Source organism: Microcebus murinus, chromosome 3 (genome assembly GCF_040939455.1).
Source record: "Microcebus murinus isolate Inina chromosome 3, M.murinus_Inina_mat1.0, whole genome shotgun sequence".
Classification (NCBI taxonomy): Eukaryota; Metazoa; Chordata; class Mammalia; order Primates; family Cheirogaleidae; genus Microcebus; species Microcebus murinus.
This window is the reverse complement of record NC_134106.1, coordinates 157061-301239: the sequence shown is the minus strand read 5'-3', so window position 1 is coordinate 301239 and position 144179 is coordinate 157061. Positions and strand designations below refer to the sequence as shown.

Here is a 144179-nt window from a genome sequence, read left to right as displayed (position 1 = left end):
CACCTGAGCAGCAGTGCAGTGGTGTCATCGTAGCTCACAGGAACCTCAGACGCCCGGGCTCAAGTGATCCTCCTGCCTCAGCCTCCTGAGTATCTGGGACGATTGGCAGGTGCCACCACGGGCCTGGCTAATTTTTCTATTTTTGGTAGAGACGGGGGTGTCACTCTTGCTCAGGCTCGAACTCCTGACCTCAAGCGATCCTCCCTCCTCGGCCTCCCAGATCGCCGGGATTACAGGCGTGAGCCACTGTTCCTGGCCATCACTCTGTTTTTCACTTTCAGTACAGTGTTTGGGAAATTGCCTGAGATCTTGAGCACTTTGTCATAAAACAGGCTTTGTGTTCGCTGCTCTTGCCTGGCCGTCAGTGCTGTGAGCTCGATTAAGGCAGGTGAGGCTGAGCAGTGATGGTTGGTGGGTTAGGTTATTACATCCTCGTCACCACAGAAAATCACAGAGCCCCTGGGGATTGCAAGCAAGCAGCAAACTCGCAAACGGACCGAGCCAGGGCCGGCTCCGCGCGGACAGAGGTGTGTGGGGGTCCCTCACGTCCAGCCCCCTCCGCCACCTGCAGCCGTGTGGCCTGGCCGGGCCGAACCTCCCAGGACTGGGGCGATGCTCCGGAAATGAGGGTGTTTCACTCTTCAACCTGAAGGTCCACTCGGCCCTGGAAGCTGAGCCGTCCCAAGCAGGAGTGGCCGGCGCCAGCAGGACGGCCCACGTGCTGGAGCCCGGGCAGCGTTCGTGCGCTGAGCCGCGTCTGCATCTGTTTCCATGGAGTTGTTGTTATTTTTATTTATTTATTTTTAGAAAGCCACCTCAGTCACTTTTTCCTTCCCCAGCTTCACTGCATTATAATCGACAGAAGCTGAATCCATCTGAGCTGTGCGGCGTGATGATTCGACGGACGTGTGCGTACCTCGGGAAGCGGTCAGGGCGGCTGGTCAGGCACCGGCAGGGCAGGGGTGGGCGGAAAGCTCAGCCCGGCTCCCACCAGCAGCCCCGGGCCAGCCGCCCGAGGAGGGATGAGCCATGGGATTCCGGCGTCCCAAGGGACACAGTGACCGACCATCCCTCTTTCTGCCACAGGTACCATAACCCAGCCTCGTGGCTTTGCCTGCCGTGCGGGAAGGCAGGGGAACCGTGAGTGAGGGCTGAGGCTGCGCAGAGCAGACGCTGACCGCTGGCCTCTCCGATCTGTGCAGACAGAAACAGCAGGTGCTCAGGGTTGCACGGTTGCGACCCTGCCCCTCCCTTTCCCTTTTGCCTCTGCACAGCCCTTCCTGAGCCCGGCCGCTTCCCCGCGATGAATGTGCCGCTGTCTCTCGGCGTGTGCACGCCCTGGCACGCCTTTCCACAACATTAGCAAGAACGTCTACGCTGGTGGCAGAGTGATCCCCATAACCAAGTTGATCAACACGCTCCTCGGCTCACCTGGGCACCTGGGTACCTGCGTGTGTAGGCGGAGCACCCTCCCAGCGAACCCCAAGTGCTAACGGCAGTCCCGGCTGTACCTGAGGTCTCCAGGACTCACCTGCCTCTGACTCTTGACGCCTTTGGCCAGCGTCTCCCCACGTCTCGCCTGCCCGGCCCCCGGGAACCACCCTCCTCCTCCCTCTGTTTCCTCGACTGCGACCGTCTTAGCTCCACGTGTGGCGAGGCCACGCGGTCCTCGTCTTTCCGTGCCCGGCTTGCTTCCCTCGGTGTGACGCCCGGCCGGGTCATCCGCCTGGCCACACGGGGCGGTTCCCATCTGCTTTGGGTTGAATGACACTGCGGTGTGCACGCGTGTGCCACGCTCTCTGTGTCCACTCACGCGTGGACAGACACGTAGGCGGGCGACACGGCTGTTGTGAGTCCGCTGCAGTGAGCACGGGAGTGCAGAGATCTCTTCCAGAGGGAGATGCCGGTACCCCTGGGTACACACGCAAGCGGGGGGTTGCCGGGTCACATGGTGGGTCTGCTTTCAATTTGGGGGCGATTCCGTGCCGTTTTCCGTGAGAGCTACACCAATTCGCATTCACATGACAATGTGCAGGGCCCCGTCACCACGGCCGCAGCCGAACTTGTGACTTTCTGCCTTTTGGGCATTAGTCACGGGAATACGTGTGAGGCAGCGTCTCGTGTGGTTTTGACGGGCGTTTTCCTGCCGGTTGGGGCTACTGTTGGCCATGTGTTTGTTCTGTGCCATTGGTTTGTGTCTGTCTTGGGCCAACTCCATGCTGTTGTGCAGCCGTATGGCACATTTTGGGGTCTGGCAGTGTGGTTCTTCCAACTTGTCTTTTTCTCTCAAGATTTCTTTGGCTATTCAGGTTCTTTTGTGGTTCCATATGAATTTCAAAACTGCTTTTCCTATTTCTGTGAAGAATGCCATTGGTGTTTCGATACAGATTGCACTGAATCTGCATATCACTTTGATTAGCAGGGACACTTAAACAATGTTGAGTCTTCCAAACCATGAACATGGACGTCTTCCCACTTACGTGAGTCTTCTTCAATGGTTTCACCAATGTTTTTCTGGTTGTCAGTGTGGAGATCTTTCACCTCCTCTGTGAAATTTATTCCTAGGTATCTTATTTTTTTTTTTTTTGTAGCTATTGTAAATGGGATTGTTTTCTTGATTTCTTTTTTCCTCCTGCTATTGACTTCTGGTTTTATACTAGTGTGGTTAGAAAAAAATATATTACAGGATTCCATCCTCTTAGATTGGTTAAGACTTGCTTTGCTCTAACAAATTATCTATCCTGGAAACTCTTCCTTGTGTGCTTGAGAAGAGTGTGTTCTGCTACTGTTGAATGCGCATGTCTGTAGGTACATTTAGTCTGTGGTGCTGTTCAAGGCCCCTGTCTGCCTGTTGACCTGTCTGGATGATCTATCCATGGTTGGGAGTAGGGTATCAAAGTCCCCTGAGATTGTGACATTGCTACTTCTCCCTTCCGTCCTGCCAACATTGGCTGTATGTATATAAGTGCTCTCATGCTGGTTGCATATACGTTTATAATGGTTATATCCTCTTAATGAATTAACCCATTATCATTATGCAATGACCTACTTTGTAATTTTTTTTAGATAGAGTCTCACTCTGTTGCCTGGGCTAGAGTGCTGTGGTGTCAGCCTAGCTCACAGCAACCTCAAACTCCTGGGCTCAAGCGATCCTCCTGCCTCAACCTCCCAAGTAGCTGGGACTACAGGCATATGCCACCATGCCCGGCTAATTTTTTCTATTTTTAGTTGTTTGGCTAATTTCTTTCTATTTTTAGTAGAGACAGGGTCTTGCTCTTGCTCAGGCTGGTTTTGAACTCCTGATCTCAAGCAATCCTCCCGCCTCAGCCTTCTAGAGTGCTAGGATTACAGGCGTGAGCCACCACGCCCGGCCTACTTTGTCTCTTTTTACAACTTGTTACTTAAAATCTGCAACTATAGCTCCCTGCTCTCCTTTAGTTACCATTTGCACGGAATATCCTTTTCCGTCCTTGCACTTTTAGTCTATGTGTATCTGTGAAGCTAAAGTAAGTCTGTTCAGGCAGCCCAGAGTTGCATCTTGCTTTGAAATCCATTCAGCTGCACTATTCCCCCACCTGGATCCCTAAGCTTTCGTGGAGGTATTTTCCTTTGTGGACAGTCACAGTCGTTTAAATCGTGTAAATTCCTACAAGCACTGGAAACCCCTGTTCTGCCGTCTTGCCGACATGACTTCCTCCCACAGCTGTTTTTAAACCCCGTATCTTTAGACTTCATTGAACTTTATTGTATAACCTGTGTATATAAAATCCACTTTATGAAATGACCACATCATCCTTAATAAAATTCTGACAAGAACCCTGCTGTTTTGAGAGATTCAGAAAATTTGCATTTGTGGTTTTGACAACGACAAGGAGTACCCACCTCCTGTTACACCCACCTGCCACCAAAATGTGGCATTCCCTCCAGGACAGGAAAGAAGATAGGACCACAGTTGCTGTTTTCAGAATTTTTTGTTATAATTTTATTTCTTCATTCTTCGTATTTTAGTATGTATTTTCTAAAGTAGTTAGAAGAAAGTCAAATATCAATAGGTAAATTTCTATCTACCTCAGAAACATACCATTTGTAGGAGTATATATATCTGAAAAAGCATGTTAACAGACAACAGATCTGTTAAAAATAACAGATAAAATTTATTGAGCTAAAAAATGATCTTTAAGAACTGAACGACAAAGCAGATTGAAGATGGCGAGTGAAGTTCACAATTACAATCTTTATTTCTCCAACAGAATCATGCACATTTGGTTTTTAAAAGAAAAAAAAAAGATTACAGAAGTTCTTTATTTTACCCATGCCAAAAACGGACAGACTTATTTTCACGATAACAATGAGATTTTAATCTGATTTTGTACCACTCTATAAGTGCATTTCGAAAATGGATTTTTTTAAATAATAATAATTTTTAAAAAACCCAAGCTTTCACTTTATTTTTAGTTGTCTAAACTTAGCCTGAACCCTCTGGCTGGTTTTCATAAGCTTAAAAACAAGCCAGTCTCTTTAGAAAAAGAATTTTTTTCCTTAGGGAGTTTATGGCTCAGGAGACCGGTAACAGGATATGAGGACTTCTCCTGCATTGCACTTTAGCTCCGAGCACATCCCAGTTTGAAACCTCAGAGAAACGCGTTGAGAGTTGAGTGCTGGAAGCTGGCTGTGCGTAGCGCGTGTGTGACCAGCTCAGCGGTGATCGTGCAGCCAGTACTTAATAAAGGGCTATCAAACGAATGCAGGATGGAAAGGACTACTGAATACACGAGCACTGGAAATTTAGGTGTCATGTGTCCTCTGAGGGAATGCATGGCCCTGCTCGGGGCGTGGGGACCAGTCGGTGCGCGGGAAGACAGGTCTCCGTGGGCACAGGGCCTGCCAGCAGAGGGGGGCCACTCGCCCAGCTGTGGGGTTTCTTCTAGTGCCGAGGGTGACACATCACAGAAGAAGGGGACGGCCACACGGAGAACATGTCCCCCATGGCAGGCACGTGAAACCACGCACGCCCTGCGTCCCTACTGTTTTCAGACCCGTGTGGAACAACGATGCACTTTTCCTTTGAAATAACATCAGGGAGTGACAAACAAAGAGAAACTCTAAAAGGAAAACAAAACAAAATCTTAGCATGCCAAGATTTTAGGGCCTGAACCAAATTGAAGAGGTCCCATAGATTTCCCTAAAAAAAAATGATTTGGCGTAATAAAATTTGCGTGGTTTGAGAAAACTGCAAAAGCCCTCCCGCTTAATGAAATCTCAGCCAACGACACTAATAACTCTAACCTCATCGTTCAAAACTGTATTTTTGGACTGCAGAACTTCATAATATTGGACGGAATCCACAGTAAACTGGACTCTTCCTAAGGCTTTAGTGAGTGTGTGGTCCTTTGCCATGTGAAAAACACACAGCTTGGTTTTCTTAGGGTTTTTTTAATGAGATCAAATCTCAGAATACATTGAACAGAGTAGATACCTGTGAAAAAATGAATTACTGCTCAGAGAATCAACGCCAGGTAGCCTGCTGTTTTAAAAAATCTCAGAGGCAGTTTATGTTGAGCAATCCAGTATAAACACGGAGCCTTCAATCTTTACACGGCAACTCCTGTTTCCCAAATGCAATTCTCCCGCCAACTGCCCTGCACGTCCACCCGCGAGGTGAGACGCGGAACCCACGGGCCACGCAGCCCCGCGGCCGCCCCTGGGCCTGAGCTCGCTGGTCAGCCGAAGGGGCACGTCAGCCCTTTAGGAGAAAAAACATTTTACTCTCTTTGCTCCAAGGCTTATAGATGAAGTAAAAAGCACCAGACAGCCACACTGTGAATCTTCCCAGGGAGCGACTAGTGCTCGGCACCGCCTCGCAGGAAGGAGGGTGCTTATGGACCTGCGGTCTGGGCTCCTCGGGCGCCTTCCGGAGTGCGCAGTGGACCGGGCCGGCCGCGGGTGCGCGGTGGACGAGACTAGACTGGGGCGTGCGGTGGACGGGACTGGACAGGGGCGCGCGGTGGACGGGACTGGACAGGGGCGTGCGGTGGACGGGACTGGACAGGGGCGCGCGGTGGACGGGACTGGACAGGGGCGCGCGGTGGACGGGACTGGACAGGGGCGCGCGGTGGACGGGACTGGACAGGGGCGCGCGGTGGACGGGACTGGACAGGGGCGCGCGGTGGACGGGACTGGACAGGGGCGCGCGGTGGACGGGACTGGACAGGGGCGCGCGGTGGACGGGACTGGACAGGGGCGCGTGGTGGACGGGACTGGACAGGGGTGCGCAGTGGATGGGGCGGGACGCGGGAGCGCGGTGGATGGGGCCAGACCGGCACGCAGTGGACGGGGCGGGACGCGGGCGCGCAGTGGACGGGACTGGACAGGGGCGCGCGGTGGACGGGACTGGACAGGGGCGCGTGGTGGACGGGACTGGACAGGGGTGCGCGGTGGACGGGGCGGGACGCGGGAGCGCGGTGGATGGGGCCAGACCGGCACGCAGTGGACGGGGCGGGACGCGGGCGCGCGGTGGACGGGGCGGGACGCGGGCGCGCGGTGGACGGGGCGGGACGCGGGCGCGCGGTGGACGGGGCGGGACGCGAGCACAGTGGACGGGGCCTGACGCGGGCGCGCGGTGGACGGTGCAGGACGCGGGCGCACGGTGGACGGGGCAGGACTGGGCAGGACGCAGGCGCGATGGACAGGGCCGGACCTGCCTGTGCGGTGGACGGGAATGAACGTGGGAGAGAAATGAAGATGCTGGTGTCTCCTGGGAGAAGACGAGCCTGTCTCGGCGGCCTGTTTGGGGACCGCATCGCAGAGACAGGGGGTGCGGACAGCTCAGGGGGTGACGGAGCGCGGGATCCCCGATACCCAGTTGAGCTGAGAGAGCAGCGAAAGCCCAGAGCCGGCCGGGGGTGCGTTAGCAGCACTGAGCGCCTACGGCCACAAGGACCTCGTTGGGAGGCAACGTGAGCGCTGCTTCGCCGTTTTAGTTTCCATAGCAGAAAGTTTCCAATTCACTCGTTCCTTTTTGTTCCTTTAAGGTGACTTTCCGTCCTGCTTCTTACTGGTCTCGTCCCCATGGCGTGTCCTCCAGCCTATGGTGGCTTCCCAGCATCGTGCTCACCTGCGGTCACCACCCCAGATATTATGAAAAGAATCAGGCCATGAGTTTCAGACGAAGCATCTTCCCGCTGTGCCTGGTCTGTGCCTGGCCCAGTCACTCTGCTCGGCCACCCAGGCCTGGCTGCAATGGCCCAGGGCAGGTGAGACAGTTTCCTGCAGCAGGTAACTCGCCAGGTGGGCTCCGTCTCCTCGCGGGACCTGCAGTAAGTAACGTGGTGCGATGAGAGTGTCGTCATCCAGCGGATCAGCATAGCTTCGGATGGCTTTAATTTCTCCCCTAATATTGCCATCACGCCCATTTATGATTTCGAAGCAGTGGTTGAAATCCCTGGTCTGTTTTGTGGTTGTAAAAATAAAAAAGACTATTCCTTTGCCACTTGTTTGTCAGAAATGCAAAAATGAACATCAGGTGAGCCACATACACTGATTGCTAAGTTAAAAAAAAAAAAAAAAAGTAAACATTCACTGTTGTTATCCAACACAGGAACAAAAGCTAACTAGGTGTCAAGGAGACCCCTGCCTGAGTCCAGGCTGGCCGGGGACCTGGAAGGGAACTTCGAGTGCCTGGGTGGATGGAAGTCACCCGCCCGGACATGCAAAATCCACCCCAAACCTGAGCTGCCTCTGACAGCCCACAGCCTACACGTATTCCGGATGATCCCACTTACATTCCGTGGATTTCCTGCTTTCTGCCAGTGCTTCCACCACCATCCGGCAGACCACATCCCTCTGCCTTCATCCTCGTCACCACTCTTCCTCCTAAATACCCCCTTCACATCACTCATTTCCCCACGGCTACTCGTCCAAGCCACCATCATCTCCTGCTCACATTCCTCCGATAATCTCCAACAAGATACCCCGCATCCGCTGTGCCCTCGGCCCCAAGTCTGCTCCCTGCTGTCCCTACTGCAACCAGAACCATCTTTCCAGAGTTGGGGTCTCGCCCGTCGCCCAGGCACCTGCCTCTCACCCCGGCATTGCATGCCTGCCACTAGCCTCTGCCACAATACACATGCCTGCAACTGCCCGACCCAGCTGAACATGTAAACACCACTGGCTCTGGCCCTTCCACTGTCTGCTCTGGCCCCTTGCTGCTAGGCCCAGAGACCCCCATGAGAACAGCCCTTGTAGCCACTGTGGACTTTCCACAGCTCTTGTCACCAGGGACAATGCAGGTACTGATGTCATGAACCCAGCTGCCTGAGGTGACAAGACACTGTGTCCCCCCAAACCTAGGGCCACCGCATAGCTCCATGGTTAGTTACTCGTGCACACAGCATGCCTTCCACCCATGCCTTCCAGGTAGAGGTCTTTCTTTAGTGAAGCTAGTCCATAAGGTCTGGAGGAGGCAACTGCTTCTTCAAATGTGAAAACACCTCTGCAGTGCTACAAGGATCATGAAAAATTAGGGAAACATGACACCACCAAAGGAAAACAATAAGCCTCCAGTAATTTACTCCATGGAAGTGGAGATCCATGAGTTTCCTGACAAGAATTCAAAATAATTATCCTAAAGAAGCTCAGAAAGCTATAACAGAGCATAAACAATTTAATTAAATCAAGAAAACAATGCAAGAGTATAACAAGCAGATCAATAAAGAGAAAACACAAAAGGGGCCCAAATAAAAACTTTGGGGGAGCTGAAGAAAACAATGATTGAACTAAAAAAATGCAACAGAGAGCTTCAAGACAAGACTAGATGAAGCAGAAGAAAGAACACATGAACTCGAAGACAGATCACTTGAAATCAACCAGAGGAGAAAAAGAAAAGAAAGAAAAGAAATGAATAAAGCCTAGTGGAGCTGAGACACCATTAAGAGAGCTACCAATCACAATAGGGGCTTAGTCAGGAAAACAGGAAGAGAAAGATACAGAAAGCTTATTTAAAGAAATAATGGCTGAAAACTTTCCAAATATGGAGAAAGATATGTATAGGTAGCGCAAAAATCTCCAACAGAATCCAACCCAAAGAAGAGCTCACCAAGACACATTATAATCAAACTGTCAAATATCAAAGATAAGGAATATATTTTGAAAGCAAAACTAGAAAAGAGCCTCATCATGTCAAAGGAGCCTCAATAAGGTTATTAGCAGATTTCTCAGCAGACACGTTGAATTCCAAGACAGAGTTGTGTTATATATTCAAAGTGCTAAAAGAAAGAAAACTACCAAAAAAAAAATACTTTACCCAGCAAATCTATCCTCTGGAAATAAGGGGGGAATACTTTCCCAGAAAAACAAAAGCTGAGGGAGTTTATCACCCCTATAGGCAATGCTAAACAAAAGGAGTTCTTCAAGCTGAAATAAATGGCCATTAATTATTGACATGAAAACACATGAAAGTATAAAATTCACAGGTAAAGGTGAATATATAGTCAAATTCAGAATAGTCTAATAAATGAAATGGTGATGTGTAAATCATTTATAACTTTAGTATAATGGATAAAAGATAAAAATATTAAAAATAAGTGTAGCTATATTAACTTGTTAACGGATACATGATATAAAAAGATGTAATCCATGACATCAAAAACATAAAATGTGGGTGGGGGTTGTATAAACACAGAGCTTTTGTATGCAATCAAAGTTAAGTTGTTACTAGCTTAAAATAGGCTGGCATGACTATAAGATGACTGTGTGCATCATGATGCATCAAAGCAAAAAGTCCAAAGAAGATACACAAAAAATAAAGAGAGATATAATCCCTCCCTCCACCCTGTCCTCCCCCCAAGAAAAAGAAAAAAAAAAAGATAAAAATGTCAAAGCATACCGCTGCAAAAAATTATCAGATCACAAAGGAATACAGCAAGAGAAGAAGAAACAAAGGATCTACAAAGCGGCCAAAGAACAGTCAACACAGGGCAATAGTAAATCTTTAACTACCAATAATTACCTTGGCTATTTAATATAAATGGATTAAATTGTCCAATCAAATGATACACCTGGCTAAATGGACTGTTTAAAAAAAAAAAGACCCAACTATATGCTGCCTACAAGAGACTCACTTAAGCTTTAAGAACACATATAGACTGAAAGTGAAGGGAAGGAAAAAGATATTCCATGCAGATGGAAAGTAAAAAATAGCACAGGTAGCTATACCATGTCAGACAAAATAAACTTAAGTCAACAACTGTGATAAGAAACAAAGAAGGTCGTTACATAATGATGATGGGGTCAACTAGTCAAGAGGATCTCACAACTGTAAGTAGATATGACCCAACAACAGACTACCCACACAAAAAAGCCCAGATTTAACATATCTGAAGGGAGAAATAGACAGTAATATAGTGATTATGAGGGACTGCGATGCCCCACTTTCAACAGCGGATAGATCACCCAGACAGAGAATCAATAAGAAAGCATTGCTTTCGACCACATGGACCTACTGACCTATCAGAACATCCCAGCCAATGGCAGCAGAATACACGTTCTTCTCAAGCACACTTGGAACACCACTCTCCAGGATTGATTATATGTTAGGCCACAAAACAGTTCTTAACAAACTTAAGAGAACTGAAATCATAACAAGAATCTTTTACAGCTATAATGATTTTTAATATTTCAGAAATCAATAACAGGAGGACAACTGAGAAATTCTAAAATAGGTAGGAGTTAACCCATTCCTGAACAACCAGTGGGCCAAATAAATCAAAAGAGAAATTTAAAAATATCATGAGAAAAATGAAGTTGGAAGCATCATACCTCCTGATTTCTAGTTATCTTACAAAGCTATAATATTCAAAACAGTACAGTACTGGCATGAAAAAGGACACATAGACCAATGGAACAGAATAGAAATTCCAGAAATAAATCCAAGCATAAACAGCTGACCAATTTTCAACAAAGGCACCAAGAAGACACAGTGGGGAAAGGATAGTCTCTTCAATAAATGGTGCTCAGAAAACAGGATTTCCACATGCAAAACAATGAAGTTGGGTCCCTATCTTATGGAAACACAAAAAATCAACTCTGAATGGACTGAAGACCTGAGACTGCCAAACTCCTAGGGAAAAAATAGGATTTCCCCCCTTGACATTGGCCTTAGCAGTGATTTTTTAGATAGGTACAGCACAGGCAACAAAAGCAAAGCAAACAAGCGGGACTACAGCAAACTGAAAAGCTTCTACACAGCAAAGAAAATAATCAATACAGTGAAGAAACGACCTATGAATTGGGAGAAAGTATTTGCAAACCATATGTCTTATAAGGGGTTAATATCCTAACTGTGTAAGGAACTCAAACAACTCAAAAACAAAAGGACAAAGAACCCGATGTAAAAGTGGGCACAGGAGCTAACAGGCATTTCTCCAAAGACACACGCGTAGCAGCAGGTGCGCGAAAGGTGCTCAGCTTCACTAGGCATAAGAGAAATGCAAACTAAACCCACAATGGGGTGTCCCCTCACATGTGTCAGGGTGACCAGTATCAACAAGACAAAAGATAGCAAGTGTTGGTGAGAATGTGGAGGAAAGGCAGCCCCTGTAAATTATCAGTGGCTATGTAAATGGAGCAGCCCGACTGGAAAAGTTTGGAGATGCCTCAAAAACCTAAAAATAGAACCACCATATGAGCCCCAAATCCCTCTTCTGGGTATATATTCAAAGAAAACAAAATCAACACCTCCTATACATATCTGCATTTCCATGTTCATTGCAGCGTTATAGATAGTGGCCAAGGTATGAAAATAATCTAGCGTCCATTGACAGATGAGTGGAAAAATGTGTATGTATATATGTATATGTATACATGTGTATATGTGTATGTGTATACATGTGTATATGCATATATGTACAGGTATACATGTATATATGTATATGTATACTGTATGTGTGTTATGTGTACATGAGTATATATGTATATGTACATGTGTGTATATGAGCATACATGTGAAGTGATGAGTGTGTTCATTGGCTCAACTGTCGCAATGTCATGCCGTACACCTTAAATACACACAATAAAAAATCACTGGGGCTTTCGGTTTTCTGTTATCTGCGGCTCACCTGACACCTCCCAACAGGAAGTAACAACACGTCCAACGCACACTTTGAGAACCAGTCCTTACTTGAAAGAGGGAAGTGTCTTTCTAGTTGATGCCACACTTGAAAGTTGTGAAAGAACCAAGTGTGTGCCCTGAACCGGCTGCCGAGCCTGGAGCCGGGAATGTGGTGTAGACGACTGGGCGGGGCCAGCACCAGGAGCAGGTGTGGGCGTGGGTGAGGGACAGGTGCTGTGGCCAGTGTGTCCCCTCGAAAACTGACGGGGAACTTAACCCCATGGGAGGTATGAGGAGGTGGGGCCCTGACCCCACAGCGACTGTCCTGGCCTCAGTCTCCCCACGGGGAGCCTGGCCTCGGGACCACCCACTGTTGCTGACGGGCAAGTCACATCTCCGGCCTCAGTTTCTGCCCGGAACTCTGGCGTGAGCACCCCGTGGCCTCCTCTGCATCTCCCCGAGCACCCGCAGCCCCCCGCGTGGCCGGGGCCCCGCCTGTGAGGGGGCGTGGCGGGATGAGGTCGGCCTTGACCTCTGTCCCAGGCCAGCCTGCGTGAGGCTCACGAAACCTCCCCATCTCCAGACTCATCGGAGCGCAGAGGCTGGCCGAGACCCTGCCGCTGAGTCACGCTGCCCGCCGCCGTCTCTCCCTGCAAACTGGGTCCTCCCCGTGGCTGTCTCTGTGACTAATTAAGATTGCAATCGCATCGATCAGGGCTCAGAGGCTGCTCGCTGCAACGTCTGTCGTATTGACGGGGCTCATAACCGCCAGGCAGCCGTGCATGTCCCAGCCGCACCCCGAGGGGCTGCGTCCCCCAGCGACACACAACACATAGGCCCCGTGGCACTATCAACCTCCGGCTCAGTCGGGGTCATGTGACCCTGTGGGCACTGTGGGCCTGGCTGTCCCTAGAACCACGAGCACCTCAAGGTTAAAATAATGGCTTCAAAACAGGGAAAAGAAACGACAAAATCAAAATGAACAAATGTTTATTTGTTAAAAAAAACTTAATTTTTGGCTGGGTGCGGTGGCTCACGCCTATAATCCTAGCACCCTGGGAGGCCAAGGCGGGGGGATTGCTTGAGGTCAGGAGTTCAAAACCAGCCTGAGCAAGAGTGAGACCCCATCTCTACTATAAATAGAAATAAATTAATTGCCCAACTAATATATATAGAAAAAATCAGCTGGGCACGGTGGTGCATGCCTGTAGTCCCAGCTACTCAGGAGGCTGACGCAGGAGGATCACTTGAGCCCAGGAGTTTGAGGCTGCTGTGAGCTAGGCTGACGCCACGGCACTCACTCTAGCCTGGGCAACAAAGCGAGATTCTGTCTCCAAAAAAAAAAAAAAAAAAAAAAACTTAATTTTTTCTTTTAAACCACACAATTGCACCACACAATTGCAACGCAGCTCATATGTTTCTAAATCAATTGCATTTATGGTGAAATGCCGTTGCATTTTGTAGCATTGTAATGCTTGCTCTTCTGTGGGCTGTCGTGTGGGGCCGGGACTTCGTCTCGGTGTTGCTCCGCTGGGCATGCTCTCCCCACAGTGCTCGCTCGCCTGTTGGGTTTGCAGGTCAGTCGGAAGCACGCACTTTCTGCAGCCACACGTGTCTTCTTCATGCATGTCCATCTCAGCGTGGAGGTGAGGAAGGCTGACTAAGTTCTGAGATTTTTTTTTTCTTTGCTCTCATTCTCACTGTTCAAGGTTGAAACTCTGCATTGGTAACTTAGAAAGCTTCTAAAGTTGACTCAAAACCATCTCCACCGACTTGCTCTGCTCCTAAACGCCCATACTTGGAAACAGATGGCCAGTTTTCGAAACGAGAACAGGAGGCAGAGGCAGCGTGATCTGAACACAGAAAGAAAATGGTTAACAACGCAATCGTGACAGGAGTTTATCTCTTCGTTCCGTAAAGGGAAAGAAATGAAATCACAAAGTAGAAGTACCAACGTAGGCAAATCAGGGATTGATTTGCCAAATCGCCTTCTAGACTGATAAACTTCAAGATTCTAAGATGTCAGAATCGGAGATCCATACATACCCTGCACCTTCCAGATACATCTGCGGGCACTTTCACTGACGTGGAAAGGCATTGCTTCCTGGCCTGTGTCCAACAGAAGTCGTCATTTTAGGAGGTCGGAATAGTTTTTCTCAGCAGATGTTAAAGTCACATTGCTGAGAAGGAATCACCCATCTCAGCGCCTGACCCTGCACACGCTTGTCCTTGCTCCACACAGGACAAAACCTGGCTGGTTCGCGCCGGGTCTCTCCTGCCGGGCACGGCCATGGGCTCAGCGAGCTACCGAACAGGTAGCCTGGTAAACAGGACAGGCTCTGAGCCGACAGCTCGCGGTGCCTGAAGGAGACTGCGAAGAAGTTAAAACCCCCCAAATTAAAAATGAGCAAACAGTGGAAAGCAATATGGAGATACCTTAAAGCGATACAAGTGGATCTACCATTCAATCCAGCAATCCCATTACTGGGCATCTACCCAAATGATCCAATGACACTCTACAAACAAGACACCTGCACTCGAATGTTTATAGCAGCACAATTCATAACTGAAAGGCTGTGGAAACAGCCCAGTGCCCATCAATCCAAGAATGGATTAATAAAATGTGGTATATGTATACCATGGAGTACTATTCAGCCCTAAGAAACAATGGTGATGTAGCACATCTTATATTTTCCTGGTTAGAGCTGGAACCCATACTACTAAGTGAAGTATCCCAAGAATGGAAAAACAAGCACCACATATACTCACCAGCAAACTGGTATTAACTGAGCAGCACCTAAGTGGACACATAGGTACTACAGTAATATGGTATTGGGCAGGGGGGAGGGGGGAGGGGGAGGGGGAGGGGAGGGTATATACATACATAATGAGTGAGATGTGCACCATCTGGGGGATGGTCATGCTGGAGACTCAGACTTGTGGGGGTAGGGGGAAAGGGCATTTATTGAAACCTTAAAATCTGTACCCCCATCATATGCCGAAATAAAAAAAAAAGATGAGCAAACCACGCAACACTTGGATTGTCCGCTTGTCAGCCCCGTGGCACGTGCTTCGTCCTCTCGGCCTGTGGTTCCGCCACGTGGGGCTGAGCGGTCGCTGCCACGCGAGGCCGCGTTCAAAACTATTCCGCTCATGGGCCGTCCCGGAATGTGCCTTTGGAGGGAAATTCCCACACGCCACGACCTGCTCAAAGGGGAAAATCGAGATGTGGAAGAACTGCTAGGAAGTACGAAAGCCAATTAAACACAGATGTGGCTAAAGAAATCTGCTTACAAAGCAGGTGTAGACATCAAAGATACCTTTCAGTCGTCAGGTGTAGAATGCGCAACACCATGACACACGCCATGGACTGGACCGTGTCCCTTCGCTCAAGTCCAGGCTTGGCTCCGACCCCAAGGCTTTGGATTAGGGCCTTGAGGAGGGAATTAAGGTTGAATGAGGTCAGAAGGGCAGGCCCTGATGCAATAGAACCGGGGTCCTTATGAATAGGGGAAGAAACCCCAGAGACGCAGGTGCACAGAGAAAAAGGCCACGTTAGAACAGTTCATTTAAGAAAAGTATTTGAAGTGCAGTAAGTTGACCCTTGTACAAATTGATACTAAAATGTAGTATACTTTGAAATCAGACGGTGTGATGTTCCCAGCTTTGTTCTTTGTGTTCAAGATTGCTTCGGCTATTTGGGGTCTTTTGTGGTTCCATACAAATTTTAGGATTGCTTTTTCTGTTTCTGTGAAAAATATTATTGGAATTTGCTTGGAGATCGGAGTGAATCTAGGAGATCTCTTTGAAGAAAGCACAGGAGAAAAGTTCCATGACATATGTCTCTCGATGGTATTTTTGGATTTGACCCTACAAGCACTGGCAACCAAAGCAGAAGAAACAAATGGGACTGCATCGAATCAAAACACTCCTACCCTGGAAAGGAAAAAAAAACCAAAACCATAAAAACGACAGAGTGAAGAGAAAACCCATGAAATGGGGGAAATGTTAGAAACCCATGCATGGATAAGGGGCTAACATCAAAGACATACAAGGAACTCAAACACTCAATAGCTATAAAAACAAATAACCCAATTAAAAATGGGTAAAATGGGTTGAAACTTTTCCAAGGGAGGCCGACAGCCACATAGAAAACGTCCAGCATCACCACTCACTAGGGAGACGCACAAAATCACACGCAATATCTCCGCACGCTTGCCGGAAAGGCTACTACCGAAAAGACAGACCATACGTGTTGGCGAGGAATCGGTGAAAAGTGGGCCCTTCTACACTCACTGCCAGTGGGAATGTAAATTAATAATCAGTCCAGAAAACTTTTGAGTTGCCACAAAAACCACCTAAAAATAGAACTGCCGTATTGTCCAGCAATTCCACTACTGGGTAATCGTCCAGAGGGGATGACAGACGTGAGGATCTCAGAGAGACGTCCACGCTCCACACTCATCGCAGCGTCACTCACAGCAACCACGGTGTGGCGTCGACCGGCCCCGCAGGCGGACTGATAAAGGAAACGTGGTATCTACACGCAGGGGACACGAGCCAGCCTTGCAAAAGAAGAGGAAAATGCTGTCACTTGTGGGAACTCGGCTGAACCTGGAGGACACTGTGCTCAGGGAGATGAGCCAGGTGCAGACAGGTACACATGCATGTGATCTCACATACATGGAATCTAAAAATGCCCAACTCGCAGCAGCAGACGGCAGCAGGTCACGGCTGGGACTGGGGAGGGGACAGAGGGAAAGTTCCGGAGCTCTGCTGTACAATATCTGAGTGCAGTCAGTAGCAATGTGCTGTATACTGGAAAATTGCTAAGACAGTAAATTTTAAGTGTTCTCACCACAAAAAAATGGCAAGCATATGAGGCAACGGCTACGTTCATTGCCTTGATTTGGCCATTCCACAATCTGTGTGTCAACACACCACATTGAACATACAAATATATACAATTGTTATCTTTCAATTAAAAGTTTCCAACCCAGTACCAAATAATTATTGAAAATAGCCTTATAATCAGGGAAATACAGTAAAAACCAATTTATCTGGGTTTTGTCATCTGGAATTTTTAACTGTCACCTCCGAAGTTGCATATATTTAACACATTGTCTTGATATGGTGCGGGCGTCCTCAAACTATGGCCCGCGGGCCACATGCGGGTGTTTTTGCCCATTTGTTTTTTTACTTCAAAATAAGATATGTGCAGCGTGCATAGAAATTTGTTCATAGTTTTTTTTTCAACTATAGTCCAGCCCTCCAACGGTCTGAGGGACAGTGAGCTGGCCCCCTGTTTAAAAAGTTTGAGGACTCCTGATATGGAGAGATTAAGTGAAACGGCGGATTTGGGGACTTAGGTGAGGCGGCCTCTCCCGGGCTGTCCCACGTGGTCATCGCAGATAAACCAACTTTCCCCCCGAGCATGACGCCGCCCCAGCGCTGTTCTGAACCTCTTCTGACTCGCCACGATGAGACGACATCTCCCGCGCTGTGATTCCTGTTCTCTGCGTTTGCATACGTCTGAATTCTCCAGCAACAGACCGGTGACAGGGCTGACCGGCACACGAGCCACCGACCTCCCCCTGGGCGTCCCCCACTCCGCCCTCCACCCCCGTCAGAATTCGCACAAGGCGGAACCTCTTCAGAAAGGACTGCTGTCAAGTTCCTGATCCGTCAGATCCTTTCTTCCCCGGGGGCAGGCTTGCAAAAAGGACCTTCCTGCGTAGACACGAGTGCTGGCGTCTGAACGCCTATTTCCAAATCCTGGCTCCCCTTTTCCTGAGCGTGTTCGAGAAAGGATTTAGGTCTGTTTCCAACGACATACGGATGAAGTGGTTTTCTTTACGGCTTTGGTAAATTCCACCTGACTAAGCACCGAGGACGTTAAGCCGCAGTCCTGAGAGGGCACACACGGCAGTGAGGGCAGGAACAGTCGGCCAAGTTTAACACGGTCGGCGCTGAGCGTCATCCAACCTCTGACACCTGAGGTTTGGACTCATTCACTCTCCTGAGTTCCTTCTTCTGAGAACAACTTGAGAAAAAAATGAGGGACATCTCCCAGGCATTGAGTAGCTCTCGAAGGTCAAACGTACGTGACTCAAAGTCGACCCAGACAGACAGCATCTGGTGACAAAAGGCCCCGTCCAGGATGCAGAGCCCTGTGCCGTTGGTCACCTCTGGGAAAGCCGGGCAACTGGGGGTCCAGCCCGGGGTGGGGAACGGTGGCTTTCTAAGTCCTTAAGTGCAGCCTTTTGACTGAATCCAAATTTTGCAAACAAATCCTTTAAGAACAAATCCTTTTATTTTACTAACACATTGTTTTGTTCATCTTTTATATTTTATTTTTAAAATGAATGTATTTAAAATAGCAAAGAATAAGTTTCAAAGAAATAATCCTCCCAGATTGATCGGCACAATGAGAACATTAGTAAGCCGTAAGGGCTGGATTGACGGCTGCTACGCTCATGATTTAGTTCTAAGTTCCCCCGCCTGGCCGGCACCACTACCACAGGAGGCTGGCTGGCCAGAGTGTATGGGGGAGGGTACACCGGTCTGCTATCAGCTTTTGACAATGGTGCACTGTGTTCCTGTTTGAAGTGGAATTTGCGAATAGTGGCACAGCTCGACAGTATTTTTTAATTCTGTCTGCTTAACAGTGTATCATGTCAAAGAAGACCAAGAGAACAATGAAGGAAGAAAACAGATTTTTTAAATAAGGACTGGGAATTATATTATCTTGTTTCTGCTAAAGACAAGATGATTTGCTTGCTTTGTGATACTGCAATATCAACATTAAAGAAGTTCAATGCTCATCAGCATTATAACACTCATAAGGACCACAAATATTTTAAGTTAGAAGAAGAGGCATGGAAAATTGTATTGTAGAAACTAAAAGATGAAAAGCAAAATCAAAGACAATTATTTCAAAGCAGCAATAAGACCTGGAAGTAATGTCACTAAAGCAACTTACAAACTAGCTCATATACTTGGGGGAAAAGGGGAGCCATTCAGTGAGGTGGAAATTGTGGAAAAATGCATTGTTGAAGTTGTAGGGTGCTTAGACCTGGATAACACTTCAAAGTACAAACTGCTTCTTTCAAGGAGAGCCATAACTGACCAGCAGCATGAATTAGCCTTCAACTTAACAACTTCATTCAAAACTTCAAAAGGAAAATATATATTATTCGATCACTTTAGATGAATCAATTAATACTGACTCAGCACAGGTTTTATATTCCGTTCAGATTATAGCAGAAGGTTTTCTTTGCTATGAAGAGTTACTTGCTTTGGGCACTCTTGTGAACAAAACATGGGGCATAGATATATTCAACAATTTTCAAGATAAATGTCGTGAAGTTGAACTGAATTTGGTAAATTTAGTGAGTGTAGGTATAGACAGTGTACATTTTGTGACCGGAAAACATGACGGATTGGTTGCACAGATTTAAAAAAAAAGTGTTAACAGATCCAGAGGCTCTCGTTTCTTTTCATTATATCTTGTATCAGCAAAATCTCTGTGCTAAAGCTACTGTTTTAAGTGACACTTTGCAACAAGTTATAAGTATTGTTAACTATATTCCTGCAAATGCAACACAGTATTCTCAGTTTTGTAACATGCCAAAGTTGAAGGATGAGGTATCAGTGTGGAGTTGCCATATCATTCTAAAGTGTGTTGGCTATTGCCGGGACAGGTGTTAGCCAAAATTTTATGTCTGCAAGAACAGATAGTTAAATTTTATGAAGGCAGAATCAGCAATGTGAATTACTGAAGGAAGATTTCTATAGGAATGCAGTATTTCTGTGTGATCTCATGTCAAATCAAAATGACTTGAATATTTCTTTGCAAGGTAAAACTGTCTATATATGATATGTGGCAAAAATCCAAGCATTCCAAAAAAAGCTACCTTTTTCAAAACATTTCTTCAAAAGGAAATTTCAGATGATCATTTCCCCCAGTTAGCAAAGGTCATTGATGAGCAGGATGACATATGTGAATCATTTGAAGGATTCACAGCTATTACAGACTTATTATTATTAATTGAAGAATACAATGAAAGGTTCACTGCCTTGAGAATCGTGACACCACACTCAAATTAGCATTTCAGCCTCACCAAGTTGATATCAAGACACCTAAAGAACTGCAAATGGAATCAACTGGGTCTCAGTAGGTAACATTTTAAAGTCATAGTTTCATAAACATATGGAAAACCATACCAATGCTCATGGATCGTCAGAATCAACATTGTTAAAATGTCTATGTTAAAATTGTTAACATACTATGCACAGTGATCTGCAGTGAAATCCCTATTAAAATATCAGCATCATTTTTTACAGATCTAGAAAAAATAATTTTTCACTTCATATGGAACTAGAGAAGATCCCATATACCCAAAGCAATCTTAAGCAAAAGGAATAAATCTGGAGGCATCATATTACCATACTTCAAGCTATATATGCTACAAGGCTATAGTCACCAAAACAGTATGGTACTGGCACAAGAACAGAGACCTAGATCAATGGACCAGAACTGAGAACCCAGATATAAAACCATTCTCATGTTGTCATCTGATCTTTGACAAAGCAGACAAAAACATACACTGGGGAAAAAAATCTCTATTCAAGAAATGGCGCTGGGAAAATTAGATAGCCACATGTAGAAGACTGAAACAGAATCCACACCTCTCACCATTCACAAAAATCAACTCATGGTGGATAACAGACTTAAACCTGAGGCATGCAACCATAAGAATTCTAGAAGAAAATGTTGGAGAAACTCTTATAGATGTCAACCTAGGCAAATAATTTATGAAGACTACCCCAAAAGCAATCATAGCCATAACAAAAATAAATAAATGGGACCTGATCAAATTAAAAAGCTTCTGCACATCCAAGGAAACTATAATGAGAGCAAACAGACAACCTACAGAATGGGAGAAAATATGCACGCACCACAAGTTTTAAAGAATATCTTGAGAAAACATAACTATTTTAAGAAAAACATAATCTTTCATAAAACCTTATATGTTATGAACAAAGACATAACTGTAAGAAATCAGGCCGGGTACAGTGGCTCATGCCTGTAATCCTAGCACTCTGGGAGGCTGAGGAGGGTGGATCGCTCAAGGTCGGGAGTTCGAAACCAGCCTGAGCAAGAGTAAGACCCCGTCTCTACTAAAAATAGAAAGAAATTAATTGGCCAACTAAAAATACATAGAAAAAATTAGCTGGGCATAGTGGCACATGCCTGTAGTCCCAGCTACTCGGGAGGCTGAGGCAGAAGGATTGCATGAATGACCCAGGAGTTTGAGGTTGCTGTGAGCTAGGCTGATGCCATGGTACTCTAGCCGGAGCAATAGAGTGAGCCTCTGCCTCAAAAAAAAAAACAAAAAAAAACAAAAAAACAACAAAAAAAAATAACTGTAAGAAATCAATACTTTCATAACCGAAGTGATGAATAGAAACTAATACCAAAAGGAAAACTAACTTCTGTGAAATGCCCAACTAGCAAACACATAACCAGGGGCTATCCATGTAACTAGCTTTGGGTCTTGACCTGGTTTCATCACATAAAATTCAATCTAAACGACATGAAAACAATGTTAACATTGTTAAAAATTACTATTTCCTTTAATTAATAGCACACTGAATCCATTAACACATTAAAAGGGTTATGCTCCATAAAAGAATTCGACAAAGTGGGATTTATCCAGACAACATGAGGGTAATTCAACATGAGAAAAATGAATGAATGTAACACACCACATCGATGGAACTCATGCAAGACACACACACACACCGCATCTCAATAGATGCCGAAATAGCATTTGACAGAATTCAATGTTCTTTTATGATAAAAAACACTCAACAAACTAGGAACAGAAGGGAACTTCTTTGCCCTGCTAAAGGACAGTTGAAAGCCCACTGCTAACTTCGCACTTACTGTAAAAGACTGAAGCTTCCCCCTGAGGTCAAGAACAAGATAAAAATCCCACTTCCCACCACCCTTCAGCATTGCCCTGGGTGTCCCAAGAAGAGCAATAAGGCAAGAAAAATAATAAAAGCATGACTTCCAAATTGGAAAGGAGGAAGTAAACTGTATTTGCAGGTGACATGATTGTATACATAGAAAATCCCACACACAGAACACACCACATGCACACAATTCTACCAGAGCTACTAAACAAATCTAGCAACATTTGAGTGTAAGATTAAGTTCAACACACAAAACTCAGCTGAGCTTCTCTATACAGCCATAGTAATCACAAAAGGAAATTAAGAATGCAATTACATTTACAGTAGCATCCAAATGAATAAAATACCTAGAAAGAAAGTTAACCAAAGAAGTAAAGACTGGTACAGTGAATTTCGCCAAAGGTCGCCAAAAGTAGAGAAGATCTAGATAAAGGGAAAGACACCCCTGTCCATGGATTGGAAGATTTAGTATTGTTACTATAACAACATTCCCCCAAAGTGACCTACAAATTCAGTGCAATTCCTATCGAAATTCCAAAGACCTTTATTTGCAGAAAGGGAAAAACCGATTCTCAAATTTATATGGAAATTCAAGGAGCTCCAAATACCGAAAACAATCAGGGAAAAGGAAAAATAAAGTAGTAAGATTCACACTTCTCAATTTCAAAACTTACCACAAGCCTACAGTGATCAAAACACTGTGATTTCGCCATAAGGATAGACACAGGCCAAATAAATAGAATTAAGAGTCCAGAAATAATCCTAAACATCTCTGGTCAAATGATTTTTCACGAGGATGCCAAGACCACTCAAAGGAAAGAACAGCATCTTCCAGAAGTGGGGCTGAGGCAAAAGGATAACAAACAAAAGAACAAAGTTAAACCCCAGCCTCACACCATATGCAAAAAATAACTCAAGATGGATGGTGACTTAAATATGAGCTCAAACCTAAAACTCTTAGGAGAAAGCATAGAGGTAATCTTTCTGACTTTGGATTTGGCAGTGAATTCTTAGATTTGACATGAAAAGAACATGCAACAGGCCAGGCACAGTGGCTCACACCTGTAATCTCAGCACTTTAGGAGGCTGCTGAGGCAGGAGGATCACTTGAGCCCAGGAGATCGAAACCAGCCTGGGAAACATAGCAAGATCCCATCTCTACAAAATATTTTAAAACTTAGCCAAGCACAGTGGCACACACCTGCAGTCCCAGCTACTGGGGAGGCTGAGGCAAGAGGATCTCTTGAGTTCAGGAGTTCAAGACTGCAGTGAGCTATGATCTCCACTGAACTGCAGCCTGGGGAGTTTAAGACAAGGTCTTGTTGTCTTGTCTTAAAAGGCAAGACCTTGTCTTAAAAAGAAAATAAAAAATAACAAGCAACAAAAGCCAAAAATAGATAAATTTGATTTCATAAAAATTAAAAACTTTTGGACATCAAAGGATATTATCAAGAATATGAAAAAACAATCTACAGAATGGGTGAAAATACTTGCAAAATTCTATATCTGAATTAATATTCAGATCACATAAAGAACTCTTACAGCTCAACGGAAAGACAACCCATCTTTTAGTCTGAATTTAGCTCTAGCTTCCAAAAGATTTCAACAATATTTTCCAACTTCTTTACTTAATTTTACTTTTCGCCATTTATGTCTTTAATTTCTAAGAGTTCATCTTTATCCTCTGAATGTTTCTGTCTAATAACATTTTTTGGTCATAAAAGTGATCACCTAATGGGCGTAGGGTGCTTTAGGGCGCAATAAAAAAATTCCGAAACTAGAAAGAGTTAGTAGTTGCTCAACATCCTGATCACACTAAATATCACTGAATTCCACATTTTAATGTGGTTATTTGACTTTCACCTTGATAAAAAGATGAAAGAAATAAAGGAGGAGAGACAGAAAGAGAGAGAAAGAGAGGGAAGGAGGAAAGGAAGGAGAGAGAAACAGATTCTTTTTTTCCAGCATATTATGGGGGTACACATGGTAAGGTTACGTATATTGCCTTTGCCCCCCCTCCCCCCTCGAGTGAGAGCTTCAAGCGTGTCCATCCCCCAGATGGTGCACATCACACTCATTATGTATGTATATACCCGTCCCCTCCCCCCACCTGCCTGACACCTGATAAATGTTATTCCTATAAGTGCACTTAGGTGTGGATCAGTTAACACCAATTTGCTGGTGAGTACATGTGGTGCTTGTTTTTCCATTCTTGGGATACTTCACTTACTAGAATGGGTTCCAGCTATATCCAGGAAAATACAAGAGGTGCTAGATCACCGTTGTTTCTTATAGCTGAATAGTACTCCATGGTAAACATATACCAGAGAAACTGATTTAAAAAAAAAAAAGGCTTTTTAAGACAAGCTTGTATCCTGGCAAATGCCATAGGGTTAAAATGTCTGAAGAAGACATTTTAGGGTTCTGTTTTTACCTAAAACAGCCATTGTCTTTATCAAGTTGTGCTCAGCCACCAGGACTAACCTCAGAACTAAAGAAAAAGCATGAGGGCAGGCAGGGGCGGCTGGAATAGGAACATCGACTGGTAAGGTATGAACACGGGCTCCCTGTCTACACCCCAGAAAGGCTGTCCGTACATCAGCATTTAGTCCAACGTATGTGGATATAGACATCAATTGTATATTGTACGTTACTGTCCGTGTGCTGTGTATACAAACATAAATTATATATTCTGCATTACTTAGACACATAGACTAGAGAAATCACTTTGTAAAAGAATAGACCAGGCGTCCTCAAACTACAGCCCTCGGGCCACATGTGGGCTGCCTACCACATTTATCCGGCCCTCTGGGTGTTTTTGCAGCCACTGCCTGTCCTGCTTAGCAGCCGACTGGTCCCGGGCCCACAGGGCGCACTCTCCAACGGTCTGAGGGACAGTGAACTGGCCCCCTGTTTAAAAAGTTTGAGGACCCCTGGAATGGTCTAAAATAGACTATGAGTATGGAATAAGCTGAATCAAATACGAGTATGGAAAAAGAGGCTTGACAAAAGGAAAAATGAGATCAGGAAATGGCACTGGATCAGCTCACCTGTGGCCCTAGGATAGACGATAACAGCCGATTCATTAGTTGCAGATTCCGTGTTTGCGAATTCTCCTACTCGCTGGAACTACCCGCAGCTCTGTCCGTCACGCGTGGCCCCGAGCAAAGCGATGGGAAATTCGAATTTCTGCACATACGTGCTCCCTCCCCTCCTTGTGTCCGAGTCCCTTAGTCTACAAACACGTGTCCTTTTGCAGAACATTGTCTGCATTTTTGTTCATACTGTCCCGACTTTGCTTTTCATAAGGGCCCCCAAGCGCACTGCGAGGTGCTGCCTAGTGTCGCTAAGCACAAGAAGGCCACGCCGGTAACAAAATAGTCCTCATGGACACTCGTTCAAGCCACTTTGTCGTGGGCACGTACCTTCCACCTGTCCTCACGCGCTTGCAGTTTCACTCGTTACCGTTACGGAAGCTACTGGTGCGCAGACGCGGCCCTTCCTCCTCATTCCTCGGCCGCACCGTGGGCGCACCTGGGCGCTCCCCGCACGGTTCCCACCGAGGCACCTGGGCGCTCCCCGCACGGTTCCCACCCAGCGCACCTGGGCGCTCCCCGCACAGTTCCCACCCAGCGCACCTGGGCGCTCCCCGCACGGTTCCCACCGAGGCACCTGGGCGCTCCCCGCATGGTTCCCACCCAGCGCACCTGGGCGCTCCCCGCACCTCTCCGCCTGTGCCTTCCTTAAATGGTTATATCATCATTCGAGTTAGAGTAATTCTCACCATGCACGCTTCCGTGACTGTGCAATTCAATGGACGGTAAGACACCTAATAAATGAGACTGCTTTTTGAAGACGATTTTTGTCGTCCGCCCCGTTTCCTGCTTGGTTGTCCTCAGCAACGCCACGCTGCACCTGCAGGGTTTCAGACACATCCGGTTTCCCCAATTCCTCTGGCGCACAGCACCGTCCGGCCTGGGCACCCTCTAGCCTGGGCACCCTCTGCGGCCGGCCATACCGATGCCCTTCCGGGACCCCGCCCGCCCCAAGCTGCCTCTTCCCTCCCTCCACTCCGGCGTCGTCCCAGAAAGGGCGGCCGAGATGTGAGCACTGTTGTCTAGAGGTGCAGGTGCCATCTGGACCACGCGTCCACTCCAAGTTTGATTGACAGTTTGCATGTGATATTTTAAGGCGGATCATTTCTTTCTTTCTTTCTGTCTTTCTTTCTGTCTTTCTTTTTCTTTTCTTTCTCTTTCCTTTCTTTCTTTCTCTTCCTTTCTTTCCTTTCCTTTCTCTTTTCTTTTCTTTTCTTTTCTTTTTTTTTTTTTTTCAGACAGAGTCTCACTCTGTTGCCTGGGCTAGAGTACCGTGGCATCAGCCTAGCTCACAGCAACCTCAATCTCCTGGGCTCAAGCGATCCTTCTGCCTCAGCCTCCCAAGTAGCTGGGACTACAGGCATGCGCCACCATGCCTGGCTAATTTTTTCTATATGTGTTTTTAGTTGGCCAATTAATTTCTTTCTATTTTTAGTAGAAACGGGGTCTCGCTCTTGCTCAGGCTGGCTTCAAACTCCTGACCTTCAGTGATCCTCACACCTCGGCCTCCCAGAGTGCTAGGATTACAGGCGTGAGGCATTGTGCCTGGCCCCGTCCCTAGTTTTAAAAGGAGCAGGAGTGTAGACACACCCCACCCCAGACCCCGTCTCCACCACGCAGTGGGGCCGGGCACGCTGAGTCCGGCGGAGGTAGAGCGTGGATTCTATTTCGGCAGCTAATGAATGTTCAGGCCTCTCCGGGACTAGCAAACCCTGTCTGTTCCTCTCGTGCAGAGCAGGGTCCCTGGGGGTGAGCAGCCTGTCGTTAAACCTCACTCAGAACCTGCCTCCTGGCCAAAGCCGCCATCAGATCCCGAGATTCCTCTATCACAGCGCGGTCTGGGACACGGCTTGCAGTAACTCTTGGCAAAGAAGGAAAAAATACAAGTGGAACCTCTCTAAAGAGAATGGGTGCAGGCAGGAGAGGGGAGAGAGCCAGGGGAACAAGAGCTGGACGCGGCTGCTGTTCCAACGCCACCTAGGATCCGCCAGGCACCAGCCCGCCCCGAGCAGACTCGCCGCCAGCGAGCACCTGCGTGGAGACGCTGCCAGCAGCAGGCAGACTGCATGCTCGGCCTACCTCCAGGGAAACAAAACAGAAACGATCCGATGATTTTACATAAGATCCAATATGCACACAAAGGTTTGGAACCACTTCCAGGTGGACGTTCTGCAGAATTAATCGCTTTAAGTAGGAATCAGTCCAGCAAAGCTCGCCTTCTCTCTCTGGCTGACTGACGGGCAGCCACACCTGGCGCAGGTCAGGGCTGGGGTAGAGGGAGCCCGTCAGCCCTGGGTGCAGCCGGCCGACACCCACACGTTGTGCATTCAAAGAACTACATTTTTAAATATGTTCAGAGTTATTTTTACCCTTTTATAGTCTCTCTGGTTTTCACCGTGCAGAGGTTATTATAAACCTTTTTCTTCTTTATAAAATTTAGAAATTCGGAGAAAAATACTCACTGTAAGTTATGAATGAACTAGGAAGGGGCCCCAACCACAATAAGGAAACCTCTGAGCTTACACAGAGAGGGCCAAACCTGAGTGAGGTGAGGCTGTACCTGGGTGAGGGGAGGGGTACCTAAGTGAAGGGAGGGGTACTTGAGTGAGGAGAGGGGTAACTGAGTGAGGGGAGGGTACCTGAGAAGGGGGAGGGGGCTACCTGAGTGAGGACAGGGACACCTGAGTGAGGGGAGGGGTACTTGAGTGGGGGGAGGGGGCACCTGAGTGGGGAGAGGGGGCTCCTGAGTGGGGGGAGGGACACCTGGGTGAGGGGAGGGACACCTGAGTTGGGGGAGGGGGCACCTGAGTGAGGAGAGGGACACCTGAGTGGGGGGAGAGGGCACCTGAGTGAGGAGAGGGACACCTGAGTGGGGGGAGGGGGTACCTGAGTGAGGAGAGGGGTACCTGAGTGGGGGGAGGGGGTACCTGAGTGGGGGGAGGGTACCTGAGTGGGCAGAGGGTACCTGAGTGAGGGGAGGGTACCTGAGTGGGGGAGGGACACCTGAGTTGGGGGAGGGGGTACCTGAGTGAGGAGAGGGACACCTGAGTGGGAGGAGGGGGTATCTGAGTGAGGAGAGGGGTACCTGAGTGGGGGGAGGGTACCTGAGTGGGGGGAGGGTACCTGAGTGAGGGGAGGGTACCTGAGTGAGGGGAGGGTACCTGAGTGGGGGAGGGACACCTGAGTGGGAGGAGGGGGTACCTGAGTGAGGGGAGGGACACCTGAGTGAGGGGAGGGTACCTGAGTGAGGGGAGGGTACCTGAGTGAGGGGAGATTACCTGAGTGAGGGGAGGGTACCTGAGAAAACGGTTACCTGAGTGAGGGGAGGCTGCACCTCCTTCAGGGAAGAGCGAATATCAGCTCCTCTGGACGACCCATGTTACCACCCTCTGTCCAGGCGGGACCTGCTGCTTGTGGCCAGGGGCCCCATTTGTCCTCCCCTGGCTGTGACTGTCCTTGGCGTTCTGTCCTGCACAGGTGGGGCACAGACCCACCCCACTGCAGTGACTGCACCCACCTGAAAGCCCTGCGGTGCCTCAAGTCTCCATCCCCCATCTCTCCCGAGCATCACTCTGGGCCGCCCCAGCCCCGCCCGGCAGGTGCTTCCAGGGCTTTCCAGAGCCTCCTGGTCGCTAGACTGGGGAAGGAGGCTGGACACGCTGTCCCACATACTGAAAACCAAGCAATGTCTTCTCTGCATAAACTTCTTTAAGAACGTTAGGTCCTGGGTACCCCTACTTCCCCTTTTCTGTCCCTCCCTGATGCGACCACCTGGCACCCGCCCGGCACCCGCCTGCTGTCCCGGTCTCTGGAGGAGCCACTCCCACAGCTGCCCCGCTCTCCTCCTGCACCCGTTTGCCTCCGCGTCTTCCCAGGGAGTCAGCTGGGGGAGATGCTGTGGGCATGGACATCACAGTGGGGGTAGGGGTGGAGAGGGGTGGAGCGCCCCCTTTTCCTGGGGGCGACCGTTCAGTGCACAGTGGGATGCTGGCGTTCAGGGAAAGATCGGGTTTCAGACAAAGCCGGTCTCGCTCTGTTGCTACGATCTGGAGGAACTGAAACTTGGCAGGTCCAGTCGAGGATTCCTGTCACTTTAAAGGATGAGAACACATTTTTCAAAATACCACGTTTGAATATCCTCCAGGAAAGTGCATCCAACATTGTGGACTCCCATTTTTGTGTGTGCATACACTTTGTATCTAAGCACAGAATAGATGTTTTTATTTATTTTTTGTTGTTGCTTTTGAGGGTTTTTTTTTTAATTGAGGTAAAATTTTTATGCAGTCAAATAATGCACGGACCCTAAGGGCGCGTTTGGAATTGGGCATTGCTCAGTCACAGGCTCGTAAAACCACGCAGCCAGCTGTGCCGGCTTCCTGCGGCAGCTGTGAGAAAGCACCGCAAAGCTGGCGGCGTAAGCCAGGGACACTTATTATATTTCCATACAGCTCTCGCCGCTGGGAGTCCAAAACGGTTCCCCTGCCGAACCGCGGTGGTGGTGGTAGTGCCGTCCCCCCTGGAAGCTGGAGGGCAGATCCATTCTGCTTTTCCTGCTTCCGGAGCTTGTCCTCATTCCCTGGTGGTCCGTGCGTCACCACCTGTTCTTCCCTGTGTCCTCTGATTCATCATCTTCTTCCTCTTCTGTCTTGAATCTCCCTCTGCCTCCCTCTCCAGCACAACCTCTAAATTTCAAGATCCTTAGCTTAATCCCATTTGCAAAGTCTTTCCGTGAAGCACTGGCCGGTTCCCGGGATGGGGACCTGGATGTTTTCCAAACATCCCACTGAGCTCCTCCCACCAGGCGTGCTGAGAGCTCTCTACCCTAGGAGCACAGGTGCCTGTTCCAAGCGTCACGCAAAGGCGTCACGGAACACACCCCTCTGTGCTGGGGTTCTTTTACTCAGCACCACGTGTGTCAGGTTTATCTATGTTGCTGTTGTGCTATTCTTTTTCACGGCTCAATAGTGTTCTGTTTTGTGGTTGCATCGTGTTTTTTAAATCTATTTTCCCGTGGATAACTATCTGGATTGTTCGTAGTCTTTGCAATTGTGAGTAAAGCAACTACAAACCTGCCCGTACAAGTCTTTTTGTGGAAAGATCTTTTTATACGTCTCTGATGACTACCAGTGCAGCATCAGACTCACGGAGCAGGTACATGTCTACCTTGTGAGAAGCTGCCAGACAGTTTCCAAGGTGGTGGGGACACGTCTCACTCCCTGCAGCGTGTGTAAGGGTTCAAGGTGCCCGGTGCTTCCCTCAACATTCTGTGCAGGTGAATTTTTAATGTTAGCAGATATCACACTGTGCAAAGTGGTGTCACCTGTGACATTAGTCTGCATCGCCCTGACATCTAACGTTTTCTATATTTTCATGTTTTTATTGTATATGTGCACATATTCTTTAGTGGAATATCTGTATACATCATTTTTGTTTGGTTACCTATTTTTACTGATTTGTTGGAGCTCTTTATATGTTCTGCATACAATTCTTATGATTGATACATGCATCATGAATAGTTTCTCCTAGTGCGTGACTTGCCTTTGTATTTTTCTTTTCTTTTTTTTCTTTATTTTTTTGAGACAGAGTCTCGCTTTGCTGCCCAGGCTAGAGTGAGTGCCGTGGCGTCAGCCTAGCTCACAGCAACCTCAAACTCCTGGGCTCAGGCAATCCTCCTGCCTCAGCCTCCCGAGTAGCTGGGACTACAGGCATGTGCCACCATCCCCGACTAATTTTTTCTATATATATATTAGTTGGCCAATTAATTTCTTTCTATTTATAGTAGAGACGGGATCTCGCTCTTGCTCAGGTTGGTTTCGAACTCCTGAGCTTGAGTGATCCACCCACCTCGGCCTCCCAGAATGCTAGGATTACAGGTGTGAGCCACCGCACCCGGCCTGTATTTTTCTTATTGAGGTGTTTTAAAGAGAAGAATTTTTAAACTTTGACACAGTTCAGTTTTCCAGTCTGTTCCTTATAAGTTCAGTGCCTTTTGTTGTTGTTGTTGTTCTCTAAAAGAAAACTTCGCCTACCCCAAAGTTGCAGAGTATTCTCCTATGTCTCCTCTCAGATTTCTAGCACTGGCTTATCCTTTGCACATGATCACAATTTACATGTTCACTGAGACGCAGGGATAGAGGTGTTTTGTTTTTTTTTCCACATGTTTATTCTGTTTTTCCAGCACCATTTATATAAACATTCCATTCTCCATTTAACTTCTTTAGGACTCTGGTCAGAACTCAGTTGACCATACACGTGGCATCGGTTCTGCGCTCTGCGTGTGGTGCCTTGGTGGAATCTCCCGTGTGTGCCGGCACCGCACCGGCTACTGCAAGAGCTTCACAGTAAGTCTCGAAATTCGGTAGGACATGTCTTCCCACTCCATTCTTTCTTAGCAAAAGTACTTGGGCTATTTGGGATCCATTACATTTCCATATAAATTTAGAATTAACTTGTGATTTTTTTTTTTCTCAAAAGTAGCCTCTTGAGATTTTTTTTGGTTGGGATTGTGTTGAATCCAAAAATTAATCTGTGGCTATTTGAATTCTTAACAAAATTGAGAGTCTAAATTAATGTAAATATCTCTCCATTTACTTAGTTCTTCTTCAATTTCACTGTACATGTTGTGCTCATCTTTGTGAAACAGGATCCTGAATATTTTATATTTCTTCTTGATTTTATTATAAGGTTTTAGTTCATTTTCCACTTGATTGATGTGAGCATATAGAAATACAATTAATTTTTATATTTCTCTGGTATCTTAAGGCCTTGCTAAATTATTCACTTATTAATTCTAGTATTTATTTTGTATATCCCTTAGAATTTTCTGCATAAACCACTTGTGTCATATGTGAACAAATACCACTTTATGCCTTCCTTTCCAATCTATTCATATATGCCTTTTAATTTTTTTTTTGTTTGTTTGTTTGATTGCATTGGCTAGAAGCCCCCATGCAATGTTGACTTGAAGTGCTCAGAAAGAACATCTTCGTCTTGTTCCTGATTTTAGGGGAAAAGCCTCTAATAAATATGTCACCATTAAGTAAGCTGTTGATTTTCATAGATGCCCTGTGAGGTTGCTTAACACCTAAGACCTTTGCCTACCTTTCAGTGATGATGTATTTTCTTAGATTACCCCAAATCACCCACCTCCATTCTAATCATTAGTTGCCCTAATTTTCCCTTAATATAGTAACCCATCCTTTACCTTTTCCCTTCTTTCAGAAACAGAGAGATCTTCAATAGTCTATCAACCAGAGTGCCACTTCTAGGCAACCAGAACTCTCACCCCTGTCTACTATTTAATCGATATAATGTTGCTGTAAAAACTTAATGGTGCTCAAAAACCAAAATACATGAAAATATCTGTGTATTTAGATGTGGTTGTTCCGTAAATATCCCAGGGAAGAATGGGACCCATTAGCAATGTTGTTGGTCACTAACCCACAAATATGTCTAAACGTAGTAAGCTGTGGATGTGTCTCACAAGCATGTTGCCACCAGTGTGTGTCACTGATGGAAAAAATAATCTTCCCGCTCACTCTGTCCCATGGCGAACTCAGGATGAGGGCGGAGAACTTGCCAATCAGTGCAGGGTGTGCTCAGCTGTGGGCATGTGCTATCAGTGCTGGTAGGACCCCACGTCTTACTGATGAAGGTATTAAACAAGATTTTGCACATAAATATCTTTAACATTTCATATATACCATGTTTCCCTGAAAATAAGACAGGGTCTTATATTTATTTTTCCTCAAGAAGACACTCTAGGGCTTATTTTCAGGGGGTGTGTTATTTTCCCCTCAAAGTCTCAGCCTGCAGCACGCACAGGATGGCCGGGACCTGACAGGGGGAGCCGAACTTGTTGTTGGGGCTGCCCGCACCTTTCCTGTCACCTCTGGGATGGTAGCTGTCATGATGGGGCAGATGAAAAGGGTTGCTCGTCTTCTTTCCCACTCCGAGACGACATGCACGGGTTGTGCAGATGCGCTGCGTAGCCACGCCCGTCACTAGGGCTTATTTTTGGGGTAGGGCTTCTATTGTGCAAATGCTTAGAAATCCTGCTAGGGCTTATTTTATGGCTAGGTCTTATTTTTGGGGAAACATGGTATATATTTACATGTGAAATTTCCATTTTGCTAACATATCTGGAGTCCCCAAATCATTTCCCAATATAAAATTTGGGGTTCCTGAGAAACAAACCCAGAGACTAGAACATTAGGTACTGCCGTTGGCTAAACTATATTTGTTTTCATGCCCTCGCATTCTTAAAGCACAATGTTTTATTTATGGGAACTCTATATAAAACTTGGAAAATTAAACAAAAACAAATAGATATGCTCTGCTTTTGAGTCATGAGAGTTCAAAAACCACCAGCTCCGCAAAGTGTCATGGGACCCGCATGACTCTCACCTTTCAAAACAACATCGGGGTAAACATGGCAAAGAGGGTGCCACGTGCCCCCAGCTCACACGGCACCCCCCTTCCGAGCCACGGTTCTCTCTTGGACCCGGACAAACCTGGAGAGCATTCCAGGTTCAGCGGGAGGCATCCAAGGGTGTGGAAAATAAGACTTCTGGCTTCTAGCTCCTGGATCCACAAACCGTGAAACCTAACACATCTGGAAACGCTGGGCCGTGTGTTGCAAGATGGGTGGAGAAGTGGACAGAGGCCGAGGAGACGTCTCTGCCAGCTGGTTCGGCCCCGTGGAGAGCTGCCTCCGGTCCACCTTCTACTCGTGGTCGTTGCTGGGCACAGCCTGGAGCTTTAGAACTGAAGCTGGGGTGAGCAACCAGACACGGGTTTCCCAATCTACCTTCCTGGACTCCGAAAACACCCAGCAATGGTGCCAGGGGTTCCGACGACCTATGTCACTCCGTGAAGTCCGGAGACCTGCATGCCGGGACTGACGGGTCACAATTTCGCTTGGATGCTCAGAGCCAGTTCACACCACTTTTAGCATCTTGCATAGGCACCAAGGGCCAAGCCGCAAGGCTCCTGGGCTGCACGGAGACGATACTCAGCCAATAGGCACCACACAGGCAAACACAGCGCAGCTCAGAGCAAAACCGTCTCCCTGCAGCACGAGCTCCCTGAGCCCCCAGGCACCGTCTCGGCGTGGGTGTCTGTTCCTCTGCCACCCACTCCCCCTCCTCTGCCCCGTCCTACCCCCACTGCCCTCTAAAATACAGGGAGTCACAGCAGATGGACAAACATGGGCCCTGGGAAACGAGGAGGATAGGAACAGAACACATTACCCTCCGCACACATCTCCACGAATTTCTGAAACAAGCTGGCTTTTCTATGCCAGCACTACTGACCTGTGACTTGCAGGGTGAGCACTGACTGCTCCAAGGGGCAGGAGGCCGTGTTCTGGGCCTCAGCCTGCTCCCGCCCCTCAAAAATAGACTCCAAAAACGAATAGAGATTTCTAAAGTTTCCTTATTCCTAGCATAGAGGTCTCCATTCTCAGCCCCTGGCAATGCCAGCACGCCTCGGGGCAGGGAGGGCAGCCCGGGAGGCCCAGGGTCCAGAGATCTGACCACTCTTGGACCCAGAACAGCTCAGCACGGCTTCAGGACTAAGGAGCCAGGACCGTCACCAGGATGACCAATTGAGAAACTGCCTCTCCGGCTCCTTCCACAATGCCCCCAGGACAGCTTGTTGAAAAGAACCTGAGAGTTCCGCTTGAAGTTCGTGGGAATTGACTTAGGAAGCAACCCAATGCTAAGAGCTAAAAGACAAAAAAAAAGGCCACAGCGTCTGGCTATGGGACATCAGAGTCGGGGGGCACCCAGCAACCCCAAGGCAGAGTCTCCTGAGCCGGATGGTCCCAGGAGGCCAGTGGACACAGGCGGGTGAGGGTGATGGGCTTGCACGGCCTGCGGGCGGCTCAGAAAGAAGGAGAATCCCGTCTTTAGACGGCATTAGCCTATCAGGGTGGTACTCGGCGCCCCACAGCTAGAAGGCAAGGCCTTCCCGTAGCTGATAATCCCCTTTGAAATAGGCTTGTTTCTCAGAGTGGTATCTCCTGAGGAGTGGCGAGCCCCCTAAATCCGGGAAGGATGGCTTCACTGCCCACAAGGGCTCAGCCCACGGGTGCCCGATCTGACAGGCTGGGAGGCGGAGCTGGGGCAAGAGCAGAAACAGGTGTTTCCAGGGAGGGACCAGGAAGGGGACAGGAATTTTATGAAGAGCAGAATGGCGGAACATACATGTTTAACAAGCTATAGGAGCAGTCACGGATGTTCATGGGAGGAGAAACGCGGGGTTCACAGCTGAGCTTCATGCTACTGCTGCCTGGGAGCATGTTCGGGGGAGGGGAGGCAGAGGACCGCAGGCCAGCACCCCTCGGGTGCCGGTGGTCTCATGGGGAGGGGGTGCGGATCAGGAGGTGTCCACAGGCAGAAGGGCAGGAGCAGCACCAGCGAGGAGTGGAATCGCCCCGACCAGGCCTTTCCCGAGGGCGGGCTGTGGTGTGCGCTTAGGGAAGAAGAAAACCTGGGGTCTAGCCAGGCTGGCCCGCCCACCCTGCCGGGTCTCGGTCAGGAGCTCAGTTTCAAGGTTTCTCTGGGTCCCCTTGGCCAAGAGAGGGTCTGCTCAGTCGGTTGGGAGCCTAGGATTTCGTTTTTATTTCTCAGTGGGAACACGGTTTCCTTTCCTTCTTGCTTCATGGGATCTCAAAACCAAAGCATGGGATGCTAAGCACCTTCCTTCTGCTGCCCTTTCAGAAACCAGAACGTTCCGGTCAGCCTCAGTCCTGCCGGAGGTGGGCGCGTTTCCAGCGCTCCAGACTCGGGCCCATAGTCCCGCCGCGGGGCCCACCCTGCTCCGGCCCACCTGGCTCCGGCCCACCCTGCTCGGGCCCACCCTGCTCCGGCCCACCTGGCTCCGGCCCACCCTGCTCAGGCCCACCCTGCTCCGGCCCACCTGGCCCACCCTGCTCTGGCCCACCCTGCTCCGGCCCGCCCTGCTCCGGCCCACCCGGCCCGCCCTGCTCCGGCCCGCCCGGCTCCAGCCCACCCGGCCCGCCCTGCTCCGGCCCGCCCGGCCGCTTCCTGCAGGTGTCCTGGGCTGTCCCGAGGCCACACTAATCTGCGCGGTCCCAGACAGACGCATTAATGTCTAAAACTCACCGTTACTTTAGGGGCTCAGTGTATTTTAGGTTTCCTTTTCCGACGCAGCGATTAACCTGGGAGAGAAGCGCCCTGCTGAAAGGCCCCGCGACTGCGCTCCCAGGTGGGGCGCGACCTCAAACGCTTTCACCCACGCAGCCGCCCAAGTGACGCACCGGACTCCTGCTTCGCCGATGAGGACGCGGGAATTGAAAACCTGCGAAGGCCGCTGGCCCCGGGGCCCTGCGCACCAGGCCTCCCCCCAGGAAGTCCCTTGCTGTCCAAGGCTTCCTTCCATCTGGGGACGCAAAAATACCCCTCTCTGCCGGTCACCTCCGAGAAGAGCACTGTGACAAATGACCCTGCGGGTCACAGGAGACCTTTGCTCAAGGTTGGCGCGGCGGGCGGGCCGGCACGGCTGGGTGCGCGGGGTGCGCACGCGCGTGCAGTTTGGGAACTGCGGGTCGCCCACGTCCTGTGGGGCAGGGAGAGGAGCCAGGCCCCGCCACCTGCGCGGCCTCGCTAGCCCGGGACCAGCCCTGCTCCGGCCGCAAGCGGGGGACAGCTGTCCTGAGACAGAATCGGTAGGCCGCGGATGTACCGTGTTTCCCCGGAAAATGAGACCCACCCATAAAATAAGCCCTAGCAGGATGTCTAAGCATTTGCCCAATAGAAGCCCCACCCCAAAAGTAAGACCTAGTGGTGGGCGTGGCTCCGTAGCGCATCTGCACAACCCGTGCATGTCATGGCAGAGCGGGCGGGAAAGGAGACGAGCAGCCCTTCTCATCTGCCCCGTGAGAGCTCTATGGCTCCACATGAGAGATTGGGGCCGATGGTTCCAAAGGAAATAAGAGTCGCAAGAAATTCAGGATGGAATTCAGGGTTTGGAGAGTGATGATGATGTTCCAGAAGAAGACGACTTCGCTATATTTGAATAAATGTAGATGGTTGTGCCGTACTTAAAAAAATAGCACATCCCCTGAAAATAAGCCCTTGCGTGTCTCCTTGAGGAAAAATAAATGTAAGACCCTGCCTTATTTTCCGGGAAACACGGTATTACTTAAATGAACCTTTTCCCGTGCTCTGTTTACCTCTTCTGTTCAATATGGTCTATAAATATAACGAAACGTCCTACCCAAAGCACAGGTTGTGGACTCCCACGTGCGGGGCCTGTGGCTCTGCCCGCCGCGTCCCAGCGGTCAGCTGTCCGGCTGTGCGCGTGGCACGTGCGGGTCCCAGGATGCGGCGCCAGGTGAGAGGACCACGGTCCGCCGAGGCTCAGAGCTCGTTCGGAACCGGGCCGGTCGCCCGTCAGGCCCGTGGGTCGCTGCTGCTGCAGACACGGGCCCGTGCTGGGGACAGGGCGACAGCGCACGGCTGCGCTCGGGGCAGAGTTTGTGCGCGCCAGCGTGACAAGGAAACGCTGACGCTCACTGTCCGGGAGCCGTGACCGCCTGGACTGTCCTCTCCGGCCTCCCTCTCCGTGTCCCTCCGCCTTCTCCGCGGCGCGGGTTCTAGGCCGGCGGGTTTTTTTTTTTTTTGAGACAGAGTCTCGCTTTGTTGCCCAGGCTAGAGTGAGTGCCCTGGCGTCAGCCTAGCTCACAGCAACCTCAAACTCCTGGGCTCGAGCGATCCTTCTGCCTCAGCCTCCCAGGTAGCTGGGACTACAGGCATGCGCCACCATGCCCGGCTAATTTTTTATATATATATATCAGTTGGCCAATTAATTTCTTTCTATTTATAGTAGAGACGGGGTCTCGCTCTTGCTCAGGCTGGTTTTGAACTCCTGACCTTGAGCAATCTGCCCGCCTCGGCCTCCCAAGAGCTAGGATTACAGGCGTGAGCCACCGCGCCCGGCCTAGGCCGGCGGGTTTGACAGACAGATTTGTCCTGAGGGCCACGCACTGCGCTTCAACTGGCCCCCGCGCGCCTGGGATTCCAAAGACGGCGGTTTCCGCTCCGGGAGGGTGTGTCCAGGGGCTCAGCCTCACCCGCCCCAGAGGCGGGGGCGGCGTCAGGGCCACGAGGCTCCAGCCCGGGGTGGGTTCCTCCTTCGCCCAACTCGGGACACGACCCAGGGCCAGGCGCTCCAAGACGCAGCCCAGCCTGGGGGACACACGGCGCCCCAGCCCCCCACACAAACTCAGAAAAACTTGTTTCTCCTTTTGTTTCTTTATTTTGCCTGATTGCAAATGGGAGGAGAAAAGACAGAGCCCCCACCCCCACCCCGAGTTTACGCAAAAGAGATGGGATTCCTGTTATCCAAGGGCTGGCACATGCCTTTTCCTTTCTTTTATAAAACAAACAACAACAAAACCCCAAACTTTCAAGAACACCCACGGATGGGATCTAAGAAGCATTTCTCCGTCCAGTCCCCACCCGGCCCTCGGAGCGCGTCCCGCGTCTCCACAGCCCGCGGAGCTACAGCCGGGGACGCTGAGCCCTGCCCTCTCCAACACGAATCAGGACTTTTCCCCCAAAATGTAAAAGTTTGTCTTCCCCAGCCTAACCCCAGCCCTGCCCTCCTCGGTGTGGCCGAGAACTTCAGAACCGCGGGAGGCCGTGCGCTCCCTGCCTCGGTTTGGAGACCCAGTCCGCTCGCCCGGCGTCCTCGAGACGCGCGCGCCTTCAGGATGTGTGAAGCGTCAAGTCCAATCTAACGTGAAACCCTGTCATCGCCGTCTGGAATTAGCACGCGCGGCGCTGATTGCGCGCGGTGCCCGGGGCAGGGCGAGACGGGGAACGGCGGGACAGAGCCAGCGCTGCAGAGCCCGCCGGGGCCAGGGCTGCGCTGGCCCGGCTCCAGCTTCTGCGCCGCGCGGGCAGCTGTTTACATCTCGCTGCTTTTCCTGTCACTTGCTAAGCCACCAGGGGAAGATGAAAAATTCCCGCCCTGGTGGTGCATAAGCAATTTGGCCCGATGCCAAGAAAGTGGCCCGGGCAAGGCCCACCATGCAAAACTGATCTTGGAGTTTTGCCTTTATTTGGGCACCAGAAGGAGAAAGAACGTGAGCAAGGAAGAAGAGTGCAAACCAGGAATACCCTTTGGGATGGAAAGCTGGAATTCGATTTTGAGCTTGGGTGGCTAAAGGGCTTGCCCTTGCGTGTGGGTGTGGATGAAAGGAAGCCCGTTAGTCCTCCAGAGCCTGGGACGGGGACACTCGCTCAGCGGAGGTGTCACTGACAGGTGGCAGTGGAGGCCTGTCCCTTGCTGGCCGCCCACGTGCCCTCCCTCTGGCCGGCCACAGGCCCCGAGGAGTGATTCGCTCCCGGCATAGCAAGTGGACAAGTGTGTCCTGACACTACACTGTAACTGGCAGGCTCTTTTGCAAAAAGGCAGAGAGAAGCAAGTATTCTATTATTTCTGCTTCTTGAATCAGGCTCTTTTTTTGGCTGACACCAGATTTGCAGGCATCTGGCTGTTGTTCTGTTCTGAAAGCAACATAAAAAATTAGGCTTCTGAGTCTTTTTCCCCCCGTCGCCACTGTTACAAGCAGGGCTTGGATTGCAAATCTGTGCATTGCTTACCTTGGAGGTCTGATCCCCTGAGAAGCAAAGCTGACGGCCGCAAGGCAGCAGATGCCCGAGTCCATCCTGGAGGAGAGCGAGCCAGAGTATGCTTCCTCACCAAGACAGGAACCCTGTTTGCCAGAATGACAAGTTCTCCCAATACTGAGAAGGGTCAGGTGGTGGCCCTGAGCCGGGTCCTGCCTCTGACACATCACGCATGTCACACGCGGTCCTCCCACTGTAAAGAACACTCAGTGGAGAGACACACAGGTCCTGCAGAGCTGTGGGGGGAGGGAGGCCTCTGTTGGAGCCACAACCCCTCCCGGCAGCTGAGGGACAGCTGGCAGCCGTGGTGGCATTGTGTCACCGTCACCGGCAAGATACCCTCTTGCCCCTTCTACCTGGACCTCAGCTGCCCCCAGCCCGGACAGGAGGGACACAGCATCCGGCGTGGGAAGCCGCCTGGATATCAGCATCGCTCAGAACCAAGTCCCTGCCACCAGCAGCTGAGGGCTGATTTTTATCCCATCCCAAAAACGTGTGCGACCAAAGCCTCAAACTCACCTCTCGTGCTCAGGTTGACAGCTCCAACGACACAACAGAAAGTCATTTCACTGAAAAGCAAAAAATACCATTGACTTGGGTGAACGGTGAGTCATGGTATCCACGCCGCCGAATTTGCACAGAGCATGCCTGGGCCCCGGGAGCCCGCGCCCGCACCTCCCAGGTGGGCCGTGAGCTAATTACCTACGGAGCTGGACCAGATCCTGCCTGCACGCGGCACCGCACAGGCCACGCCGGGAAACACCCGTGTCTGTCTCTCCACTCACGCCCAGAGCTCCCCACCCTGCAGCCCTCTCACCCCACCCGGCTCAACTACCCAAGTTCACTTTTCAGTGTTCGGAGATTGAGACTAAGTTTTCTTCCACTCGTTTCGGCCAGATTGACCCTTGCTGGGCGGGTGAGCAGCACCATGAGCTTCCTCAGCCGACCACTCGGTTCCTAGACGTCTGCACCAGCGTGTGTGAGAAGAACAACCCCTGTCTGCGCTAGACAGACCGATCCAGCAATTGAACTCTATCAAATCATATTAAAAGCATGCGCCCTAGTCCACATGGTAAGCATCGTTCAGTATCCATGCAAGAAGCAGTGTCTTGTCCCTGCAACAAATAAAAAAAAATTGTGGACATCTGGCATGCTTTGGTTAGTACTTGCTGGTAGTCTCAATCAAACAGAACCTTCCTCTTGGAATATTAACTGCTATTTCGATTAATTAGGCCCTTCTGAGAATGTCTCTGCGGTAGCCAGTGTGATCCTGTTTGAACAGCTTTTCATGCCAGAACAGAGCCCTCAGCGTCACCCAAGAAAGTGGCTTTGATTGGAAAAGAATTAAAAGCCTTTCCGACCAAAAACTTTCCCCGATGATGACCTGTCTGCAATTTCCACGCTTGGTTAGTTGGAGTAAAAGAATCGATCAACCATCCAAAAGCACTTGATCGTCGGCCACGTTTCAACATTCGGCCAAACGTCGAGGGAAAGCAGACGCGACTGACTGGCAGGGTGCAGGCTGCCTCGGATCGCCCTCCTCATCCAAGGCATGTGGGCTCACATCCCGGCGTGGGCAGAGACCTGCTGACACACGCGTGTGCTGCTCATACACGCAAAGCCACGTTTCCACTGCAGAACATGGTGGAACTCCAGGAGGAAGACTGTCCGCTGTCTGCCCCCGCCCTGCGGGCCGCCATGCCGGGCACTTCCCGGCCTTCTCAGCAGGCGGCCGGCGGCCCCTCCTGCCCCACCACCCTCCCCCTAACCCTTGTTGCGCAAGCTTGTGACAAGCGTCCCTGTTGAAGGCGGTGGATGACCTTTAGCTGTATGCTTAAAAAAAAAACCTCATTTTCCTCCTTTCTCCTCAATTCGAAGACATCCTTTTCATAAAGGCTGAGGGGGAAACTGGTTGGACAATGCACTTGGGAAGGAATGTGCTAGAAACCAGAACCAGAGCAGCATCTCAGTGTCACGCAGGTGGGAGTGCAGGGCCAGCTGCCCCGGCACCCGGAGGGGCTTCCTCTGTCAGCCGGATCCCGCCAGCCCTGTGGGCCGGGGAGGCCCGGGTGCCGGGCCACGGGTGGGATTCTCAGCGTGATTCCCGCTGGGGGAGCAGAACTCCACCGTGGAGCCCTCCAGGCCCCGACTCCCTTCCCAGCAGACAGCAGCTGCTCGGGAGGGTCTGGGGGAGAAGCAAGCTCGGCCCTGGCTCGGCCGCTGTGAAATAACAGCCCCGGGCTCAGCACCTGCCGGGGGAGGAAGTGTGGAAGTGAGGGGCGCAGCGCTCAGAGCTCCTGTCAAACAGAGACTCTGTTTGTCTTTCCTGACGGGGCTTTGCAATCTTTCTGTTTTCTTTGGACTCTCTTAAGTGGAGGAATGTCGTGCGTTTCTGAATCGCGCCGAACGCTACCTCTTTCAGGAACAGCCCTCCCGGGGTGGACAGAGGCCGAGAAGGCCGGATTGACGACAAGCCCCCAGACCCAGCGCAGGCCTGACTGTGTAGTCCCCCCCCCACACACACAGTTTCCTTTTCCATCTGAATTAAATCCCAGATGCTGACAAGCACTGTCGTCAGAAACGAGTGACTTTCTGATGCAGGAGGCCAGTGGAGGCACAGGGTGGAGGCCAGAAGCCCCCAGAGGCTGCCTCGGCAGGTGCATGGAGATCCCGTGACGTCCTCTGTGTGACAGCTGGGTCACTGGACTCCGTGCAACGCGGCCGTGAGCGTGAGTAAAGACACCGACTGCGTGGCCTCCCTTCCCTGACAAACTCATCTCAGGCCTCTTTCATCCACGATTTGCACACGCAAACCCCATTGCCTTATGGGGCGAGTGACGCCTCTGCTCGGCACAAAATGCTTCTGCAGCTCCCGACTTGCTCGACCCCGGGATTAACTCGGGCTCTGGTCCCCTCTGCAAGGCGACTTTCGGACGGTGCAGAGGACGCCCAGGCCTGACTCCAGGCCCCTGCGTGGGGGTCGCTGCGGGAGCGAGGGGAGGCCCGGGCCCCCACCCCGAGTCCCAGGCGCCCTGCACGGCCGCTCCTGCCCGGCTCCATTGTCCCCCGCCACACGCCGCATTTACTCGTCCCTCTCCCGTCTCTCCTCGCTGAACTGACTCCCACGGGAACGGGGTTTTCCCTCTTTGCTCACGAAGGCCCTCCCAGCACCTGGACTGAGCTCGGCGTGATACTCACCGTATCAAGCAGTGTCCTCTCAGAGGTTTCTTAGTAAAGGCTAGCCACTGACACAGCAAAATAAACTGTACATCCTGTAAAAAAAAAAAAAACAATTCAGTGAGGAAAAACTGCCGCATTAAGTAGAGAAATAGCTGGCTATAAAATCCTCAAAGTGTCCTGGTCAGCAGAAAACCCAAAACTCAACGCTAATGAAAGCTTCATTGAGCAGGAAGACCACAGCAACAGAGCGGTTACCACAGCAACAGCGTGGTTACCACAGCAACAGCAGCGGCTGGCCTAGGCCGTCAGGGAACCTGCCCCGACACACCTGTTGCATCAGTTTCTCTCGACAACCCTTTGCACAGACTCTTCTCCGCGAGCCCACGACCCTGTCGGAGGAAGCCTCGGCCGTATTGGGGCCAAGGCGTGTTCCTAAATGTCATCAAGAAATAAGCAAACAGAAAACATTAAATACATGCAAGACGGCATTAACTCTGAGGAGCACTGATTTGCAAACTCGCCCCTTCCCATGCTCCCAGCGAGGAGTGACCGCAGGGCAGCCGCGCGGCTGGGTGGGCTGCTCCCTTCGCCCTCCCTGACCTCCCTCTGCTCATCTCGCGGCTGGGCTCGCCCGGGGGGTGTAGGCGTTCGCCTCGTCTCTCTTCAGTTTTCCCAAAGGCGAGAGGACGCAGCCCGGCCTCTCCTGCACCCTCGCCCGGGTGGCTGCACCAGGGCCCGTGTCCCGCCTCGTCTGCGGAGATGCCGTGAAAAAGCTCCGGAAGGAACCAGGACAGGTGGCGGCAGAGCCCTGACTGCCACTCACTCGGGAAACGGCTCCATCTCAAGCAATTCGGCATGAGAGCAGATCTGTACTTTCCACTTTTATTTTCTTAAGGCAGTGAAATCCCTTCTTTTTGTTCCTAAGTGTAACATCAGGCAGAAACCCAGTTTAAAAATGAAAGCAGAGTGTGGAGTGAGGCTGGGACCCTCTTCCCAGAATCCTGCGACCGGCAGGTTGCAGAAGGGCGTTCTGTGCTCTACCGGTTAACTCAGCAACAAGAGAGACAAACGGAGACTATTGCTTTTAGGCACAAAAAGTCCTGCTTCTGGCTGGGCACGGTGACTCACGCCTGTAATCCTAGCTCTCTGGGAGGCCGAGGCGGGAGGATCGTTTGAGCTCAGGAGATCGAGACCAGCCTCAGCTAGAGAGAGACCCCCTCTCCACTAAAAATAGAAAGAAATTAATTGGCCAAATGAAAATATACAGAAAAAATTAGCCGGGCATGGTGGTGCATGCCTGTAGTCCCAGCTACTCGGGAGGCTGAGGCAGGAGGATCACTTGAGCCCAGGAGTTTGAGGTTGCTGTGAGCGAGGCTGACGCCACGGCACTCACTCTAGCCTGGGCAACAGAGTGAGACTCTGTCTCAAAAAGAAAAAACAAATCCTGCTGCCTGTGAAGCGAGATGCTGCAGGTCCTGCTGGAAGATGTGACAGAGGAGCGTAAGTTGTCGCTTCCATAGCGGTGACCCGGATTCAGGCTCTCAGCAGCAGCCTCAGTCACAGCATCCAGTGGCGGGTCGGTTCACGGTACGTCGTGGGGAGCGTCACTAGGATTGAGTTTGATAATTCGTACAGGAAACCCAGTTTGCGGAGGCCTGACGGAATGGAGAGTCGTGCTTTGCAAGAGCAAGCAGTACTGCGTCAGCAACCCGCACCGGCACGGCAGCCCGCAGCTCCAACGCCCGCCTTTGTCGGCCTCGTCCTGGGTTCAGCTTGTGTCCCCATGGTGTCAAGAGGGCTTGGGCTCGTAGGGTAGGGAACGGCCTGTGCCGCTGCCCACGGACCACCACCTCCCGGGCGGCTGGGCTCCCGCGAGCAGGTGCACAAGACCCTTCCGTGTGACCCACAGGCGTGACCCTCCGTGTCTGCTCCTGCGGCTGCACAGAACCCACCTTCACGGTCCCCGTCTCTCAGCCCTGGCGAGGCGCAGAACCGGGAGCCCAGTACAGACTCGGAGGGAGAGAGAAGAAGGTGCTGCCCCTGCCACGGAAGTCACCAGAACCAACTGTCTCCCCACCGACGGTCACTGCAATGCACCAACGGTCACCCCTCTGCACTGATGGTAACCCCTCTGCACTGACGGTAACCCCTCTGCATTGACGGTAACCCCTCTGCACTGACGTCACCCCTCTGCACTGACGGTAACCCCTCTGCACCGACAGTAGCCCCTCCGCACTGATGGTCACCCCTCTGCACTGACGTCACCCCTCTACACTGACGTCACCCCTCTGCACTGACGTCCCCCCTCTGCACTGACGGTAACCCCTCTGCACTGACGGTAACCCCTCTGCACTGATGTCCCCCCTCTGCACTGACCTCCCCCCTCTGCACTGACGTCCCCCCTCTGCACTGACGGTCCCCCCTCTGCACCGACGGTCACCCCTCTGCACCGATGGTCACCCCTCTGCACTGACGTCCCCCCTCTGCACTGACGTCCCCCCTCTGCACTGACGTCTCCCCTCTGCACTGACGGTAACCCCTCTGCACCGACGGTAACCCCTCTGCACCGATGGTCACCCCTCTGCACTGACGTCCCCCCTCTGCACTGACGTCTCCCCTCTGCACTGACGTCCCCCCTCTGCACTGACGTCCCCCCTCTGCACTGACGTCACCCCTCTGCACCGACGGTAACCCCTCTGCACCGACGGTCACCCCTCTGCACCGACGGTAACCCCTCTGCACCGACGGTAACCCCTCTGCACCGACGGTCACCCCTCTGCACTGACGGTAACCCCTCTGCACCAACGGTAACCCCTCTGCACCGATGGTCACCCCTCTGCACTGACGTCCCCCCTCTGCACTGACGTCACCCCTCTGCACTGACGTCACCCCTCTGCACCGACGGTAACCCCTCTGCACCAACGGTCACCCCTCTGCACTGACGGTAACCCCTCTGCACTGACGTCCCCCCTCTGCACTGACGTCCCCCCTCTGCACCAACGGTCACCCCTCTGCACTGACGGTAACCCCTCTGCACTGACGTCCCCCCTCTGCACTGACGTCACCCCTCTGCACTGACGGTAACCCCTCTGCACTGACGGTAACCCCTCTGCACTGACGTCCCCCCTCTGCACCGACGGTCACCCCTCTGCACTGACGTCACCCCTCTGCACTGACGGTAACCCCTCTGCACTGACGGTAACCCCTCTGCACTGACGTCACCCCTCTGCACCGACGGTCACCCCTCTGCACCGATGGTCACCCCCTCTGCACTGACGTCACCCCTCTGCACTGATGTCACCCCCCTGCACTGACGTCACCCCTGCACTAACATCACCCCTCTGCACTGACGGTCGCCCCCTGCACGCACTGCCCCACCCTCTGGCCTGGGAGCCACATGGCCGTCCAAGCAGCCTGCCCGTGACTCTGTGAAGGACCGTGTCACCGGGCCCTCCCTGATTATTCGCAGGCAAGGGGTGGCGAGGCAGACGCCCTCTGGCTCGTGTCCCTAGTGACCAACCCACACAGGCTCACGATCCTCTATCAGCGCCTCACAAGACTCTCCTGCATTGGCTTTCTGCTCAAATCCCGGGATTCGGATAAGGGGAAGCACCATCCGTGAGGACCCGGCGTGGCCCTGCCAGTCTCCAACCTGGAAGCTGAAAAGGTGAACCCCGCCCGTGCGCACCCAACGCGGGTTCGTGGGGAAGGAGCAGGACGGCGGCACACGGCACCTCCCAGCCACGCAGGACTGCCGTGGGCCGTGGCCTGGGCTGTGGCACAGATGCAACCCCGCTACCTCAGTCCGGGGAGGCAGAGGTGGCCCTGACCAACTCCTGCCCACTTGCGTGCGTCGCACTCTGGTGGATTTTTCATGGGCTTTTTAGGCCACCTGTGCATTTCCTGTTACTTGTTACGGAAACCATGGCTGAATCTCCCGCGCCTAACTTTGAGGTCAGCTGCCCCGGCCTGAGCGTGGCGCCTTCACCGTGGTTGGCGCAGTGAGCGCGGTCTCAGTCTGGAGGGCAGGACCTCAGCAGCCTGACACGGGAACAGAGGGAAGAGAGCGGGGACGCAGGAGGGGCGGGGGGAGCGGAGGCCGGGTGAGGCGTGAGTGCTGTGCTGGGTCCCAGGGAGGGCCGGGAGGGGAGGGGAGGGGAGGGGAGGCGAGGGGACGCCACCTCGCTGTCGCCATCGGGGAGGGCGGCCAATGCCGCCAAGGGCCCCACCCTCGTCACCCCAGAACCCGCAGGCACCGTGTGTCGCAGAGTCCCGCTCAGCTGGAATAGTCTGCACCGGGGCTCCGACCTCCCGTGAGCACTGAGTCACCCGGGGTCTCTCCACGGCCCCTGTCTGGTTCCCTGCATGGGGGGGGGGGGCGCGGGTCCCGAGACACCCTGGGGGGCGACGCCCCAGCAGTGGGCCAGTGCGTCTCTGTGTGTGTCTATGTGTGTCTGTGTGTGCCTCTGTGTGTGTGTCTGTGTGTCTGTGTGTGATATGTCTGTGTTTCTCTGTGTGTGTCTATGTGTATCTGTGTCTATGTGTCTATGTGTGTCAGTGTGTCTATGTGTGTCTGTGTATGCCTCTGTGTGTGTGTCTGTGTGTGTCTGTGTATAGTGTGTATGTGTCTATGTGTGTCTGTGTATGTCTGTGTGCATGTGTCTGTGTGTGGCATGACTGTGTGTAGTGTCTATGTGTCTATGTGTGTGTGCATGTGTAGGTGTGTGGCATGACTATGTGTAGTGTGTATGTGTCTATGTATGTCTGTGTGCATATGTCTGTGTGTGGCATGACTGTGTGTAGTGTGTGTGTGTCTGTGTGTGTCATCTCTGTGTGTGTCTGTAGTGTGTATGTGTCTATGAGTGTCTGTGTGTGTCTGTGTGGTGTGTGTGTAGTGTGTATGTATCTGTGTGTGTCTGTGTGTAGTGTGTGTAGTGTGTATGTGTCGATATGTGTCTGTGTCTGTGTGGTGTGTGTGTAGTGTGTATGTGTCTATGTGTGTCTGTGTGGCATGTCTGTGTGTAGTGTGTATGTGTCTATGTGTGTCTGTGTGCATGTGTCTATGTGTGCCATGTCTGTGTGTAGTGTGTATGTGTTTATGTGTGTCTGTGTGTGTGTGCATTTGTCTTTGTGGCGTGTGTGTGTAGTGTGTACGTGTCTGTGTGTGTGTTTGTGTGTAGTGTGTCTGTGTGTGTGTGTGTTGGTTCAGATCTGTTTGAGACTCATTCATTGGATCTGACCAATATTTGTCCACATTTTTGGGAAAGAACAGCGCATACAGAAAGGGAATGAAAACTCATATAATATGAAAACCTCCTTGACCCTCGGAGAAGATTTTATGGAAAGTAGTAGCGATGATGAGAAAAACATTCGTAACAGTAATGCATCCTTCTCGATAACAAAAAGGCCTGCAGCACGCTTTTACGCATTTTCCCGGAGCCCCAGCGCCTGCTTAGCTTCTTGGCCTTGATGAGGCTTGCACAGGCAGACTCCCAAAGCAGAGAGCAGATATTTGTTCTAATGTTCTTAGGTAGCCATCAAAACTTAAAAATTAATATTAAAATAATTATCGTAAAATAAAATTAAAATGTAAAGAAATAATGTAAATAATTCTAAAACATCCACAAATTGGCTTAAAACTCCGTTTTTACATAGCGATGTAAAGAAATTTAGGTTAAAAAAATATAATAATGAATAGCTATTTTCCTTATGAAGTGCTTATTTGCTTTAAAAGTAAATTAGCCAGAGGTTCTTTAAATAACAAACATCCTTAGCATATTTACGATTCAGCTCAACTTAAATTTCACCTTCGTCTCAGGGACACACCGAAGCAATTACAGGCATATCCTCGGGGTCAGCCCGGAGAAAGCTCTCTGCACAACTCCGAGGTGGCATTCAGATGGGTTTCTGCAGATGCCAAACATTCGCAAGTGTCTGGGTGATTGATCTCATTTTTCCTTTCACATCCGATTGCAAGCAGACATTGACACAGAATGTAACAGTTTCTCAAAACCAAATGTGTTTTAAAAGATGGAGGAGATTATAATTACCAAACCCGTCCATAGGGGGCTATTCTTTCACAAGTCTGCTAATCACAAAGGTTCAAATAAAAGTTAAAATGTAATGAGCTCTTTCACTTCTTGTACATACAAATTATACATGTAAAGAAAGGCTGGGCCCAATGAAAGCCCCACTTTGGAGTTGATATAAATTTGTTTTCACTATTTTCTGCCACCACTCTGTGATTTCGATCTGCTGAAAATAAAAATGAAACTTCATAGTGTGGTATGTGCATGATGTTCAACATTCATATTAATGACTAATATTAATATTAATTAATATTAATTTAATTAAATTGATGTTGATATTAATATTCATCATTAATATTCATTAAGATTTGAGTGAGAACAAATCATCAGTAGCAAGAAGAGCCGCCAACCACTTTAAATAGCTATCAATTAATTTCAGCAAAAACAATCCCTTAAAAATTGATTTTTATGGCTAACACTTCAACTGGAAGTGCCTTTACAATTGTATCAGTTGATTCCAGGTGTTGTTTCAGCCTGGCCCTTCATTAGGGTGGTTACGTCTCGACGTCACTGAGTAAGAGCCATACCTGAAAAATAGTCAAGGAGCAAAGACTCTGAATGATGCAAACTGCATTTACTTCCTGCTACATACACCCAGCTACTAGGTTATAATGTAAATGCAATATACCTTCAATTGTTAAAATATACAAGGCGATTAAAATTTATTTTAATCTTGGTAAAATTATAGCAATTTAAAAATGCAGGCTAGAAAATAACGTGTTCCTTTTAAAGACGGAATCTCTTCTCAAATGTTCCTGCTCTCGGGAAAACAATAACCACCTGCCAAAACCCTACTTGAGCAAGGTATCATTCAGATTTTAATGTAACACCTTGAGAACTGATCATTATTATTCCTAATTTGATAATTTCTGAATGTGTGTTTTGAAAACATGTAGTAATGCTTACATATGAAATAAAAACAATGCACAGGCATGCTTGGGGAACATTGCAGGTTCGGTTCCAGTCCACCAAAATAAAGTGAATATTGCTTTATTGCAGGTCACGTGAATTTTTTGGTTTCCCAGTGCAAATAAAAGTTCATTTACACTATACCATAGTCCATTAAGTGTACCATAGTATTATGTCAAAAAAAAATGTAACACCTTAATTAGAAAACACTTTATTGCTGACAAATGCTGATGATCCCCTGAGCCTTCATCCATAGCAACCTTGCTGCAGCTGGGGGGGTCCCAACTCCATGCCGACGGCTGTGGACCGATCGGGGTGGTGGCGGCAGAAGGCCATGACAATCCCTGAAAATAAGAGGACGGTGAAGTCTGCCACATCCATTGGCCCTTCCTTTCACAAAAGACTTCTCTGCAGCATGTGATGCTCTTTGACACCATTTTACCCACCAAAGAACCTCTGTCAGAACCGGAGTTGATCCTCTCAAAACCTGCCGCTCCTTTACCAGAGAAGTGTATGGAATATTCCAAACCCTTTGTGGTCATCACCGCGGTGTCGCCGGCGTCTTCTCCGGGGGTGGGTGTCGCCTCAACAAGCCGCTTTCCTCTAGAGTTCTAATCGTTTCATACCTCAAGTTTAAGTCTGTTATCCAGCGTGAGTGGATTTTTGTGAGAGGTGAAAGGTGTGGGTCCTGCTATAGCCTTCTACGAGTGGCTATCCAGTTTTCCCAGCACCATTTATTGAAAAGGGATTCTTTTCCCCAGCGTATGTTTTTGTCTGCTTTGTCAAAGATTAGATGGCTATATGAGGATGGTTTTATATCAGGATTCTCAAGGCTGTGGAAACAGCCCAAGTGCCCATCAATCCAAGAATGGATTAATAAAATGTGGTATATGTACACCATGGAGTACTATTCAGCTCTAAGAAACAACGGTGATATAGCACATCTTATATTTTCCTGGTTAGAGCTGGAACCCATACTAAGTGAAGTTTCCCAAGAATGGAAAAACAAGCACCACATATATTCTCCAGCAAACTGGTATTAACTGAGCAGCACCTAAGTGGACACATAGGTACTACAGTAATAGGGTATTGGGCAGGGGGGAGGGGGGAGGGGGAAGGTATATACATACATAATGAGTGAGATGTGCACCATCTGGGGGAGGGTCATGCTGGAAACTCAGACTTGTGGGGGGAGGGGGGAAAGGCATTTATTGAAACCTTAAAATCTGTACCCCTATAATATGCCGAAATAAAAAAAAAAAAAAAAAGAAGTCGCTTTCTTTGCTCATCCACAAGAAGCCACTCCTCCTCTGTTGTTTTGTCATGAGACTGCAGCAATTCAGCCACATCTTTGGCTCCACTTCTAACTCTAGTTCTCTTGCTATTTCCACCACCTCTGCAGTGACTTCCTCCACTCAAGTCTGGAACCCCTCGGCGTCACCAATGAGGGTGGGAATCAACTTCTTCCAGACTCCTATTAATGCTGATTTTTTTTTTTTTTTTGAGACAGAGTCTCGCTTTGTTGCCCAGGCTAGAGTGAGTGCCGTGGCATCAGCCTAGCTCACAGCAACCTCAAACTCCTGGGCTCAAGCGATCCTCCTGCCTCAGCCTCCCGAGTAGCTGGGACTACAGGCATGTGCCACCATGCCCGGATAATTTTTTCTATATATATTAGTTGGCCAATTAATTTCTTGCTATTTATAGTAGAGACGGGGGTCTCGCTCTTGCTCAGGCTGGTTTCAAACTCCTGACCTCGAGTAATCTGCCCGCCTTGGCCTCCCAGAGTGCTAGGATTACAGGCGTGAGCCACCGCGCCCGGCCAATGCTGATATTTTGATCTCCTGCCAGGAATCATGATGTTCTCGGTGGCATCTAGGATGGTGAATCCTTCCCAGATTAGCATAATGATTGAACAAGTATGATGATTCATTTTAAAACATGTTGTTAATATATATTTATTTTAGAAGTCTTTGAAGCCAGTTAATATTTGTCTAAAATTAAATATGTACCTTTTGGGGAGAAGAGAAAAATGATTGCAGTTGAAAACTCTGGAACTTTATACTTTTTATAAATTGAAAAAATAACTTAACTTGCCTATCTCATGACATCAATACACAGTGCAGAATGTAGATGACATTCAATTTTTTTTTAAATCTCTGCGCAGTTTTCTTCCTGTGATTCCATACAGTTTTCTCAAAAAGAAAACCAAACTAAATCAAATCTACCAAAATATGTTATTTTTTTGTCAGTAATCCTAGAATACAGTTTGTTGCTCATTTTGTCTCTTATCTTTTTGGCTTCTTGCACCCTTGACAGTACAAACTTGTTCACTTAGTATAAAGAAGGAAATTAAATTATTTAATGTGAATATATCACCTCTTCTTGCCTGAAAACAGATGGCAAAAATCATAGTGATGACTATAAGTGACTTATCTTCAGCTTTTTGTAGTAGGAAACATTGTATTTTCTTGTGTCAAACTTTTTTGGTGACAATCACAGAATCACACAGTTTTAGATTTTGGGGCCATCTAGCCCAACCACCTCACGTTACACAGAAAGCACCAGAGAGACCAAGCGATTTGTCAGCCCGGCTTCCCGATGAGCTGGCCGGGCCTCACGTAGCCTTGGCCTCGGTGGACTGAGCAGACGCCAACCAAGCACGCTGACCGTGGGCGCAACCCCCAGCTGCAGGTGCACACACGAAAGGCCGTGCACACCGCTTGTTCTCAGTCGCTGGAGGGACACACGGGACTCCCCCCCACACACAGGGAAGGCGTGAGGGGTCCCGCGACCAATCCCTGCACTTGCCCAGGGGCACTGTCCACACGCCTTGGGGACCGGAGAGTCCCAGGAGTTCATGCTGAGAATGTCACTGACCGGAAAGCCCAGTAAAGATTAATAAATGGGCACACAGTTGTAAGTAGGCTTTTGAAAGTCCGTGCAAGTTGTTTATGTAAAAGGCAGGGCACCTCGAGTAATCTTAGCAGAGACCTTTGCAAACATGAATCAATGAATGAAATGTCCGACCCTTAATTGCCAGCTTTCATGAACCCAGATGCCAGCCAGGCACCAGCTCTGTGGCCTTGTTCACGCCAGCGTCTCCGGCTGGGCAGAGGGACCCCGCACAGCCCCGTGGCGGGAAGGTCGCTCAACGAATCCATTTGTCCGTCCCACTAAAAACTGCAAAATAAAAAAGGATGACATTGATTATAATACTAGCAAGGCTGCCTTGGTTTGTAGAATTTGCATAGGGGGGTGGCAGGGCAGAACCTACTGGTATTTTTTAAGGGAAAAAATGTAGCTTTTGATTTTGCAAAATAAAATAGTATTGAATAATAACTCTTAAAATAGTATTGTAAGAGAGTCCATGGAAATTTAAAGTAATGTGTGATCAGGCTAATTTCTTCTTTTCCTTTTTTTTTTTTCACCATACTAAGATTTTTTCCCAAAGACTATTTTACACCAAACTATTTTACAAAAATAAAATCTTCGCGGGTTTCTCTTACCTGGGTGGGAACTGCGGCCGGGCGGGGGCGCAGGGAGGCCGTTATCAGCAGGCGTCGCTCTTGCAGGAGGGACTAACGTTTCTTCTTGTGCTTGCAAAGGGAGAAAGGAGAAATCCCTCATTTTATCTGCCTAAATCTGTTTGACGTGAAATTTTACTTTTCCTGAGTGTATTTTAGCAGAAACGTTCACATCTCGGTCATATTGCTTGGCGGACAAAAAAAAACCTTCTGCGAAATCAAACCATTTGCTCTCAAACGGAGCAGATAACCAGACCCCAAGGAGGGCGGGCTGACACCCCGTCTCTGCCCCCTGCCCACCCCACCTGCCTCACACTTTCTTCCCGAGGAAACAGACCAGTGGCGGGAGGGTGGGGAGCGTGGCGGTGGAGAGGAAGATGGAGAGGAAGACGGAGGGTTCCCGAGAGGGTCCCCGCAGACCCGGGCTGGGAGCGGGCGCACGTGCCTTCGCGCTGCCATCGTGCAAGGGCGCCTTGGTGGTGGCGGCTTCAATGCTCGCCAGGCTCTCGCCTCTGGTGCTGCACTTGCAACGCCTTTCGCCATCGGATCGCCGACTTGGAGGGCGTCCAGCTCTTGCTCAGAAAGCGCCGACAAAAGGGGAAAGTGCGCAATTGATTGATAATACATTTTACAAGAAAAAAAACAAAATTAAAGGAAGCAAATTGTCGAACTCTTCGCAAATGTGCCTGGCTACATCCCAGGAACCAAACTTTCCCAGAGACCAGCCCTGCAGTCGAGTGCCCTCCTGCGGGCGTCTCCGAGCCAGGGGCGCAGGGCCCCGGCTGGCCGGACCGCTCAGTTTGGAGACAGCCCGGCGCGCGGGCGGCGCTGTCCCGGCTGGTCCCCGCGCGGGGGTCTAGCGAGGGGCGCGGGTCCTGCCCCGCCGCCCGGCCGGCTGCGCACCACCGGGGCTCCCGGGCGCCCGCCCTCCCGCTCGCCCAGCCCCGCCCGCTGGGCCGCCCCGCCGGGGACCCGGGCTTGGGCGCTGCGGCCGCTCGGGGTCCCCAGGGCGGCCCCAGGACGCCGGCGGATCCCCCCAAAACGGAGAGACTCTAATTGACTTATTAAATGTCGACGCAACCAGGCAGCTCCTTTTTTAATAGCCCAAGATCTACATTTAGACAAAAACAGAGCCGGGTTCCTGGTAAAGGCGTTTCTTCTCATCCTGTCACAAGTGACAGGAACGAAGGGAAATAGACCGAGGGAGGGGGCAGGGGCGGGCGGGGGAGGGGAGCGGGGAGGGGAGGAGGAGACGCGAGCGCGGGCGTGGGGAGGAGGGAGGCGGCGGGGTGGAAGCGGACGGGGGAGGGGAGACGGGGAGGAGACCGCGGGGTGGGGCGGGGGCCGGGGGTGTCTGACGAAGATCCGCACCGGGGTACGGGCACTTCTGAGGCTGCTAATTAAAGGCGCGCTCGGAGCCCTCGGGGACCCGCCTGACGTCGGCGGGCGCGGGGATAAGAAGCGCCCCGAGGTCCGAGGCGGGACTCGGAGCCGGCGCACCCCGGGGCGGCCGCGGTCCAGCGCTGGGAGCCGCCAAGTCACCGCGTCCCCGCGTCCCGTGCGCTCTGCGAGCCAGGCGCTGCGGGGCATGGAGTAGCGGGGCGCGCGTGGCCGGGCGCGGGGACAGACGCCGGGGCGGACGCGCGGACAGACGGCCGGACGCCACCGCGGCTCCCGGGCGAGGACGCAGGTAACCGGCCGGCTCCGACGCGCAGATGGCCGTGGGAGGCGCGGGCAGGTGCTGGCCCGGGATTCCAGAACCCGGCACGGCGGGCGGCAGGAGCCAGGGTACTGCTCCGGGGCTCCTGGGCGGGTTTCGGGGACTCGGAGCCGGCTGGGGCGACCACCGCACAAAGGCAACGCTGGGAACTTGAGCGCAGCAGCCCGGCGGGGCGCGCGGCGCTGCTTTCTCGGAGAGGGGTGGGTGTGCAGGCCCGACCCCTCCAAACGTCCGCCCCGGGCGGAGAAGCAGCCGCCCGGGCGCCGCGCGGCTTCCAAAGGTTACAGAAAGTTGCGCTGAGGCCGGGCACCGCGGGGCTCCGGGGACGATGCCATCTGGGCGAAAGTTAGGGGCGAGCGGGGGCGCCCGGGGGGCGGGGCGGGGGCTCCTCTCGGCTCCGCCTGCTGCGCTCACCGTGCCGGGACCTCAGCGGGCACCTCCGCCGCCGTCGCCCTCACCTGCGGTGACCGGGGCCGCGCGGGGCGCCCTCCTTGGGGTCCGGGTCCCGGCGGCCGCGGCCCGAGCGGGTGTGGCTGCCCTCGGCCGCCGCTGACTTTCTCTCCGGCCCCTCGCCCTCCCCGCCAGCCTGGGACCCGAGCGGACGATGCGCTCACCCGGGCGCCCCCTCCTCCTGGGGCTGCTGCTGCTGCTGCTGCCGGCGGCGGGGCCCGGCCGGGCGCGCGCGGAGCCCGGGGAGCCGGCGGACGGGCGGGCGCTGCTGCGGCTGCTCGTGGAGATCGCCCAGGAGCTCAAGCAGCACCAGGCCGGGGAGCACGCGCGGCTGCGGCTGCTCGGCGGGCAGCTCTGCGCCCCGGGCCGCGGGCACGTCCTGGACTTCCCTTCGCCGGAGGAGCAGAGAGTCGGTGAGTGCGGGGCATGTGCGCGAAGGAGACGCGTCTTCCAGAAGCACGTTTCAAAAAGAGAAATCCATTTCGATCATTTTTTTTTAAGGAGAATTTCTTTTTAAAGAAAAAGAGTAGCAATAGGGTGTCTCCGCAAAGGCTCCGCGCAGATAAGCCATCCCAGTCTGCCTCTGGCACGTGCGAGCTGGCTGTTGCCCAGGTCACTGATTTCCGCGCGGAACTGAGAAAGACGTGTCCCAGAGCCCCCGGAGAAGAGGCCTTTCCCAGAGTGCTGCCCCAGGGGGAATTTCCCAGGAAAGCATGGAAGCCTTTAATGCTTTCCTGACACAATTGGGTCAGATATGATAAGGTCAATTTTCTATAGACCAGCTAAAGTTGGGAGTGAATGAGGACCGGCACTAGGGCGACGCGCCACCTCCCCAGGGTAAGATGCGCTCGCAGCGCCCCCTCCGCGGAGGCCCAGAAGGCGGAACAAAGGTGGCACCGCCAGAGCCACAGCCGGGGAGTGCGAAGTGCCTGCGGATTGCCGGAGAAAAGCAAAACCGAAGGCTGAAATCAGAGACTGATGCTTGCTGGTTCGCTGTGCGGAGAACTGGGAGCTGTGTCTCACGCCCCAGGCGTGAATGGGACGCGTGTTTCCATTCATTTACACAGCCAGCCTTGCTCACAGGTGGTCTCAGAGGCATTTACTCCTTGTTCTGAGTGTCTCTCTAGAAAGAGTAACGTTCCCTGACAGTGTTGGGGCTGGGGGGTGGGGGTGGGGTTGAAGGGTCAGGTTTCCTTTCTAGAGCTCTGAAACGTGGTGAGTTTTAATTCCCAAGCTCTTCAAAATGAAAGTGTCTGAAAGGGATTTACTAGACTAACCTGTTTTGTTTGTTTGTTTTTTCCAAAAATCCATTCTCCACCTTGTAACTTTATGGGCTCTGTCTCTACCCTAGTGGCAGAGGACAGAAAGGTAATATTGGCGCTTTATGAGCAGTTAATACCATCTGGAGAAAAATAAGGCCCCGATTATGATGTGCCCCATCCAACACCACGGTGCCCCCACTCCGGTGTTTTTGGTGCAGGGCAATATGGCTAACGCAGATTTCCCGTAAATTTTCTTCAACGTTCACTTAAGATCACATTTTTTTAAAAAATGCGTCATTCAGATAATATGATAATTTCTTTTCCCTGAAACAGAAATTGTTCCTCGAGACCTGAGGATGAAGGACAAGTTCTTGAAACACCTTACAGGTAAGTGTTATACTCCTCCCTCGCCTCTCCCTGGGCTCCCCGGCCGCGCGAGCCTTCATGCTCTGTCTCCCCCCGCCCACTGCAGGCCCTCTGTACTTCAGTCCCAAGTGCAGCAAACACTTCCACAGGCTTTACCACAACACCAGAGACTGCACCGTCCCCGCATGTAAGTAGCAGCTTCAGAGCTCTCTGTGACAGGTATGAGCGAGCGCGGTGTAGACAGTGGCCGTCAGCCCCTCTGTGTCACCAGGCAGGCCCCGTAACTCAGGCTAGCTGGAGCCCGCTCCTCAGCGGTGCAGCTGGCCTGACGCTGAAGAAGATGACCAACCTCTGCATCAGCCAACGCCAAGCTGAAAAGTGCTTGCAGTCACTGGAACGTCAACTTTTTTGAGATGGGCCACCGAGCTCTTCCATTCATTCACACTCTCCTTTTGTTCCTCGACCCTGGCAAGGCGCCCTGTTTGCCTCCGCTCAGCGCTCAGCGGTGACAATCAAACAAACGCTAGGAGCTGCCCGGGGCTCACTCTGCGGTAGGAAGAATCAGGTTGGCCTGCACCTTTCCAGTGGAGCTCCCTCCAGCGACTTTTTTTCCATCAGTCATTATAACCTCATCACCCAGGAATTTTATTGCTATTTCAAAATTCTGTTTTTTTTTTTTTTGGCTGGCTTCATCTCCAGTTCGGAAATACAGAGCTGCCCTCAAGCCGGGGGACCTGGGCACGAGGCTCGGCCCCTCTGGCCATGCTCTTAGCCGTACCGTCCGAGCCCCGAGGCCAGCACACACTCCCTGTGGAGTCTGGTCTTTATAGTTCTCACCCTACCCCACCCCACGTCCATGCCACATGGACACGGGACGCTGTGGCTCCGTGTTCTTCTTTTGAGATGGAATCACCTTGTGTTTGAGAACTATTAACCTGCTTCCTGGGGCCAGAGAACCCTGTCATTTTTATTGCTTACATGTGCATTTATTTTATATTAAATATTGTCTTACAATGATAGGATCATAGACCCTAAACTTGGAAGTGGCCTTCGGGTCGTCACATCTCATTTTTTAACCTCTGGGTGAGGAGGCAGACTGCCACACAGATGCCAGCATCGCAGCTAGGAGGAAGGTCCACGCCCGCAGCCGCTACCGCCTTTTGCTCAGATGCTGACACCAGACTCCTGGTCACAGCCCACCCTGGGCCACCGGGGGCGGGAGGAAAGCCGACAGGCCTGTGCGTGGAGATCCTGGCTCCTCAGGCGGTTTCCGCCTCTTCTCAGCCCACCGAGAGCTGCAGGGCAGAAGCCGGACCACTTCGGTGCTGCCTCAGGCTGCATCAAGGACACCCCTGGAACCTGGAATGTCAGAGCTGAAGGAGCTTTGCGCCTTCTCACTCCAAGTGTGGCCCCACAGGGAGCTTGCCGAAATGCGGAGCTAAGCCTCGCCCGGACGGCTGCAGACTCTGCACTGTAACAAGGTCCCCAGACCTGTGCGTCACACCAGGGCTCCGGGGGCGTCTCTGACCCTGGGGTTGCACAGGGCGGCTGCTCAGCGGGGTCCCCGACGTGCTGCACGTGACCTGCTCGTTGATGAGGTCAGCCCTTGACTCACACACTCTGACGGCCATGACGTGTGATCTCTCTGGGAAAACACATTCTAGAAAGCACAGTGCCACCTAGGAAGAGGAGCAGTGAAGCCAGGAATTCAGACAACCCAGCCGCCAGGAGTCAGATATGTTTTCCCTTTGAACCCAGACAAGATGTGCTCTAAATATTTAGAAGGTATAATTTTGGAAGTACAGTTATGCTATGTATCTAACATATTATGCACATTTATTGTTGATCTGCTCATTCATTCAGATTTTCATTATGAGCTCTGCCATTTTCAAGTCCTTCAAGGATTTTGCTGTTCTTCAGAAATAAGCTCTAGTAATTTATAAGCTACTGCAGCTTTCCAAAGAACCTCATCCTGAGGGAATTCTCTTATGGCCGCAGTCATTAAACCTCCTCACTTACTTTCTCTGGGGAAGCACCTGTCTGAACAGTGGAGAGGGGCCTTCAGAGACAGGGGACGGAGCGGTCTGCATGCAGAGACAGGGGACAGCAGTCCGTGTGCAGACACGGGACGGTGCAGTCTGCATGCAGAGACAGGGGACAGCAGTCTGCGTGCAGAGACGGGACGGTGCAGTCTGCGTGCAGAGACAGGGGACAGCAGTCTGTGTGCAGAGACGGGACAGCAGTCTGCGTGCAGAGACAGGGGACAGAGCGGTCTGCGTGCAGAGACAGGGGACAGAGCGGTCTGCGTGCAGAGACAGGGGACAGAGCGGTCTGCGTGCAGAGACAGGGGACGGAGGGTCTGCGTGCAGAGACAGGGGACGGAGGGTCTGCGTGCAGAGACAGGGGACGGTGCAGTCTGCGTGCAGAGACGGGACAGAGCGGTCTGCGTGCAGAGACGGGACAGAGCGGTCTGCGTGCAGAGACAGGGGACGGAGGGTCTGCGTGCAGAGACAGGGGACGGAGCGGTCTGCGTGCAGAGACGGGACGGAGCGGTCTGCGTGCAGAGACAGGGGACGGTGCGGTCTGCGTGCAGAGACAGGGGACAGCAGTCTGCGTGCAGAGACAGGACGGTGTGGTCTGCGTGCAGAGACGGGACGGAGTGGTCTGCATGCAGACACAGGGGACGGAGGGGTCCACATGCAGAGACAGGGGACAGCAGTCTGCGTGCAGAGACAGGGGACGGTGCGGTCTGCGTGCAGAGACAGGGGACGGAGCGGTCTGCATGCAGACACGGGACGGAGGGGTCCGCGTGCAGAGACAGGGGACAGCAGTCTGCGTGCAGAGACGGGACGGAGGGTCTGCATGCAGAGACAGGGGACGAAGGGTCTGCGTGCAGAGACAGGGGACGAAGGGTCTGCGTGCAGAGACGGGACGGAGTAGTCCGCGTGCAGAGACGGGACAGTTCGGTCCGTGTGCAGAGACAAGGGACGGAGCGGTCCGCGTGCAGAGACTGGACGGAGCGGCCCACGTGCAGAGACGGGACAGTTCGGTCCGCGTGCAGAGACAGAGGACGGAGTGGTCTGCGTGCAGAGACAGGGGACGGAGGGGTCCTCGTGCAGAGATGGGACGGTGCGGTCTGGGTGCAGAGACAGGGGACCGAGCAGTCTGCGTGCAGAGACAGGGGACGGAGCGGTCCGCGTGCAGAGACGGGACGGTGCGGTCTGCGTGCAGAGACAGGGGACCGAGCAGTCTGCGTGCAGACAGGGAATGCTGCGGTCTACGTGCAGAGACAGGGGACGGTGTGGCCTCCTCCCTCACCCAGTCCAGGTCTCTGCTCCGCTACCTGACTTACTGCCCACTGTCTTTGGAATTTTAATGCAGGTGTCTCTGTGTCATAGTCGATTCAGGTCGGGGCTCAGTCTGCAGTGACCTTAAAGTTAAGTAGCACAAGGATGTGGAAAGACTCTCTCCCAGGAAGCGAAGCTCTGACAGCCACTGAGGGAGGAAGGGGCAGCCAGGCATGGCTGTGCCCGCCGTTCTGCATCTGCCCCCCCACAGCCGCCAATTACATCATCCAACTGCTGCCACGTGACGCCAAAGCCCTTCAAGTACCATAAATTATTAAGCCAACAACTCGGAGAACCCATGATTTCACATGACAGCCTCCCATATTGCTCCCAGGGAATTCAGAATATTTAAAGAAATAAATGGCCTTAGCAGTTAACATCTTGCAAAAAAAGACTGTGTTTCAGTGTTGTTCAAGTGACTGACAAAAGCCTGTGCCTTGTTTCCGCTGCAGACTATAAAAGATGCGCCCGGCTTCTCACCCGGCTGGCCGTCAGCCCCGTGTGCACGGAGGGCAAGGTGAGCCATACACAGACCCGCCGGGGGGCACACCCTGGACATCAGAGTCCCATTTGGGACACGAAAGAATCACGGGGGCTCAGAAACATCCTTTGGCTGATAGCTCTACTTTTGAGTAACGTTGACACAACACGCAGATCATCTCAAAACGCTGGCCATAAGCAACAGGTGCTGCCTACTGGCCTGGCCACCGCACCTTGGGCAGTGCCGCACGCCATCCACGTGGTGACCCGGTCCTGCGTGTCACTCTGAAACACAGCCCGCCAGCTCACCAATTTCCGCACGTGACTAAAGGCACTAACCAGGCACACTCTCGAAACCACGCCTATCCCATTAGCTCTCACTCACTGATCAACACGCACAGCAAGTACATGACTATACATGACTACCCGTGTCCCTGCAAACATTCATAACACCTGGTCGGCGTGTGAGGTGGGGTCTGTCACCATGCCGATAAGCCCGTTAAGAACAGTGACCCTCTTTGCATGCTTCTGTCAGTGCTGTTCTTGCATAACCTCCAAGGGTGAAAGCGCAAATGCATCAGCAGCTTGCGGGCTGGACGCCGCGCCTTGGCCTCCCGAGGGCGGAGTGACGTGTGGCCATCCGTCAGCTGCACACGCAGCGGCCACACTGGAGGGCAGGGCTTCATCTTCCTGATGCAGACGCCACAGATTCCAGTCACTGTAGACAGCGAGACAGACTTCACCGTCACCGACTGCACACTTGCCGTTCACGCATCACCGCATGCTGGGCTGCGCCACGAGCAAGACCTGCCTCCTGCCCACGGGTGCCTGTGCCCCCAGGCTGGCCAGCCGCCCAGAAAAGCTTAGCACCGGGAACACGGCCGCTCCCCCGTGGCTCCCTGTCTCACGCAGGAGAGCGGCGCGCTGTCCCACGCAGACGTGCGCGCGGATAGGCACCGACGCTGGGTGAGGCACGGTGGGTCCCGGCACGTCCTGAGCCAGTTGCCGCAGCAACAGGAGGAATGGCATCAGGAGGGGACCGTGGGACTGCACCCGGCACGTCCTGCCACACTTCTCTCTGGAGGAGGTGGCGGCAGTCTGTCCCTCGTCTCATTCCGATACCGTTTCTCACCCGCTGCCTCTGTGGCTCGCAGAAAATGCTTTCCTTTTTAAATCAATGAACGGATGCATATTTCTGCATGTCACCCAAAGCGATATGCCAGGGGAGATGAGAATGTTGTTTTCATTAACACCCTGCTTGCTCATCTTTACCGTTAAATCACCCTTGTTTACAGAGATAAACCAGGCACATGCTTAGAAAAAACTTCCATTTACTTACAAGCAGGGAGAACAGGTGAGCTGGTGCAGGTGACCTGGAGTGAGGTCATCATCAGTGGTGCTTAAACCCTCGGGTGGAATCGATGCCGCCGGTCCTACAGCACTGGGTCTCCCGTGGGCACAGCCCAGGAGAGCTGGGAGGCACGTGGTCCTGGCGGGCCGGCTGCCGTGGCCTTGATACTCCGCACCTCTGCCCTTCCCATCACTTCCCCGCCCTACACACCAAATCAGAGTCTGGCTGGGTGAAGAAACACAGGAAAGGCAACAGGATTGAGGCACCTGCTCAGGTTCCCAACAGGGCACCTGCTTGACAGCCAAGAAATGGGCAGAGCTTAAAACACCAACACTCCTTCCTGTTAGCTGTAATGATTTCGAGCCTTGCCCTGAACTGGCTCGTTACCACGGCACAGGTGCATCCCAGGCCTTCTCTGTACTTAGCAGGCGAGGCTGCAGAAGAGACCCCTCTCCCTACACCACACATTACCTCATCTTTCTGAAGGCCGAGAGTCTGACAACAGCAGGGCTCCTGCAGGGAGGGGTCCTGCACCTGTGACCTCACAGCAAATCCGTCCCTGTCCCATTCTGAAGCTTAGGGACCGAAAGGAACTCACATTCGCAGCAACCCTCCCTAACAGTCAGACATGCTTGCTCGGCTGTCTGGACTCACGGGTCGGTTAAATAAGAAGCCTGAGTTCTGGAACATTCTCAAAGAAATGTAGTTTTGAGTAGTGAGCACCTAGTTTAGTTGATCACATGCAGCCTAATCTTAGTAACCTAGAAGTTTATCATTCTTTTAAAAATAAATAGCATGCCAATGGCCTAGATAGTCTACCATGGAAGGCTAGAAACAAGTGTCTGGTCTTGATTAAATTATTAGCTTTGCCAAGCCCGTGAGCACTGAGGTGTAAGGCAACCCATCGATTTCTCAGCTCAGACTGCCGCAAATTCTAAACTGTCGTGGACTGGATCGCTGAGGATTCTGACAGCAGACGCAAGACGAAGCACTATTCCTTAAACTTTAGTAAGCATGCACATGTATTTATGGTTTCCAGTCCTTTAGCATAGCAGACATGTGGTAGCTACATACTAAGTCACACAAAATAAAAGAGGCCACACTTTTGAGAACACAGAGAAATACACCTGCACACTGAGATCCCTTATGTTTACGAATGTTCTGTCCTATGACTGACAGGCCTTCTAGAATTGGTAAGTGTGAACAGCTGTGTGAACCCGATGTGTTTCTTTCCAGCAGTGAGCAGCGCAGTGCGGGAGTGAAGCAGCAGCACACAGGAACCACGAGAAGTGCCTTGGAAACCAGCAGGGAAACAGCTACTATCTTTATAAACACACTCCCTCCTCAACAAGAGATTTATTTTTGCAGACTTCCATAGTTCCTTTGAGTTTTGTATGTTGTCGACGCTGTTTGCAGATATATATTCGGTAATCAGCAAACTCGACAGTGATACCTGCCACTGTTCTAGAAAATGAGAGAACACTGTGCATTCGATGTGCAGTGCTATAACGTACAGAGACTATTCCATTTCCCTGATTAGGTGAAGTCACAAAGAATATTTCTTTAGACATATAGGCAGAATCTGAAACTATATTTTCATATAGCATACAGTATGATTTGATATTTTATATTACTTTTACAATTAAATTCCCAGAGTTTAATTTGAAATGGCATGAAAATTTAAAAAAAAAAAAAAAAAGAAAAGTTCAGGCGTGTTTTGGAGACAGTAGAGTGCAAATCCGTGAGTATCTCCAGGCGAATCGCGTTTGTCCTCCGTACAACTGTGAAACAGTTCTCCAGCTGTCGTGCAATATGTAAATACTGTAAATAACACAGGAATAAACGAGGCGTTTGTTATAACGCACTGTCTTCCACGTGACTCCTTACCTCTCTCGCGCTCAGCGCTGGGGCGCAGACGGGCAGCTCTGCCGAGACCACGGCACAGAGCGCCACAGAGTGGAAAAGGTGTAAACAAATGAAACTGAAAGCCTAAGAACTTCTGTAAGGGATAATTAGAATTTTTTTTTTATTTATTTATTTTTGAGACAGAGTCTCACCCTGTTGCCCAGGCTAGAGTGAGTGCCGTGGCGTCAGCCTCGCTCACAGCAACCTCAGACTCCTGGGCTCAAGCGATCCTCCTGCCTCAGCCTCCTGAGTAGCTGGGACTACAGGCATGCACCACCACGCCCGGCTAATTTTTTCTATATATATATATTTTTAGTTGGCCAATTAATTTCTATTTTTAGTAGAGATGGGGTCTCGCTCTTGCTCAGGCTGGTCTCCAACTCCTGGCCTTGAGCGATCCTCCCGCCTCGGCCTCCCAAAGTGCTAGGATTACAGGTGTGAGCCACCGCACCCAGCCCTAGAATTGTTTTTAAAGTAGAAGGCACTACGTGGTGACATAATTTCTGAGGACGGACTGATTTAGTGGAAAGCAAATCCCGGGCCAGGTCAGAGCCATCGTCCCCCGTGTGATTCTGTGATCACGCAAACACTAAACGAAGACGAACCACGGCTGCTAAGCAGTCTCAGACTTTTTATGAGTAGACGTATTTTAAACAAATCTAGTTGGATTCAATTTTTAAAGATAAGTTGAATCCAGCAGAGCAGTGAGTTTCTCTGTCACATGAGCCCTTGTAAACAGATGGCGCTGTCCGGATACGGCCACACGGCCAGAGCAGAGATAAGTCCTACGACTTTTGTTTGAAGATCTGTATTCATATACAGAAACATTAAAGAAAACCAACAACAGGATGTACAAACATAAAGGAACAGAAAAAGAGTAAGAAATTGCTTGACTTTGACATTAAGCAATTACTGAGTGGCAAGAACAGGGTGCCTTCTGTTCTCACAGAGTCCCGTTTCCAAATCGCTTTAGGGGTATCATGACCAAATACCCACTCTGTTTAACATCCCAAGTCTTCCACATGTTTGAGTCACTCCACCAGGAGCAAGACTCACTTGCTCGGCGGGCAAGCCGCCGTCCTGTGCTGACACCGTGGCCCTCCCACGTGGCATGGTGGGGAAGCCACTCCCCTCATGTGGCGGGTACCAGCGAGGCCAGGATCAAACAGCCCTCTGCACCCTGGGACCCTCATGGTACTGAGGCCAGAACAGGCACCCAGAACAGGAGTCATGGTCTCCCCTTCCTCTAAACTCTTCCTATACTTTTGAGCAATGATCCACTCAGCCTTTGGATAAGCACTGATTTTTTTTTTTTTTACTAAAAGTTCTCCCAGGATTTGAAGTCACCAAGGATGACTGGAGGATCGAGACAGGGAGGACACCACACTGTCACTCCCCTGCCCCACAGGGGCCCAGCCTGGGGTGCGGCCCACCCAGGTGGTGCTTGGGCAAAGCCGCTTCTGGGACAAGGAGCCTCAGACTTCCTTCATGAAAGAGGCATCATGCATGGGGCAGCAACGTGCTTTTTCCATCATTTTACTTCCTAATACTGAAGGTAAACATGCACATATGCCATCACAGATCATCTAAAGGACAAGACAGGCAATGCTTCCGAACGTTTCCTCGCTTGTCAGTAAAACAGCAGGCAGACACCAGATGTATGTCTCGGTTGTATTTTTGTTAACACCCCAGTTTATTATGAAAACAATCTTTTCTGACATATCCATCTGAATTTGAGATTACCTAAAAGTACACAGAAATTACCTATATTTGCCTATAAATTTATTAAATACTGATGAACAAATACCATTAACATACCAATATTTAAGCATGCCAACATCAGAGAACTTTTTCCAACTTTTTAAATTAGTTTTTCCCAACTAAGCCAATTTAGATTTGACATGTGGGTTACGTATGCATAAGAAAACAGACATATTCCTCAACTGACCACAGATAAACCAGCATTCAAGTGCCCTTCTCTCTGGATATAACTAAGTTTGCGGAGGAAAAGTAGTTCGAATGGGAGCAGATGAGCTGACCTCCTCAGGAAATGAGCTAGACAGAAATCAAAAAGTACTGAAGGTGCTAAAGATGGATTCCACAGACCCTTCTTTTTCCTGTCGTTTAAACATGCCAGTGTGCACTGTGGGTGTATGTGGATTAAAACGCTTCTAATCCAGACTGTGAGCTCCTTCGAGGGGGAGAGGGCACTGCCCACCGAGCCATCCACACGAACCTGCTCAAGAGGTAGATGAGATTATCTAAGTCGCAAGAGGCTTAGATGATGCCCTGGGCCTTAAGTGAGGTTTACACTTCATTGTGTTTTGTTTCGTTGTTCTATACCTGGTTTGTTCCACTAATTTTGCTATTGGGGCAAAGTGACAGGTTCAAGCGGTCCAAGAATGCTTACTATACTATAAACTGTCTGAATCAAAGATTTTTATTTATTATTCTGCCAAGCACAACTGATTTCTACCTGCAGTTATTTTTTAAGATAAGAAACAGTGAGTCAACTGAAGGAGGAGCTGGGGCCATGGAGCAGCACTGCACGTGAGCACACTGAGGGAGAAAAGCAGAGCCTCGGGCGGGTCTAGTTGCTGTTGGCTGCAGCAGGGCCCAGAGCCAGCCTCAGTGGGCCTTTTCCAAGAACGCTCTGCAGCACCTGACACACTGCTGGTACACCCTCTCGAAGTCGGAGTCATTCCCCTAAAAGGACAGGAAGAAGAAAAAAAAATAGCAAAACCTGCATAAAGAAAAAAGTCCTTAAGAAAACCTTAATCTGTTATTTAATAAGGCAGGATACAGACATGGTGTCTTCACGTTAGCCCTAAAGGGTGAACTGTACTTACATAATAGGGATCTTCGATAATAAGTTGTTTTTGTGGATCATAGCTCCCAAGTAGTTCAATTTTAGCTTTGCAGTTTTTAACTTGATTACTTTTTCTATTCAAATCTCTGTAAAATTGAAACATGAACTTAAGTTTTCTGATCTACGGTTTCAAGTTAAACAGGGACATCTGCTAGGGTTTTAGGAAACATCCATACCAAAATCCAGCAAAAGTGACCTGATTAGAAACGACACCGAACACCCCGCAGCGCTGCGGGCCTGGCCCTGCGGCGCGTCACTGCCGTCTCAGGCGCGAGCTGCGCCCAGCACAGTCCCCGGTCTTGTTACACAGACATACGCCGGAGGGCAGACAGTGACTGTGTTTCCTCCCGTAACACACACCGAGACGGCCACTCAGAAGATGTTTCCGAGATAAAACAGGTGACAGGAGGGAACTCAGAAGCCCAGTGACCCGAGTCCCAGTCGCACCCCCAGACGCCACCGCACGGTATTTCACGCACTGCGCGCCTCACTAACTACGCTTCCTTCTTTGACAAAACTCAGCCCCGCTCTTGGCACCTGCGCCCTTTGGCCTTCACACTGCCACAGGAGGAAAAGAAGAGCTCAGCCAGCTTTCGGTCGCTCCTCCGCCTACCAAACACGTCCCAGGGAGCACCAGTGGCCAGGCAGGCAGGAGCTGCACGTGGGGAGGGAAGGCGACGGCCAGAACCCTCGCACGTGGGGCTGCAGGGTCAGGGGTGGGAGCAGAGACCGGAAGTGCAGGGAGCCCTCACGTCTAAGGGACAACCTGGCCAAGGGGACCGGGCAGCAGGATGCTGCCACAAAGAAATGAACTTAAGCTGGACCAGGAAGGACACTCAAGAGCCGACTGGCCCGGGCAGCAAGGAAGAGCTTCCAGGTAGAGGGCAAGGCCTGTGCAGCGCTGGGCCTGGGAGGCGCCTGCTGCATACACAGACACGCAGTGCACCGCGACGCCAGTCAAGGCAGACTCAGCCTTCCACCCAGGCGGTTCGCACAACTCCTATAAGCTATGGTGCAAATGAGAAAAATGAGAATAAAAAAGTTAAGAATTAAAAAATAAAAATGGAAAATCTATACATTTCAAGGAAGGTCCTAATTAAAAAAAAGTAAAAAGGTGGATCCTTATCTATTCACCCCTGCAAAAGCAACTAAAAGCATAGTTTCTCTTCATACAAAAAAAACAAAAACATGAAATATTATGAATTAGCAGTGATACAAATTAGTAAATTCTTAGTTGCACTGAATTATGTTTTGGCCGCTGCCACAGGCGGGGACGGGGGCTCACATGGCCACGCCAGAGGAGCTGCAGCAGGACTCTGCTCTGAGCCTAGGCTTAAATTCCACCACACCTACCCACTAATTCTTTGAACTACAAGGAAAGTGACTTAATACCACTGTTCCTCAGTTTCATCTTTGAGAAGACGGGGCAGTAACAGGAAGCTATGGATGAAGTGCTTTAGCATGAGAAACAAGAAGGCACCATACTGTCCCTGAACCATCCCAGCAGTGACAAAACCTCTCTCCTGCAGAACGATTCATCTCCTCGCACAAACCATACACCGCAGCCCAGCTGACCTTCCAGCTGAGCCATGCTAACTGGACTTTCCCTTATCTAAGGTGCATCTTCCTGTCAGTATGCCTGTAAGTCTAGATTGCTCTAAACTACTTGCTATTCTAAATAAATAATTCTGTACGTTGTGACCGTCACTGTCTATTAAAAACTCTAAGATAAAAAAGTCATTTTAACAACAAACTACTTGGCCTATCACTGAATTGAGAGTGGAACAGAAATAACACTATAAATAAGATTACCTCAGATTGCTTTCATCCATACACAGTATATAATCAAATGTGGCGAAGTCTTCTTTGGTAATCTAAAATTGAATAGAAGTCAAAGTACAGTGTTTATATTTATACCATCCAACCTAGAGGATCCAAAGCAGTACTTTAAAAAACCCTGCTATATTTGTGTCTGTTACTCAGTAATGAATAATTTGGGGCACCTTTAAGTTAAAATAGGTAAGCCCAGTTCCCAACATCATACTGCAAAGAAACTCTGTTGTTAAGCTCCCTGCAATAATCATAGATAGTGTGACATGTGTACACTAAGATAGTGTAACACATGTACACTAAGATAGTGTGACACGTGTACACTAAGATAGTGTGACACGTGTACACTAAGATAGTGTGACACGTGTACACTAAGATAGTGTGACACGTGTACACTAAGATAGTGTGACACGCAGACGTGGCGCTCACACTTCAGCCTCACTTCCCCAGTATCACCGTGCGATTCAGTCAACACGTGAAAACGCCACATTTTTAACCGCTTGGTCCCTACTTTACTGTCATTCTACAAGAGCGAACAGTGCAGGCCTCAGCACCATGCTCCAGCGAAACTGGCAGACCCTGTCCTGGGGAGCTGCCCTGCCATGCGGAGCAGATGCCCGGGAGGAGAGAGGCTGAGAGGGGAGTAAACCCAAGAGGCCGGAAGGTTCACTGAGAGGGACACACACAAGCAACTGCAGCTACGGTCCTTCTTCACCCCAGCGAAGGTCCACAGTTTGAACCTGACACAGAGGAGAATGCCACTCAGTATTCCTACTGATGCTAACCGCAAAACTCATCATTGTGTTCTGGCACAGCTTGTAAACATAAGCCTATTTACGATATAAAGGAAAATATTATTTTGTGAATTTTGACCACTGTGAATAATGACAGAATGAATAAGAACATAAACATGCTGTTGAACAAAGGTGGAAATAGTTCCCAAGAATGTAACGTCAATAACAATCTTCCTCCCTAAAAGAATCCTCTAAAATATCACTGTACAGTAACACTACATAGGAGATACTGAAAACCTGGTTAAACAAAGTAGTGATACTCTCTTATAACAATCAGTTGTGTAAAAGAACAATAAATATACTAATTACTCTGTTTAAAAAGAGGAAGTTTGGCTTTTAGTATGTACTTCCATTAAATTACATATGTTAATAATTACAGAGGACTGTATTTTGTTAACATTCCCAAGGCACTAACTTATTTAAAAATCTATTAGAGTAAGTATTATAATATTAAATATTATATTATTTCTCTAAATTAATCATGTGAGAAATGTCCTAGGCTTTAATATTAAACATTTTTAAAATTCTGGATTGACTGTAATCTTTTTCTTAAAGACTGAGTAACTGTTACATGATTTTTGCATGTCAAAATAATTAAGAAGAGAAACCGCTAAAACTTAAAGAACGCACAGTAAAGGATTCTGCATGCAGCTCTAAATGAAATGGCTTGCAGCTAATCAACCCTACCACCAAGCAGAAAATGCATATAAAAAGCCAAAACACCTCTCCAAAGCCCTCAGCCCTGCAGCTGCAGCACCAACGCAGCCACGGCCTACAGGTGGAGGAGTGAGCCTGGCCACGCCCTGACAAACCAGTCACAGAAAAGATGCAGGCCTCCACCTGCAGACGCCTGACACAGAGGGACGCTGAAACTCCCACACCGCCAATAGCATTTGCTGATTCTGGGCACTGACTAGGCCTCAGAACAGAGATCTCAAATTGTTTAATAGAATTGTTTTAACTCTTAAAAATTATTTAAGGCCTATGCTATGGTTTGAATGTTTCTCCCAAGTTCATGTGTTAGAAACTTAACCCCCAGTGCAACAGCGTTGAAAGATGGGACCTTTCAAAGGTGATGAGGTCATGAGGGCTCTGCCCTCACGCACGGATCAATGCCTTTATCTTGAGAGTGGGTTCCTGATAGGAGGACTAGTTCACCATCCCCTCGGGCTCTCTGCCCTCCCACCAGGGGGCGGCACGCGGTAAAGTGCCTGCCAAATGCAGGCCCCTCAGTGTTGGACTTCACAGTCTCCAGAACTGTAAGAAACAAATTTCTGTTCATTATAAATTACCCAGTCTCAGGGATTCTGTTACAGCCGCCCAAACTGAGCAGATGCCACCCAATAAAACAGAAAGAACAGAACAGAAAAGCAGACTCACGTAGGACCCAGATGCCAGCGTCACCACACTTACGTAAAGTAACTATGATAGCTGAATACAAGGCAAGATGTAGAATGTCACCAGAAAATCAAACAAAGCTTAAATAAGTGAATAAAATAACAGACAGTGAGTATAGGTTTACAGACTGCTTAAAAACAGCAGAAGGATTAATGTGTCAAAAAAAAGGTCAGCAGAAAACCTCAGACTGAGGAACAAAGTAAAAAGGACGGAAAATAGAGAAAAAAGCACAAGAAATGCATGTTCAATATACACGCAAGTTGAATCTCAGATGAAAAGAGAAAGAGGAGAGGTAAAATATTAAGAGTTAATAGCTCAGAATTTTCCAAAATGGATGTGAAACATCAAGCCACAAATTCAAGAATCATACTTGGCCTATCATACTAAAACTGCTGAAAACTAAGTAGCAAAAGAAAAATTTAAGACAGCCAGAGAAAATGACAGATGACAAAAAGACGACTGATTAGATGAATTTTCTAAATGCTGAGCAGAAAAACTACCAATCTTCAACACATTTTTAAAGGACAGAAAAAGAGGGAGTATCCCCAAGGTATTTTACGAGGCTGTGCAGCCCTGACAGCCTGCGTCTGACGCGGGGCAGACATCTGACCGGACCCCACGCGGGTGCACATCTATACTCACAGTGGCACTATCCGGAGTTGCCCCAGATGAGAAACCACGCAAATGTCCATCAACAGTTGAGTGGACAGACTGTGAAATGATCTAGTGCCCAGAAAAGACAACGATAAACCACTGCTACATGCAACAACATGGAAAATATCACAAGCAAAAAAAGCTGACAGAAAACAGTATATGCTATAATTCCACTTCTATAATATTAAAAAGATGGAATGAATTTTTAGTGTTATCTCCGGGGAGTGAGGAGTGGCAGCCAGAGGACCTCAAGGCTGCATGCACAATGTGTGCACAAGTCAATGAAAGTTTACTGAAGAAAAGAATGCACAATCAAGTAAAAGTCTCCATCTATCTGACAGAACTGAGAGTTCATGTACTTAAGAGACTACAAGAGTTAAAAAGAAATAAGAACCCTAAAAAAATTTATTAAATCTAGGCTGGGAAAAAATACTGTGAAAAAATTTTAAGGAATGTAGTTAAGAGTAGTTATCACACAAATTGTGACACTAGTAATATCACACAAATTGTGATATTAGTAAAGAAAAATAACTTACAAACGTAACAAAGATCTGATGTGATATTGATTTATACAACATACCTTATTAGTACTTCAAAATTTTTAAAAATAACACTGTTGAGAAAATTTTCTTAAAAGCAGCAGAGAAAAGAAAAATGCAAGAATCAGATTCTGTGCTAATACTAGTTCTAATCTGGGTAATTAAAACTGTTCTTGAAAGTTTTTGGCTTTGCTTGTTTAAGGTGCATATATTTAAAATACTTCATTTGCATCTACTTTTATTATACACTTAGTATATGAAAAATAATCTGACTTTAACAACATAAAACTTGGATATATGAGTGCCTATAATTCTGACTACTAAAAATAAATTTATATTCTCTGAACGATTGCAAGTAGAAATTGGCAAGGTATGAAAAAATCTGAAGAGACAAGAATGGATAAATGATACTATTCATCAGAGATTTTATATCATCACAGCCAGATTATGAAAGCATTTAAAATGTTATTATCTTTTAAAATGCTTTTATTCCTCATCATTTATATAGGCTATTTGTTTTTCTATGAATCATGAAGCCTCAAATGTCATGACATGGCTAATGTTTAAAACATTCTACACCTTAATTTAATCATGAGTGATGAACCTTAATTTCATACTTAACCATCACAAAAGGGTTTAGAGTATAATAATTTTTTGTGTTAGGGTCTATAAAACTATAAATAGCATTTTCAACTTTTAAGGTACTTGAGCATATCTTTCTGCAACTGGCAAGTATTTTATTGGAAAGAATCTTTATCTTGTATTTGTAATTAAAAAATACAACTCTGTTGCATACTTTTGAGAAGAAATGAATTTTATCTTGAGCATATCTTTCTTTATACTCAGTTTCATGTGATTTTATAAAGTAAACTATGAATAACTTGTTTAATATCTACTATACTAAAGAGGTATTTAATGCCCAAGGGTTATCTAGTTATGAGTGGGATACAAATACCTTCTTGCACTATTTTAGTACAGATGATGTATTTGGACATATTTGAGTATACATTAACCAACTTTTAAAAATTTGTTTGCAGATCATGATTAAGTCCTCGAATTATTTTTCCAGTGTCACAATTTTTAGTGAGACATACTTTCCTAGACAGCATACTGTAATGGTGTGCACAATTTGTACACAATTGTGTAACTGTGTATAAATTTCATATGCTTTGCCTTTTAGTAGTATTGTATTTTCAGTGATATTGTTTATAAAGAGGTAAATAGTGTATTATTATGGCAAATGCTTAACTATTTGGATCCAATAATTCCATTTCAGAAAGAGCCAGTCCTTGAGTACTTAATTCAAGTAAAGAACTCTTAGAAAAATCAATTGCATCTTCTAATTTATAACATAAAAACAAGGCTATCTCCATCTGAAACTGCAGTGTGTGGCTGTGATGTTATTAGACTTCACACTTAAGTATGGCATAACAGACTGTAGTCACGTGTCTATTATGGTACCAGCATTACCCTGTGTTTCTAAGGTACTTTACAGTTGAAATAATGTTTTGTATATGTTATATAACTTTATTCTAGCCACAAACTTGTAATATAAGCAGAATAGTCACCATGGCCTAAATGTATACCCACAAATTACCCAAAAGAGAAAGAACACCACTCAGCTCTAGCTGCCAGCCAGGCTCTCTCATTATGAATTAACTTTTATATGCATTTTCATAAGCAAATTCCAAAACCATGCCAGTCTTTCCACACTGCGCATCCAGAAGTGAAACAGTGGGCAGACTAAGCATCCCACTAACACGTAAGTCTGGTTAAGCCTGTAAGCCGGGCACAGCTTCTCAAGTCACGGACTCAACATGTTAGAAATGGAACAAGAGCGTGTCTACCTGTCTCGCGCTATGGGCTGTGTGAATGCCATGATTTCTCAGGCAGCTCACAGCTCTCGAGTCTGGGGCGCGGCCCACGTTCCAGTCAGAAACAGCGCCGCTGTCAATGACCCACTGAAACACAAAACACACGTCTCAAGTTCAAGGACAGTACCTGCCGGGCCACGTGGCTCATGGGAACGTCGTGCCTCCTCATGCAGCTCTGCCCCCGGTAGTCGGGGGGGTTCCCTATCTCATACCCGGACGTCGCGGCGCTGTCTATCCTCCACTGCAGGGAGAGAAACGAAAGGTTGGCTGTCCCCTGCCCAGAGGTGCTCAGGTTGCCTCCAAGACAGTGAGTGGCACTCACCTTCTCTGAAACGTTCTGGTCCGTTACAAGTTTCCTGAAAACGGCTTCTGCAATGGGTGACCGGCAAATGTTACCTTAAAAAAGAGGGGCAGAAAGAGAGCAGTTAGGTCTGACGGAAGGGCAGGTGCCAGCTCCGCAAACCACTCCACACACTCGCAGGGGGGCTGCACCGTCCCCCACAAAACACCAAGCAGCACTACTGTTTGATACCACTGACTCGGTGGAGAACAGCCGGCCAAACCCAGCGCAGCGATCTGACATCAGAAAAACTACTTTAACCAAAATCACTGTTTTTCTTGTTGCTACTAACCAGCTTATTCTAAAGTGAGATACAACAGAATAGCATTAATACACAGCGGCCCTCAGTACACTTGGGGGATTGGTTCCAAACACCCCCATACCAAACTCCACACATACTTAAGCCCACGAGTTGCCCTGCAGAACTGCGTATGGGAAAGCCAGCCCTCACATATGCAGGTTACTCATCCCACGAACACTGATATTTTTGATCTTCATTCACCTGAAAAAAATCCTCCTGTAAGTGAATCCTTGCAGCTCAAACCCACCTTGTTCAGGGGTCAACTGCATGTACTTTTAAGTACATCACAATGATAAGGATATTGTTTCATGAGACAACATACAAACGATTGTATTTAGGTATAAACGGAGATAGACAAACTTTTACTGAGCCACCACGTGCAAAGCCCTGTGCCACTCACACCGTGGATGGCAGGAGTCAGCCAGCTCAGGGTAAGGACACAGTGCTCCAGGCCACCATGCCCGCCCATGACACTCACAGCACCACCCGCCCAGGAGCTCATCAGGGCTCTGGGTCTCTGTGGAGGTTGACCAAGGGGGCAGGACAGACTGGGCCACTGGCCACGTGGCTGGGCTCCATCTCCTGGCCCCTCCCTCCCTGTGGCTCACATCCCCCACCCCAGCCATCCCTCGCACAGACTACAGGCTATGGGGCACCAGGAGCAACAGAGGCACTCCCAGCACTCCTGCACCTTGGGGAGAGCTGGTTTCTATAAATTGCTTCCTGGGGAGAGGCATGAAGGTGGTCTCTGAATCTGCTCAGAGGCCGACCAACCTCCTTTAGCTCAAAGCCATTCCAGGGTAGTTAGGTGACCTCCCAGGAGCCAGGAAAAGGGACAAACTCCTTACTACGCAGGGGAAAAAGATAAAGGACATAAAATCTCCTCTTAAACTAGAGCTACCATGTGCTGAGCAATGCACTTAGGGAGTTAGCTTAGCTATAGTAAAATAAGAAAATAAATGCTAAATAAAAGCAATGCAGCACAGGGACACAGAAGAGGACTCTACAGAGCATAAACAAGACATAAGAAAATTTCATACCAGAACAAAAGGAAGGTTAGAACTGATGTTTAAAAAGTGAGGAGGATCATGATGGGCAGAGGAAGGGAAAGGCTCTAGGATCGTCGGCCAACAGGTGAGGCTGAGCGTGTGCCCAACGCTGGCACACAGGAGCCTGCAACACTGGGCGAGTGTTCGGACTCAGCGTAGCCACTGCGGCAAGAAACTGAGGGTTTGGGGCAAAGGGTAATGTGATTTAGTCAACAAAGGTATTGTGTACACCTACCATCTAAGAGCCAAGCGCTGTGCCCTAGCCTGAAGACAGAGAGTTGTTCAGGACACAGACCCTTCTTCCTACAAGGTGGATGGACAGGTAGCGAGCAGGGATAAGGAAGCAGGAGACGAGCACAGGACTGGAGCAAAGACCATCTCGGGCTAATATGGCACAGCAAATAAGAGCGTGTAAGGGCGGAAAGGTGTGAGACTGTCCCTCACACATCGTAAGGGTCACGCCAGCACTCCTATAACAGAGACAAGTTAACAAGAGAAAAGCATGACAAATTTATTCAGTCAAAGTCACACGTGACGTGGGAGCCTTCAGAAAGCAGACCCAAAGGCCCAGGGAAAACCAACTTTATACTTAGGTTCCATGGACAATGGGATTGCACAAAGGACATGATCTCACGTCACAGACGGGGAGGAACGCCACAAGGCCTGCCTGTCCAGATTCTTCTGGGCCTCTGTGTGTGGCATTCCCTCCTCCAGTGTGGGGCAGGACCCCTCTGGAAAGAGGCCTTCCAGTGAAGGGAGGGAGGGCCCCCTCCAGGTTCTATGGCCGGCTCCGAGAAGACTCCAAGTTTCTATGGCCCACCTTGGGGAAGAGGAATTCTGGTTTCTATGAATTGCTTCCCAGGGAGAGACAGGAAGGTGGCCTGAGTCTGCTCTGAGGCCGACCAACCTCCGTTAGCTCAAAGCCAAGATGCCATACTTTGGGATATCGTGTTCGAACCTCAAACACTGGGAACTGAATTAAAGAAAGAGAAATGAAGGGAGGGAAAAGGGAAACTGACAGATGAGAGATTTTACTCTGTTAATATCAGAACCTTCTGGCTTATGATAATCATGAAGAATTAGAATGTTCTAGTGTGAATCACAAGTGACTGCCTAGTCCACGAAACAACTCATTGCTCTCACAACATTCTTCAGTTTCTACACTGTAAGACCTAAGCATATTTTGTACTTTTTTTCCAGATGTGGCTTCCACAGTAATGAAGTTTTATCTATAAACCATGAAGGGAAAGATAAATTAACCCTGGATATCCTCTATATGTTAATTTGTGTTGGTTTTTGTTTGTTTGTTTTCTCCTTTCCACATTCTAAATTGTTTAGTTTTTTTAACACATTAACTACCATGTGAGTCGTATTTAACTCATGGTAGTTTTGAGCCCAGGGCCTCATGAAGCATATGCAACTCACACATCTCTTCACCTTGGGAGCCATGAGAACTATTTTTCAAACTCAAGTGCAGAAAATAAAAAATAACATTAAATTAGAATGGATCATTTTGTCTTCAAAGTTTTTATTCTATTTCTGTGATAAACAACAGTGGCCCTAAGGAAAAAAAATTTTTTTCTAGTGTGGCAGTCAATGTGTCAAACAGATATTATCATCAGCACTATTTTAATTACTAAAAGGCTTCTTATGGGTGTGTAATTATTTTGTCACCATATACCTTAGATTTCTTGGAAATGTTTTGAACAGCAAACACTCTATTCCAAAATGAAGACAATTAGTTATTAATTTGGAACTCTAGAAGTAGTAATAGATGCCTAATATCTCAGCATCTAAATACATAATAAAAAGACTGGCTCCAACCCCTTACAAAAAATTATCATTAACTGAAAAGTCATAGCTCAGTTTTCCCAGCATACAAAAACTTGGACTACTTACTTTCTGGAAGGCTAATACTTTGCCCTCTTGAATTCGAAAGTGGACGCCTCCAAATGAACGTGCTATTAAACTGGAGCCCATCAGCGTCACTAGTCAGGGGACTTCAGGTTCCACCCATGCGACAAGGTCTAAAAACTTAAAATGCCATCTTGAAATTTCTTTAGAAAAAGCTTCAACACGTGAAGTCTCAAGTTTGCTTTTACCAAATGAGGCGGCCCATGGCATACCCTTCCTCAACACCTTCACTTCAGGGACAGAGACTCACAAAAGACAACAGCTGAGCTCCAGGCGAGCAGGGGCTGTATGCTTCACCTGTGAGGAAGCAATACCAGCAGTGTGTGGCGCGGGGCAGTCTGACTGTCTCCACCAACTGCAGGCTGGGGCACGGCCCCAGACCATGTGCTCCCCCCTCTCCCGTGGGTCTCTATCTCACAAAAACATAAAGCCTCTTAGCAATCTTGCTGGAACAAGGAGCTCAGTTTTCTTCTGCCATTAGCCTTACCAATGAAAAACGTTTCATGCTTCTCTATGCTTCAGTCTCAAAGGGTTTGAATAAATGCTTTGAAGGAATAAAATTCTTATATTTCAAAACCATACAGTTCTCACTGTCCTGTGTATGGCTGTCATATAAAATGGCACTTGTCTACATTAAATCTTCCCAGAAGGCAACTATTAAGCACCTGACTAGTAAGGGCATGCCCCTCCCTCATCCTAATCGCAACACGACAGGTGGAGGAAACTTCTTTTTAATCTTAAAATAAGATTTCCCACCCCTGCTCAAAACCTGCCCATGACTTATCTCATTCAGGGTGAGCCCAAGTCTCCACGTGGCCTCCCAAGATCTGGACCTAAAACAGGTCTGAAAACCATGGCTCGCACCCACCACCTTTACCTTTGTGTACAGCCTACAAAGCTAATAATTTTTACACTGTTGAGTAGCTGAAAAACTCAAAAGTGGTGATGTGCAAATTACATGAAGTTCTGACTCTGGTGTACAGAAATAAAGATCTATTAGAACAGACCTGTATTCAATCGTTTACATGACAACAGTCTAGGGCTGCTTCCACCCTACACCTTTGCTGTGACCCACAAATCTAAAACAGTTACCACTCTCTGGTTCTTTACAGGAGTTCACAGACTCCACTGTATTCAAGAATTAACTTCGCCCTGTACAGATATAGAGAATGGGAAAAATGAAAAACATGCATTCAAATTATCAGCCGGGTCCTCAGGGACAGATGAGGCATCATGACTGAGGAAAGCTACCTGGTCAGTTGCAGCAGCCACGTGGCTTCCCTGCTGTTCTGGGGCATACCTACTGCTCTCCCTTTACTTACTTTCCTCTGGGCCCACAGAGCTTATCTAAAACATCCCAGCCTTGCTTCTTCATTCTTAAGTTCTGTTCAAAATCACCATTCAAGTGGGGCCTTCCCTGACCATCCCACTCAAAACTGACCTCCATTCCCATCCCCATTCCTGCTTTCCTTTTCTTAGCACTTCACAGCAACTGACTGAGCACACCAATGACTACTTGCTGTTGACTGGGATAGAATACCAGTGCTAGAGAGGCTCAAATTTTTCCCATTTTGCTCACTACAATATATATCCCTAGTACTCAGAGCAGTGCCTGACATGCAGTAGGTGCTCAAAAAACAATTACTGAATTGAATTGGTGATAAACACAGCAGTCCTCCTTTATCTGAAGTTTTGCTTTCTTTCCATGGTTTCAGTTACTAGCAGTCAACCTCAGTCTGCAAATATGAAATGGAAATTCTAGAAATAAACAATTCTTAAGTTTTTAATCTCGTGCTGTTCTGAGCAGTGTGATGAAATGTCTCATCCAGCTATGTCCTGCCCCAGAATTGAATCATCCCACAATATTCACACTGTCCACCCATTAGTCACTTAGTAGCTGTCACAGTGATCAGATCTTCTGTAGTGGCATCATAGTGCTCCTGTTCAAGTCACCCTTATTTTACTAACGATGGCTCCAAAGTGCAGAAGTAGTGATTCTGGCAATTTGGAGATGCCAAAGAGGAGCCAGAAAGGGCCTCCTTTAAGTGAAAAAGCAAAAGTTCTCCACCTCACCGGGAAAGAAAAAAAAACATCCCATGCTGAGGTTATGAAGATCTACAGTAAGAACAGTTCTTCTATCTGTGACATTATGAAGAAGGCAAAAGAAATCCCTGTTAGTTTTGCTGTCTCACCTGAAACTGCACGACCACAGTGCATAAGTGCTTGGTTAAGATGGAAAAGGCATTAAATTTGTGGAAGGCATAAGTAGAATTGACAGCAACTGGTACTACCTACTGCAGACCTCCCCCAAGACCCTGGGGGTTCTGGGAACGTACCCCCAGGGACAAAGTAGAACTACTGAATGTACAAGCACATACTTCCCCATCAACAGCCACCATGGTACATTAGACCACCACAGTCACAACACTAAGCAAAAATAAACATGGCAACGGAATACTATTTGGTGCCCAACCTGAGCTGAACTCCTGTTTATGAAACTTGTTGATCATAATGGTCAGCCTTCAATGAAGCTCTTAAAAATCAAATGAAGCCCACTACCAAAGTGAAACAAGGTGAGCCTTCCCCTTCTTCCCTCATAAAGATGAGCTTCAACAAATGCCTAGTGAATGTCTGTCATACATTGTCCTAAAGCTGGAAACACAATAAAAAATAAGCCAGTTATTGCCCTCAAGAAAATTAAATCTAGCTGGAATCTCAACAGGCTATCAAATAGTTAAAATAAAATTTGTGTAATAGATGTTTTAAGGGATCACATGAAGCAAGTAGTGGACTGGGAAAACAAAGGAGGAAATATCTGGGTTTGACCTTATAAAATCAAAGGCTCGCCAGGCAAAATGGGCACCCAGTAATGGAGGCACATCAAGCCTCTGAAGTGCTGGAGAACCACAGAAGGTTCTAGAAGGCAGTGCCCAGAGGGTGCGGGTGAGAAAAGGTAAAGGAGGCAGAGCAGGCAGGGGCAGGTGGGCTCCTCTGCAGGATGACACTTAGGCCTTCCCCTCTTAGGGCAGAGGCATTGAGGAATATAACTGTGTAGTGATCCACCGAAGGAAGGTCCCTGAAAACTAAAGGGACAGTAAATTCTACTTTGAGTAATGAAAGCTAAATACTGAAATTCTGAGAGAAAATAATTTGAGCTGCAAGGTACCTGAAGATTAAAACAAAACAAACAAACAAAAAAACCCCTTCATTTCTCATTTAGACAAAGGTTACCTAGGGACCTGGAGAATCAGTTCTCCCAGTCTTGCCTTTTACACCCAAGAAACCCCAAACCATAGCAGTTCAGGTCCCTTTAGCTCGGATCCATGTCTGAGTAAGAGCTAAGGAAACCAGCAAGAAACCCGGTGACGGTGTCATCAAGGGCCTCAGGAGGCCCCCAAGAGAGCACATCAGTCCGGTAGCCCCAGGTCTACCTGGGCACAACAAAAAGAACCCTGACTTGGAGTGACTGTGGCTGCAGATGCCAGGAGACCTGGCTGGAGGTGGCTGGTCAGGGGCTGGGCAGGGATGAGGAGAGGGGCAGGAGCAGAAAAGGGGCGGGAGAGGGGCAGGAGAGGGGCGGAGAGGAGCTGAGACAGGCAGGGGCAGGAGAGGGGCAGGAGAGGGGCAGGGGCAGGAGAGGGGCAGGGGCAGGAGCAGGAGAGGGGCAGGAGAGGGGCAGGGTCGGAGAGGGGCAGGAGAGGGGCAGGGTCGGAGAGGGGCGGGAGAGGGGCCGGAGAGGGGCAGGGTCGGAGAGGGGCGGGAGGGGGCAGGAGCGGGAGAGGAGCGGGAGAGGAGCGGGAGAGGGGCGGGAGAGGGGCGGGAGGGGGCGGGATAGGGGCGGGAGAGGGGGCTGAGAGGAGCAGGAGGGGGCGGGAGGGGGGCGGGCGAGGGGGCTGAGAAGAGCAGGAGGGGCGGAGAGGGGGCGGAGGGGGCCAGAGAGAGCGAGAGAAGGGCCCGGAGAGGGGCCGGAGAGGGCCAGAGAGGAGCTGAGACGGAGAGGGGCAGGGTCGGAAAAGGGCAGGAGAGGGTCAGGGGCGGGAGACGGCCGGAGAGGGGCGGGAGAGGGGCAGGGTCGGAGAGGGCGGAGAGGGCGGAGAGGGGCCGGAGAGGGTCGGAGAGGGGCCGGAGAGGGGCGGGAGAGGGGCAGGGTCGGAAAAGGGCCGGAGAGGGGCGGAGAGGGGCCGGAGAGGGTCGGAAAAGGGCCGGAGAGGGCGGAGAGGGGCCGGAGAGGGTCAGGGGCGGGAGACGGCCGGAGAGGGGCGGGAGAGGGGCAGGGCCGGAGAGGGCGGAGAGGGTCGGAGAGGGGCAGGGCCGGAGAGGGCGGAGAGGGGCCGGAGAGGGCGGAGAGGAGCTGAGACGGAGAGGGGCAGGGTCGGAAAAGGGCAGGAGAGGGTCAGGGGCGGGAGACGGCCGGAGAGGGCGGAGAGGAGCTGAGACGGGCAGGGGCAGGAGAGGCGCCGGCCGAGGCACGGCACAGGGGCCTCCTGGTCCCCGGGCTCCTCCCGCTCACGTTCCAGGACCGGCGGCGCCGCCCACCGCGCACCAGGCCCACCCAGCCCTCCGGGGAGAGTCAGAGCTGGCTTAGGCCGGCGGCCTCTTACCCAGACACACGAACAGCACCGACTTGGGCACCACCTCCGCCATCTTCCCGCGCTCGGCGCCGGGAAACCGCGTCGGCCGAACTGGGCGCCGCGCACGCGCACTGCAGCCTCCCGCCCGCGCCTGCGCAGTCGGCTCCAGCACCACCCGCGCCGTGTGGAGCCTAGCGCCTGCGCAGTCGGCTCCCGGCTCCCGCACGCACGTGGGGGCGGAGCCACGACTCACCTGGTGAGGGGAGGAGCCGGCAAGGGCGGGCCGCGACTCACCTGGTGGGAGGGCCGGGGGGAGGGGACGGAGCCCAGGGGGCGGGGTGGGCGCCGTGGTGCGGCGCCGTGGGGGTCGCGGCGAGCGACCGTCCTGCCGCGGGGCCGTCGGGCTTTGCGGATTGAAAGAGGGGGGCTCGGCGCTGCCCCGGCTGCCCCGGGAGTCGGGGCGGTGACCCGCGAGGTGCGGAAAGCGTGCTCTGCGCTCAGGCCAGGCCAGGTGCGCTCCCCCCCACCTGCCTCAGGTGCGCACCTGGCGGGCGCCCCGCCCACAGGCGGAGCCCGCGCGCTTCCTGTTCCTGGCGGGGCGCGGGGCGCGGGCGCCGGCGGGACGGGCTCGGCGCGAGTGAGTAGCGGCGGGGCGTGGCGGGGGCGTCGGGGGGCCCGGGCGGGCCCCGTCGGGCGGCGGTTCGCCAGGTGGTCCGCGATCGGCGCGACGGAACAGCCCGGTTCGCGGACTCCGACCGCGGTGGTCGGTGGGGCCGAGCCCCGGTGGGGTGAGCCCCGGTGGGGGTGAGCCCCCCGCGCCGCCCGCCTGCCCGCACGCGTTCGGACCGGTCCCGGCGTCCGGGCGGATCGGGCGTGGTCGGAGCCGGGGTGCGCCTTCGCCCCGGTGCCTGGCTGGGCCCCGTCGGTTTGGGGGGTCCCGGGCCCGCGCGCACCTGGTCGCTTGCTCGCCTGGACGCGCGCGCACCTGGCCCCGGGCTCTGGCGCCCGCGACGGCCTTTCCGACGCCGCCCGAGTGGGCAGGTAGCCGCGGGGAAGGGGCGTTGCGCTCACTGCGGGCGGAAAACGCGGTGTCGCCACGGCTGCGAGGGTGTCGCCACCGCTGGGAGGCCGAGCGGAGGTCTGGGCTGGCGTGTCCCGCGCGGGAGGGGCCTTCGGTGCCGCCTCCGCACGCCCTCGCAGGTGTTTCTGTTGGGACGCGGGGAGATGCCCGAACAACGCTGAGTTAGGGAACCTGCGCGCGCGCGGCACGGAGAGATAGCAGGTGTCAAGGTGTACTGCCGCGCGCCGGCCTGTCATTGAGATTCCTGCGCAGTGACAGGTGTTCACAAATTACTAGTTGCAGGATAAAATCACAAATTACTAGTTGCAGGATAAAAATCACAAATTACTAGTTGCAGGATAAAATCACAAATTACTAGTTGGAAGATAAAATAACCAAGTAAGCGATAACCCCCATCCGGTTCGTCATGTTTAAATTAGGGAGAATGGGATATTTGGTTCACTACTGTTCTATTAAAATTTCTGCAAAACGACTAAACACTACCCTTCATCCTTTGTAAGATTAAAAAAAAAATTTTTCAGTCTTTGCTCATCAAGAGTGATTTGATCCTTATATTCCGTTTGGGAAATCGCTACTCTGAGGAGGTTTCGCAGAGATAAGGATTTGGTGTGTCGAAGTGATAGAAAGTGGGTCCAGGTCGAAGGGGATGTTGTTTGCTGCCCATGGTGATGAAGTCCTTGTGCCCATCAGCTTATTTGCAAACGGCACCCTAGTAAGACACAATTCTCTGCGATTTAAGACCTGAACACACTGAATTTTTTAATTTTCTTTGGGGAGAGTCCATGTTTTCCCCAAATAATCAGTGGCACGTGGGGTCCTGTCTGAGCACTCTTCAGTTGAGGAAAGATAAAGCTGATCTAGGGTTCTCTTATCCCAAAGGGAGCTTCTCCTCACTCCTCTCTCTGTCCCCACCCACAGCCTGGGCCCATGGAACACTGCAGTTTTGTTTAAAGTTTGCATTAGGGACGTTTGCATTAGGGACGTTAATGGTCTGAGCTGAGACGCAGGTTTTGATTTTGAGAACTGACAAGCCTTGTCTCCTTAAGACAAAGAAGATAATTAAACCAAGACCATAGAAAGATAAGAACTGATTTAAGAAACAATGTTTATAGTTGTTTGGCAGGGGTGTTCAAAATGGCATCTTGTTAATAAAAGTCGCTAAAGGCAACATTTCAGAGCCTCTTTAAAGATTAGATAAAGTTTCTTTTATTTTGACTAAAATTTAATCAATTCATTCTAGCTTTATCCTCAGCAATATTCTAGTTTCTTTGATTTTTGGATGGGATTTTATCAGTCTAGTAAGTTAGCCTCCATCCCACATACATTATAAGGTTTAATAATTTGATTAACATGTAATTAATGGAAATTTGGAAAACCAAATTTACTACACTTGCCGTTCCTATAGGTACCCTTTTCATAACACAGAGACCATTGAGGAAAATAATACAGTGGGAATTTGGGAATCCCTGAACTCTGATCCCCCGGCCCTCATTTGGGATGCTGGGTGGAGGTCCAGATTGGAAACAGTAGTCAGCTCCCACTCCGGCTGGCAGTTTAAGCAGGATTCTTGTGTCACTTTTTGCCCCCAGTGACCTTAGCCCTGAGTTTGTTGACTTACAGTCAATGTGTAAAATTACTTCCAGGTCTTATGTTTATTTTAGCTCTTGAAGTTTCCAAAGTAAAAGTTTTCTTCCTTGTATTTTATAAGCCCTTCTTAAGTTTTATAAAATTGTGTTACTATGGAAAATTTCAAACATTTTAATTGATTTTTAAAGAAAACCTTACATCTAAGAGTTTCTTAGCTTTATGTTTGGCAGCCACTTCCCTTAGGAAAAAAACTAGAATAACAGAAACAAGCAAATTTTAACAGAAAATTTTCTTGGCCTTGGAATTCAAGAGAATTAAAACTGTTGTGAATGTTCAGATGCTAACTATGGTTTAAGGTTTAAGAGGGATACTTCATTAGTAATGGCATGTTTTCACAACTGCAACAGTGATAGTACATGATAGCAGCATTCCGGTCAGATCACAATCTGTGCACATGGCAGAGCAGAGGAAAAATGGGTGAGCCATTATTTGATTGACACCGAGGACAGGAATTGAGGCTCATACATAAATTTTTAATTTATATGTATTTTTCTGGCAAATTCCCTGCACATGACTATATGGCCAGGCAATATCACTTTATCTGAAGCTTGACAGAATCTGTAATGTTTTCTCTGGTACAGCTGACACACTGGAGATGCCCTGGCAGTGACCAGCCTTGTCGTCAATTAGTTCTCAGTAGCACAGGACTGGGTCTGGGAAGAGGTCTGGGGTCTGTGGGGTGCCAAGCTGCATCTGATCCCAGGATCTGTGGTGTGCCGGGCTGCATCTGATCCTGGGATCCCCGGTGTGCCGAGCTACATCTGATCCCAGGATCCGTGGTGTGCCGGGCTGCATCTGATCCCAGGATCTGTGGTGTGCCGGGCTGCATCTGATCCTGGGATCCCTGGTGTGCCAAGCTACATCTGATCCCAGGATCCGTGGTGTGCCGGGCTGCATCTGATCCTGGGATCCCTGGTGTGCCAAGCTGCATCTGATCCCAGGATCCGTGGTGTGCCGGGCTGCATCTGATCCTGGGATCCCTGGTGTGCCAAGCTGCATCTGATCCCAGGATCCGTGGTGTGCCGGGCTGCATCTGATCCCAGGATCCGTGGTGTGCCGGGCTACATCTGATCCTGGGATCCCCAGTGTGCCAAGCTACATCTGATCCCAGGATCCGTGGTGTGCCGGGCTGCATCTGATCCTGGGATTCCTGGTGTGCCGAGCTACATCTGATCCCAGGATCCGTGGTGTGCCGGGCTGGGTCCGGTCCCAGGTCCAGCATCCCCTGTGTTTACAGAGCAGGCCTGGCCCGCCCGTGCAGCAGGTGTTTACAGTAGCAACTCTCCACGAGGAATTTGCTTATTCGACTGTCTAATACCACTTGGTTGAGAGAGTTGAAATAGAAAGTCTTTGGAGGGCCAAGACTTATTATTGACTGTGCTTTAGTTGCATGTGTCAGAAAATGGGGTCCGAATTGGCTTTAACAGGAAAAGACTTTACTGGTCCAGGTGACTTGCCCCAGAGCTACCTGTGACTTGAATCTAGCTCCTCAGAGCCCAGGTCCTCTCTTCACCTCCTGCCAGCCTGAGCATGGCTTTGGTCTCAGCCTCTCCCTTTACGGAGACGAAGCCCTGCTGCCTTGGGAAAGGTCTTTCTGGCAGCTCCCAGGTGAGCCCCTCACCTGATGCTTGTGACCAGCTTTGATTCGGAAGCTCTGCTGGGCCACGGGAGGGATCCACCATGATATTGCAGACTCGGCACCTGCTCCACTCCCAGCCACGGCGGCAGCGTATGGAAGCAGGCAAAAAGCCCCGCTTCTGAAATAACGTGGATTAAATATTCAACAAAAAGAACAAATCCCCACTACAGCGAGCTAATTCAGATGTGTTGAGCATCTAGCTACATGACATATGCAATACAACACACAGATATACATGTAGGCATATGATATATGTATGTGATGTGGATATACGTAATTAAACTGTATTGAGCATCTAGACATATGGACAAGGCCCATTTAGGAATCCTGGTCTGTCAGGACCATACAATTCGGTGGTGGAAAAGGTGAGCATGCAAAGGAAGTAGGAAGAAAAGACAGCTGTGAGTCTCAAAATCACAAACCCGAGTGCCAGAAACATAAAAATTGTATCATGAGCCCTCATTTTCAAGCAAGCCTGGGCCTCCCTCGCTCCCTGGGGGGCTGACAAGCGGTGTCTTGTGTGTGGCCTCAGCACACACACAGCCGTGCCTGTTTGTCTTCGGTTATCCTTAACCCTGAGGACACTGCCGAGCCCACCTGCACGTCCCTCGGGAGGTTCCGGGAGTCCAGTAAGAGCAACGTTTCCCTCAGCAGGTGGGATCGCTGACGCCCGCCCCTCCCCCCTCCCCCCGCGCCTTCTGGGGTGAGCTTACCTATGCCCCGGCACTCACGCCCCGCACCACTGCGCTCAGCTCTCCCCGTTTGTTTTTGTCCCTTATTGTCCTGGGGTATGGCTATTTTGGGCACCAAACCACCAACTTGCACCTTGCTGTCCTCTGCCCTCCTCTCTCCCGGGGTCCAGGAAATGTTACACAGCCTGAGAAGCACAGAAACGTTGCTATTACTGAGTGCATTTTCTTCTGATTCCATTGGGTTTTATATGTAAATGAATCTATGCAGGGATTTTACCTTTATTTCCCAAAAGCCACACAAATGTGTCATTCAGTTAGCAGATATGTAGTGGGCGCTTGCTATAGGTCAGGCATGGTGGCGTGTGCTGGGATGTTACAGTTAAGATAGTCAATGAGCTTACCTCCACGAGCTCCATTCCAGTGAGGAGAGGGGCAAGAACTTATTTATATAAATACACAGATAGTAGTGGTCTAGGCCGTGGTGCAGACTAAATATCCCAATATAATGGGAAAACCTGGAGAGACCTAAGCAATGGAGTAATATTATCTGAGATAGTACTTAGAGGGAGCCTTTCTTTGGAAGGCTAAAATAATCAAAAGAGTCAGAATCCAGTGTAAAGAGAGTTTATTCGAATGCAAAGTTGAGGACAGCCGCCCAGGAAGGACAGACTCTGGAGAATGGAAGTCAGTGTTCCAAAATGTAGAACTTCGGGATTGCTTATATGGACAAAGCTCAGGAAAGCTTAACCGAATTTGAACATCTTTCGGAGATCTGATTAGTTGAGACGGTCTTTTTCTCTCAGGAAAGATACAAGTGACAGTCCACACTGAAGATGTGACAGGCAGGGTGTCTTGGGCACCCTCTGGTCTGAGTTGGTGCAGGACAGTGGAGGGGGCAGTTAATCCGTGACATAGATCAGCCATGGGAGGGGCGGGCGGCTGGTCTCTGGTCTCTCCTGGTCATTTACAGAACAAGAACGATGAGGAAGGGGGTTAAGCTGTAATCTCAGAAGCAGGATTGCAAACGTGCTACATGACTCAGTCTCCAGAATTTAACTTCCACCTTAGCATGATAAATTTTCAGGGCCCTGTAATTTTATTTTTCGAATTTTCCCCTTCTCTTCACAATCTTTTGGAGAAAGTATTGCAGAAGAATCAGGTATTGAGGTCATAGTTAGGTCAAAATTCCACAACACTAGGAAGGTTCATTCCTAGGAGGTCACGTCCCACTCGTGGGGGCAGGAGCCATCTCAGGGAGGGGTTTAAAGAATGTCAGAAGCCAAAGTGTGACGGCTTCCCAGGGTGGCAACGGTGTGACCTCAGGCAAGTCACTGACTTGTATAGCCGCTTTGGCTCGTTGAATCAGCTCTAATTCAGAATACCATGAGCTTGGTTTTCTCTGGAGAAGTAAAACAATGAGAGATACATACTAGAACTATCATGCACATAAGGAATATAATTGAAAAGAATTTTTGTGTCAGGACAAAAAAAAACCTTATAGGCCGGGCGCGGCTCACGCCTGTCATCCTAGCACTCTGGGAGGCCCAGGCGGGCGGATTGCTCAAGGTCAGGAGTTCGAAACCAGCCTGAGCAAGAGTGAGACCCCATCTCTACTATAAATAAAAAAAGAAATTAATTGGCCAACTAATATATAGAGAAAAAAATTAGCTGGGCATGGTGGCGCATGCCTGTAGTCCCAGCTACTCGGGAGGCTGAGGCAGGAGGATGGATTGAGCCCAGGAGTTTGAGGTTGCTGTGAGCTAGGCTGACGCCACGGCACTCACTCTAGCCTGGGCAACAAAGAGAGACTCTGTCTCAAAAAAAAAAAAAAAAAAACAAAACCTTTTCCCATCTGTGAGTCAACAAAAAACATCATGAAAAAAATTAAAACCGAGTCCTTCTTTAGAGACTTTTTGTAGCCAAGAACTAATCCAGGATTATTAGGACCAATTTACTTGCAAACTAAGTTTTAGTATTATACTTGGCCTGATTATTGGCATGAAGTGCAACAAGAATAGTGAATGGCTGTACAGGCTCTTTTAAGCTGACTTTGCTGGAACTTTTTAAAGGCATTTCAGATTGGACTTTTAAAAGCCTTGAGGTTAGGAAGCCAAGGACCCACTATGTGAAGTTGGTGAATTTCTCCCTACCTGAGGTTCCCACAGTATCTTCAGGTTCCTGGGCCTGCCAGAAAGTGACTTTTTTTACTTACTGCAAGGTCAGAAACCTTGTAAAGGAACCATGTAGACAAGTTCCCAGGCCAGTCTTTCCAAGGGTCTTTTTAATCAGCTCTATAAAGTCAGCCTAAATTCCTGGAAGCAGTCTGGCCATATCTGAAAATTTTCCATTGCAGTCAAGCCTTGGTGAAAAAGCCAGTTGTGTCCTGTTACAAAAAAAAACAGATTCTCATTGAACTTACTCAAATAACTATAACTACATTGCCATAAAATAAGAATAATCATGAATAGTTTCCAAATTTGGGGGAAATTGGGTAGACAAAAAAGCACATGTTTCAATTCTGCTCACAAAAGTATGTTTTACCCAATTTCTTTAAGCTGTAAATAGCTCAAAAAAGTTTTCTTGACTCTGGAAAACAAAATATAAAGAGAATCAGCAATGCTTCAAAAAAGAAAAGTCATAAAAATCATTTTAGTCCTCTGCCAGTTCAATCCCTTGTAATTCCTGTTCTGCTTGATGTTGTGTTAGCAATCATGAATATTTCAGCCTTTTAATTAGAGTCCTGGAAGATTTTACTAGTTCAGTGGTATGACCTACAGATTTATCAGAAACCCATACCCAAGAGTACTTGTCAGTGTCCTTTCCATGAATTTCCTTGAAGAAAAGGTAAATTTTGGATGGTAGCCAATTGCAAACTGCTTATTTGATAAGAATCAAAATAAAACAATAATTGTCTGTGGATGAGAAATGACTTACAGTAACCATGGTTAAAGATGCAATTGATAAGGGTATTTGGTTATTTCTTAGCATACAGCAATTTAACATTACGACCATAACACAGACCAAGACACATCAGGATTTTAGGAATATCGTATAATTTTGGAGCACATATTAATAACACATTTATACAATTATAATCAAAGAAAGCAAACTATTATTTCTTATTTGACAATGCTTCCCTTATTATTCTAACATACCCAGTAAGCCTACAACTAACCCTAATGTATTGCTCTTGGACTTCTAGGGGTTTCTGTTTGTTATGCGCAAGTTAATTTGGGAATAAAAGATTTAATTTTAGAATTCTAAATATTATTTCGTCAAGTATGTCAAATATCAAAGGTTTAAAACACTTGATATCAAAACAGGATCACAGGTCACTATAAATTAAGTCATTTATTTACTTAAAGTGATAACTCAAAGATTTTAAAAAGTAAAAACCTTACTCGTTGATACAGTGGAGACTCAGTTTCCAAAAAAATCAAAAGACCTAATAAAGACAGCATGAGATCTTATTTCCCTCTCTCCCTCTTTTTTTTTTTTTTTTGCAATTTACTTGGAAAATAAACAAAAATCTTTCACTATCTGTTATTAATACTACATGAAAATTTTGTTCCAAAGAGAAAACCAAATTCTACTGATTCATCAACATATTATTAATGTAAAAGCTAATTTTAATGAAATCTTATAGACAGATCCATCCATTCTCAGTCAGCTTTAATCAAACAAGATAAGATTTCCATAAACCTTTTAGAACCTTTTACAAAATTTCTTTCATTTTCTTTTTTCCAACTTTATATATTCATTTGGTTTTATCTATCCTTTTTTTTTTAAATTTAAATCAACCTTTAAATATCCTCACAAACTAGACAGATTCATCTTTCTTTAATAAAAAGCTCATTTTTATGTCCTTTTATAGCCTTTCTCCAAAAACATTTTATTTTATATCCTTTGCATAAGAAATTACTTTTTCATATCTAGCAGTTTTAATTACATACATCGATTACCGAGTTAACTCTTAGTAGCCCTAATTTTCAGTGAAAAGCCTAGGAAGTAAGCAATTTTAATTGTGTACAAGACACAGAGCCCAGGACAAAGGACGGAGCTGAGACGGTGAGGCCTGGAGGGTCTAGGTCCTCCCGGCGTGGCCAGAGGCACAGCCGGACCAGTGAGGATGAGTCTGGTCATGTCCTCAGGCTCGCCGTGGCCACTCCTAGACTGAGAATTTAAAGGCTTAAGCTCATAGACAAATTAAGCAAGTATCAAAAAATATCAGAAAGGCAACAGTTTTATGATCTTAAAACATCTATCAGAGACAGTATAAACCTGTCTGGACCAAAAGACCCAGGCCAAAAAAAACAAAGTCTGAATTAAATTCCGAAGATGTTTCTATTTTATTTTTTTACCAACAATTTAAAAACTATATTTACCAAAGATTACTAAAATCATGTAAACTTGAAAAGCATTTGGGCTTAATTTGTGAGTACTCATTTATTTATAAGTTAATTTGATACCATGTAGACCATATATAAACATAGACATTTACCCATGTATACATAAAAATATAGGGGGGAAAAGTATTTACAGCTGTCTTTTATTTGCCAGTTTTTAAATAATTTCTCATACTTATTTAAGCCTTTTAAGCCCTAAGCAATTGTTAGCTGGGCAACCCTAAATTTGGGCTTCCAAAGGGATGACTCTTGCAACTCAAAAGCACAGAGCTGAACTTGAACCAAGGAAGGGGTATGGGGGAAGCCCAGTTACGGTCTTTCTCCACTCTTGGGGACTGACCATTCCGTTCCACTTTCCGGACTGTATTCTCACTTTGGGTAGCTTCCTTCTTCACTTTCACTTTGTATAGCTTCTTTCTCTTCTCTGATAAACTGTGTGCGGGAGGGAAGAAGCCCAGTTAGGATGACCAGGAAAAGCAAGCACCTTAGACAAAAGTGAGACTTGTTACATGAATATGAGCCCGTGGAAAGTTTCTAGAGACTCAGCCTTGGCTTGCCAGGTGCATGGAGGCAGACGGGCCCATGTGTGGCGATTTCCTTTATAGATGTGAATTTCTGTTACAAAAGGGTTTCAAAATAGCCAGCTAAAATGCCAGAAAGCTGTATGTATATGTGGAGACCAATCTGGTTAGGTAGTCTTTTCAACTTAGCTTGTTTCTTGATTAGATTTCTGACTCCAGGATAAAGCCTTTTAATGAATAGGGCGTTTTCTATGCCTGCGTTCTGCATGGGTAGCTCTGAAAAAGAAGCAAACCTGCTTCACACGAGGGCCTGTCTTTTATAAACACTTTTATCCAGCCTATTTTTTAAAGTTTAAATCAAAGGTACCTTTTCAGATTACTCACCAAAATGAATAAGCCTTCACCAAGGCTATGACGAACCAAGAATGAACTCGGCATCTCCAAAGATGTGCAAAGCTGTCCTTCAAAACCGCCCCAAAGACAGATCAAGGAAAGCAAATCTCACTGGCTGCAAAGACAGGACAAGCCACATTTCTCTCTGGCTGTGTCTTCTAGGAGCTCTGAGATGCCTACACATGAAGGCCAGAAGCCTTGTGTGCCCCACAGGTGGAAAGACAGAAAATCAAAAACTGTCTATGGGAGAGAAAAAGGATCAATAACACATGGGAACCCCCAAAGGTCCACAGCCAAACAACTTATTTAAAACAAAGGTGGCCGCTTCCTGATGGGGCATCAAGCCTGGCCCAGCAGGAAGAGCGGAATCCCGACTCTGGAGCTTGTCTGTAAACCCTGCAGGGACCCTGAGCAGGCAGTGTGAGCATTTAAAGGATTTCAACTCATTTCACAGCTGAGCTCAACTGGAATGTTGTTTTTCTAACTTCCCGGATGTTAACTTTTCAAAGACATAATAAGATTTACATCCCCAAGGGGCTGAGAAGTCTGGCAAGGCATTTTCCGGGTATCATCTGCTATTGGGTCAGTAAATAATTGGTGCCATTCATGAGTCTTGGTTTAGAAAAAATTGGGGGGGGGTAGAAATCTGCATTTTCTAATCTCATTAGTTGTACTGTCATTTTGTAGTTGTTCTGTTTGTTCCCTCTGTCCCAAATTTAAATACATTTCACCCGTTTTAGACAATCTTTTATCTTCCTCTTGCAAAGAAATGACTTTATTAGAACCCACTGTTAGAAGTTTCTAAGTACCATTGAAAATATCTCAGTTTTTTTTTTTCTAATTGAGTGTGTAGATAAACTAATTTAGGTATTTTAAAGGCACTCCACTTTGGCTCTTATATGTAGCTTGGGGACTTCCTGGGTTAAGTAAGACCATTTTCCTAGGTACTGGTGGGAAGTGGCACCATTAGAGTTGCAGGTGAGTCCAGCTGGAGTTCCTAAAGGTGATTTCCTTTAGAAGTATAATTTAGATTGCCCATAATTTAGATTTTTCCTATTGAATGACGAAAAAGACTTAGTGGGAGGAATTTTGACCACTCAAGAAAGTTTAGATTTGTCAACTAAACCGAGCTTCAGAATCAGACCAGTTTTTAAGATTGCAATGTTTTTGCTTAAGCCACAAAAATTTCGCTTTCTCTTTTCAAAGAGAAACTGTTTTCCCCTTGACCAAATTTCGAATGAAAGAAAAGGTTGCAAACTCCAATCGGTAAGACAAACAAAACTCTGACCTCAGAGAGAAGTGGAAATCGCATCTGAAGCCAAGAGAATCTCTAGAGACCAGCAAACAAAACTCCTGCCTTAAAGGCAAAGCTTCACTTCCACCTCCGAGGAATTGGGTTGCTTGAAAGAATTCTGACTCTCAAACAAAATCCGGCAGATTCGAGACCCAAGAGGACCCTAGGTAGAGACCCAGCGGGCTCCAGCGAGTACCAAGGCCGAGATTGCCGGCAACACGGGGTAGCAGGAGGCCCACTTCAGGTCCCATCTGAGTTGCCACAAGGTCAACCTAAAATCATCAACATGATCAGAGTCCAGTTTAAAGAGAGTTTATTCCAGTGCAAAGTTGAGGACAGCTGCCCAGGAAGCAGATTCCAAAGCAGTCAGGGCTGCAGGCATAGAGGTTTGGGCTTGCTAAATATAGACAGGGCGTAGGGAAGTTTAACAGAATTTCAATGTCCGTCTGTGTATGTAAGGGCTGATGCGTATTTATGATGATCTGGTTAGCCGAGGTGGTCCTTTTCTTTTGGGAAAGGTGTGTTTGACGCTGCTCATGGAAGACATAACTGACATGGAGTCCTGGGCGCTGTCTGGGCTAGGTTGGAGCAGGACAGTGGCAAAGACAGGTTGGCCACACAGGGATCGGTGATGGGAGGGGCGGGCGGCTGGTCTCTGGTCTCTGCTGGTCATTTACAGAACAAGAACGATGAGGAAGAGGGTTCAGCTGTGACCTCAGAAGCAGGATCGCAAACATGCTACGTGGCTCAGTCTCCTCCCTTGGCGCCTGACATTTAGAGGGTCCTGAGATTTTATTTGCTTTTACGCAGCCAAACAGATCGAAACTGGGAACGAAGACACAGGAAAGAATGCCCTCGTCCCTCCTGAGAATTCTTACAACCTCGGTTGCCATATGGCGTCCCCTTAGATCTTTCATCATAGTTGTTAATCCACCACATAGTTGGATCTTTCATCATAGTTAGTTAGTAATCCACCCACCGCAGCACGAGATCCCCCTTTGTACCACCAACCTGCACACGCTTACTACAGATATATTTTTTTGAGACAGAGTCTCACTCTGTTGCCCAGGCTAGAGTGAGTGCCGTGGCGTCAGCCTAGCTCACAGCAACCTCGCACTCCCGGGCTCAAGCCATCCTCCTGCCTCAGCCTCCCGAGTAGCTGGGACTACAGGCATGCGCCACCATGCCTGGCTAATTTTTTCTATATATTTTTAGTTGGCCAATTAATTTATTTCTATTTTTAGTAGAGACGGGATCTCGCGCTTGCTCAGGCTGGTCTCAAACTCCTGAGCTCAAATGATCCTTCTGTCTCAGCCTCCCAGAGTGCCAGGATTACAGGCGTGAGCCACCGCACCCAGCCTTACTGCAGATTTTTAACTTTTTTTTTGTATCTGAAAGATAAGAAATGGTAACTCGCTATAGTCTGTCTTCGCGGGAGCCTGAATCCTAGTCAATTTGGTCAATTTTTCATCTATTTATTGGCCTTCTGTGAATTAACCAGTTGCACACTTTGCCTGTTTTTCTCCTATGCTATGTGTCTTTTTGCTGATATTTAGATCTTTATCTAGATCCTGACCCTCTGTAGGGTATGTATTTGACAAATACCTTTCAGTCTGTGGCTTTAATTTTTATTTTTTAAATGCATGTTGGTATGTTTTTTAACTTTAGACAAACATGCCTACAGTTTCCCTTGATTGCTGTGCCTTGTTTGTGGGATTCCTTCATACCCAAATCATAAAGATACTTTCTATTATGTTTTTTCTAAAAGCACTAAATTTTGCTTTTAATGTTTAGTTCTTTAACACATTGAAATTTTTTGTGTATGATATGCTGTAATCTGATTTTATTTCATTTTGATATAAATGACCAGTTGCCCCAGAATAATTATTAATCTGCCATGTCATCTCTGTCATATATTTTTAACAAGTATTTTTCTTGCTTTATGGCATGAAGGTGACATTTTGAATTAAGTATTGTGGCTCAGTCAAGAAATTATGTTGTATACTGTAAAAATATTTTTAATTTTAATTTTATATCTTTTGTATAGCTCTACAAGGAAATGTTTTGTAATTTGGTTTCATTATTAAGATCCAGTACTTGGCAGCCATAGTTTAGCTAATATTGTTTAGTACTGTTTGCTTGCATGTTGATAACAAAACCTTTTGGAGGACCCACAAATCATGAGACTGAACACATTTCTGAGACATTCTGAGCATCAAAGCAAGTGCTATGGCAATACTTGTGTAGACTGCTTGAGATGTCCCAGGCTGATTCCAAAAAGAAAAACTGTAAATACTAGTTCTACATGCTCTGAAAGTATGAGTTCATGCGTTTTCCCAGCCCTATGGGTCACTGGCTGGGGCGTTTGGTGCCCCAACAATAACTGGCAGCATGGCATACCTGCAGTGCACCTTACAATATCAAAGCAAGGTTTTTATTCTAAAACAGAATAAAACTATTCAATAAAAAAAAATATAGGTTCCTGCCTTACATCCTATACCAATATAAGCTAGAGATAGATCAGATGTTCAATGTAACATAAAAAGCTCTGGGAGAAAATAGCAAATAATAATTGATTGATTGATTGAGACAGGGTCTTGCTCTGTTGCCCAGGCTGCAATGCAGTGTCACAGTCACAGCTCACTGTAACCCTGAACTCCTGGGCTCAAGTAATCCTCCTGCCTCAGCCTCCCAAAGTGCTGGGATTACGGGCCTCAATCACCGCACCCAGCTGTTTTTTAAATGACGGCTTTATTCATGGTAATACTGTGTTTCCCTGAAAATAAGACAGGGTCTTATATTTATTTTTCCTCAAGAAGACACCCTAGGGCTTATTTTCAGGGGTTGTGTTATTTTCCCCTCAAAGCCTCAGCTTGCAGCACGCACAGGATGGCCGGGACCTGACATGGGGAGCCTACCTTGTTGGTGGGGCTGCCCATACCTTTCGGGTCACCTCTGGGAGAGTAGCTGTCACGATGGGGCAGACGAGAAGGGCTGCTTGCCTTCTTTACCGCTCCTCGAAATGCATGGGTTGTGCAGATGCGCTGCGTAGCCATGTCCATCACTAGGTCTTATTTTGGGGGTAGGGCTTCTATTGCACAAATGCTCAGAAATCCTGCTAGTGCTTATTTTATGGGTGGGTCTTATTTTCGGGGAAACATGGTACATGGAAAGATGAATATAGAAGGCCCAGAGAAAGTTGCTATATAAATAAAGACAAGTGCTTTAAAACTGTGAATAAAATTTAAAACCAGCAAGCCGAGCTATAGACTTGCAACATAATTAAATTTATAGACAGAAGGAGTTTGACACCAGGAAAATCGTCCCACAGGGGACTCTACACACAAAAAAACCATAAAAACAAACCTTGAAGAGCTCAAGCTGATCTGCAAGTGCGTATGCTTTTTAAAGGAGACAAAATCTAGGCTCTCGGCATGGCCATTTTTAGTGTGCACAGTACTGGATCTAGCACCATCATATTTAACTAGAAATGAGTGGAAACAGGAAAGCATAACCCATAACTGGGAGGAGAATCAGTCCAGAAAACCCCAGAAATGACAGAGATGGTACAATTGTCACAGTAGGATTTAAAATGCCTGTTTTAAATATGCCAGAGATTTAAAGAACAGCACAGACATAACCCAGGCAGAAATGAAAGGTGTGGAAAACAACCAAATGGGAGAGCTGAAAATACCATATTTGAAATGAAAAATTTATTCGACTGTATGAATAGCGGATTTAAAAAAAAAAAAACAGTGAAATTAAAGAAGACACAGCAACCAAAAATATCCAAAGAGAAGCAGACTGGGGGAAAAACAGGAACAGACCTCAGTGACGTGCAGAAAAACAATCAAGTGACGTGACGTGCATGCAGTGTGAGCACCAGCCCCAGGAGGGTGGTGTAGGTGGGTTTTTAAATCTCGCCTCCAGCACCTTAACAGACGCCACTAAGGAAGTGGTAAGGCAGACCAAAGACTGAGAGAAAAACATTTAAAATATATATATTGAAGAGGGAGATGTGTGAAGATCTTTTACAACTAAGACAACAGAAGACAACGCACTTTTAAAAATGGGCAAAAGATTGGGACGCTTACTCCAAGACAGAGATAAGCACAGGAAAAAGCGTTCAGCATCATCGCTCTGCCTGAGATGCGAAAATCAAATCCACAATGCGATGTCACTACGCACCCATTAAAGTAACTATAATTTAAAAATCTAGACCGGGCGAGGTGGCTCACGCCTGTAATCCTAGCACTCTGGGAGGCCAAGGCAAGAGGATCGCTCAAGGTCAGGAGTTCGAGACCAGCCTGACCAAGAGCGAGATCCCGTCTCTACTAAAAATGGAAACAAATTAATTGGCCAACTAAAAATATATTTAAAAAATTATCTGGGCGTGGTGGCGCATGCCTGTAGTCCCAGCTACTCGGGAGGCTGAGGCAGGAGGATCACTTGAGCCCAGGAGTTTGAGGTTGCTGTGAGCTAGGCTGACGCCAAAATAAATAAATAAATAAAAATGAAATAACTACGATTTAAGCAGCTGGCCATTCCCAGTGTTGGCTAGGAAGTGGGAACTCGTGAAGCTCTGGCGGGAATCCGCGGTGACAAGTCTCCTGAGGGACCCCTGGCAGCTTCACGCAAAGTTACACGTACGTTTACACATAACTACTCCTGTCCTGAAACACTGCCAGGAGAAATAAAACATTTTTCCACCAAGGACTTTTTTTTTTTTTTGAGACAGAGTCTCGCTTTGTTGCCCAGGCTAGAGTGAGTGCCGTGGTGTCAGCCTAGCTCACAGCAACCTCAAACTCCTGGGCTCAAGCAATCCTCCTGCCTCAGCCTCCCGAGTAGCTGGGACTACAGGCATGTGCCACCATGCCCGGCTGATTTTTTCTATATATATTAGTTTTCCAATTAATTTCTTTGTATTTATAGTAGAGACGGGATCTCCCTCTTGCTCAGGCTGGTCTTGAACTCCTGACCTTGAGCGATCTGCCCGCCTCGGCCTCCCAGAGTGCTAGGATTACAGGTGTGAGCCACCGCGCCTGGCCCTCCACCAAGGACTTTTATACAGGAATATTTGCAGCAGTTTTACCAGGAATAGCCAAAAAACGGAAACGGCCCTACTGCCCGTCAAGAGTGAGGGGCAAACTTTGGCACGCCGGAGCAGCCTCACAGCCTCACAAAGGTGAGGCCCTCTCCTCGCCCGGCACGGTGAGCGAGCCTCGGTGACTTTACAGCGAGTGATGTGAGTCAGACAGAAGAGAACACACAGCTCACTTTTGTTCATATGGAATTCTGGCACAGACAAACTGATACATAGAGACAGAAGTTAAATTGGTACTGGCTTGAGGTGGCAGCTGGGGACAGCCTGGGTCGGGTGGCACGGGGGGGGGGGGGGGCTGTGTGCCTCCTGCCCCAGCTCACTGAGCTGCACCTGCAACACAGGTGGATTTGTAAATTATAGCTCACGTTGTAAGCTATAGCTCATGAAGTTGATTTTAAGAGCCTACACTGAAAGCCAATATTTTAATTTTGGGGGAGTAAAATTGAGTGACAGTTACAAAGTGTGGAAATATACTAATGCCATGACGTCATTGTTTTTAAAAGGGGGAAAGGGGCCAGGCATGGTGTGGTGTGCTCCTGTGGTCCCAGCTGCTCTGGAGGCTAAGGCAGGAGGATCGATTCGGCCCAGAAGTTCGAGGCGGCAGTGGGCTATGATGGCGCCACTGCACTCCAGCCTGGGCAATAGAGTATTGTGAGACCCTGTCTCTAAGAAATAGTGAGACTCTGTCTCTAAAAAAAATAATAAAGAAAAGGAACATACATACATCATGCACATTTTGCTTGCATAAAATATCTCTGAAAATATATTTGCAATGGTATTAGCAAACTATTGGGTGTGTGGGATCCGTGTTTCCCATGGCTTAAGTCTTGCCAATAATCCTGTGTTGAGCTGCAAAGAACTGATAACAGGTTTCCTTTTAAGAAAACAAAACAGAGTTCCAATTCGACTCTAATTCAGCTTGCACTTCAAAATAAATTCCATATTTCGCACAAACCAGGCACCAAAATGCATCACACTACTTTATTTAAAAATCCTTATTTTGCAAAAAAGAAAAAAAGCAGAGGCGCTTTTACCTGCCGTTCTGAAAGTCACCCAAGTTTACCTGTGCGTGGTCAGACAAGGACCCCGCACTCAGCACTCGCATGGTCCCACGTTAGGCCACTCCGCTTCTCCGGCCCTCTGGCCCATGTCCAGCGACAAGGGACCGGGCCACCTTCTCCACATGCTGCAGAGCCGGAAGGACCACGTGGGCATTGTTATGACAGAGAGACACCCACGTGAGTTTATAAATGTCCAAGAGACGCTGAAAATGTGAAATGCCACCCAACTGCAGGCTTTCGTCCTTTGCAGCGATTGCTTAATTCCGGAGTTTCCTGGAGTTTTACTAATAGAAATGTCTATACCGGCGGCCAATTCCAACATTATTGACAAGAATAGTGAAGCACATTAGATTTCACATAATGTATTTTAGAGCGTTGTAAAATACATCTTTCGTTAATTTTTTAAGTTTTAATCCTTTTAAATTAGTATTAAGGTGAGTTAATGACAGGGAGAAGATACGCATGAGGGAGTTGGGTCAGATTTCGTTTAAGATCCTTTAGGGTCCCGGGATTGTATAATTTCTGGGATTTCGATCTCAGAGCAGATATGACTTATTAGAAAAATAGAGATATATTGTCAACAACGAGGATTTCCGATTCATTCCCTTTGTGTGGTAGGATGCCATTTGTTAATGCTTAACTGTGTCTGAGCAAAATGAAATAATACATTTTTAACTTCTGTTTAGTAGAATTTTACATTAAAATATCTTCTTTAAATCTTTCAGTGAATAACCCCATACCCTCCAACTTGAAATCGGAAGCAAAAAAGGCTGCAAAAATCCTAAGAGAATTCACAGAAATAACTTCCAGAAATGGGCCTGACAAGATCATTCCTGGTAGGTGAATAAGTTTCTCGTCCCAACACTTGCTCCTGAGTCTTGTCCCTTCCTTGCGCCTCACTGCAGGTGGAAGCCGTCAGTGTACCGGCAGGTGCTCTGCCCACCTGCTTTCTCCAGCTGACGGGGATTGGGAGGCCCCCAGCTCCCTTCCCTGGTGGTTTTCCAGACAGGGCCGACTGCAGGCCAGGCAAACCTGCAAGCCTTGTGCCCTCGCCACCCCACCCCTGCACAGGCTTTTCCACAGCCTCCTGCGTCCCTGTGCCCCAAACCCCGTGTGTTCCTGCTCCTCCACACCCCAGAGGTGCTGTGCAGAGTTCCCTCGCTTTCTGGAAACCCTACAGGCTAACCTTGCAAACTCACTAGCTAATCTCATAAGTAGATTTCAATTTCCTGTTTGCTCTTTCCCCACAAGATGTTTACACTCTACAGTCCTTTGGGAAGACGTCCATGGGCAATCCCCCGCACAGCTGTGCGCCAGCACCCCCAGGCTGCCGAAATGCCGTTCTCAAACCTCACTCCAAGCTGCTGAGTCACTCAGAGCTGTGTGTGCAGGAATTCGTGTTTTTAACATGTTCCTCATGTAATTCTTACGTAGTCAGGCTGACCAGGTGAGACCTGGTCCAAAGGGCTCACCCCTCTGGAGGGTAGTTTTGGAAACTGCCACCTGTTCGTGAGCACTTCCGGTTATTTCCAAAGGGTGTTTCGGAGCACACTTATCTCACCCAAGGAAGGCTCATGCACCAATTAGCCCGGGCAACGTTGCAGACCGATTTCCTTCTTAGCTAATCACAGTGCATGACTCTGAGCCCTGCATTAAAGGAACTGGTTGAATTTTCCTACGCCAGGGTTTCCAAAGTTATTTAACAGAGCATTAAATTATATTTTTTAAATTTGTTACGGTCATAATAACAAGACAATATTAATTAGTGTCGCATCAGCCCAGCGCTCCTCCCACCTGGAGAGAACAGCTCGGCCTGAGCCCGCAGTGCGACCCTGGGTGCTCGTGAGAGACCCGCTCGGTCTCGCGAGCCGGCACCTACCTGCGTTTCCCACCAGGCCCCCAGCTCACGGCCTGCACACACAGGTTTGAGACTAAGGAGAGTGCAACAGGAAAAACTGGATTTCCAGTAGCAATATTCTGAAGCAGAGGACAGAGACATTTCTGGACACGTGTCAGTATGTAACACACGTCACGCCAGCCCGACATGTGGGTAAACACGCATGTTCGTGGATTCTGCACAGCAAAATTCCGTCCTGCCTGTCTTCCGCCTCCGGGTAGAAGCCACCAGAGTCCCTTTCGCGGGGGGAGGCTCAGAGCAGGACGTTTGTACGTTCGTGCTTCAGCCTGAGAAGGAGCTTCTGAAACCCCCAGGGGTGCAGCGGGAAGGGGCAGTCAGGGCGGGAAGCTCACAGCTGAGACCCCAGACTCAGCTTTCCTGGAGTCTGGTCGGGGCACCGTGTGTTCCTTAAAACAAGGAAGATGTGTCCCGGGCTAGAGAAGAAGGTGACGTCGACAACAGGTTTGAAACAAGGCAGCCGGACACCGGCTCTGCTCAGTGGTGTTTTGCCCTCCTCTGAGGTTAAGGGCTCTGAGATGCAAGAGAAACTGGATTCGGAAAGCAAGTCTGCAGCTGGTATCGACGGTTCTATGTTATAAGTAAAAAAGGCCAAGCGGAAAATCGTCTAGGCCTTGTTGGAATTTTGGTGTCCCTGAATTTGGGTGGAGAACCTGTAAAAACATAGCTGACTTGTGGAATATGTTCATTTAAGAACATGCTTCTGTTGTTTCTAATACTTCCAAACAGGGCGATCATAACTCGAAAAGCACTGAGGATAGAACATGAGGTGTCGAGATATTCTGCCAACATGTGGCTGTAAAAATAAGCCTACATAATAAGCTTCCAATCTCATTACGATATGTTTATAACCTTTTAAAATAAAACGATATCCTTAGTAGACTGACATCCAAGAACACAACCTTCTTTCTGTGCCGCGTGTAACTAAGGGCAGCTCCACAGATGTTCTGTGTTCACCTCTCCAGGCTCTTGGATGAATCATTTCCAAGAGCCTGCTTTCAATTTAAATCTTGAAATGGCGGCATAATTATATTAGGAGTTTGGTGTTTTCTAGGGGCATCTGCAAAACGTTTTTTGGACACGCTAGCGCATAGTGTCTGATTTCACTTCCCTGACAGAATATTTGATAAAATTGATGGTAAATGAAATGATCATAAAGTTAAGTTTTTAAGCTCCCCTTTTTAGTTTGAAAGATGTACTATTGTCTAAATAAATTCACAGAAAAATGAGGCACTATGTTTGGTAGATACATATATTAATAATCCTCATTTTATGTAATGATGTCTCTGAAATATGAATAAGCCAATATTTTATAAATTGAATTATATTTTAATATAATTAAATTATATTGGTGCTAGTAGTTAAGTGGTGCTTACATATTATAGAAGATCATTTTATAAAGTTAAAAAAACTTTTCAATGTGGTAAAATTGCTTAATTTTTCTCTTTTTGAAATCCAAAGTTTTACATCAATAAAAGATGATCTTAGCCATGTGGCTGTAAGATCAAAGTTCTACCTCATGCTGCCTTTTGGTCATTTTTGAAGTTTCTCCTTAATACTGCATGGATCTTAATTTCTTTAACAATGTTAACTTTTATTTTTTAAATTGCACATTATCTTCTAAATTAATTGGAATTGCGAACACATTTGCCCTGCTACTAGATAGCAATAAAATCTCTCTCAAATATCTAATTTATTTCGGCAGTTGCAGGATTTGGGGATATTTATGATGTTGTGTTTAGCACTGCAAAAATAACAACATTGAGGGCGGGCATGATGGCTCACCCCTGTAATCCTAGCTCTCTGGGAGGCTGAGATGGGCGGATTGCTCAAGTTCAAGAGTTTGAAACCAGCCTGAGCAAGAGCAAGACCCCTCTCTACTAAAAATAGAAAGAAATTAATTGGGCAACTAAAAATACATGGAAGAAATTATCCGGGCATGGTGGCGCATGCCTGTAGTCCCAGCTACTCGGGAGGCTGAGGCAGGAGGATTGCTTGAGCCCAGGAGTTTGAGGTTGCTGTGAGCTAGGCTGACGCCACGGCACTCACTCTAGCCTGGGCAACAGAGCGAGACTCTGTCTCAAAACAAAAACAAACAAACAAACAAAAAACGACATTGAGAGAAAGAGGCAGGAGCAGAGGGGCCTGGGCCTGTCCGTGGCGGGACTGAGTCTGATTCACGGCCCTGCGTGCCCCTGGGGTGGCTGGAGAGCCCGGAACGCCGCACACGAACCCCCACGTGTGTGCCGAGCCGCGTGTCTGCAGACGCGTGTGCGGAGAGCGCTCACGGCCTGTCGTCTTGATGTTGACAGCCCACATCATCGCCAAGGCCAAGGGCCTTGCCGTCCTGACCGTGATCAAAGCCGGGTTTCTGGTGACCGCCAGAGGAGGCAGCGGGGTCGTGCTGGCGCGGCGTCCGGATGGCCGTAAGCAACATTCGCTCCCTGGAGGGGTGGGGGTCCTGATCTTTGTGCTCCTTTTTGATTTGGGGGGGGGCGGTATTGGAGTTATTTATTTATTACGGACACAGTCCTTCTTTTTAAAATTTCAGCACATCACAGGGGCACAAATGTTTAGGTTACACATATCGCCTTTGCCCCACCTGAGCCAGAGCTCCAAGCGTGTCCATCCCCCAGACGGTGCACCTCCTCCCCCTACCACCTGCCGACACCCGATGAATGTTATCACCCTATGTGTGCATAGTGCTGGTCAATGAAGCCAATTTGCTGGCGAGCACATGCGGTGCTTGCTTTTCCATTCTTGGGATGCAACGCTTAGCGGAATGGGCTCCAGCTCCATCCAGGATAATACGAGAGGTGCTAGATCACCGTTGTTTGTTGTGGCTGAGTAGAACTCCACTGTATATGTATACCACGCTTTATTAGTCCACACATATACTGATGGGCACTTGGGTTGTTTCCACATCTTTGCAGTTGTGAATCGTGCTGCTGTAAACATTCGAGTGCAGGTGTCTTTTTTATAGAATGTCTTTTGTTCTTTTGGGTAGATGCCCAGTAGTGGGATTGCTGGATCAAATGGCAGTTCTACCTGTATCTCTTAGAGGAATCTCTATACCACTCTCCACAGAGGTTGCACTAGTGTGCAGCCCCCCCAGCAGTGTAGGAGTGTTCCTATCTCTCCGCATCCACGCCAGCAGTTGTCATTTGGGGACGTTTTGATAAAAGCCGTCCTCACTGGAGTTAAGTGATATCTCATTGTGGTTTTGATTTGCATTTCCCTGGTGATCAGAGATGTTGAGCATTTTTTGATCTGTTTACCAGCCATTAGTCTGTCTTCTTTTGAAAAGTTTCCACGTGAAGCACACGTCACGGGGCACATGGGGCCCGCCTCCTGCTCAGATCTGACTTTGTTGCATGTAAGTTGTGTAATTCTTCCATGGAGAAAATATTTAAACATGACAGTACGTGCATTTCTGTTGTTAAATGCGAATTTTTTACCCCTCAGCTTCATGGTTTAGCTGCTTTCTCTTTTTTTGTGGAGATTGATGTGAACACAGGGGCGGACTGTGAACCTCTGTTTGTGCGCAGGTCATAAAACCTGGGACATTTACAGAATTTCTCCCAAGACAGTATCACATCAAGAACAGTATAATTTGGTTTTATTTTCCTGGGTCAAATCTATTACCGTGTTTCCCTGAAAATGAGACCTACCCATAAAATAAGCCCTAGCAGGATTTCTAATAGAAGCCCTACCCCGAAAATAAGCCCTGGTGATGGGCGTGGCTATGCAGCGCATCTGCACAACCCGTGCATGTCGTTGCGGAGCGGGAAAGAAGACGAGCAGCCTTTCTCATCTGCCCCATCGTGACAGCTACCATCCCAGAGGTGACCGGAAAGGTGTGGGCAGCCCCACCAACAAGGTCGGCTCCCCCTGTCAGGTCCCAGCCATCCTGTGCGTGCTGCAAGCTGAGGCTTTGAGGGGAAAATAACACATCCCCTGAAAATAAGCCCTAGGGTGTCTTCTTGAGGAAAAATAAATATAAGACCCTGTCTTATTTCCAGGGAAACACGGTACTTGATTTTTTCAGGGATGAAATCAAAATACATTTGCCACGAATCCTAAGAACCAACGTTTATAGTCACAGCTAAAATGGATGTAGGTGTGTTGGAGCCAACGGAAATGCTTTTTATACCAATTTAGCATTTGCCGCCCAGTCACACACGTGAACACGTGTTGCTGGTGCTAGCTGTCTTTAGCGTAGAGGATTTAGTTTTACCGTGAGAAAGCGAGTGGGACACTGTCCAGACAACGGGTAGAGGGGCTTGTGGAACACGAGGCCGCCAGATCCCAGTCAAGTTCAGTTTCCTGTCAAGGTGTCCCCACGGTAAATGAGAACGAGGCTGTGAAAGTGTGAATTACGGCATCTTCTTCTTCCCAAGCACTGCCCAGTGTCACAGCAGACTTCTCAGCGGCGAGGCCACACCAGGCAGAAGCGCGCTCCAAGGCTCCACTGTCCGAGGTTCTCCGAGGCCATCAGACGCCTCATGAGTCTACCTGGCACCAGAGGGTGACGTAGTTGAAGGCTTTGATTTGGCACATATAACACAAAAATGCAGTCATGATAAGCAAAACTAAAACATGCTCTTTTTATGCTATAGGTTTAGGCAGCATTGAATAAAAAGAAGGTCAAATAAAGACAAAAGAAGAGTTAGCAGGAATACTGCCTCCTAACAAGGCTGAGGGAATTTAAAACTATGGCCCCACTGACGGCGGAGAGATGCTCGGGTCCCTCTCTGACCCCAGCCAGAACGTTCTTCTAGTTTCAGAACCTAAACCGCCCCCTCCCCTCTACCCGAGCTGCAGGTTTCACTCTGAGCGTGTGTCGCGGTCCAAACGGACCGCACGTTCCCAGGGTCCCGGCCAGGACTGGCGCTCTGAACACAGGAACAAAAAGCAACTCTGGGACTATCAGACAATAATTTCTGTAATCAAAGGTCCTCTAAGCCCAGATAGGTTAGTTCTGGATGTATTCGAGCAATATCCTATTATCTAGAATGCATGGCACAAAAAAAATTACAGCCAGAAAGCTATTAAACGTTTTCAGAAAGTGCTTTAGCTAGATCATCCCACCCTCCCCTAACAAATTAAAATTATTTAATAAGAATATCACACTCGTTCAGTACAACTGTTTCTATGTCAAGAAAAATAAGCTACAGTAACCCCACAATGTGCCATATCGTGACACATGAAATTATTGTACATAGTTTCCAGAGGTAAAGAAGGCATACTGTTAGAATTTGAACAGTCTTGGGTTTTCAGCCTATTTCTAGTGATTCTACTCGACACAAAAGCTATGAAAACCGTTTTTACCTCAGAAATTTACAATGGGAGCAATTTAATATTGCTTAGAAGAGATGATGACAAACTCTTGAATCCTTCTGACCTCTTGTATCTGTGATAAATTCCAACTGAAGACTAGAGCTACGGTTAAATCATTCTATTAAAATTTTAGTTGCTGAAGTTATCAAACGCTGTGTACATTCAATGGGCAAGAGGTCGATGCTTCGGTGTTACGCATACGGGCAGAGAAAGATTAGAGAAAATGGGTCTGTGAGGCTATGAGACTCAATGAATATCTACTACTCCTCAAATATCAGCAACTTTAAAAAATTTGTGTACTGTTTTTAAAGAATATTTTTTAACATACAGAAAATAAGTCTCATTATTTTAGAAAGAAACACTATTTCTATTTTAGCATCTTTCCCTCACTGTATTTATATGTCAAGGAGTTTTAATGTTAGAACAATGTGTTTTGCTTGTTTGTTTTATTAGAATGGTCCGCACCTTCAGCCATTGGGATTGCTGGTCTCGGAGGGGGATTTGAAGTCGGAATTGAGGTAGGTGGGTTATATGTATGTGTACAATGGCCGCGCTCCCTAAAAGCACCTGCAACTCAACACATGGAAACTGAGATATTTCCTAGTGTTTTTTATTTTACTACTAACACCTATGAAAATTGTTCTTTTTTCTTTTTTAAGATAGGGTCTTGCTCTTTTGCCTGGGCTGGAGTGCAGTGGCATCATCATAGCTCCCTGCAAATTCAAACTCCTGGGCTCAAGCTATCCTTCTGCCTCAGCCTCCCAAGCAGCTGCTACTGGTGCACACCACCACATGTGGCTGATTTCTACATTTTTTTTTGTAGAGATGAGTCTGGCTTTGTTGCTCAAGCTAGTCTCAAACTCCCACCCTCACGCGATCCTCAATCCTTGGCCTCCCGAAGTGCAAGGATTACAGGCAAGAGCCACCACACCCCGCCAATTTTCTCCATGAATCTGTAACTGAAGCTATCTAATAGATCCCATTTTTCCCTTCCTTTTCCTTCATTGAGAGCAGAATTTATTTCATTCTCCATTTCATCTATTTCCATCTTAAGCACATCTGTTTAACAGATATATCTCAACATCTGACAAGCTATACTTGGCAATTTACGGATTGCTAATTGCAAAGTTTCCGTTCATAATTGAACAAGCCAGAGTTTGCACAGTAGGCTATAGCTTTGGCAGCGTGTAACAGATATGATATGATATGATATGATATGATATGATATGATATGATTGATATGATATGATATGATATGATCCCTTCAGATTCTTTGAGCAAAGACTACCTCCACATTAGTTCAGCAAATAACTCTTCTCCTTATGATTATAGCATCTGTCAAATGACTAGAAAGCAAGCACCAGGGTACACTGGTTCACAGAGGCCTGTTACACTGAGATCATCTTATGCGTGATATTAATCTTTCATCTGTTGCTTTATTGCTAAGTGATTGGTAAGCCAAATCTCCCAATAAGCTCAAATCATCCTCTTCTCAGGTTGCAGTCAATTTCTTCCTAAGCTATCCTGCTGTAAGTTTTCCCTGTTGCCATAGTTTTAAATTCCCTCAGCCTTGTTAGGAGGCAGTATTCCTGCTAACTCTTCTTTCCTCTTTACTTGACCTTCTTTACTGAATTCTGCCTAGATCTATAGCATAAAAAGAGCATATTTTAGTTTTGCTTATCATGACTGCATTTTTTGTTATATGCACCAAATGAAAGCCTTCAACTATATCACCCTCTGGTGCAAGGTATGCTTTCCTCAGCTGTGGTGGTCACCATCTTTCCTCCCTCCCCTCCCAGCCGTCTTGTCCCCAGACTGGCATGTTTCAAACGGATCATGTGCCTAGACTGCTGGTCCTGCTGAGTCGCCATGCACTCTCTCCACTACCCTCTGGCTCCTTGTGAGGCTGGGGGGCATGCTTTGAGGAGCTGTCTCAAATAGCATTTATGTCATTGTTTTACTTTTACAAATTTAGGGGGTACAAGTATAGTTTTGTCACACAGATATATGACACTGTGGTGAAGTCTGGGCTTTTGGCATACCCTTCACCCAAGTAGTGTACGTCGTACCCATGAGGTAATTTCTCATCCCTCACCCCCTCCACCCTCTCAAATTCCGAGTCTCCAGTGTCTGTCACTCCACGCTCTGTGTCCATGTCTACGTATTATTTAGCTCCCACTTACAAGTGAGAACATGCAGCATTGGACTTTCCGTTTCCGAGTTTTTCACTTAAGATGGTGGTCTCTGGTTCCATCCACGTTGCTGCAAAGGACATGATTTCATTATTCTTTATGGCTGAATGGTACCCCATGGTACATATATTCCGCATTTTCTTTGTCCCGTCTATTGATGCACACTTAGGTTGATTCTGTATCTTTGCTCTTGTGAATAGTGTTGCGATGAGCATACAAGCGCAGGTGTCTCTCTGATACAATGACTTCTGTTCCTTTGGGTAGATACTCAGCAGTGGGATTGCCTGATTGATTGGTGGTTCTATTTGAAGTTCTTAAAGGAATCTCCATACTGTCTTCCACAGAGGTCGCACTAATTTACATTCCTAGCCATGGTGTATGGACATTCCCTTTTCTCTGCATCCTCACCAACATCTATTGTTTGTTGACTTTTTAATAATAACCATTCTGGCTGGTATAAGATGATATCTCATTGTGATTTTAATTTGTATTTCTCTGATGATCTGTGATGTTGAACATTTTTACATATATTTGTTGGCCCATTTGTATGTCTTCTTTTGAAAAATTTCTGTTCATTTCCATTGCCCATTTTTTAATGGGGTGTTTTTTTGTTTTTTGTTTTTTTTTCTTGTTGAGCTGTTTGAGCTCCTTGTAGATTCTGGCTTTTACTGCTTTGTTAGATGCATAGTTTGCAAATATTTTCTCCCATCCTCTAAGTTGTCTGTTTACTCTATTGAGTATTTCTTTTGCTGTGCAGAAGCTTTTTACTTTAAGTCCCATTTGTCTATTTTTGTTTTTGTTGCATTTGCTTTTGAGATCTTAGTCATAAATGCTTTTCCCTAGATTTTCTTCTAGAATTTTTATAATTTCAGGTCTGACATTTAAGTCTTTAATCCAGCTTGAGTTAATTTTTATACATGGTGAGAGATATGGGTCTCTTTTCATTCTTCTGTATACAGTTATCCAATTTTCCCAGCACTATTTATGGAATGGGTTGTCCTTTCCACAGTGTATGTTTTGTCTACTTTGTTGAAGATCCATTAGTTGTAGGTATGTGGCTTTATTTCTGGGTCCTCTGTTATGTTCCATTGATCTGTGTGTCAATTTTTATGCCAATGCCATGTTCTTTTGGTTACTTTAACCTTGTAGTATAATTCAAAGTCAGATAATGTGATGTCTCTATCTTTGTTTTGTTTGCTTACAATGGATTTGGCTATTCAGGCTCTTTTTTTGTTCCATATGAATTTTAGAATCTTTTTTCTAATTCTGTGAAAAAACACATTGGTATTTTGATAGAAATTGCAATGAATCAGTAGATTGCTTTGAGCAGTATGGTCATTTTAACAATATTGATTCTTCCAATCCATGAACATGATATGTTTTTCCAGTTGTTCATGTCATCTATGATTTTTTTCATCAGTGTTTTGTACTTTTCCTTGTAAAGATCTTTCACCTCCTTGGTTAAATGTATTCCTAGACATTTTATTATTTTGTAGCTAATGTAAATGGGATTAAGTTCTGGATTTGGTTCTCAGCTTGGTTGTTACTGGTATATAGAAATTCTACTGGTTTTATATGTTGATTTTGTATCCTGAAACTTTACTAAATTTATTTGTCAAGTCTAAGAGTCTTTTGGAGGAGTCTTTGTGGTTTTCTGGATATAAGATCATATCATCAGCAAACAGAGATAATTTGACCTCCTCTTTTCCAATTTGGATTGGAAATTTATTTCTTTCTCTCACCTGCTCCCTCTAGCTAGGACTTCTAACACTATGTTGAATAGAATTGGTAACAGTGGACACCCTTGACTTGTTCCAGTTCTTAGGGGGAATGCCTTTAACTTTTCCCCACTCAGTTTGATGTTGGCCGTGGGTTTGTTATGTATATGGTTCTTGTTATTTTTAGGTAAGTTCCTTTTATGCCTAGTTTGTTGAGGATTTTTATCATGAAAGAATGCTGAATTTTATCAAATGTTTTTTCTGCATCTATTGAGATGATCATATGGGGTTTTTTAAAATTCTATTTATTTGGTGAATTACATTTATTGATTTGCACGTATTGAACCATCCTTGCATCCCTGAAATAAAACCCACTTGATCATGGTATATTATCTTTCTGATGTGCTATAAGGTCTTGTTTGCTATTATTTTTGTTGAGGATTTTGCATCTGTATTCATCAAGGATATTGATCTATAGTTTTCTTTTTTGTTGTGTCCTTTCCTGGTTTTGATATCAGGGTGGTGCTGCCTTTATAGAATGAGTTAGGGAGGATTCCCTCCTCCTCAATTTTTGGAAACAGTTTCAGTAGAATTGATACCAGCTCTTCTTTGTATGTCTGGTAGAATTTGGCTGTGCATCTCTCTGGTCCTGGGCTTTTTTTGTTGGGAGGTGTTTTTATTACTGATTCAATCTTACCACTCATTATTGGTATGTTCAGGATTTCTGTTTCTTTCTGGTTCAATTTTGGGAGGTTGTATGTTTTCAGGAATTTATCCATTTCTTGTAGGTTCTCTAGTTTGTGAGCATAGAGCTGTTCATAATAGTATCTAATGATCTTTTGTATTTCTGTGATATCAGTTATAATGTCTCCTTTTTCATTTCCGATTTTGCTTAATGAATCTACTCTCTTGGTTAATTTAACTATTGATCTGTCAATTTTGTTTATCTTTTCAAAGAATCAACTTTCCTTTCATTGATCCTTTATATTTTTTGTTTACTTGGGTTTTTTTTGTTTTTTTTTTTGTCTCAGTTATTTTAATTCTGCTCCAATCTTTGTTATTTCTTTTTTTTCCTGCCAGCTTTGGGTTTGATTTATTCTTGTTTTTATAGTTTCTTGAGTTGCCAGATTAGGTTGTTAATTTGTGATCATTCTATATTTGTGACGTAGGCATTTAACACTGCTTTTGCTTTATCCCAGAAGTTTTGATATGTTGTATCCATACTTTGTTTCAGAAATGTTTTTAGTTTCCATCTTGATTTCATCATTGACCCAAAGATCATTCAGTAAGTTAGAGTAAGTTGTTTAATTTCCATGTATTTGCATAGTTTTGACAGTTCCTTTTTGAGTTGATTTCTAGTTTTATTCTACTGTGGTCTCAGAAGATACTTGATATAATTTCAATTTTAAAAAATTATTGAGATTGGTTTTGTGGCCTCACATATGATCTATCTTGGAAAATATTCTACTTTCTGATAAGAAGAATGTATACTTTGAGGTTTAGGGTAGAATATTCTAAAAATGTCTGTTAGGTCCATTTGGTCTAGGGTCTAATTTAAGTTCAGTATTTCTTTGTTGATTTTCTGTCTCAATGATCTGTCTAGTGCTGTGAGTGGGCATTGAAATCCTCCACTATTACTGTATTGTGTCTATCTCTTTCTTAGGCCTAGTAGTATTTGTTTTATGAATCTGGGTGCTCCAGTGTTGGGTGCGTATATATTTAGGCTTCTTATATCTTCTTGTTGCATTGATCCCTTTATTACTATGTAATGACCTTATTTGTCTTTTTTTCACTGTTGTTGATTAAAGTCTGTTTTATCTGATATAAGTATAGCTCCTCCTGCTCACTTTTGGTTTTATTTGCAGGGATTATCTTTTCCACCCCTTTACCTTGAGTCAGTAAGAGTCTTTACCAGTTAGATGAGTCTCATGTAAGCAGCAAATGGTTGGATGCTATTTTATTGTTATCCATTCTGCCAATCTATATCTTTTAAGTGTAGCATTGAGTCAATTTACATTCAAAGTTAATACCAATATGTGGGTTCTAGCACTCACCACTGATACTCTGTCCAAGTTGTGATTGTTCACCTATAACTTTGGTTCATCCTTCTGAGGAGGACTGGCATTCGATGTCTCTAGTCAACCATCTTAAAAAAGACAGTATGTACTTCAAGAACGAAGAGAGACTAAGCAATAATGACTGTGTTAAATTTCAGTATATTAAAGGCCAAAAATGAGACCGGGCGTGGAGGCTCACACCTGTAATCCTAGCACTCTGAGAAGCCGAGATGGGCGGATTGCTCGAGGTCAGGAGTTCGAAACCAGCCTGAGCAAGAGAGAGACCCCATCTATAATATAAATAGAAAGAAATTAATTGGCTGACTAATATAGAGAGAAAAAATTAGTCGGGAATGGTGGCACATATCTGTAGTCCCAGCTACTCGGGAGGCCGAGGCAGTAGGATCGCTTGAGCCCAGGAGTCTGAGGTTGCTGTGAGCTAGGCTGATGCCATGGCACTCACTCTAGCCTTGGCAACAAAGCGAGACTCTGTCTCAAAAAGAAAAAAAAAAGACCAAAAATGAGAGTTTCCATCATGATCCTTTGGATAGATTGGACTTTTAATCGCAGGGAACATTAATAGCCTTGACAAACTAGTATAAGTAAAATGTAATCCTATCATCTAATAATGAAATAAAAAGTTTTAAACAAACATTTTATGAGATGATACACTTTATCATTTTCAAAGGGCAACAGGGTTTAGTGGTGAGCCAGAGTCTGAAATGCCAAATTCTGGTCCAAGTACCCTCCCCTGAGTGATGTTGGTAAGTCAGTTTTCTTCTCTCCACCTTACTTTCTCCATTGTAAAATAGAGATTAAAAATAGCCTCCCCCTGGGCTTATATTGGTGATTAAATATGAATTTATACATAAAAAGTATTTAGAATGTCATAAACTATAATTTTTATTATTAATATCTTCTTTATCTTTGAAGCTAATTTATGTTTGCCATTTACAGAAATGCTTGATTGCAAAACTTGTCTTCATGAATATAGAAATTAATTCTGGCATGTCATTTATATAATGTATATAGAAGATAATTATTAACTTTTTTTTTAAAGACACAATCTCGCTGTGTTGCCCAGGCTGCAGTGCAGTGCAGTGGCCTGATCATAGCCCACAGCAGCCTCAAATTCCTGAGCTCATGTGATTCTCCCACCTCAGCCTCCCAAGTTGCTGGGGCTGCTGGTGTGCACCACCACACCTAACTAATGTTTTAAACTTTTTGTAGAGATTCGGTCTTGCTATATTGCCCAAGCTGGGCTCAAACTCCTGGTCTCAAGTGATTCCTCCTGGCTCAGCTTCACAAAGTGCTAGGATTACAGTCCTGAGCCACTGCACCTGGCCAATTATTAACTTTTTAATATATGCACTTCAAATAGACTTAAGAAATATCTCCTGGGGATTAGAAGAAACACAAGCTTATTTAAACGTCTTAAATATGACCTGACTTTGCTCTCAGAGCCTCACAGATGTGTCTTTGCGTGTACATGAGTGAGCAATGACATCATAGCCGTCACTTTTCAATGTTAATAAAAAGCATTGTTTCTGGTTCTCCATGAAGCATTCCAAGATTCTGATGTGAGAGTGGGTTTACCTTCTTTTCATGAGCTGACCAGTATCAAGAATCAAATGGACACCAAAAACAAATCAGCTTCCTTTTCTGTAAAATGGGACAATGACAGTGCCTATAACCGAATAGGGTTTTACTGTCGAGCACCAAGAACGCACACATATAATCAAGTACCGTGTTTCCCAGAAAATAAGACAGGGTCTTCTATTTATTTTTCCTCAAGAAGACACCCTAGGGCTCATTTTCAGGGCACGTGTTATTTTCCCCTCAAAGCCTCAGCTTGCAGCACGCACAGGATGGCCGGGACCCGACAGGGGGAGCCGACCTTGTTGGTGGAGCTTCCCGCACCTTTCCGGTCACCTCTGGGACGGCAGCTGTCACGATGGGACGGGTGAGAAGGGCTGCTCATCCTCTTTCCCGCTCCGTGGCGACTTGCATGGGTTGTGCAGTTGCTCTGCGTGGCCACGCCCGTCACTAGGTCTGATTTTTCGGGGTAGGGCTTCTATTGCACACATGCTCAGAAATCCTGCTAGGGCTTATTTTATGGGCGGGTCTTATTTTTGGGAGAAACACGGTAAGTGTGTTTCAAAAATAAAGGCAAAGTAGACGTTTTTTATTAGACAAACAGAATCCAAGGGAATTTGTGGTCAGAAGACCTGCCAAAGTCGTATCACGGCTGTGGGCTAAAGTTGCCGTGCGCGTTCATCTGCGGCTGTCGACTATAGTCGACACTCGTACCGAAGTGGTTAAAGACATGCAGAAAGAACTATAAAGAACTATGTAAATTAGGGCATCATCTAGACGTAAGTCTGACCGGCCTCTGCGTGTTTTACTGAGATTTGGTCAACGTGCCCGGCTTCCCGACGGTAACAGCCTCACAAATGCGGTCGCTATTACTGCACCTGTTTCAGAGAAGGAAACAGGCTTTGAGCAGCACCTTGACGGTTTGCCAAGGTGCCCTGCATGTGGGAGGCGGCAGTGGGTGCAAACTCCAGCAGCCTCACCTTTGAGCCCGGATCACTGGCCCTGCTGCACGCTCAGCCTTCCAGGAGCGCCGACACTCCATGAGGGAGGTTCTGTTCTCAGGTGTCCAGTGTGGACCGACCGGAGACCCAGGGCCAGTTAAAACACCCCGAGTCTCACAGCTGCTGAGAAGGGCTGGGGGGACCTGGGCCTGCACCCCAAGGGCTGCTCCCCTTTGCTGAGCCGAGCTACTTTCCTGATCTGCCCTTGGGCTCCCCCACGGTAGTGGTGAACTTGAGAAACAGGTGCTTTCTCCATGCTGACATGCCCCGAGCATGCCTTCTGAGGTGCCGAACTTTGGGGACCTGCAGTGAAGTGGCCGTGCGCGGCTCCCCAAGGCAGGTGGACCACCTGCCAGGATGAGTGTGGGGTCACCTGCCCCTTCAGCCCCGACAGTCCCCGGCTCTATGTCCTTTGGTTTCGGCTTTGCGACACGTTCAGTTTGCAGAGATCGGAGAGCATGTTTGGTTGTCCCCACCCAGTTTGGTTTGGTTTGTTCTGGTTTTCAGCACTGACAGCTCACCCAGCCTCACTAACCCGCAGAATCACCACCTTCGTGATCAGGTGTTGGGAGATTAAGGGAGAGAATGCAGGTAAACGTCACAGTATACACTCGGTGCATAGTAAATGCTCACAGAGGGTTTGCTGTAATTACCTGTGGCAATATTGGCTTCTTGCCTCCTTGGCCCAAAATGAATATATGATTTTTCTTTCCTGCTCTTTCTCTGTCTTGAAATCTAGCTATGTTATGTATGGTGTATTTGAGCTTTATCACATTTAGTCTTAACTGTTTGCAAATGAATGGGTTTCTGCATTTCAGGTGTCAGATCTAGTAATAATTCTGAATTACGACAGAGCAGTAGAAGCTTTTGCAAAAGGCGGCAACCTGACACTTGGCGGGAACTTCACCGTGGCGGTCGGGCCGCTGGGGAGGTGAGTCTTGCACGGCGCTTTCCGGGTAGACGTTTTGGGTAGTAAAGGCTGAAAACTGTACTTTTTTGCATGAAGAGCAAACTTGAATTAAAATGAAGAAATTTATGATGTATACCTCCCCCGGAGGATTCTAGGTCAGCACAAACAGGAAATTCACAAAACACAGACAGTGTAACAAACAGAAACACCTGGACCCAGAACGTACAAGGAGAAACGAAATATGCTAGAAACACGTAGCTGCTGGAACTAACGTGCAGCTTGTCCTGAGCTCTGAGGGGGCCACCTTTTATTAACCGATACAGGACAGCCTTGCTCAGGGAAGAAAAGCTTTTCCTCAAACTAAATCATGAAAGTGTGAAATGGATGTGTCTTGCTTGAGCAATTCTGACTGTACTCAAAGTGTATGTTCCTTTTCTACTAATGAAATACTATTCTTGAGTTAGTTAAGCAATGTAGGAATATCTTATTCCCACACTATTTATAGAAGTTGCACAGTAAAACCATCTCAAAAGGTTTATAGGTTCCAGAAAAACACCAGGGTAAAAGAATCCAAATTCTTTATCATTCCTGAGATGTGCATCCCTGCTTTAGAAGAGGAAGATCCAGTTGGAAAAATATCAGCTTTTCATATTCTTCTGTTTGTTTTTTTATTATATATTTATATATTCCGCATGATTCTGCGGCAGGGCCTGCCGCCCCAGCACATCTCTGTGGCAGTCTTGTAAAACGTGTTCCCTCCCGTGGCCGCCTGTCCTCCAGGCCGCGTGAAAACATCTTATCTTGAGCCAATAGGAAGTAAAACACACAAAAACAAATGAATCGAGTGCAGAACGAGACGCTTCTTTGGGGCCAGAATCGCGATTCTGCTGCTCCAATAGCGTCTTTTTTTTTTTTTTAGCGTATTATGGGGGTACAAGTGTTAAGGTTACTTATATTGCCCATGCCCCCCTCCCCCCCCAAGTAAGAGCTTCAAGCGTGTCCATCCCCCAAACGTTGCACATCTTACTCATTGTGGTTGTATATACCCATCCCCTCCTCCCCCCTCCCACCTTCCCGACACCCGATAAATGTTATTCCTACATGTCCACTTAGGTGTTGATCCATTAATACCAATTTGCTGGTGAGTACATGTGGTGCTTGTTCTTCCATTCTTGAGATACGTCACTTAGTAGAATGGGTTCCAGCTCTATCCAGGAACATACAAGAGGTGCTAGATCACCATTGTTTCTTAAAGCTGAGTAGTACTCCATGGTATACATATACCATATTTTATTAATCCACTCATGAATTGATGGGCACTTGGGTTGTTTCCGCAGCTCTGCGATTGTGAATTGTGCTGCTATAAACATTCGAGTGCAGGCGTCTTTTTCATAAAGTGACTTTTGATCTTTTGGGTAGATGCCCAGTAGTGGGATTGCTGGATCGAATGGTAGATCCACTCGTATCGCTTTGAGGTGTCTCCATATTGCTGTCCACGGAGGTTGCACTGGTTTGCAGTCCCACGGGCAGTGTAGGAGTGTTCCCCTCTCCCAATAGCATGTTTAGGGTGAGGGCCTCTCAGAGTTCTGTGCTACGAAACCCCGGCTTTGCAGGAACCTGGAAGGGAACGTGGCGTTGAGGAGCTCGGCCGCCGTCTTCACGTACTGCAGGTCGCGAGGGCTCTTCGCCGGCGTGTCTCTGGAGGGGAGCTGCCTGATTGAAAGGAAGGAAACTAACCGGAAGTAAGTTCAAGCCAAGGTGATTGTGATCTGCTTAAACAAAGTGCTATGAGAAAACAATTCTTCAAAAATTGATATAATTTACGGTGTGCATTTGTGTATCCTTTTTAATACAGCACGTGGCTGTATGTATTTTACATTTTAAAATTCCAGATAAGTATTATGTACTTATAGAAAATTTAGAGAACTCAAAAATTAAAAGGAAAAAATTTCTAGCCCATTAAGACTAACACTATTCCCATTAGGCTTTATTGCCTTCCAACATTTTCCTGACCTAGGCGTACTTTTCCTTGTTTTGCCGTATATAATTGTCATCATAATATCTCATAAAATCAAGAGCAATGTTTTTACTTCTGTTTTTTTTTTTAATTTGAGAAAAACAAGAATGCTTTTAGAAGTTCAGGTTCTAGGCCTTTGGAAGACTTTATGACTAAAGTTCAACTAAATCCTGGATAAAGTAAAACAAATATACTGCTTAATGAATTGCAGGGCTTTGGAACATACAAGGCAAATCCTTATTTAATTTTGATATAACTAAGCATTTTAAAGAAATTATAAAGCCATATGTGTAGACACTGTTTAGGTTTTTTTTTGTTGTTTTGTTTTTCGAGACAGATTCTTACACTGTCGCCCTGGGTAGAATGCAGTGGCATTAGCCTAGCTCACACCAACCTCAAACTCCTGGGCTCAAGTGATCCTCCTGCCTCAGCCTCCCGAGTAGCTGGGACTACAGGCATGCGCCACCATGCCTGGCTGATTTTTCTATTTTTAGTAGAGACGGGGTCTTGCTCTTGCTCAGGCTCATCTCAAACTCCTGAGCTCAAGTGATCCTCCTTCCTCGGCCTCCTGGAGTGCTAAGATACTATTTTTATGGGAAACTTAAAAAGTCTTATAAAATGTGCTTGTATGTATATTTCTAAAGGTGTTTATCTATAAATACATGTGTGTGCATATGTGTACGTATTCGTGTGCATATGTGGATGTGCTTTTATGTTACTAGAGAAAGGACACCCATCATAGTTACGGTAGTTGCCGCTAGCAGTAAATGTAAGAGCTAAACTCGGGGTATTGGCCTGCAGCCCGTGTTGAGACAGTGGGACAGATGAAGCGCTGCGTATGAGCGGTCACACGTACACACATGCACGTGCATATGTAACTCCAGAAAAGACCTGTGTACACTGAAGACACGTCTCTAATTTTGTATTTATCAGATTTTACTGTCAAGATATTCGCGCGTATGATATTTTATTTGGAGACATAGCACGGCCTGCTCAAGCAGAAGACCTCTATGAAATCCTCGACTCCTTTACTGAGAAGTACGAAAAGGAAGGGCAGCGCGTCAACGCGAGGAGGGCGGCGAGAGAGCAGCGGAAGTCCTCGGTAGGGCTGGGCTCTGTGTCCCCCAGCAGCCGGGAAGCTGCTCTGTGCAGAGCGTTCTGTCCCCGACCCCAGGCCAATCACCGGCTAGGCTCCCTGCGTGATTTCATTCACATAATGACGTCCTTGTGAGTGTCCCACACCTTGACGTTTCACCTGTGCAAATTCCAAGGAAACACGCAGTCTGTCTTCCATGGCTGCTTTTCTCCAAGGATGGCTCTTTGGGATGTTGATTAATAATACCAGTGACAGCTGCAATGCTGAGATGTCAGGCCTTGAAGCACCAAGGGTCTCGCGTGCCTCACCCACCTGGTTCACAACACGGGCTGCTCTGGTGCAGAACGAAAGCCGCGGCTTAGCGTTTTGTTTGCCGCTGCCTCTCCCAGTCCAGGCTGGGCCGGGACCGCAGCCTCATGCCTGCTACGCCTCACGGCCTTGCACGGGCTGTCGGAGGAGCCCGGGTGAGGTCAGCTCCCAGGTGTGAGAAGAGCACACCTGTGCACATCTGAATCTCGTCATCCACCTCTTCAACTGCTCACAGGCCACAGGGGTACACGTGAGCTCTCGGGGTACCTTGCTGATAAGTGCACAGGATAAAACTGCCACATAAACTCATTAGCAGGAAACAGTGTTATCTGCGTCTAAGTAAAAACAGAGTTTTAGAATTATGTGCATTTGTTTTTGTTCCCCCAGGGTAAAGAAGTGCCCCCAAAACCAGTGTCGAGACCAAAGCCTTCCTCTGCACCAGCCCAGCTGAACTCTGGCTCTCAAAGTAAATATTTTTATTGCAATTCAGATACAATTGTGATTAATTATTATTGTTAAGAAGTCAAGATACATTGTTAAACTTTAGAGTCAAATAGAACAACTAATAAGTATATATATATATATATACATATTTATTTATTTTTAGACAGAGTCTCATGCTATTGCCTGGGCTAGAGTGCCATGGCATCAACCTAGCTCACAGCAACCTCAAACTCCTGGGCTCAAACAAGGCTTCTGCCTTAGCCTCCTGAGTAGCTGGGACTACAGTCATGTGCCACCATGCCCAGATAATTTTTTTCTATATATTTTTAGTTGGCCAAATAATTTCTATTTTTAGAAATGGGGTCTCTCTCTTGCTCAGGCTGGTCTCAAACTCCTGACCTTGAGCGATCCACCCACCTCGGCCTCACAGAGTGCTAGGATTACAGGCCTTAGCCACCACGCCCGGCCAACTAATAGGTATTTAAGAGAGAAAAAATAAATGCTTAGCATCTACTAAATACATAATACAAGGCCGGGCGTGGTGTCTCACGCCTGTAATCCTAGCACTCAGGGAGGCTGAGGCGGGCAGATTGCTCGAGGTCAGGAGTTCAAAACCAGCCTGAGCAAGAGCAAGACCCGTCTCTACTATAAATAGAAAGAAATGAATTGGCCAACTAATATATACAGAAAAAAAAATTAGCCTGGCATGGTGGTGCATGCCTGTAGTCCCAGCTACTCGGGAGGCTGAGGCAGTAGGATCGCCTGAGCCCAGGAGTTTGAGGTTGCTGTGAGCTAGGCTGATGCCACGGCACTCACTCTAGCCTGGGCAACAAAGTAAGACTCTGTCTCAAAATACATACATACATACGACAAAAATTCTCATTGGTATAATTGGTGAAAACTTCTGTTTTCATTCTCTACAGAAATTTATCTTTAAAGTTTTTCATATTTATTTTGTCATTTCTTCCAAAGACTATTATCCTGCTGATACCAAATGTGAACAAAATAAGCTTATTTTTCTTGCATACCCATAGATGTACAATGCTGAGTATATTCCCGTGAGCTCAGGATTGCAGAAGGTCGTTTTAAAACTAGATGAAACTTATATAAAGCACCTGATTTTGGTCTTTACCTCTGTAGCATTCATTTTCATGGCAAACACTGTTAGAATTCTGTTTGTCTTGCATCGAGGTTACCAGCAAGGAGAAATGCATTTAGGTGGGTGATCTCCCCTGCAGTGGCCCCCTGCTGCACAAGAGGCCCTGGGCCGTGGCTCTTGGGAGCACAGGAGGTGACTCTGACTTGCATCCTGACTTTAAAGAACTTTCAGTATAGGAGGAGACGGTGCCTGTAGAGAAATAACTGCTATTAGCGGAAGGAGGCATGTTGTAGGTTTTGAGGGGAGCGGAGCAAACATCGATGTCCTGCAGAAGGCAGGAGGCTCAGCCTCAGCCCCCTCCTGTGATGTTGGCCCCTGCCCCTCGTGTCGACTCCCCGCTCTGCCTTCACCTTGTCTGAGTTCGCCCTCCCGGGAGGAGTCTCAGGAACGAGACCTATTCTTCTTCATTCCCCACCCACCTCCCATAACTCAGCCTGTCTCCTGTTCCCCTGGGCCACGGCATTCATCTTCCAAGGCGGGTCGTCTGCTGCTGATTCACGTTCAGATGATTAATGTGCTCATACTCGTGTTTCCAGTGAGTAATGAGATGTGAGCACCAAATCTATTTTTATCTTGGATCTCAGTGGTTATATAAGATTTGACCCACGTGTAGGTTTTAAAACACATAAGGTTGCTCAAATTTTCTCACAAAGAGATGAGATCGCTGTGTCATGTCTATATACGCATCCTGTGCATATGTGAAAATCCTGGTCTTTTTACCGTCAATTCCTTATCAGTGTAGATTAGAAAACTACTGTTACTGTAGGAATTCCTTTTCCTTAATAATGCAGAAGCTCAGGAGATCTGGCCCCCCGGGGCATGTGCCGTGCAAACAGGCCCTCTGCCCGTGCGGCCTGGGCATGTCCCACGCAGGCCCTTCCTCGTGGAGACCCACGAGCCCTCCCGTGTTGTGCGGTCACGGCTGTGCCCTCGCCAGTTCTCGAGTGCCTGGTGCACGCTGCAAACTCAGCCTCACTCACGACACGCTCTCACGAACACGCTCCTTCCCCCTCGGTTTTTAATTCAAGAAAGGGAAAATTTGAAACTGGTATCTATTTTTAACCTCCTCTTTTAAATTTGACCTATTCCTAAGTTCTTTTTTTAAAAAAACTAAACCTTTGTTTTTAATTTCTTTACATATCCTCACATCTAAATGTAATTCTATATAAATTCACATGAGGTTCATATAAATGGGTTTCAAATGCAGCATTTTTTCTTTCCCTCTTGATTTGCTGCTGTCTTCCCATCTCTCCTATATTTCAACTCTCACAACACTCTCTCCCAGCTTCATGCCAAGAGACCCATGTTCACAACGTGCAGTGTAGATTTTTACATATGTTTCCAGTCTTGTATAGTCCCACACACAAGCACATGTACAAACTCACAGAATATCTTGTTTTGTTGCACAAAAATGCTATCATATTATACATGCTATGTTGTATCTTGTATTTATTTATTTTCATTTATTTGCTTGTTGGTTTGTTTTGCTCAGTAACACCTCATAGAAGTCCCCAAGTCAACTAGTATAGCTCTAGACAGTCCTTCTTAACTGCTATGTAATATTCCACGGCGCTGGGTTACGTAGTTCATCCACCCCTTCTCCTACTGATGGGAATTAATTTTATTGCACGCTTTTTCCATGCCAAATAGTGCCACCATTAATATCCTTCTAAATTAATCTCTCTGCATACTGGCACTTTTAGTTTTTGGAGATAATTACTAGAAGTGAACATGATAGATCAAAGGATATACTTTAAAAGTTTTAACACATTTAGTGAAATACTTTTCAAAAGTTTTTACAGCAGTAGAGTCTCATTTGCCATTCCCACCGTAACGCTCCCCACCATATTTGCTCCCCACCATAGCACTGCCCACTAGGACACGCCCTGCCATAAATATTCCCCTCCATAACACTGCCCACCATATACACTCACCACCATATACACTCACCACGCTAACACTGCCCACCATATACACTCACCACCCTAACACCTCCCACCATATACACTCACCACCATATACACTCACCACCATATACACTCACCACCATATACACTCACCACCATAGCACTTCCCACCAGAACACTCTGCCATAAACTTTCCCCACCATAACACTGCCCACCATATACAATGACCACCATATACACTCACCACCATAACACTGCCCACCATACACAATGACCACCATATACACTAACTACCGTAACACTGCCCACCATATACAATGACCACCATATACACTCACCACTATATACACTCACCACCCTAACACTGCCCACCATACACAATGACCACCATATACACTAACTACCGTAACACTGCCCACCATAACAATGACCACTATATACACTCACCACCATAACACTGCCCACCATACACAATGACCACCATATACACTAACTACCGTAACACTGCCCACCATACACAATGACCACCATATACACTAACTACCGTAACACTGCCCACCATAACAATGACCACTATATACACTCACCACCATAACACTGCCCACCATACACAATGACCACCATATACACTCACCACTATATACACTCACCACCCTAACACTGCCCACCATACACAATGACCACCATATACACTCACCTCCCTAACACTGCCCACCATACACAATGACCACTATATACACTCACCACCCTAACACTGCCCACCATACACAATGACCACCATATACACTAACTACCGTAACACTGCCCACCATACACAATGACCACCATATACACTCACCACCCTAACACTGCCCACCATACACAATGACCACCATATACACTCACCACCATAACACTGCCCACCATACACAATGACCACCATATACACTCACCACCATAACACTGCCCACCATACACAATGACCACCATATACACTCACCACCCTAACACTGCCCACCATACACAATGACCACCATATACACTAACTACCGTAACACTGCCCACCATACACAATGACCACCATATATACTCACCACCCTAACACTGCCCACCATACACAATGACCACCATATACACTCACCACCCTAACACTGCCCACCATACACAATGACCACCATATACACTAACTACCGTAACACTGCCCACCATACACAATGACCACCATATACACTAACTACCGTAACACTGCCCACCATACACAATGACCACCATATACACTAACTACCGTAACACTGCCCACCATACACAATGACCACCATATACACTCACCACCCTAACACTGCCCACCATACACAATGACCACCATATACACTCACCACCATAACACTGCCCACCATACACAATGACCACCACATACACTCACCTCCCTAACACTGCCCACCATACACAATGACCACCATATACACTCACCACCCTAACACTGCCCACCATACACAATGACCACCATATACACTCACCACCCTAACACTGCCCACCATACACAATGACCACCATATACACTCACCACCATAACACTGCCCACCATACACAATGACCACCACATACACTCACCTCCCTAACACTGCCCACCATACACAATGACCACCACATACTCACCTCCCTAACACTGCCCACCATACACAATGACCACCATATACACTCACCACCATAACACTGCCCACCATACACAATGACCACCATATACACTCACCACCATAACACTGCCCACCATACACAATGACCACCATATACACTCACCACCATAACACTGCCCACCATACACAATGACCACCATATACACTCACCACCCTAACACTGCCCACCATACACAATGACCACCATATACACTCACCACCGTAACACTGCCCACCATACACAATGACCACCATATATACTCACCACCCTAACACTGCCCACCATATACAATGACCACCATATACACTCACCACCCTAACACTGCCCACCATACACAATGACCACCATATACACTAACTACCCTAACACTGCCCACCATACACAATGACCACCATATACACTAACTACCGTAACACTGCCCACCATACACAATGACCACCATATACACTAACTACCGTAACACTGCCCACCATACACAATGACCACCATATACACTCACCACCCTAACACTGCCCACCATACACAATGACCACGATATACACTCACCACTATATACACTCACCACCCTAACACTGCCCACCATACACATGACCACCACATACACTCACCTCCCTAACACTGCCCACCATACACAATGACCACCATATACACTCACCACCCTAACACTGCCCACCATATACAATGACCACCATATACACTCACCACCCTAACACTGCCCACCATACACAATGACCACCATATACACTCACCACCCTAACACTGCCCACCATACACAATGACCACCACATACACTCACCTCCCTAACACTGCCCACCATACACAATGACCACCATATACACTCACCACCCTAACACTGCCCACCATACACAATGACCACCATATACACTCACCACCCTAACACTGCCCACCATACACAATGACCACCATATACACTAACTACCGTAACACTGCCCACCATACACAATGACCACCATATACACTAACTACCGTAACACTGCCCACCATACACAATGACCACCATATACACTACCCTAACACTGCCCACCATACACAATGATCACCATATACACTAACTACCCTAACACTGCCCACCATACACAATGACCACCATATACACTAACTACCCTAACACTGCCCACCATACACAATGACCACCATATACACTAACTACCGTAACACTGCCCACCATACACAATGACCACCATATACACTAACTACCCTAACACTGCCCACCATACACAATGACCACCATATACACTAACTACCCTAACACTGCCCACCATACACAATGACCACCATATACACTAACTACCCTAACACTGCCCACCATACACAATGACCACCATATACACTAACTACCGTAACACTGCCCACCATACACAATGACCACCATATACACTAACTACCGTAACACTGCCCACCATACACAATGACCACCATATACACTCACCACCCTAACACTGCCCACCATACACAATGACCACCATATACACTCACCACCCTAACACTGCCCACCATACACAATGACCACCATATACACTAACTACCGTAACACTGCCCACCATACACAATGACCACCATATACACTAACTACCGTAACACTGCCCACCATACACAATGACCACCATATACACTAACTACCGTAACACTGTCCACCATACACAATGACCACCATATACACTCACCACCCTAACACTGCCCACCATACACAATGACCACCATATACACTCACCACCATAACACTGCCCACCATACACAATGACGACCACATACACTCACCTCCCTAACACTGCCCACCATACACAATGACCACCATATACACTCACCACCCTAACACTGCCCACCATATACAATGACCACCATATACACTCACCACCCTAACACTGCCCACCATACACAATGACCACCATATATACTAACTACCCTAACACTGCCCACCATACACAATGACCACCATATACACTAACTACCGTAACACTGCCCACCATACACAATGACCACCATATACACTAACTACCGTAACACTGCCCACCATACACAATGACCACCATATACACTACCCTAACACTGCCCACCATACACAATGACCACCATATACACTAACTACCCTAACACTGCCCACCATACACAATGACCACCATATACACTAACTACCGTAACACTGCCCACCATACACAATGACCACCATATACACTAACTACCGTAACACTGCCCACCATACACAATGACCACCATATACACTAACTACCCTAACACTGCCCACCATACACAATGACCACCATATACACTAACTACCCTAACACTGCCCACCATACACAATGACCACCATATACACTAACTACCCTAACACTGCCCACCATACACAATGACCACCATATACACTAACTACCGTAACACTGCCCACCATACACAATGACCACCATATACACTCACCACCCTAACACTGCCCACCATACACAATGACCACCATATACACTCACCACCCTAACACTGCCCACCATACACAATGACCACCATATACACTCACCACCATAACACTGCCCACCATACACAATGACCACCATATACACTCACCACCATAACACTGCCCACCATACACAATGACCACCATATACACTCACCACCCTAACACTGCCCACCATACACAATGACCACCATATACACTCACCACCATAACACTGCCCACCATACACAATGACCACCATATACACTCACCACCATAACACTGCCCACCATACACAATGACCACCATATACACTCACCACCATAACACTGCCCACCATACACAATGACCACCACATACACTCACCTCCCTAACACTGCCCACCATACACAATGACCACCATATACACTCACCACCATAACACTGCCCACCATACACAATGACCACCATATACACTCACCACCATAACACTGCCCACCATACACAATGACCACCATATATACTCACCACCATAACACTCCCCACCATATACAATGACCACCATATACACTCACCACCCTAACACTGCCCACCATACACAATGACCACCATATACAATGACCACCATAACACTGTCCACTGTAAACAGTCCCCACCATAACACTCCCCACCATAAACATTCCACCCGTAAGACTCCCCACCATAACTCTCTCCTCCATAACTCCGCTCCATAACACTCCCCTCCACATACACGCCCCACCACAACACTCCCCACCGTAAGCATTCCCCACCATAACACTCCCATAACTCTCCCCAGTTGGTGCAAGGTCTGGTGAACACAGTGGATGACAGAGTTTCCGGGTCCAGCCTCTGCAGTTTGAGCAGCGTTGTTTGTGCGATTTGTGTTCGGTCGAGCGTTGTCTTGCAAGAGGACCGGCCTGTCTCTGTGGACCAATCTCGGCTGCTTTAGCACAAACATCCCTGTCCTTCCATCCAATTGGTTGCAGTAGACATCTGCTGTGATCGATTGACCAGGTTTCATGAGGCTGTAGTGGATAAAACCAGCGCTGGACCACCAGACAGACACCAGTAGCTTTTTTTGATGAATATCCATTCAGTCTTGGACTGTGTTTCTGCACTTCATCTTTATCCGACCATTGTGCCAAACACTTGCAATTGTCCAAAAAAATCCATTTTTCATCACAGGTCACAATACAGTGAAGAAATTGTTCCCCTTTATGTCGTGATAGCAAAGAATGGCAAACTTAGAAATGATTTCTGTTCTGACACTCCTTTAATTCGTACTTCACCCATCTAGCCAGCTTCTTTACCTTGCCCATTTGTTTCAAACGGTCCAATATTGTTGAAATAGTAATGTCAAACCTTGCTGCTAATTCACCTGTAGGTTGAGACGGATTTGCTTCCACTACAGCTGCCAGCTCATCATTATCCACCTTGGTCTCAGGTCGCCCCCTGGCTCATTTTCAAGATTAAAACCACCAGAACGGAACTTCTCAAACCATCGGCATACTGTGTGTTCATCAGCCACGTCCTTCCCAAACACTTCGTTAATATTTCGAGCTGTCTGTGCTACATTGGTTCCACGATGGAACTCATATTCGAAAATAACACAAATTGACTTATTCATGGTTTCACAAAAATTGCTCTAAAAAAAAATTTGAAAGATAATCACAAGCCAAAATGTGCATTTGAAAGACTGAGGATGTACCTTCACAATAAACCTAAAACAGAAAGTGTCAAAGTGAAATATCAGAGATAATAACCTAATAATAATAAGGCCGGATGTGGTGGCTCACACTAGTAATCCCAGCACTCTGGGAGGCCAAGGCAGGAGGTTTGATTGAGGCCAGGAGTTGAAGACCAGCCTGAGCAACAGCAAGACCCTGTCTCTGCAAAAATAGAAAAATTACCTGGCACATTCCTATAGTCCCAGCTACTCAGGAGGCTGAGGCAGGAGGATCCCTTGAGCCCAAGAGTTTAAGATTGCTGTGAGCTATGATGACACTACTGCACTCTAGCCCTGGTGACAGAGTGAGACTCTGTAGCAACAACAACAAATATATATATATATATGCATATATATATATATATGTATATATACAATACTATAAAATCTTTTGAACAAATGGAATGAAAGTATGATTTTAAGGTTAAAAATAAATACTGCATAATTTATGACTATTAAAAAACAGCTTGTTGGTCTTCCTTAATGAGTGACAGGTTTCAGATCACTGTGGTATTTAGATTCTTTTATCCAAAAAGGAGAACTATGATTAATTTAAGTAACTGGCATGTGAAATGTGTTAAAAGGCACTCCCTTTACAACTCTTTAAGCTTACCTTGAAAATGTGCAACAACATGAATGTACACTGCATAAAAATTATTTTAGGGGGTTTTGCAAGAAACAAAAAGAACATAATCATTGCCTTAGGGGCTACAGGCATTTTATGATTGCTTCTGGAAAGAAATGTTTCTGTATTTCCCATGCATGTGTGCCTAGAAGGCGGTGAGTTACAGTGTGTGTAATTCAGTGTCATGCAGATATGGGCTATGCACCATCTGCCTTATGCTTGGTGTATCTTGTGGGTTTATTCAAGCATACCTCTTGATTTAAAGCATGATTAAATAATGATAACCCTATCAATTATAGCAATTTAAAATATTTGCTTAGCAAGGGCAGGCTTTGGCTTTTTTGTGTATTTTATATAATGTACATTAAGTTTTCTAAGTCTCCCCCCCCTCTTTTCTTGCAGGTAACAGAAATGAATATAAGCTCTACCCTGAACTTTCCAGCTATCATCAGACAGTTGGTAAATAAAATTTCTATATGTTAAAAATCATATCTATCTTATAATCACAAACTTTCTAATAAATCTGACAGGAAAAATCTCTTAGCACTATTGTTGATTTATAGGATAGCTACATTTTTTTGAGAAGTATTTCATTTTAAAAATGCTATACTTTTGTTCTCTTATTTGCTTTTTTTTTTTTCCCTGAGACAGAGTCTCGCCCTGTCACCCGGGCTAGAGTGCTGTGGTGTCAGCCCAGCTCACAGCAACCTCACACTCCTGGGCTCAAGCGGTCCTCCCGCCTCAGTGGTGGATTGACACCGTTACCATGGCACCACCCTCAGTGTGCATCTTGCCCTCATAACTAGAACTGCGCATGGGTCAGTGTGTGGCAGCTATGCTGGCTGTGGCTTCCGGACGTTTCTGGTGTTCAGGAGCCGGGGATGAGAGCGAGGACAGCTCCGGGGGCCCTCGGTGCTGGGGTCTGGTTGCCCGGGACTGACGTCACACATGGGGTCTAAATATAATTGTTAAGAACATTTTCAGAATTTTTTTTTTTTAGCATTAGATTACATTCTTCTGATCTGACTACAGCGAAGCATGATATGAGTGCTTGCTGAATACCACCCCAAGGCAGTTTCACAGCTACTTTTCACGGTGTGCAGAATGACTGCTTGTTAATATGCATCCACAGTTGTTTGCCTCGTCTTTACTGTTTTTGGACTATATCAGAATTTTATTTTTGTGACATTCTTTTAACCTTTTTTCTTTAACATTGATAGACTATAAAAAGTAAATATAAAATATAAAAATATGCAGAAATTCTTTGTGTCATAGAAAAAAATCAGTTAAACCAGTAGTATTTCTAATGTAATTATTTTGGTTATTAGGATTATTTCTTTAGGAGAACCCAAAGAACTAGATGTTACGTACTTTATAGAAAGAACTGCAGCACCATCTTGTGAGAGCTGCAAATTCCCTGTTTCAGTCAATGTGGTTTAATTAAAGTATTGACTATTTTTATTTCTTACTGACTGTCCAAGTTCAACTTTATTTTTTTAATTATAGTATTACGGGTTCAAAAAGGAACTGGGTCTAGAGTTTGGCTCTTGATGTTTTCTTTATATCTGTACTTAGATGCATTTAACATCTAATTTGCCTGATATATGCGCAGAATTTATGAATATCATAGAAGAATCAGACTCGGTATAGCTACATGGACAGAAAGTGTTCATTTCTTTATATTTTTATGATGTCATACCGTTTGTGATATTTAATGTCTTTTATTCATGTTGACCACTCAACCCTCAAACTATCTTCTTCCTGATCCAATGCACCAAGTCACACACACTGTATGGAAACGCCTGTTACACGTGTGGACAAGCTTCTCGGTGTGCCCATCTCAGCTTCGTCTCTGGTACCGAGAGAACGAGGCAAATACGCACAGAAACGCAAACAGTCACGGGGCCAGGGAGGAAGAGCAAAATATACCTGAGGTGGACTCCCCGGGGCCAGGGAGGAAAGAGCAAAATATACCTGAGGTGGACTCCCCGGGGCCAGGGAGGAAAGAGCAAAATATACCTGAGGTGGACTCCCCGGGGCCAGGGAGGAAAGAGGGTGGTTTCTCGGTAGAATCTTTCGTGATTCAACCGTGAGCACAGACGTCACTTTCTAATGCCCGTGATCCGTGGCGTGAGCACAGACGTCACTTTCTAACGCCCGTGATCCGTGGCGTGAGCACAGATGTCACTTTCTAACGCCCGTGATCCGTGGCGTGAGCACAGACGTCACTTTCTAACGCCCGTGATCCGTGGCGTGAGCACAGACGTCACTTTCTAACGCCCGTGATCCGTGGCGTGAGCAGACGTCACTTTCTAACGCCCGTGATCCGTGGCGTGAGCACAGACGTCACTTTCTAACGCCCGTGATCCGTGGCGTGAGCAGACGTCACTTTCTAACGCCCGTGATCCGTGGCGTGAGCACAGACGTCACTTTCTAACGCCCGTGATCCGTGGCGTGAGCACAGACGTCACTTTCTAACGCCCGTGATCCGTGGCGTGAGCACAGACGTCACTTTCTAACGCCCGTGATCCGTGGCGTGAGCACAGACGTCACTTTCTAACGCCCGTGATCCGTGGCGGCCGTCTGGGTCCACCTGCGCGGCTGTAACAAACCGCCAGAGACCGGGAGGCTGGAACAGCGCCAACCTGTGCTCACAGCCCTGCAGGCGGGAGTGCAAGGTGCGAGTGTGGGAGACTCAGGGCACTGAGGGCTCAGTGTCCGCCCAGGGATGGCGCCTCCCTCGTCCTCCCTCAGGCCTCGTCTGTGAGGCCACGGATCCCGCCCACGGCCCACGGCGGAGCGTCCATGGCCTCATCACCTCCCCCAGCCCCACCTTCCACCACCGTCACCTTGAGTGTGGACCTCAACGTATGAACTGGGGGGAAATAGACATTCGGACCATACCAGGACTGTTCTGTTAAAATGGGGAAAATGTAAATAAATAATTCACGTTTATAAACGTAATAAATGTAAATAAATAGTTATCTCACAGACTATTCATAATTCAAACAATCACGACCATAAACATTTGCCAACGGCCGGGCGCGGTGGCTCATGCCTGTCATCCTGGCACTCTGGGAGGCCGAGGCGGGCGGATCGCTCAAGGTCAGGAGTTGGAGACCAGCCTGAGCGAGACTCCGTCTCTACTAAAAATAGGAAGAAACTAATTGACCAACTAAAAATATATATACAAAAAATTAGCCGGGCGTGGTGGCGCATGCCTGTAGTCCCAGCTACTCGGGAGGCTGAGGCAGCAGGATTGCTTGAGCCCAGGAGTTTGAGGTTGCTGTGAGCGAGGCTGACACCACGGCACTCACTCTAGCCTGGGCAACAAAGCGAGACTCTGTCTCAAAAAAAAAAAAAATTTGCCAAATACACAGGTGACAGGTGCATAATAATGTGCAGCCCTAACTTACGTGGATTTGGGAAATGTGATTGCCAAGAGTTGGCTCTTTCCACAGAGGAAAAACAAAATGTCAAGTTTAACAAGGTGATGAAAACCGCACAGATACGTGCTGTGGGTTCCGCTGCTCTCTGGGGCAACAGGGTACCCAACACTAAGTGGTTGACTTATCTACATACTCCCAATTTTTCCCCTAAAAATCACGACTAACTCAAATTTTTGTCTGTTTGTTTTAGGCGGTTCAGACCCACCGATAGAAGTGACGGCTCTCTATTCCTTCGAAGGACAGCAGCCAGGGGATCTGAGTTTCCAAGCTGGAGACAAAATCACAGTTACGTCCAAGACAGACTCGCATTTCGACTGGTGGGAGGGAAAGCTCCGAGGTCAAACTGGCATTTTTCCAGCCAACTATGTAACCATGAATTAAAGTGTATGCCACTTTCTTCTTTGAGGATTACAAAAAAAAAAAATTATTTCTGCACTGACAGGCCTTCTATCCAGCTAAGCAACATTTAATATGAGTTTAAAAATTCTCCTACAGACTTTCAACCCAGCATGTAAAAGATTGCTTTTCTATACACAAACTGTTAACTTTCATATCTTTAGCTTTTACTAATTTTTATCACGTGCTACTTACTAGTTAATATCCTACAATTTACATGGTCCTAGCACATGTGCCTTCATCTTCAGACACCACCTCCCGTCGGATCTGGCTGTGGGCCTGGTAACTGTTCTGAGAATCTTGGGGGCAGAGCCGTGAATGTCGGTCTGTACATTTTATTTGCAAAGTGACTAGAGAAATCAGCTTAAATAGAGCATTACACTGTATAGAGAGTGGTGGGAATTAACCAGAATATGAATCTTTAAATGCTGTTTTCACACCTTCGAAACCTACAGTAGAAACAATCGCAGAGAAGTTTGCCCGGTCTGCACCAAGAACAGGCGGCTTCTACTGACTCTTCTCTGTGGGGCTGTGTGTGTGAGTTTCACAAGTAGGATCAACTTACGGTGACAGGGTTGAGTTCTCCCTAAATAAATCTTAAAAATACGTACAAAGTTACTATCTCGGTTTTGTTTTCCCTACTTTCTTTTTACAAGGTAGGCCGAGGTCCTCCATGTGGTAGAAGCCACCTCCTCCCTGGGCTGCCGACCCGTCCCTGTCCCCGACTGCACCCCACGGCTCTGTGCTGGCACATCTCGCCCCCGGCCTCTGCTTTCCTCCCCTGCCCGCGCCTCCCCCTGCACACGGGAAGTCCACCCTCCTCTCAGGCCCCAGGATGACCTGGGAGCTGTCCATGCCCCTTCCTTCTGTCCCACACCCCGCGTCAAATCCACCAGGGATCCCTGCTGCCTGCGGAACACCTCCCCGGCCCGACCGCTTGTCCTGCTCTGTCCCCCACGTCACGGGAGCCACCGTCCGCACAGCCCCAGCCCGGGCTCCTCTCGAGCTCCCACCTCCCCGTCGCCTTCTCGTCCGGCTGTTCATCCCTCAGGGCCTTACCTTAGACACACGCGGTGGCCTTTTCGTTATTGCCCAATTCCTAACACATGGAAAACAGAGAGCAAAGGCCACCCTACAGTCCCTGGCAAGAACTAAGACATACCGTGTCCTCCTTTCCAAACCATTCCCAGTTACCTCCTCCTAACCCAAAGGCAATACCATCCTGAATTTGCTGTTAATTCCATATATTTATGTTTTTATTATATATGTATGTGCCCCTAAGTACTCTGTAGTATTGTCTGGCATGCTTTTAAACTTACAAAATCTAAACTTTTAGACCAGGGGTCCTCAAACTTTTTAAACAGGGGGCCAATTCTCTGTCCCTCAGATTGTTGGAGGGCCGGACTATAGTTTTAAAAAAACTATGAACAAATTCCTATGCACACTGCACATTTTTTTTTTTTTTGAGAGAGAGTCTCGCTTTGTTGCCCAGGCTAGAGTGAGTGCCGTGGCGTCAGCCTAGCTCACAGCAACTCAAACTCCCGGGCTCAAGGGATCCTCCTGCGTCAGCCTCCCAGGTAGCTGGGACTACAGGCACACGCCACCATGCCCGGCTAATTTTTATTTTTCTATATATATTAGTTGGCCAATTAATTTCTTTCTATTTATAGTAGAGACCGGGTCTCACTCTTGCTCAGGCTGGTTTCGAACTCCTGACCTCGAGCAATCCGCCCACCTCGGCCTCCCAGAGTGCTAGGATTACAGGCGTGAGCCACTGTGCCCGGCCACATATCTTATTTTGAAGTAAAAAACAAACGCCTGTTTTAGACTTACAAAAGTGATACAATGAATTCATTTGCAATGGAGTTATTATAAGCAAAGCATGCTTTACACATTCAAGGAATTAAAATAAAAAGTGGAGAATTTCAGCAGAAAGTGTACACTGTAAGAGAGAAACAGAAAATTTGGAACTGAAAACTGAAGTAAACCAAAGAGACAGTAAATGGATTTAACAGTAATATAGACACAACAAAAGAAAGAATCATGGAATTGAAGGCAGGTCAGACTGAGGCATAGAGAGCTGGAAGGATTGCAAATACAGGAAAGACCAAAGACACACATGGGATATGGTTGAAAGAGTTAGCAAATGGATAATTAAGGTTCCAGTCAAAAATGAGAGAGAAAACCTGGTAGAAACAATATGTGAAGAGAGAATGAGAATATTGCACAACTTTAAGAAGACATGGAACTACAGATTTAAGAATTACTATGAACTCCAAGCAGAATAAACACAAAGAAAGCCACACACATGCACATCATTATAAAACTGCCAAATACCACTAAGTAAAATCTAAAAGGTAGAAATCTTACAACTCAGTAATAAGGTGTGAAACAACCCAACTGAAAAATGAACAAAAGATTTCATTGATTTCACCAATGAAAATATATGGATGCCAAATAAGGAGAGGAAAAATGTTTAGCAGTTAAGGACAGCAAATGAAAACAGACCTCCAGAATGGCTAAAAACTGAAATAATCAATAGTACCAAGTGTTGGTGAGGGTATAGAGCAACTGGGATTGTCTCCTAGTGCTCCTGGGAATGCAAATTATACAACAGCTTTGGGAAACAATGTGGCAATTTAACTCAGCATAAAGTTAAATATACTTTTACCACGCAGCCCAGAGATTTCACCCCTGGGGATTTTTCCAGGGGAAATAACCATATATGTTCACATAAGGTCCTGTATGGTGTCCATAGTAGATTTCTGTGTAATAGGGGTACAAGTAAATTGTGCTGTATCCATACCACGAATACTACTCAGCAATGAGGAACGGACCGCTGACACGTGTGATGGCCTGAAGGCATCTCAAAAGGATTTTGCTTAGTGTCAGAATTCAGTCAGACACAAAGGACTGCCCAAAACACTATACAAATCCACCACTGTAAGAGTCTTCGAAAGGCGAAATTATCACAACGGAAAGCAGATCAATATTTGTCAGGTACCAGGGGTTGAGGGGAGAGGCTTGGCTGCCAAGATCGACAAGGGAACATCTTATCATGATGTTAATTTTAATGAATTTAAAATGAAGACATAATGTTTATGCCTTTCAATGGGCCTGTTCACAAACAGCAAATATTTATCAAGCTAAACCATATTAGATAAAAATAGGAATAGACAAAAATAAAAATCTAAAAGGAGTCGGGCACGGTGGCTCACGCCTGTAATCCTAGCTCTCTGGGAGGCTGAGGCGGGTGGATTGCTCAAGGTCAGGAGTTTGAAACCAGCCTGAGCAAGAGCGAGACCCCGTCTCTACTATAAATAGAAAGAAATTAATTGGCCAACTAATATATATATAAAATTAGCCGGGCATGGTGGCGCATGCCTGTAGTCCCAGCTACTCGGGAGGCTGAGGCAGCAGGATTGCTTGAGCCCAGGAGTTTGAGGTTGCTGTGAGCGAGGCTGACGCCACGGCACTCACTCTAGCCTGGGCAACAATCGAGACTCTGTCTCAAAAAAAAAAAAAAAAATCTAAAAGGAGAGATGACCCCGCCTCTCTCAGTGCACTGTAGATCAAGTGGACAGAGTGTGACCACGTATTCTATATAAGCATTATATGATGAATCCAACAGATTTGAGACTGCACACTGAAACTGCCTATTAATATCAATTTTCTGTGAGTCACTCACAAAAATTGACCATAATGCCACAAAGATTCAAAACTGTAACTTTTAAAAACTATATTAATGAAGTTCAAAATTAATGCATCAAAATGAATAGCTTTCCTATTTACCAAGCACAACCAATTAGAAGATGTAACGAAAGGAACATCTCAATTTTAAAAAGCCACTAAAAATGTTCAATACCTAAAAATGAAGTAGGAAACTTGTGAAGATTTTGAGGAAAACATTGACAGACAGTTCTGACTAGAAACCTCGCCAAGACGCCAGGGTCCCTGAGGCGAACTGGTTTTTCCTGGACAGTGACTGTCCCTCCCAGGTTCCGAAACACATCCTGAACCTTCCTTCAGTTAATGGGTGGCGTTTCCTGTTGTGAGTGCCACGAGCATTTTTCTGTTTGAGGTGGTTTTTTTTAAAACTGTATGTGTGACCTGTTTATTTTATCTGTTGGTAAAGCTTTTCTTTTTTATTTATTTATTTTTTTTATTTTTATTTATTTTTTTTTTTTGAGACAGAGTCTCACTTTGTTGCACAGGCTAGAGTGAGTGCCGTGGCGTCAGCCTAGCTCACAGCAACCTCAAACTCCTGGGCTCAAGCAATCCTTCTGCCTCAGCCTCCCAAGTAGCTGGGACTACAGGCATGTGCCACCATGCCCGGCTAATTTTATATATATATATATTAGTTGGCCAATTAATTTCTTTCTATTTATAGTAGAGACGGGGTCTTGCTCTTGCTCAGGCTGGTTTCGAACTCCTGACCTCGAGCAATCCGCCCGCCTCGGCCTCCCAGAGTGCTAGGATTACAGGCTTGAGCCACCGCGCCCGGCCTCTTTTTTATTTCTTACTGATTTGGGTTCTTTATATATTAGGGACATAATCACCTTTTCCTGTGATATAAGTTAAAAATATCTTCTTCCAGCTATTGGTTTTTGAGCTTCTCTACAATGTTTTTGCTATTAAAAAACATAAAAAACCTTTGTTCTCATGTAGTTGAATTTGCAGAACTTTCCTTACTTGCAAGTCCTGAAGGAATTTATCCTTTAACCACTTCAGTACGAGCGTCGACTACAGTCGACAGCCACAGATGAACACCCACAGCCCAGCGTCGACTTTAGCCGACAGCCGTGATATGACTTTTCTAATTTTTCATTTATCAAAATAAAATTGTGAACATTTAAAAATAACATAATGGCCAGGCGCGGTGGTTCACGCCTGTAATCCTAGCTCTCTGGGAGGCCGAGGCGGGCAGATTGCTCGAGGTCAAGAGTTCGAAACCAGCCTGAGCAAGAGCGAGACCCCGTCTCTACTATAAATAGAAATAAATTAATTGGCCAACTAATATATATATAGAAAAAATGAGCCGGGCATGGTGGCGCATGCCTGTAGTCCCAGCTACTTGGGAGGCTGAGGCAGGAGGATCACTTGAGCCCAGGAGTTTGAGGTTGCTGTGAGCTAGGTTGACACCATGGCACTCACTCTAGCCTGGGCAACAAAGCGAGACTCTGTCTCAAAAAAAAATAAAAAATAAATAAATAAATAAAAATAACGTAATGAGAACATGTATGTATATGTTACCTATTCTGATTGACACAAGTAAAGCTGCCTGTAAAGTAAAACAAGCTGTCAGTGCTTTCAAGCTTTCCCCATCACACAAGAGCAGAACGGACGTGCCGTCAATGCGCAGCACAGACCACCGTGCGGACTGCGAGTGCGGCTGTGGGCGAGGTGTCGCGGCCGGTGAGCGCCAAGCCGAAGTGTCTTAAAAACGTCAGTGCTAGCACAGAACTCTCCTCACACCGAGGCTCTGGTCCAAGGGAGGATTCGCACGTGCCACCCTGCCCCATTCCCGCACTGTCTCCCAGGCTCTGTCCCGCTCGGCTCCCAGGATCGGGAGGTTCCGCACCTGCGTCCCTGCTCAGGCCACCACACCCCACTCATCAGAGTCTGACTCTGTATGTTCTCAAGTGTACCGTGTTTCCCCGAAAATAAGACAGGGTCTTGTATTTATTTTTCCTCAAGAAGACGCCCTAGGGCTTATTTTCAGGGGACGTGTTATTTTTTTTTTAAGTACGGTATAACCATCTACATTTATTCAAATAGAGTGAAGTCGTCTTCCTCTGGAACATCATCATCACTCTCCAAACCCCGAATCCCATCCTGAATGTCTTGCGACTCTATTTCCTTTAGAACCACTGGCCCCAATCTCTCGTGTGGAGCCATAGAGCTCTCACGGGGCGGATGGGAAGGGCTGCTCGTGTTCTTTCCTGCTCCGCGACGACACGCACGGGTTGTGCAGATGCGCTGTGCAGCCACGCCCGTCACTAGAGCTTATTTTGGGGGTAGGGCTTCTATTGCGCGAATGCTTAGAAATCCTGCTGGGGCTTATGTTATGGGTAGGTCTTATTTTTGGGGAACCACGGGAATAATCTAAATTCTGTCCCTGCCTTCAGATGAAATGCCACATGACTGCATGATCTTGACCAAGGGGCTCTGTCTCCCAGGACAAACCTGCAGGAGCCCTCCCTCTGTCATGCTGACGCTATTGGTTTACAGATGGATGAGTCTGGAGTTTATCCTGCAGGTTATGTTTAACATGCTTAACTGAGGAAATAAAAAATGCGTACGTTACAGGGGTGGCCTTGGCTCCATAAGCAGAGTTAACAGCACTAATCAGAGCCTGTCAATTGGCAAGAGGAATAACTGCTGATGTTTATACAAATAGCAAATACACTTTTGGAGTAGCTCATGACTTTGGAATCCTGCAGAAACCAAGACAATTTTTAGCCTCTTCTGGGCAGTCCATACAAAATGGATGCTCTGTTTCAGAATTTTTGGAAGCCATATCATTGCCCAAATCAAAGCCATTATCAACATTCCTAGCCACTCAAAGATGCCCCAGAAAGCAAAGAAAATCAACTAGTAGATAGAATAGCAAAAGAGCCTTCCTAGGTGTATCTGATCAAGAAAATCACCCCATTTTAGCTTTCGGGAAAACACTTGATTTTTGTATAAAATTAGCTCAATCCAAAACTCCACAAACAGAACAAGAATCTCTCTCCCCCTCTTGTCTTTTTTTCTGAGGTTTACTCAAAAGGTAAACAAAAATCTTTCACTACCTCTTACCACTATTACACAAAAATCTTATTCAAAAGAGAAAACTAAATTCTACTTTTGCATTAGTGTGTATTAAAGCGAAAGCTAATTTTAATAAAACCTTATACATAAGTCCATCCAAACTCAGTCAACTTTGACCACAAGTTAAGATTTCCACAAACCTTTTACAACATTTTATAGTTTCTCCCAATCTCCTTCTTTCTATATCCATTCAGTTTTATCTATTGTTTTTATTACTTCAATTTATTTTTATTTTTATTTTTTTTTTGAGACAGAGTCTCACTTTGTTGCCCAGGCTAGAGTGAGTGCCGTGGCGTCAGCCTAGCTCACAGCAACCTCAGACTCCCGGGCTCAAGCGATCCTGCTGCCTCAGCCTCCCCAGTAGCTGGGACTACAGGCATGTGCCGCCATGCCCGGCTAATTTTTTCTATATAGTTTTAGTTGGCCAATTAATTTCTTTCTATTTATAGTAGAGACGGGGTCTCGCTCTTGCTCAGATTGGTTTCAAACTCCTGAACTCAAACGATCTGCCCTCCTCGGCCTCCCAGAGTATCAGTTTTATTACTTCAATTTAAAATAATCCTTAAAACCTTTAAGCTAGGCAAAATTACTTTTCCTTTTGATAAAAACCACATTCTTATGCCTTTATATAACCTTTTTAACAAAATGCATCCACTTCTTTTTATACCCTTTGTATAAAAAATTATTTCTCTTGTGCCCAGTAGTTTTAATTACAAATATCAATTACCATGTTAATTCGTAGTAACCCTTACTTCACTGAAAACCACAGGAAGTGAGTGATTTGACACAGCAGCTGGACGGGGGAGTCTGGGTGCTGTTCCAAGCCCTCACCGTGGCTGCTCATCTGGATCTCAAAATCTAAAGGTTCAAAAACAAAGATTCACCCACAGAAAGGTACGTGCAAGGGCTTGGAGCCACCTCGCAGTCAGCCCTTACAGCTTTAACTCTCAAACAAATTAAGCAAGTATTGAAAGTACTGCAGAGGCAAGCATTTTATGACCTTAACACATCTAGCAGAAATAGCCTAAACCAATAGAATCAGGCAAAAATTAAATTCTGAAGACGACTACTCACAAAATATTACTAAAGTCATGTGAACTTGAAAAGTATTTGGGCTTATTTGCTTAATTTTATGAGTGCCCGTTTACTTCTAAGCAATTTGGTATCAAAGACAATATGCAAAGGCATGCACGCACACTCAAATAAAGACTCAGACAGACACAAAGAAGCTATAGCCTTTTCTTTCTTTCTTTTTTTTTTTGAGACAGAGTCTCGCTTTGTTGCCTAGGCTAGAGTGAGTGCCATGGCGTCGGCCTAGCTCACAGCAACCTCAATCTCCTGGGCTCAAGCGATCCTCCTGCCTCAGCCTCCTGAGTAGCTGGGACTACAGGCATGTGCCACCATGCCTGGCTAATTTTTTCTATATATATTAGTTGGCCAATTAATTTCTTTCTATATTTAGTAGAGACAGGGTCTCATTCTTGCTCAGGCTGGTTTCGAACTCCTGACTTCGAGCAATCTGCCCGCCTCAGCCTCCCAGATTGCTAGGATTACAGGCGTGAGCCACCGCGCCCGGCTGAAGCTACAGCCTTGAATACAAAACTCTAGGCATGAGATTGGCAAAAGGACAGCTGGATTTGAACTGTGCCTCTGAGAATGGAACAAGGCCAAGACCACTAGTCTCACGCACAGCCCAGCGCTCATGGGGTCTCAGAGACAAGAGGGCAGCAACCCGCATCCCAAAGTGGAGGGGGGCGGAGAGAATTCCTTGCAGAAGGAGCTTGGGTGTGCTTGAGGAAGACCAAAACGGCTGCCAAGTGACATAACACCACAGGAAGTCACTCCAGGATTTTACAAGGAGACCAACTTCATTTAGACAGGTAGCTTCTCAGATACGCCAGTCCCCCCCAGTCCGGAGAGGCAGGAGTTGTCAGGGGGGTCTAGTGGCCTCCGGAAGCTGCCACGGCCACGCACCACCCAGCAGGTGCCCTCCGTGGTCCCTGGCCTGATCCGGGGTCTCCAGAGCTTGGCCAGGGCTGCGCTGCCCAACCAGGGCTCCAGTAGCTCCACGTCAACCTCAGGGATAAAGATCGGACACCCTGCTGGGCATCTACCCAAAAGATCAAATGACACTCTACGAAAAAGACACTGCATTCAAATGTTTATAGCAGCACAATTCACAACTGCAAAGTTATGGAAACAACCCAAGTGCCCATCAATACATGAGCGGATTAATGAAATGTGGTATATGTACACCATGGAGTACTGTTAAGCTTTAAGAAGCAATGGTGATCTAGCACCTCTTGTATGTTCCTGGATAGTGCTGGAACCCATTCTACTAAGTGAAGTATCTCAAGAATGGAAAAACAAGCACCACATTTACTCACCACCAAATTGGTATTAACAGATCAAAACCTAAGTGGACATATGGGAACAGGTGTCGGGCAGGTGGGAGGAGGGGATGGGTGTATACAAACAGAATGAGTGAGATGTGCAAAGTTTGGGGGATGGTCATGCTTGAAGTTCTGACTTGAGGGGGAGGAGGGGCATGGGCAATATACATAACCTTAACATTTGTACCGCCATAATATGCTGAAATAAAAAAAAAAAATGAAGAACAACAACAACAACAAAAAAAGATCTGGACACCCAGGCTGGTGTGTGGTCATTAGCAGATTAAATCGGCTAGCAACGTCTACAGAGCTCAATTTCGGATTGGGAGAGTCCTTTGCAAGAGTCAGAAACTCAGGTTTTCCCCACGGACTCTGACCTGGTAGCATTGCGCAGCCTTCTGTCATCCGGAAGGGGCTGGGGGAGGGGAGACACACCTTTGGAGTCAGAGGGTAAAGGGAGGTTCAGCGGGGTCTGGGTGTGTGGGAGGAGAAGGGGGATTCAGGGGGAGCAGCAGAGGAGAGGGGAGTAAGAGCGAGAGAAGGAAAAAGGGTCAACTCGGAATTTTTCACATGCACCGTTTTTCTTTAGGTTTTGTAGTTTATGGAGTCTCGTCACGG

The 144179-nt window shown here is 47.4% G+C and overlaps 3 protein-coding genes across 7 annotated transcripts; 2 read left to right on the top strand and 1 right to left on the bottom strand.

Moving 5' to 3' along the window:
* The first annotated feature begins 54903 nt into the window (after nucleotides 1–54903).
* Nucleotides 54904–64394, top strand: ALKAL2 (ALK and LTK ligand 2). Of its 2 annotated transcripts, none has more exons than XM_076000509.1 (6): nucleotides 54904–55240; nucleotides 55856–56133; nucleotides 57316–57369; nucleotides 57455–57535; nucleotides 61148–61212; nucleotides 63766–64394. In XM_076000509.1, exons 2-6 carry the CDS (start codon nucleotides 55875–55877, stop codon nucleotides 63766–63768), a joined length of 462 nt encoding a protein of 153 aa, XP_075856624.1. In that variant the 5' UTR covers nucleotides 54904–55240; nucleotides 55856–55874; the 3' UTR covers nucleotides 63769–64394. The 2 variants fall into 2 exon arrangements, with proteins under 2 accessions (XP_075856624.1, XP_075856623.1); XM_076000508.1 differs by having other exon boundaries at nucleotides 63763–64392.
* Nucleotides 64395–66850: 2456 nt separating this feature from the next.
* Nucleotides 66851–82739, bottom strand: ACP1 (acid phosphatase 1). Of its 2 annotated transcripts, none has more exons than XM_012783256.3 (6): nucleotides 82595–82739; nucleotides 74712–74785; nucleotides 74363–74476; nucleotides 69113–69174; nucleotides 67281–67386; nucleotides 66851–67137 (listed from the first exon to the last, which is right to left on the bottom strand). In XM_012783256.3, the coding sequence occupies exons 1-6, from the start codon at nucleotides 82635–82637 to the stop codon at nucleotides 67060–67062; spliced, it is 477 nt and encodes a 158-aa protein (XP_012638710.1). In that variant the 5' UTR covers nucleotides 82638–82739; the 3' UTR covers nucleotides 66851–67059. The 2 variants fall into 2 exon arrangements, with proteins under 2 accessions (XP_012638710.1, XP_012638709.1); XM_012783255.3 differs by lacking the exon at nucleotides 74363–74476 and adding an exon at nucleotides 74517–74630 and having other exon boundaries at nucleotides 82595–82737.
* Nucleotides 82740–83156: 417 nt separating this feature from the next.
* SH3YL1 (SH3 and SYLF domain containing 1) lies at nucleotides 83157–134969 on the top strand. Of its 3 annotated transcripts, XM_012783254.3 has the most exons (10): nucleotides 83157–83201; nucleotides 101128–101238; nucleotides 104630–104743; nucleotides 108111–108175; nucleotides 117040–117152; nucleotides 118745–118873; nucleotides 120082–120250; nucleotides 120941–121019; nucleotides 130913–130969; nucleotides 134150–134969. In XM_012783254.3, coding segments are annotated over exons 1-10 (1029 nt in total). In that variant the 5' UTR covers nucleotides 83157–83200; the 3' UTR covers nucleotides 134341–134969. The 3 variants fall into 3 exon arrangements, with proteins under 3 accessions (XP_012638708.2, XP_075856622.1, XP_075856621.1); XM_076000507.1 differs by lacking the exon at nucleotides 104630–104743; XM_076000506.1 differs by lacking the exon at nucleotides 130913–130969.
* The last annotated feature ends 9210 nt before the right edge of the window (nucleotides 134970–144179 follow it).

Bases quoted from the DNA above. Each gene is read 5' to 3' on its own strand.
- ALKAL2 (XM_076000508.1), top strand. From the start codon at position 55,875: ATGCGCTCACCCGGGCGCCCCCTCCTCCTGGGGCTGCTGCTGCTGCTG. The intron at 57,370-57,454 runs GTAAGTGTTATA...CGCCCACTGCAG, and splicing joins GTTCTTGAAACACCTTACAG to GCCCTCTGTACTTCAGTCCC. The intron at 57,536-61,147 runs GTAAGTAGCAGC...TTTCCGCTGCAG, and splicing joins AGACTGCACCGTCCCCGCAT to ACTATAAAAGATGCGCCCGG.
- ACP1 (XM_012783256.3), bottom strand. From the start codon at position 82,637: ATGGCGGAGGTGGTGCCCAAGTCGGTGCTGTTCGTGTGTCTGG. The intron at 74,786-82,594 runs GTAAGAGGCCGC...CTCTTTTTTAAG, and splicing joins GGTGCTGTTCGTGTGTCTGG to GTAACATTTGCCGGTCACCC. The intron at 69,175-74,362 runs GTAGACACGCTC...ATTCAATTTTAG, and splicing joins CAGCCCATAGCGCGAGACAG to ATTACCAAAGAAGACTTCGC.
- SH3YL1 (XM_012783254.3), top strand. The intron at 108,176-117,039 runs GTAGGTGGGTTA...TCTGCATTTCAG, and splicing joins GATTTGAAGTCGGAATTGAG to GTGTCAGATCTAGTAATAAT. The intron at 120,251-120,940 runs GTAGGGCTGGGC...TTGTTCCCCCAG, and splicing joins GAGAGCAGCGGAAGTCCTCG to GGTAAAGAAGTGCCCCCAAA.